The 144,179-nt window shown below is 38.3% G+C and overlaps 2 protein-coding genes across 2 annotated transcripts; both read left to right on the forward strand.

Annotated features, from left to right (window-relative positions):
* The first annotated feature begins 35,449 nt into the window (after positions 1–35,449).
* Positions 35,450–90,588, forward strand: LOC126354032 (RNA-binding protein cabeza). Its single transcript, XM_050003366.1, has 11 exons — positions 35,450–35,550; positions 46,641–46,862; positions 56,690–56,989; positions 64,898–64,991; positions 75,310–75,338; positions 78,037–78,155; positions 78,228–78,357; positions 78,472–78,672; positions 80,266–80,394; positions 82,553–82,754; positions 90,307–90,588. The coding sequence occupies exons 1-11, from the start codon at positions 35,538–35,540 to the stop codon at positions 90,338–90,340; spliced, it is 1,473 nt and encodes a 490-aa protein (XP_049859323.1). The 5' UTR covers positions 35,450–35,537; the 3' UTR covers positions 90,341–90,588.
* Positions 90,589–121,403: 30,815 nt separating this feature from the next.
* Positions 121,404–124,085, forward strand: LOC126355791 (protein FAM102A-like). The gene has a single exon (XM_050006199.1). It carries the CDS (start codon positions 122,430–122,432, stop codon positions 123,579–123,581), a length of 1,152 nt encoding a protein of 383 aa, XP_049862156.1. The 5' UTR covers positions 121,404–122,429; the 3' UTR covers positions 123,582–124,085.
* Positions 124,086–144,179: the final 20,094 nt, after the last annotated feature.

Genomic DNA, 144,179 nt, shown 5'->3' on the forward strand with positions numbered 1-144,179 from the left:
TGTGTTCAAGTGTGATGGTGGTAGTATCCCTCGGAATAAAATGTGTAATTGCTTAAGTATTCTCGTGTCATCTGCATAGCTCTCTCTCTCTCTCTCTCTCCCTTTAAGCACTGGTACATTTATTTCCTGTGTCATCTTCGAGTTATGTAAGTGACAACATTCCACACGTTACTGAAACGCCAGATGTAATATCTTCTGAAGTAGTTCGTGTTCAGTAACAATGGGTATCCATGCGCTGGCAACAGGAAGGAGAAAGGCTGCGGGTATTTCCAATGTGACAGGAAGTACACCACCACTTGTGCGGCTACTACATGGCTGTGCTGTGAGCCCAGCATGTGGCCCCTCTTCCAGTTAAGCACGCACACCACAGTGAACATTGTAAGGTGCCTATTACGCGAGGAAGACATTTTTACCAGTTTTAATAAATTATTGTCTCTTATTGATGTATTCACGATAGTTAGGAAGTGCTGTAGTCCGTAACCGGCCATGATTGGGAGAGCATTTCCCACGCTGGCTGGCTACGTGACGAAGCGTCCATATGTCGCGCGTAGTGGGGTGGGGCTCGGCTCTGGACCGTAGCAACAAGCGTCAGTCTGGGAAATATACATGACGAGAAGTACCGCCATCTTGGCGCCGAAGTCACCGATTTTGTTTATTTATATTTAATAATTAAAGTCATTTATGACAACATGAATACTAGGAGGAGCCTCTGGATGTTTAAAACCATTTATCATAATTTTGCCTCGTTAAAATTCACACCCGTTCATTAACAACTGCATATCTTAGTTAAGTACGAATTTGATCGGAAATCCACGAACTGTGACGAAACTAGTAAGAGATATGGCCTGCGCGCCAAAGTCGGCAATCGGTGTAAGAGCTCTTCCTGTCTTGTACGATGTTAGCCATGCTCCCGGTTAGGAGTAGTTTGTGACATCAGTGTTTCATTATTGATCTAATAGGAATAAAAGTGATATTACGGCATCCTGAATGTTATTTTCGAGTAAATAGATACCCCAAAGTTAATCGACAACAATTTCAGATAATTAGCTTCCACCGACAGAGACATCCAATGCGCTAATGAAGAATCTGCACTGCACGACATTTACGAGAGCTGCACCGCACTCAGGTAGGAGGAAATCTGACGATACGACCCATCAAGGCGGATCAAGGAAGGTCCGACTTACACTCGCAAATTCCGGATGGAAATGCTGACCAGGTATACTGTATGTCACATATACCACGCTCTACGGACTGGCGCCTAAGCTGAGTAATAACAGTGTCAGTTTAGAAGCGAGGGGATCTTGCAACGTCTTGCCTCTTGCGCTTCAGAAGACAGAGGACTTTTATCAAATGATTTACAGTTACAACACACACATTTATCAGCATGTATTGTGATGTGTAACTTCAGCTCATCCTGCTGCATCTTCATAATTTGTTGAAGTGTAGTCGTCTTCACTGAATATCATTGTTATCGACAAAATCCTCAGATGCATGGTTACAGTTAATGTACTCATTAAACTCCTCCTTCTCCAGCACAGACATCTCATCCACTGAAGACAGTAAACAATTACGTCCTTTCTGCCAGTCCAGCAGCTAGATATAGACGGAATCCTTTTCCCACCACTTTTCCCCAAACTGTCAGCTTGAATTACGTCATGGGAGGGGAGAGGGGGAGTGTGAGCAGCGTCCTCTAGTGGCAGTGTTGTGAACTGGTTCAGTTGGACTGTGAACCTCATGGTGAACACACTAGACGGAGCTACTGTCTATGACAATATGACATCTCAAACTGTTTAAATAAACAATGCATACAAAATAAAAACTTATGTCCATCCTATCCAGCAGCCCAGCACAAACTGAGTCATTTTCCCACCAATTTCCAGGTGGGGGAGGGGAGGAATGCATACCAAATACAGGCTTACATTTGTCCTATCCAGTAGCCCAGACAGACTGAGGCCTGTTCCCGCCATTATTTACAGATTGGGGAGGGAGCAGAGAGAGGGGAGGGGAGGGGAGGGGGAGAGGAGGTTGGGTAGATTAGGTGAGATTGACCAATTGACATACTCTCTCTCCAAAATTTGAACTTACCACCATGATGTCACTGCGATGTTGCCATGTCTATGGCCACCATCTTGTATTAATATGGCAACAATGCAAAGTGTTGCCGCACTCCTGTTGCCCCATACTTCCATGCACGAAAGTGTTTGACACCATTATGTTCCTTAAATACAATTTTTCAAAGAGTCATATCACAGTCTCTGTCAATCACAGAAATAAGGGATCAAGTAGTTTGGAAAACCTTTGACTTAACAATCACTTGTTATCTATCAGAAGAACAGGTATTCTATAGATATCATATAATACATGGTCAAAATTCAAATATTACACATTTCCTCCTGTCCACGCAAATTTGACAAATCTGTTGGAGAGGTCTACGGTGTGTCTTAGGCGACATATAAAAGCATTAGTTGTTCATGCTAAGTTCCTCATAAAACCACGAAAAAAACACGATTTTTAAGTACAAAAAGGAACCAGTTGGGGGGATGTCCACTTCTATAATTTCCATCAATGGCAACTTGTCTGAATTTTTATCATATGTCTTAAGATGATATTCTCGGAGAATTTTTCAATATCATAATTCTTTATTGAGATACAGACTTTTGAAGTTACCGCACTTATGCAGAAAACCAAAAAAAAACGGCTTTAATCATTTTGAATACTGGGCTACAATTATCTAAATAACCGACCATAGAAAATGGTTCAAAATTGAACTGTATGTTCTATAGACATTTATCTAGAAACCTCATATTTCAGTTTTGGAAAATCTTTATCCGTTATCAAGATACACTCAAAAACCAGTTATTTTCGGTAGTAAAAGTACCAATTGTGGTGTTGGCCACTTCTACAATTTCCATTCATGGCAAATCGTCGAAACTTTTACCATATGTTCTTAAGATGATATGAAACTTTTTCGATATCACTGTCTTTACCAAGATCCAGAGGTTCAAAGTTGTCATACTTATGTACCTAACATATGCACATAATGTCCATTCTGAGGCATAAACATAGTTTTAACTTGTATAAAATGCGTATTTGACCCATCAGCTGTTTTTATTTCACAGCCAACCATCTGTCTGTTTCAGTCTTGGGCAATCTTCACAGATGAAAGGTTGAAATGATTTAAGCCATTGTAATGCATTAGTCATTACTTAAAATATATAGTGCATACCATGAATGTAAATATATGACACAGGACTTTAAAAGCAAACATACGAATACTAAATGTATACCAAACAGTACTCTGATGGGGAAGTAGGGAACAAACTGTCTCAACCTTCATTCCATCTTCCTCATCAAAAACTTTTGCATGTGAACACATACACGCTTTTTGGTGCTGAAATAGAGTAGCAGAGAGACAGTGACAGTGGAAACGAGAGAAATCAGTGCCAGTGGGAGAGAAAGAGAGGGGAGACAGTGACAGTGGGAGAGAGGAACTGGCAATGCGAGAGAAAAAGAGTTGAATGGAGACAGTAGCTGTGGAAGCCAAAGAGAGAGAGGGACAGTGGTCTTCATTGAGAGACAATGTTAGTAAAAGAGAAAGAAAGGTGGTTGGAGACTTCAAATTGGTGCCTAGATGGGTAACTTGCTTCAAATGTTCAGAAATGTAAAATTTTGCACATCACAAAACGAAAAAAAAGCAATATACTGTGACTTTAATCTCAATCAGTGACTGTTGGAATTGGCCAACTCACAAATACCTGGGTGTAACACTTTGCAGGGATACAAAACTGAATGAGCCCATAATTTCAGTCGTGGATAAAGCTGGTTGTAGACTTTGATTTATTGGTAGATTATTGGGGAAGAGCAATTAATCTACCAGTTTAGAATATTGCTCAAGTGGGCGGGACACATACCATATAGGACTAACGGGGGATATTGAATATATACAGAGAAAGGTAACATGACTGGTCAGAGGTTTGTTCAATCCGTGGGAAATTCTGACAGAGATACTGAAGGAACTGAACAGGAAGACCCTTGAAGGTAGATGTAAACTATCCTGAGAAAGTCTACTAATGAAATTTCAAGAACTGGCTGTAAATGGTTACTCTAGGAATATACTACAACCCCACGTGCATCGTTCACATAGGGATCATTAGGATAAGATTTAAATAATGACTACACGCACAGAGGCATTCAAACAAGCATTCTCCCTGGTCTCCATATGCAAATGGAACAGGAAGGAACCCAAATAACTGGTACAATTGGATGTACCCTCTGCCATGCACTTCACTGTGGTTTGCAGGGTATAGATGCAGATGTAGAGATAGTTGCAGTAGGAGCAAAAGAGGTGGAGACAATGTGAACGAAAACGAGAGATAAGTGGAGACTGTATGTACGCTTGGGATGTCTGGACTCCTTGTCCAGGCCAGAGAACTTTAATGCGAAAAAATTTGCTCATTTTCCCCCATCTCCTGTAAACATGTGTTAAAGTTTTCCGGTCTATGGGTCAAAACCCCTAACAAACCATCCCAAGGCATTTATGGAGAGGAGACTGTTGGTTGAAGGGAAAGATAGCAGACTGTAAGACAGCAACAATGGGAGAGAAAAGGAATAGGACAAAGACAATGGCAGTGGAACAGAGAGATAGTAAAAGTGGCAGAGAAGGAGATAGTGGTAAGGAAGAGGGAGAGAAAGGGATGCAGACTCACACTGAGAGAGACAGACAGGAGAATGTTCAACAGGAGAAAAAGTAGACAGTGGGAGAGAGACATATCATGACAGTGGCAATGACAGGGAGATGTTTTGTATGAAGAAGACTTCACTACATGGAGGTAGACTGGGTAAACGGATTTAGTGTTACAGAACAGAAGAGTGCAAATATGTTCCAATGCCAAAAGTTCTGGTGAGGAAGGCAGGATGAGGAAAGGCTGTTGGTTCCCCACTTTTCTGTCAGAGTCTTTTAAAGAGGAGCGTCTTCGTTTTTTTTGCTGCAATAGGAGCATTTTTCATTTGGTTTCAGAATGAGAGCCTTAATGATTTGCAGCAAACTTTACAAATAATTTGGAACCTTTATGAAGCTTTTTCTTTCTGACACCACCCACAAAGTGATAAAAAAAATGTTCATCGCTTAGTACATTTCTGCTGTTCGTACAATCAGATAAGTGCATAAGGTATGACTTCTTATTTCTTCTTTACTTTTGACATGTATTCAAAACACGTTATGCAGACAATATCTACATGTAGTACTGAATGTACAAGCAAAATTATTTCATTTTTCAACACATTTCAGGAGATATGAAGATTTAAACATTGAGATGCTTGGAAAACTAGTCTTTGCTTAAAAGAGGGTAAAATTTACCCATTGTTTGAATTTAGTGATTTCTAACAAACCTTAAACGTAAGTTCAAACCTTTTCTAAACTTTTTCTCGCTAACACAGTGTCAAATATTTAACACTTTAACTCATTTGTAAAAGAATCAGAAGTTTGAAGCTTATACGTGACTGGTAGGTTCTTTAAAGAACACTAAGTGTTATTGTGCCCAGAAGTTAGCACATTCCATTGATTTCGCCTTCATCTGAAGAAATGTCAGTTATAACATGAGTTTGAAGCATTCGAAATGCTGTAATAACGCCCTTGTTGACACTCTGAGGCCAATGGTCGACATGGAGGTTTCCAAGAATTTTTAATCTTGCCAAACTATATCTGTAAGCTGTATGGATTCTATACTCTGTTTTGTGTCATACAACAACAAACAGTAGTGGTAATATCAGTGTAAATTTTATAACAGATTCTTACAGGAAGAATTATCTTGAAATTCTACTCCTACAGTTTGATCTTAATAATCAGCTTTCCAGTATGTGTGGAAGAAGACTGTAGAACTCTGACTAATAACGTTTTATTTGATGAAGCTTAAAGTAAGAAAATAACTGCTAATGCAATACCACATGCTGTCTCTGATCATGTTGCACAGTTAATAATGATATATAATACAGTGCCTTATAGTACATATTTCCCTCAGAAGAAATCAGAGTAATTAATGATTCCAGGACAAACACTTTTAAGATTATTTTGAAACACATGGCATGGGATTAAGTTTATAGTAAACCAAAAGTTGACATAAAACTTAATCTATTACATGATAAACTGATATCAGTATGTGAAAATAGCTTTCCACACAAACGAATCAGAAATGACATTAAACAGCCATGTAAAAGACATGGGTTACTAAAGGACCTCTAGTATCTTGCAAAAGGAAAAGGGAAATGTAGGCTATCTATAAGAAAGTTCCTGCAGCTGTTACCACAAAAAGTACTCATAATTACCATGAAGAGTTATTAAAAAATCGAGAAACGTTCACATTTTGTTGTGGTTTCTAGTAAAAAAAAATTATCTATTTCGCAACACGCAAATGAAGCTACCAAGAATGCACATATAACGTTTTAATAATAGTTCAATGGAAACAGTAAACAAATATGGATAAAAGACTAATTATTCCAGTGTGTATCTGTGTCCCTTTCAGCCAAATATTATTCCCTCCTGAGTAATAATACTGATATATTTCTTTGGGAAGTGCATTGTACTACCAGAATGTGTAGCACATTCGGTTGGTTGATTACACTGGAGTTTTGGTGACTGGAACTGGTTGTTTAAATGGAGCTGGCATACATGACCCAGAATTCATATTCTTCAGTAAGGAGGTCAGCTTGAGTGTACTGTAGAGAAGGAGATTAGTGCTTAACGTCCATCAACAATGAGGTCATTACAAATGGTGCACAAGCTCAGATTAGGGAACAATGGGGAAGGAAATTTGCTGTGCCCTTTCAAAGGAACCATCCCAGCATTGGAAGAAGTAATTAAGAGATATCATAGAAAACCTCAATCAAAATGGCCAGATGCAGGTTTTAACCATCATCCTCCTGAATGTAAGTCCAATATACTAGCCACTGAACCACCTCACTCGGTGTGGGTCAGTGGAGGTGAACTTCTGATCATGAAGTGTCTCAATAACAAAATGTTTTTCAGAGTGTTAATGTGCCAGATATGGTCCATCACATATAGGATGTAGAGATTTCCTTTGTGCATCACTGCTTATGAATACATGTGAAGAGGTCATGAGTTCAGGATTGATAAAGACAGATTTTGTAGCATGATGTCGTGAACTCGAACATTAATTGGTTTAAAGGATGCCATGTGCTGTTTCAAGTTGAAAATGCAAGTTAGAATGTAACTTTCCACTCATGTAGTATCTAACAAATCGACTAAAAATCTAGTTGTCATGCCACAAGTCAATTCTGCGGTGGTCATATTATATTCTGGAATCACTTAGGTACAGGGACACATTAACATTGTTGGTAAGCTATCAGTCAAGTCACTGGAAAGTCGGGCCCTTAATGCTGTCTTGATGTTGCAATGCTACCATTCAGCTTCACCTTTCAATGCTGGGTAGTAAACAGTGGTTTTGATAGGTTTATCTAAGGTCTTTGTGAGGTAACTGAACAATTGACACTCGAACTACCGTCTTCTGTAAGTGATGATGATTTTTGTGACTTCAAAACGTGCGATCCACGGTAACAATAGGATGTTTTCTGCAGGGTCGTCTTTCAATGGAACTGCCTCTGGCCAACGTGTAAACCTGTTGATCGCTGTTAAGAGATAGGTGAAGCCTTGAGAACCAGGTAATGCTCCCACTAGACCAACATGTATATGTAAGAAAGACTGTCAACTTCACTGTAAGCACTGTAAGCACATTCCTCATACATTTTGAAATTTTGGTCACTGACAATGAACACACATTTTTGTCCATAGCTTTAGATCTTGTTTCAGTGAAGGCAAAATAAAGTACTGTCGAATCATGTCTACTGTGCCTTTGATGCCATGGTGAACCAAGTCACATTCTGTATGAAAGACATGTTATCAGTAGGATGCAGTAAGATATGGCCAGAGCTTACCCACAGAATTATCACAAAATAGCTGTGATCCATCAGGTAACTACATTGTTACATTTACTGAGGAACAGAAGTTTGAATTCTTCATTTCGATCAGTTCTGTGACAAATGGTTCAAATTGCTCTGGGCACTCTGGGAATTAACATCTGACGTCATCAGTACCCCAGAACTTAGAAGGACAACATTCACATCCATTCCCAAGGCAGGATTCTAACCTGCCACCAGAGCAGTCGCGCGGTTCTAGACTGAAGCGCCTAGAACAACTCAACCATTGTGCCTTTACAATGCTTTCATGTGAAATACTGGCTGGTAACATTACGTCCATAACTGTGGAACATCAGCAGGAATGTTCTTCCTCCAGAAAGGTATTGAATAACTGTGATGAACTGACTGAAAAGTTCCAAATGATGCCATTGCCTAGGTGAAGCTTTTTCTGGGCTCTGTTTAAATGTAAATGTTAATTGCTCATGACTGTAAAAATTGTGAACTCTCGGCCTTCCAGACAATAAAGAAATTATTTGACTTCCGAATATGATGCCTACAATTCATGGTTGTACATATTACAAACATGACATTAATACATCTTCCATAGATCATGAACAGGCCATTTCATAACAATGAGGAATGTGTCAGATTAACACAAGTTTTCTTTATACAACATAATTAACGTTTTTTACAGTTAATACTTCATGTATAAAAATTCATCTACTGAGTAGAAGGAGTTGTCATTCAGAAATTCTTTTAATTTGTTTTTAAATGTTGGTTGGCTATTTATCAGACTTTTGATGCTATTTGGCAAATGACGAGAGATTTTTCTGGCAGTACAATTCATCCCTTTCTGTACCAAAGTCAGATTTAACCCAGAATAGTGAAGGTCATCCTTTCTTCTAGTGTTATAGCTATACACCTCGCTATTATTTTTCAATTGGGATGGTTTACTAATAACAAATTTCATAAGTGAATGTATGTGTTGCGGAGGTGCCGTGAATATCCCATGTTCCTTAAATAAATGTCTGCGAGATTATCTCGGGTGGGTTCCAGCTATTATTCTGATTACACACTTTTGTGCAATGAATACTTTTGCTCTTAATGATGAATTACCAAAAAAAGATGCCATATGAAAGCAGTGAATGAATATTAGCATAGTAGGCTAATTTACAGATTTGTTTATCACTATAAGGGGTTCAGTCTGTGTTGTTGCCCCGGATGATGATTACACGAATATTTTCTCAGGATTTGTAAGCAGTGGGTCCTTGAGGTACAGCAATACACAAATTATTAACAAAGGCGGATTACAAAACACGCAAGCATCACTGTGTCTGACATCCTAACACTGGCTAACTATGGTCGTATCGAAAGGCTCCACGGTGGGCTAAGAAAAGAGACACATTCGCGCCCCAGGCCGCGCTCTTTAATACTGCCCACTGCGGACGGCAGACAGTCGCGTACTCTCCATCGCAGTGTGGCCGGACGCGCGTCTACTGACCAAGCAAATCGTCAGCATTCCAGAGAGGCCAGCTGGCGAGCGCGTGTTAAGGTCCTGCACAGCTGCGTGCAACCCGTAGACCCTTACATCACCAAAATTTGCAGTAACTATTATACCATAAGCAGCTGAATCTAATCATTTCAGCAGATCATCAATGTGTTTCTTCCAATTCAATTTCTCGTCAATGCACAGACCCAAAAATTTGAATATTCTGCCTTAGTAACAGACTTCTGTTCAAAGTCTATATTAATCAATGATGTTATGCCATTTACTGTACAGAATTGTATGTACTGTGTTTTCTCAAAATTTATCGAGAGTCCATTTGCAGAGAACCACTTAATAATTTTCTGAAAGACATTATTTACAATTTCCTCATCTGATTTTTGTTTGTTTGATGTAATTACTGTTCTTGTATCATCAACAAAAAGAACTAGGAACTTCCTGGGATATTAAAACTGTGTGCTGGACCAAGACTCGAAGTCGAGACCTTTGCCTTTCGCAAGCAAGTGCTCTACCAACTGATCAACCCAAGCCCGATTCACAACCCCTCCTCACAGCTTCAATTTTACCAGTACCTCGTCTCCTCCCTTCCAATCTTCACAGAAGCTCTTCTGCGAAACTTGCAGAACTAGCACTTCTCGAGGAAAGGATATTGTGGAGAAATGTCTCAGCCACACCCTGGGGGAAGTTACCAGAATGAGATTTTCACTCTGCGGCGGCGTGTGCGCTGATATCACACTTTCTGGCAGATTAAAACTGTGTAGTGGACCGAGACTCGAACTCGAGACCTTAGCGTTTTGGGGGCAAGCGCTATAACAACTGAACTACCCAAACATAACCGATGACCCATCCTCACAACTTCAATTCTGCCAGTTTAGTTTTAACTACATTCAAACACACCCACATAAACGTATTATAAAATTTCTACATTTTTAAAAAATTCTATTGAGGAGGATTTGTCAAACAAAGAAATGGGTTCATGTTCATGTTTTTGCGGCGTGAAGACTGTTCCATAAAATTTCAGGCGTGTAGCCACATAAATTAAGCTTCTTCTTTTAATATTTCAGCTGAATACCGTCCAGCCATCTTTAGAGTTAGCCGAGGTGAATAATGCTTCAGCACTTGCTCCGTCCTCAAATTTAAAAGCACTTACTCCATCCTTTTAAACCCGAGTACGGAGTAAGTGCTGGGGTGTTAGTCACCTCAGCTCACTCTGACAATGGCTGGACGGTATTCAGCGAATATATTAAAAAAAGAAGCTGAATGTATGCGACTACACGCCAGAAATTTTATAAAAAATGAGTTCAGTTTGTGTTTGAACTTAAGTCTATTATCCATTAGATTCTTCACTTCAAACAATGGACATGGACATATTGTTAGATTCTTAACTTCGATGATGAAGTTATGAAAGACTTTTGTGGCAAAATATCTTATTCATTTCTGTACCCAGCATTATAGATCATTGATTAGCATAAAGAATTTCTCTTGTAATGATGAAAGCTAGCCTGCTGTTGTTTTCGAACTTCAATGGATCGTTGAAAACAAATGTGTAACGAGCTGCCTTCAACAAGTTCTAGAGTAGATATAACGTAATATCCTTGCAACAAGTTTCTGTGTGACAAACATTTTCTTCCTTGAGGAAAAGTTATCAAAAGCTATGATGCTGTAGCAAATTAGTGAACAAAAGTAGAAAAATTAAGTCAGCTTTTTGAAACTGCAATTGCATTTCTGCTGTTACCCATAATAGAATAAGTTGCAGAGGTTGGACGCCAAAGTTTTGTGACCTGCGAATTTCGTTTTCTGTTTCTATCTACAGGCGACTGTGTATTACAGTTTTACTTATAACCACACCAAAATGACAAATATTGTAAGCAGTCTCGATGGCCTTCTCGCTGGACAATCGTCCATTTGAGAAAAACTGTACTTGAAGTGTTCACAAAGCTGTGTCGGTTGTTCTTGCCTTTCGACATTAAGCAGAAAAAAGCTGTTGATCACCTGATGCAGCATGTCAACATTTGAATTAAGATTTCGCTTATACAGATGACTGATCGAATCAGTTATAAAATTTATTGTGTTCCTCACACATTTGAATGTGTAATAGGAGTCACGGTACCCAAATGAATCTCATTCTTCTCAGCACTGACACGGTTTGGCAACACGGACTTTGTTTGCCTGTCTCTGGCGCCATGCTAACACAAATCTCATCCTTTTTACACTGTCCTACTGCCTCTATGTGCAGAAACGCAGCCCTGCGTTACGCCGACTATGGCTGTGCATCATGATCAGAAAGAACATTCTTAACTAGAAAAGTTTTATTTGATTAATTTTATCTTGGTCTATAAAAACATTATCTATCAGTGTGTTGCTTTCCTGTACCACCGGTGAAGGAAAATCAATAATTGACACTGAATTAAAAGAACCAAGTAATACTTCAATATCAAACTTTCTACTGGACTGTTTCAGAAAATCTAAATTGAAATCCCTGCAAACAATAACTTGCTTTCCCCTATCCAACAGATTGCTCAACAAAGAATCCAAGTTTTTCAAAAATAGCTGAAAATTTCCCAATGGGGCTTATACACAGCTACAATTATAAAAGTACCATTATTTAGTTCACGCCTACATGCACATGCTTCTATATGTTGCTCTACACAAAATTTTCTTAGTTTCTATGACGGATTTTAACATATATGGCAACTCCTCCTCTCTCCATAGTGTTCCTACTTAGATATGCTGAGAGCTTATACCCACCTACATTTACTTTTTCCATATCTGTGACCATATGAAGTAGTTACGTTGCATATCAGTGAGAGACTTGGACAAAAACACGAGTGGTTCAGGTGTTCCTTAATGCAATTCGTGAAAAGAAGCACCTATAGCTTAGTCTGAAGTATAAACCATCAAAAGTGAGAGACAATCTGTTGATGGACAAGCAACCTGAGTTCTTCTTTTAACTTCTTGAACAATTTGTTTGTTTGGTCAGTGCATGTAACAGGGAGATTATCATTCCTCTTGGTGTTCATACACAAGATAAATGATGGTTGTTGGATTTGTGCAGTACGTGGTAGCATACATCTCCAGATATTCACCAGCCCTAAAAAACGATGTAGTTCTGCCACTGTTTTAGGATGAGGGAAGTCCTTGATTATTTTAACTTTTTCTTCCAATGGTGCAATTCTTTAATGTGACACACAACAACCCGAGAATGGTATCTCTTTCTCTCCAAAAAAGCTTTACCCGCATCAGTGTTAACAAGGTATTTATCCAGCCATTGAAGAAGCTCTTGGAGGTGCATTATATATTCTCCATCTGATGCTGAAGGGACAAGAAAATCATCTTAACAGGAATACACATGAGTCACATCATTCAAAATGCTATGCATAAATCGCTGAAATATTTGTACTGCAATGTGTAAAGCAAATGGCATCTCAGAAAATTCGAAATGTCCAAATGCTGTCATAACAGCTGTTTTAGGCACATCTTCTGTCACAACAGGAATGTGGTGATAAACTCAGAAAAGTTCAATTTTAGAGAATATCTTTTAGTTGGAGAGTAAAGTTGGCAGTTTAAATGTTGTAAATACAGTATTGGATAGTGGTCTTGCACCATGACAGCATTTAAGGCTATACAGTCTGCACAGGATCGCCAAGTGCCATGTTTCTTTGCACAAAGATGGAGAGGATTGAGCAGCAGCTTTTAGAAGGATGACATAATTTATCCCAGGGTTGATCATATCTTGAAATTCAAGTTTTGCTTTCGCTAATTTTTTTGGTGACAGGCGTCTCCCTCATGCATCCACAGGAGATCTTGTTTTTGTGATTTGTGTCGCACATTAACGCCAGAAAAATGGTATTTGGTTTCCTCGTGAGAGTTTTAGGATATCTCATTAGCAAGTCACCATATTTATGCCATGGTCAAGCAAAAACACTTAACTGCCATTAGGTACACCCATAGAGCCTGAACTACAGATTAACCAAAAGACAATGATGGCTCAAGAAATCGGCATCAGTAATTGGCTGGAGAATATCTGCTATAAAAATGGCCATAGAGATCTTAGCTGAAGGCCTGTTTTGAGGTTCAGTAGTCTTCACCATAAGTGTGTTATACAGAATATTTTACAGCGTAGAATTGGCGTTTCTGAACATTTTTGTGATCTAATAGCTCTGCTCCAGACTCGATCAAGGATCGAAGTGGTGTGTTGTCATATGTTATGAACAGACGGTGGGATAATTAACTGTTAGCCTCCGCACTCTGTTCCACACCAAATGGTGAGCATCCTAGTATTCCACCTGAGAGTTCACAGACTATTCTGAAATAAGTGACAATAGGGATGTGCATTTCTTCACCTTCTAATACCAAGAGATGCAATGTTTCTGTGCATGCTGCGATGATTTCGGTCTGCTTCTCGATCATGTCCCAGTCAATCTGGATCGTTGACTCAGAAAGCTGTCTTTACAGATGGGAAAGTCTGTCATCTTGAGATGGAGACAAAACAGTTTCTGTTTTATATACGAATTTGTCTGTGGGTCGTAACCTCAACGATTCTATCGACCATAGAAACCATTGCTTCGAGATTTACATCCTGACTAGCTGCTGGTATAGATGGCGCATTAGTTGTTAGCAGGAGAAGAAACTTAGTTCTTAAAAAATCATCCGTTACCTGCAATACAGCAAGAACACATATCTCTCGGAGCAAAGTAGATTGTTTTTTGTGTTCTAGTTCTACTTTAGATAGCAATTTTTTAACTTTGTGTGATTCTGATTCCTTAAATCCCGCTGTAAGACGCGTTTTTAAGTCCGTATATGGGAACCTGGTAATGGTTGGGACATTGTAAGTAGGCTATTTAAGATTTCTTATTGGTAACGCCACGTAGCACTCTGTATGAAAAATCACTGACTGTGCTGTGTGCAGTGTGTGGCTAGTTTGCATTGTTGTCTGCCATTGTAGTGTTGGGCAGATGGATGTGAACAGCGCTTAGCGTTGCACAGTTGGAGGTGAGCCGCCAGCAGTGGTGGATGTGGGGAGAGAGATGGCAGAGTTTTGAAATTTCTAAGACTGGATGTCATGAACTGCTATATATATTATGACTATTAAGGTAAATACATTGTTTGATCTCTATTAAAATCTTTCATTTGCTAACTATGCCTATCAGTAGTTAGTGCCTTCCATAGTTTGAATCTTTTATTTAGCTGGCAGTAGTGGTGCTCACTGTATTGCAGTAGTTCGAGTAACGAAGATTTTTGTGAGGTAAGTGATTTGTGAAAGGTATAGGTTAATGTTAGTCAGGGCCATTCTTTCGTAGGGATTATTGAATGTCAGATTGCGTTGCGCTAAAAAATATTGTGTGTCAGTTTAAGCACAGTCTTGTATAATTGTTCAAAGGGGACGTTTCATATGTCGATCCTTAGCCGAGGATACCTCACTGAAATCTTCTGATTTTTTCTTGTAGTTTGTGTAATTAGTGTAGATTTTGTTTATTGCTAGCTCGTAATTGTAGAGAGAATCTCCTTTATAGCTGCAGTCTTTCATTGTTGTACAGTAAAACGGGTGTGGCATGCATGTAAATTTGCACCAAGTATTTCGCAGCTGCGCTTGCAATTAACTAGATATTATTTTCAGTGCTATGTTAATGTGTTATCTTATTTTTGCTCTTCAAATTGTGTTTGTATGTGTTGTCTTGTGAAATATTGTGACAATAATGGCGTGTGAAAAACGTAACACTAGGCTCCAAAGTAAACTGAGAAATAATAGTGACGACGAGCGTAGCTTGCCAGCACCACTGTGTAGTGAATTAACAGACATTCGAAGTAGTAATGTGGTAATTGTGCATAGGGAAATGCAGCGGGCGGCAAATAATGGTCTAGACAATGAAACAAGTAGTGAACACGGAAGCATTATCGATCGATCGGTCGGCAACAGCTCGCCTCAGAAATCCGAAATGACAGAACACAATATTGCAAATACTGTTGACTCAGGTTTTGGGTCCGCACCGTTTTCTCAAATGAGTCAAAACACATTTTCTGCTTGTCAAAATGTGAATGTTGCCGGTGAAAATGCACTGCCAAAAAGCATAGAGAAACAGATTCCAGACACTAATACATTATTATTGCAATTAATGCAACAAATGAAACAAAATCAGAAACAAACACAGCAAAAGCTTCAAAAGTTAGACACAATGGAACAAAATCTTCAAAAGTTAGACACCACGCTTGAACAAACACATGAAGATTTAACTACTGAGTTATATAAAATCGAAGCGAAATGTCAAAAAGTCTGTAATGACGTAAAAACACAAATTTGTGAGCATTTCCAAGCTATTTTTTCGCGTCATGAAAATGCATTACAGAATCACGAAGTAGCCATAAAGGAACTGCAAACTATTGTTCATGAAAATCACCACACCTTGCAAACTAAAATTGACTCAGTTGCATCTACCGAGTCGGTTACGCAACTTGCAAAACCTCAGGAAAACTTAAAGGACACAGTAGATACGATTTCAACACAAATGGACACTCTGAAACTTGGTTCAGAAAAACACACTGAGGAAATGTGTTCACTATCGGAGAAAGTAGCCGAACTTTCGGATCAGTTCACTAATTTATCTACGAAGGTAGATGATGATCTGAATGACACAGGACCTCTACCCTTCACTGACACTGAAGAGTATGAACAAATTAGAAAATTCAAACAAAATCAAAATCAAATAAATACACTGAACAAAAAAGAAATGCGGGAAGTACAAGATCAGTCGGCACAAGTAATACAAGAATTACATACTTCAGAGGACACTCGCACTCCAGTACGGGAAGAGGGACATAGAAATACGGAACAACCACAAAATAATAACACAGGATACTTCGGAAATTATGAAAGAAGTTGGCAAGGCGCATTTAATTTTGAGATGGAACCGCTGGAACGACGTAACAATGAGCGATGTGCGACTTGCCAACACTATGATTTTGACTATAAGCTGTTCATTACTACACGGAATTCAAAACATTTAACAATTCCGGCAACGACATTCATCCACAAGCCTGGCTTCATCAATTCTCTCATTGTTGCCCTCCCAACTGGTCATTAGAGCACAGATTAGAATTTATGTGTGGCTATTTAGAGAATGAACCAGCTGTAAGAATGCGATCAGTCATTCACGATTGCCACAGTGAAGGAGAATTTTATCATGCCTTCCTCTCAGCATATTGGTCTCAAGCTACACAAGACCGAGTAAAACGTAGCATCATAATGATGAAACATTTCGAACAATCTGAATTTTCCAGTCTTGTGAAATATTTTGAAGACATGTTGCACAAGAATCAGTACCTGTCAAACCCATACAGCCCTTCAGAACTCATCCACATTTGCTTAATCAAACTACCTGAACATTTACGACATATCATTTTAGCAGGACGTTGCAAAGACGACAGTGAAGCTTTCCAGGGACTGTTACAAGAATTGGAAATTGACACTGACAATCACGGAACGCGAACAATTACAGGTCACATCCGTTACAATTCCGCGATGAAAGAAATAATAACTGGACACGACAAGGCTATTCTCACAACACAAATCTTTACCAAAACATACACCACCCATATGACAACTGTTGGCACAGTAGTAAGAGTTACAGAGAAAGATCGCATTTCCGTAATAATGAATATAACAGAGACAATCATAGAAACAGACAATACGTCAACCAGAACTATTATTATCACGGGAGACAGAATAACTTCAGACGCAACGGTCCACCGTGCAGTGATAATTCAGGGAGAAATTCTCCACCACTTAACCGTTAAGAAAGAAACTACAGGAACTACCGACATGACGACAGACGATATAATCGTAACGACAGACTTGAATTGCATCAGAACTGGCGAGGTTCAAACAGAGCAGGGCACTCTTGACAAGATGAATTTGTAGAAGTTGGGTCTCCTAATCCCAATAACGACGTGCGCCAACAAAGAAACAGACAATGACTCGCACCACAGGCAGCCACGTGCGCCGGCTGGCTCAGAGAGAAATAACATAGACGCTAACCTTGAGAACCATTTGAGCATTCTTTACCTATGTATCATTCACCTCATTATAACTCCGTTGAAGCTGGAGCTGTGCATAGTAGGAAGAGTAAAGGCTTGCACCATATTTCACGTGTAAAACCGTTTATTGAGAGATAATCTGCTTTTTAACTTGGTCTTTGCATAAAATTTTTCACTTCACGCTACTAGTACAATTTGTCACACTGAGAAACTGTTAACATGCAACAATGTTTGAAGTTAAATATCCAGTCAAGAACCAAGAGAACTTATTTAAGCAGAAGTCACGAGTGCATTGTTACAGTGAACAGACGACATAGTGTTATTGTGTATGTATATTCTTGCTTTTTAGTTGCACGATTACGTAACGACTATAAGGCTTACATACTTAGAACATATACTGGTACTGCTAATGAGATTTTAATGCAACATTTTGGTTTACTTGAAAATACATTCTGGATTTAAAGTACTTTCTGTGAGATACCAGATGACACAGTGGTTAGTTTATGTGACAGCTACACGATTCTATCACGACACTACTAACATGTGACACAATTTACATTGTTGCTTTTACGGTATATCTGTTTTATATCTGCACAGTTTTTCTGTATTATTCTGGAAGGTAAAACATGTTTTAGTAGTAACTTTTGTGGTATAGCTACAATGAGGCCGCCTTTTTCATACCAAAACAATACAGCACATTATAGTACTTTCTTGATCACGGAAAGGTGCGTAATAACTACGATATCTACACGCAAAGCATTTTACTTTAGTTTATGATGAGGTAAGTACATTGACTTAAGCAGAACTTTGCTTACACAGGATGATAACTACGACACTTCCACAGATTTATCTTACAGCAAGATGCACAGTTTAGCGCTACAGTACACGTATTTGAGTTATTAATTTTGTACTTAAAACATTTATTTTTAAAGATATTTGAAGTACAAGATACAAATGTTTTCCGTGATACATTTCATTCCATTGCTGTAATCTGTAAAACCTGAGGGTATTATTACATTAATCCTCAGGGGGGTACTCGCTTACTTTGTGTACCATGTGTTTGGCAAGCACAAGGAGCCCTAGCTACTATGGTATTTGTTCATACAACTTTACACATTGGTACCATATTTCTCTAACACATAAATTACACAGCTATCTGATCATTTAACTAAGAGAGACAAACATTCATTTTACTACGTCAGTGACCGTTGTTTACGTAATTCAACAGTTGGATAACTTCACGCTTATGAAATTGTATTTGTCTGAACTGTGTGAACTCTTCATATTTTTTCGGAACCATTGTGATACTATGAGAGCTTTGAATGATGTATTAGGTATGGGATGATGATTTTTAAAGTATGTTTGAGGTAGATGACACTATTGAAACGAGCAGAGAATTTTTTTTGGGTTCTTAAATTATTGCAGAAAGCTACAACGTTTTTGTGATTTGACTAAGGTGTTATGATGTTATTTTTACGAAGACGATGTGTATTATGCTGCCGAGGTATGTTTATGATCAATAAGCTGATGCTATATGAGGAATTTGATTATGCTATGTATTTGTTATGATGAGATATTGAAGACGTGTCGACGAATATGTATATGTATAATAAGGTAAGGAATAATGAGTAGTGGTTAGGGACCCTGGTTTGTGAAAAAGGTTGTTGGAAACCAAGAATCGTACTTTAAGAGTTATGAAATGTATGTAAATGCGTGAATCTATTACAGTGCCGACGAAAATTTTTTGGACACTGTTGTATTAATAGGATTTTGTTTCTACACATCTGTAACGCAAATTCCTGACCTGTGAAACTTTTTATATGAGACTGTCACTGTAGTGCAAACTGGTGTCGTAAATATTTCAGTAAGAAAGTTAAGTGACCACCTTCACGTAATGCGTCGTGGGCACCCAGCTGCGCAACAGTCGCCTGGAAAAAAGCCATTAGTGTGTGCCTTTCAGAGGTACAGGTGGAGAAAAAAAGATGCCATTATCCTCGCTGTTGACATTCCTTTGTAGAAAGCACCGCAAATATGACACGCTCAAACTTGAAAACATATGATTATAGTGTGGAGATCTTAATTTATGATATTTACTAAAATGCCTAATGAAATGATGAGAAACATTTTACATCTATTGTCTTTCTAGTTGAGAGAATTTTTTGCCTTTGGAGACGCCATTTGCGTAGTGAATGACGTTTCATATGTTGCTTTATATATATATTTGCTCATTTTGTTTAGTTTCAAGTTTCTAGCTGCAGCAGCATTGGTTAAAATAAAACTTAATAGATGTACTAATATCACTATTTTCTGTCTACAGACCCAGTAAAGAATAATTTTATGATGTACTTTCGTAGAAAATAGAGCACAAATAGACATTTCCCTTCACAGGAATTGCAAAAATAATTTTTTAACATTAAGTCAAGGTGATGCATCACTGTAGTGTTAAGATGTGACATAGGTATTAGACATGGCCATCTTTACTGTAATATTTTTTTATGCTTGAGCTTTGTCATAATTAGACATAAGTTATTGCATTTGCTGCTGCTGCTTGCTTTGCCAATTTCCATTTTTTGTAATTGCTGTTTGTGTTAATTGTTTTGTGCTGGTGCATTGCCTCGTCCCTTAGTTTATGCATCTGAGCTCAGTAGATTTAAGTTAGCTTAGGAGGGGGTGGACTATATAAGAGAATGAGTTGCGATGAATTGGAAGAAATGCATTGAGAAGTTATACAAAAAAAAGTACAGAAAGCAGGTATAGATAGGACATTTTGGAAATAATGAAGAAAGAAGGGAGATCTCCAAGAAGTAAAGAAAGTTTTGTTTGCAAAATACTGCAGGAAAACAAACTCTGTCCTTTCCTTGTGTTATTCCACTATGTGTTTGTGTACTCTTGTATATTTGTGTTTTTCCTGTCTTTATGTGTTTAGCTAATAAGAGTTATGTTGTAGAATTTTTCTAATAATTTGTTATTTACTTTTGTAAAGATGTTTATACAGTATTTATTCTGTTTTGTTTTAATGCTCATGTGTGAAGTTGATGTTCCAAAAGTTATTCTGATCTTTTATGTATGTACTTATATCATAATTCTTGTAACACTGGTGTACATGTTTATTTCTATTCTTTTGTAAAGCCTGCAGTACCACAAATGTTATCTGTATTGTTATGTTCTTTAATGATGTATTGTCACCTTTCTTATTGTATTCTTATGTTACAAAATTGTAATTGACACCAGTTCATCAAATTAAGTAAATGTAAGTTACATTTCACTGCACACGTTTCTGTTGGTCATAGCATATGGACAATATGTGAGAAGTAGGGACTGTTACTGTTTCCACGTGTGTTAATAATTCAGCAAGGGACTGGATAACAGCATTGCTGGTTCCAAGGACATTCCAAAAGGTTTTGTGAGTACGCGAGAGGTGGTTTATGGACTTGCTATATTGTCCGCAAGACTCTTCGATGGTGGTTGTGCACCTGCACGGTCGCAACAGATGGCTGCTAGCCGTCTCTACAAGGACTACAGTGGGTCTGCACCTTTGATGGACCACCAGTACCATTATTTCTACAAGGTCTGCAGTGGGTCTGCACCTCTGGTGGCCCACCAATACCATACTCTCTACCAGGACTACAGTGGGTCTGCTCTGTGATGACCTACCAAACGATATTCTTCAAAACTTCGACTGACTCTGCTGTGGGTTTGCTCTGTTGTGGCCCATTACCTGTCTGCATGTCAAGAGTCAGCACTGTCTTTCCGTTGGAAGGACAACACTACTTCTTCAAGACTGCTTAGAAATCCACTACTTCCGAGTGCATTTTCTTTTATTGCTCAGACTTTGAGAAAAACACTGCTATTTTACTGTGATGAATGATCAGGACTGTCTTTATGGACTGTGAGAAAATTTTAGCTTTTGACCAACATTGTATTAATAAGTGTGAGCATTTGATATCTTTCTTATTGTAATTATGAAAAAAATTTTCAAATCTGTATTGGCCAGTGCCCAAAACAATTTGTAAAATTTTTTGTGGGGAGTATGGGGGCTATGTAAGTAGGCTGTTTAAGTTTTCTTATTAGTAACGCCATGTAGCGCTCTGTATGAAAAATCACTGACTGTGCTGTGTGCAGTGTGTGGCTAGTTTGCATTGTTGTCTGCCATTGTAGTGTTGGGCAGATGGATGTGAACAGCGCTTAGCGTTGCACAGTTGGAGGTGAGCCGCCAGCAGTGGTGGATGTGGGGAGAGAGATGGCAGAGTTTTGAAATTTCTAAGACTGGATGTCATGAACTGCTATATATATTATGACTATTAAGGTAAATACATTGTTTGATCTCTATTAAAATCTTTCATTTGCTAACTATGCCTATCAGTAGTTAGTGCCTTCCATAGTTTGAATCTTTTATTTAGCTGGCAGTAGTGGTGCTCACTGTATTGCAGTAGTTCGAGTAACGAAGATTTTTGTGAGGTAAGTGATTTGTGAAAGGTATAGGTTAATGTTAGTCAGGGCCATTCTTTTGTAGGGATTATTGAAAGTCAGATTGCGCTAAAAATATTGTGTGTCAGTTTAAGCACAGTCTTGTATAATTGTTCAAAGAGGACGTTTCAACATGAAATCTGAAATCAACTCATTAATATCGTTATCAAGCGATTACAAAATGTAATGATAATTTATGAATTCGTTAAATTGGGACTTCATTTGCAAAAACCATATCCTTACTTTTCTTTGCCATAAATGTGGTTTTTTCAGTGTCACACACGATAATTCCACACTGGTATCGTTTGATGATGAGTTTTCCATTGAAAAACATATTTAAACTGCCACAGTAAAATTGAAATAACAATTGGAGGGATTCTTCTTCAGTCACTATCACGTCAGGGTTATCAGTTGTGGTTTCTTATAAACATAATTATCTATTTCGCATAACACAAATGAAACTACCAAGAAAACATATACACATATAACTTCTTAACAACACATAGCTAGACATGGTGGTCGAGCGGTTCTAGGCACTTCAGTCTAGAAATGCGCGACCACTATGGTCACAGGTTCGAATCCTGCCTTGAGCATGGGTGTGTGTGATGTCCTTAGGTTAGTTAGGTTTAAGTAGTTCTAAGTTCTAGGGAACTGATGACCTCAGATGTTAAGTCCCCTAGTGATGAGAACCATTTAAACCATTTTTTAAATAACACATACAATGGAAACAATAAACAGAGATAAACAAAAACCTAATTATTTCAATGTGTAGCTATAATCACAGAGTTCACATTTCACTCTGTCTCTTACAGCCACAATGTCATAGATCAGTGATTCTGACAACAGTCAATTCAGTGTCGAATATAAAGATATGAGAGATGGGAGAATAGGTCACAGAACAGGATAATATAAAGCTCGTAGATAGCGGATATCTTAAAAATCATTTACGAAAAGTGGGAGATGTTCCGACAGTCAGTTGAAGAGAAAAATCAAAATAGTGTGTTAAAAAACAGTTCTCATAAAACAAAATGTGTATCTTTGTCACTACCCTTTCTGAAATTCAGAAAACAATATATTTTCCTGAAACTAACGGCACCCTGGGATTTTATGGTGTTTCCAATAGTGCAATGAAGTATCGTTTCCACATAATAAGCACTGTTTCTTCTGAAATATGTAATGCACCATTAACTAACTGCTTAGTCTCCCAGTGAAACTGAACTCTGACAATCTAAGCCCATCCATAATAAAGGTGTTAGGAGAGATATGAACAAATACTGACATATTCCACTATTTGCATAATTTTCCAATTCTTTTTACAAAGTGATTTATCCCAGAACAATACTCTTCCTCTGAAACAAGGATCCTGAACAAATCAGTTCAGATTTCAGGATAATTGCTCAATTTAGTTATCAAATTTTATAAGCAAATAAATAACAAACAGTACATATCAAAGGCATCTGACTGTGTGAATCACAGTTTCGTCCTAAATAAACTTATGATTTTGGAATGTGAGGTGTTACCAACAAATTGATAATGTCAACCTAACCGAAAGAATGTAGAAAGTTTTACATAATAATTCATCCAAATAAGGAAGGGAGATTCTTCATTGTGATGAAAATCACTTATGAGGGCCAGAAGACTCAATCTTAGGACCATAATTGTTTCTCAGATATGTAAATGACATTTGATACAAAACACAAAATGTAGGATTATTTGGCTTTTTCAGATGACACTACTATTGTCATGAATGTAATCATATATACAGCAACAGAAACAATGGTGAACAATGTTCTTAAAAATATCATTGAGTGGGCTACTGCAAATTGCCTCTAGCTCAACTACAAAAAGACGCAACTTACTTACTTCTGTCCATCTATATGTGCTACACCAGTGATGAATGTAACACTAGTTGGGAAATTTCAAAATTCTGAAGTAACCATAGTGGTGAGAAATAAAGTTTTCATTGCCGAGATTATGCTGTAAGAATGATATATGGTGTTCATCTACTATATTATTTTAGATATATGTTAAAGAATTTGACATTTTGACTACAGCTTCATGGTATAAGTATTCCCTCATGATATCTGCTGTACACAAATGAACTATGTTGCACACAGTTACCACACCTGAAGAAATTTGACAGATGTTACAAGCACAAAAAGTGGTGTACTATGCTGCCAAAAATTTTGGTCACTTACACAATGGTATAAAATGTCTGACAAAATCCATAGTTAAAGTTGAAAAGAAAAAAAATTTCTCCTTGACAGTTCCTTTTATTCCAAACAAGAATTTCTATTGCATAATATGTAAAACCCGATACGCAGAAATTACTAATTGGTATTTACATTAAAAGGAAGCTTGTAAATGTTCAACATGTAGCTAGCCATGTAAACATCTGAGTTTGTATATGAAAATAAAATGATTGTTTCTACATCATTGTGGTACATTAATATATGCAACAGTAAATTAATTTGAAATATCTGTAAATGTAAATTAGGCCATTTTTTCTTGTTCTTAATTTGTAATACTATGAAATGTTCAATATCTTTATAAAAGAGATCCAGGAATAAAAGAAATCGTGACTATTAGTACTACAATCATCTCTAGAAGCCCCAGTTACTAGAATATGTGGTACATATCACATGCAAATTTCTTGTAAGCAGTGATGTAACAATTCATAAATTCGTACAAAATTGGGATTATGTTCAGGATATTTCATGCTATAGTGTATTACAATGTTTAAATTATTTATTAGTTAAATAAACAAAGAAAAATGCCTTTTAAATATTTTTCTCTGTGTAATACTTTGTTTAAGGTAGTTTGTTTTCTAACATTCATCTGTGTTATTTTTTCTGTGATTGGTGAAATGCTAGTATAACAGCCTCTGAAGAACGTCAACCAATTTCACCATTGAAGGTACAATCTTTTGGGATGATAGGCCATGTTATGTTCCGTTTCTTCTCGATAATCCACATTTCGAGCTCTCTTTAGGTATCACAGCAGAGGAGCAGAAGTGTCAATGGTGTGGAAGAAATATAGATTTTGACCTTCAATCACAATATCCATGAAAGCCAGTAAACTTCTATATCTTCGACCATCTTGGGGGACAGATTATCAGTAATATTTATAACAATAATACAAATGGTGTTTTATAATTACACATTAAAACATTAATTATATTAATGGGCTTTCCTTTCTTGATTCTAGAAAGATATGTTGTAACTTTTCTAATAGTGAATGTTTTTCTTACTAGTAATTTCTGAAGCCATTGGTAATATATCTACTGCTAAAATCTCCTCTACTTCTTTATGGTAACTTCGATTTTGTACCTGGTTTTCCTGTCATTATTAAGCTCATTAGTACTCCCTAAATCATTCATTTCCCTTGGGCCTTTGTCCCACTTCAATACGGGGTCGGCCTTGTTACTATGGATTTGGCGGTGTTAATTGCAGAGGGTGGAAGGATGCCCTTTCTGTCGCCACCCCAAACCCCCTGGTATGGAATTAGCGTACCTCAGCTGTCGACATCTATTGTAAGCCATGAAAGAGTGCAAACGTTTTTTAAATGTCTGCGAGTCGTGTAACTGAGGTGGAATGTGTGGACCAGCCTGGTATTCACATAGTGGGATGTGGAAAACCGCCTAAAAACAACATCCAGGCTGGCTGGCATACTGACTCTCATCGTTAATCCTCCGGGCAGATTCAAACCGGGTACAGTGCGCCTATCGAGTCCAGGAAGCAGCACATTAGTGCTCTCAATTACCCTGGCGGGTTACTACTCCCTAAATGAAGTCTGGAAAATGGGAAATATAGAGGTTTAACAGCATCATCTTTCAACTTGCATTTTTCAGATGGATTCAACAGTTCCTTTTTCAAGCCTCTCTCTTAATTTTACAGAAGGATTCCACAGTTCCCTTTTCAAGTTTCTTTCATAATACAACCCAGCAAAATATACTGCACACATGTGAGCATCATCAACTGAATACAAATCAGCATTTTTACAGTATTTATCAATTTTTGTGTTGTTACTTTGTTCTTAAGGAATATATGAAACTTGATTCCCAAATTTTATTGTTGTATGCAACTGGGCATCACACAACAAAATTATTTTTTACTGTAAAGAATTAAAGCAACAAATTTCCTAATGGAAGTGGTAGACTACTGAATGGTGACAGAATGAGCTGTGCCGTCAACTGACAGATTGCAATTGCGCATGCTCCCCATGAATGTATGTTCTAATAACCATAACAGATCTCCGATCCCATAATTTGTTGCCATACTCTCTATAAGCAAGAATAATAGAAGCTAGTTCACAAATCTTTGGATTCATTCAACTGTAGGACATTATAAATTTATTATCCATTGATATAATTTTGTAATTTCAAAGTTATAGACAGTCTGGTACATATTTCTCTTAAGCTGTAGGACTACACAGAACGTTTTCTAATACTTTATTTATATTTGTTTACTTTTTTCGTTCATCTTTAAGCACTACATTTGCATACAATTGGTATCTTTATGAGTAACGTACAATAGATTTCGTAAAATATGACTGACATGTTATAAAACCTACTTATGTACACTATGATACTACACATGAAATGAAATGATCGTATGCCATTAGCAGCTGGGTGACAGCAGCTAGGGTTGTCCAGCCATCTAGAACAAATCATTTTATTTATGATTCTGGTCAGGTCATTTACAAATATTATAAAAATTACTGGTGCAAGCACTGATTCTCGTGGGACACTTTCAGTAAAATTTAGAAGCTGTGACTTTTGATCATATTAGCGTACACTTTGTTTGCTCTTACTGAGAATTTAATGAGGCAGAGTTCCAGGTTCCTAAAGCCACAATACCATAGTTTCTCCAGTAATATTTGGTGATTTATGTAACCAAATGCCTTCCTCATGTTCACTATTGTGCTTTCAGCAGATACTTTTGATTCAGAAGAGCACTGCACAAAAAAAATAATATTCTCAACAGCTTTGACTGTTGGAAGCTGGGACCTAAATCTATATTGAGACTTAGTCAATACATTTTTTTGTTTTAGAAAAATACAGGCAAATTTTCTTTTATAAACAATATTCAAATATTATGCAGAAAATGTGTACCAGAGGAATTGGACGATAATTACTAGGATTTATCTCTCATTTTTGTGTACTAGAATGATTACTCTCTGTTGCAGACTTAATGGAAAAATATCATTAACAATCTTTCAGTTTATATGTGTGTAAAGAAGGAATGATATTAATTCCGTTACATTCTTAGTCACAAAAATTTGAGTTGCCATAAACATAGCTCCTGACAAATGGAATTATGTTGTTGTATGTAGTGCTGTGTGCTTATGGAAATAAGTTGCGAAATTATTTGATCATGTATTAGGTTTTATGTTTGTGTGATAATATCAACTCAAAATTAAACTGTGAGAAATTCATTGAGTTACACTCTACAGTGAGTGCCATATGTAGCAAAAAGTCTATTGTTATATTTACTGCAGATTAAACTACAATTGCAATGCAAATGTTTATCGGGTGCCTGCAGATTGTAATTTCATTTTTTTTAGCTTCCTCATGTTTCCTAAAGTACTATGTTTTTAAATAAGGTGTGTCTCATTACAGAAGGTCTTTGAAAATTTTAAGAAGTTCTCTATGACACGCTTCAGAAGAAAGTGGAAGTATGTTAAACACATCTGCTCCAGGAAACTGTCTTCACATTCTGGATAAAGTTATCTTCTCTTTGTATTCTCTCATACTGACACCATCTAGAGACTTTTATTATCATATAAGGGCAGAAATCTGTTCTAGGAAAGAGAAAATTTTGATGCTTCTCAGCATTGATTAACATGGAATCACGATAATTCCACTAAACAAGAAAACATACTCCTGAGCTATTGGTCTGTTTAAACTAAACACAAGCCATAAGGATAAAGGTTGGAATAATATACTGTCTGCTAAAAGAACAGGATATGGAAAACGCCTCCAATTTCATGGAGAATAAAATTAATTTTGAGTGTCCTGTCTAATTATTCTTGAGAGATGAGTATTTTTTTCCAGTATGACTTAACCTGTTATGGTTCTGCTTTTGACACAAATAAAAATTGCTCTATAATTCTGTAGCAATAGTAATACAGGAATATGAAAATGGTGAACTGGAGATAAATTTGAAGTTCTTTCAGCATTACTGTTCATTGCTCCCATTTTTTTTACAAAACAGAACTACTCTTACAGAGAAGTGACATGCATGTCTGAAGTAAGAAAAAAAAATTAATCCCAGTTTATGTCATGTGTTACAAATATAGTAAAGAATGGAATTATGTTGAGACACAGGTGCAGCTCACCAGTCAGTCATATGCTAAAATTTCTTACTTGCAAGATTAAAATGACTGGATGCAGCAACCTATGGCAGGTGAGATCCATTTATAAATTCAGGTTCAATATGTTCTTTGAAATAATGTGTCTATTTCTGGTTTTCATTTCCTTTTCCAGTCTGCCATTAAGAGGCATAAAATCTCATCACCACTGTCTGATTTTAAAGTTATTCTTTTATGCTCAACAAACTTATTGTTCTGATCACCTGTCTAACGCAACACAAATTCGTCAAACAGCGTATTTCGAGTTTATATTTTAGTCAGATACTATTCCATGCTGGTACAATGTAGATCCCACACTGTTTCGAGAATAAAGGTTAAGCAACAGTTCGTGCAACTGGTTCAAATTAACATATGACTGTTTTACTGAATTCATTGTATTTTTGATTAATACTGACTTTGTTGTATACCTCTTTCCAGCTTGTATTTACCAAATACTTCTGTAATACCTCAATTCGCAATTCGTTTTTCATTTACAACCCCATCAGTTTAATTCCTCTTATTTATGTCACACACACTAATTTTAAACATTTGTAGCTCTTACAAGTCTTGTTGAAAATTATTTGTGCAGAGTTAGATGAAATGAAGTGACAAAAGGGTGGAGTATAACACTAGAATAGGCATACACTAAAAATTTGAAATTACAATCTCAGTTTAATGCGACCTCACTTTACTTGAAAGTTAACAACCTTTGTAATGGATCAGGCTGGTTAATAAGTAATTAAAAATTGTTGTGTGACCCTTAGTATTTTCTGTGCACATCTGTGTCTGCTGCACAAGCTCCAAAATGCTGGTTTCTGTGAAATCTGTCAGTTTTTTCGTAATCATTCTTAATGCAAGTGAAAGCTGCTAGTTTTCCCCGAGTTTAAAATACAGTGACCAGATGCCTCGATAATATATCAATCCATGTACAATATTGCTATGTCAGTGGTCAAAAAATGCCCAGAAATACATTTTACATCAGCATTACCTGTAAGCTGCAGTTCATTTAAACATATCACAAGTTCATTGACATTATTTTTTAATCACACAATATTTTCACACATTAATTTTACTGTAATCACTTTTTTATCTTCACAGATATAAGGATTAAAATTTTTACCACGTTTAATACTATTAGCCTGAATATGAGTTTCCCTAAAAAGGTCCTGCATTTTGCAAACTGATTACTATTACTGAGAGTGCCAATCTTATCAATTTCCCTTTCCCATTTCACTGACATATAGTCCAAGTCTTGTAAAACAGCAATAGTAATATCATCAAAAGCAGCCAGAGCTATATGTACTCTGGTAAAAAAAGTCAGATCTTAAATATGAGTATTGCATCCTGTGTCCATAATCCAAACACTAACTTAACACTACATTTGTACTACACATGAAAAACGATTCAAAATTTAATATCCATTGGTCAGTTTAAATGAATTTCACATATGAAAAAACCATTACCCTCTCTCAATCGCCTTTGACATGACAGTATTTTATAATATGTTTCACTGATGCTTTGAGTGTTTATTATATTTGGCGCGAAATTTATCTAGCCATATTGTATCTTTGATCAGTCCTGACAGTTCATAGCTTTATTATTTTCAACAGATGCTGCAGTCTAATATTTTAAACATTCACTAATGACCCGAAAGGCAACGGCCTCTGCCGCAGAGGATGCACCATTTTCTGGGAGATCACCGAAGTTAAGTGCTGTTGGGTGTGGTCGGCACTTGGATGGGTGACCATCCAGTCACCATGCGCTATTGCCATTTTTCGAGGTGCACTAAGCCTCATGATGCCAACTGAGGAGCTACTCGACCGAATAGTAGCGGCTTCAGTCAATAATACCATAGCGACTGGGAGAGCGGTGTGCTGACCCCACGCCCCTCCCATCTGCATCCTCCTCTGGGGATGACACGGCGGTCGGATGGTTCCGGTAGTCCACTCGTGGCCCGAAGACAGAATGAGTACTGATGAGTCAAAACATTATCACCACTTGCTTAACAGCTTGTTTGTATGTCTCTGGAACAAAATACATCATCGCTGAAACTGCATATCAGGGATCTGATAGTTTGGTGGTAGGTTTGTGGAGGTATGTGACATTGAATGTCTATACTCAGGTCATGTAATTCACATAAACAATGGGCCACTGATTTGCGTACACGATGATGGCATTCGATAGCAATACGGATGTGTTCCATAGGATTTACATCAGGCGAATTTTGTCGCCGAGACATCAACGTGAGTTAAAATGTTGCTTCTCAGATCAATTAAGCATGGTTCTGGCATCTAGCTAAAGACAATTATACTGCTGAAAGATGATATCGCCATAGGGGAAGACATCAAGCATGACGGGGTGCAAGTGGTTGCAGCTGTCAGTGTGTCTTCGATTGCTACCACAGATCTTATGCAAGTGGAGGAGAATGTCTCCCACTGCATGATAGTGTTTCCACCATGCTTTATCCGTAGCACACTGTACGTTTCCAGTCATCTTTCACTTCAGTGATGGCATTTGTCTAGACTGTCATTGACCTAGTGTAGCAAAAATATGATTCAACCAAAAAGCCTAAACGTTTCCATTGATTGACGGTCAAATCCTGATAGTCCTGTGCCCACTGCAATCGTAATTGACTCTGTCGTTGGGTGGTCTGCTGTAGAGCTCCATGTCCGACAATGTATGGTGAACGGTGTGCTCCAAAACACTTTTGCATGTACCAGCATTGTGCCCTTTTGGCAGATATGCCACAGATCACTATCTATCCTGCTTTACAGAGCAGACAAGCCTCTGAACCGTATGTTCTGTGAAGAGTCGCTGACGTCGAACCATTTGGCGCCTGGTGATAGCTTCATTATCCTTCTACCTCTTGTAGAAGATGAACAGGACAACAGCACGTGAATATTCGACCAATTTCGCCGTTTTAGAGATACTCGTTCACAAGCTCTGCGTAATAATAACCTGCCTTTGTCAAAGTCGCTTATCTCAATGGATTTCCCATTTGCAGCAAATATCTTCGTTAGGGTGATCCCCTTCCAATGTCTGCTCTGCTTGCATGCTTTTGTTACTGCACCACATGCCCATATCGCCACCAGGTGACATCCAACAGCACAGTGGGAAGTGGTCATAATGCTTTCGCTTATCAGTGTATGTATGATAATGTTATGTGTCTGAGTAAAACAGTGACAATTGTAGTGTTTGATATTGAATTAGCTTGTTAAAATAATAAGTGGGCTAAAATGCAATTTTTTTTTCAGTTTAGCCTCATCTTGCTTCTGTATTTACTATTATGTTTCACTGTGAACCATGGTTTTTAAGCAGCTCTCACCCACACAACATTTATTGTTTTACATCACAGTCGCCTCACATCTGTTTCATGCATTTTGAGTCAGTCCCTTCTCTTTTGTTTTAAATTTTTTCTCGTTCCCTCAGAATTCACAAGCAACAGTCTCTCTGCGTAAACACCTGGCCACAACACATTTGCACTGAGAGATATAAATCACTATCACAATATTAAAAGTAAAACATTTCGTATGGACTCTGAATCCTTATCTAGAGCTGCGAATAGAGTTTTATATTCTGACGCCAAGACTTATTATGCATGCTAATAGCATTCAGTCAAAAAATTGCAAATTCCCATATTTTCAGAAATAAAATGAAAGATCGCACTCTCATATAATTTGTTAGAATATATGTAGTTCAAAATATGTTTAAAATATAAAAACGTTATATGTAACTTGTAACAACTGATGTATTATGTAATTCAAATGCTTTATTTGTCTTTGTGAAATACTTATATAGTTACTTATATAGGTTCTCCTGTATCAGGTATTGTTTGCTAGTGCTTGTCTGAACATCGCTGTCAAAAATTCCAAGTGACTTCTTTTGTTGATAGCAACCGCAATGTCGCTACCAACCTTTAAAGTGTCGAAATTACCTTACTCAGACAAGTGGTTTTCCACATTATACGAGGAGTTGAGAGCATCATTAGGTAATTAAGGTGGATTCACGCTTGACAAAACGTCGCCATCACGTCCGTTGCGTCAAAAGATTCTCCTCTGTAGTTCAAATGGTGGCATTCACACACACCATCAACGGAACGTCATCAACACGTCACATCATGTGAGCGTCACGTCAAGATTTCTCAGGAAGAGTATTGTGACAGGTCATAGCGTATCCCACTTGCCGAGCAGCTGTGTGAACTAATACGGTGTAGTCCCGACTGACTGTCTTAATCTGTACTGGAAGACAGTACTAAGCTAAATTATTTTATTTTATACACTGAAGGAATCCACTGCAAAGTAAACGATATACATCTTGTTCCATGTGCTTTACTCACAGTTTTTCCTGTGGAATATCGAAAAGAAAAATTGGGAATGAAGCTGATGTGGAATGTGGAAGTTTAAAATAAGAACTGTAATAAATTGATGACGAACATCAGTTAGTAGAAATATATGTAAACATCGTTGAGGTACACAAAACTTTCCATCTATACATACTGTAGGCAAGCCATTGGCTTCTTTCGAGGTGATACTGGACGCCTAAATTTTGAATTTCCCTTCGTCATTTTTATTTGTATCTTGCTTGACAGGTAAAATAACTGTTATTTAGACATTCTGAAATATTTGTAGAACGATGACTCCTCTTCTAACAGTACCTTGTAAAGAGTGTGGAACTCTCATTCACAGTCTCCATTTTTTAACATTTTTATAACCCAGACACCTTTTGCTCTCTGCTCCTAATCATCAAGTGCAATAGCAATCGTTTCAAACTGCTTTAAACTAAATTGCGACATTTTATGACGATCTACCATGGATTACGAAATAGCGCCTCTGGTGACTATGTTATGAATCAGCTGCAGCGTCACGACATTCTTCGACTTTGACATGCCTTGTAATGTGAATGCTCAGGAGTTCCTCAGATCATCGACGTTAAAAAACGTGATGGATACGTGGCGGTGACGCCAGAGCAAGTATGAGTCCACCTTTATATACCTCCATGTTCATTTGCAAATAATTTAACCAATCGTTGGTCTTTTTTTGTAACCCACAAAGTAACTAATATGTGAAAACTGCAATGACTTAAGGAACTACTGTCTTGACTATTTACATTGTCTTTTCTGCCTCTAACAATTTATTTAGATTTTTAAGGTTAGTTGTGAACACAAACCACGGAAGAAATTTTTACATTATCAGTTAATTTCATGAAAAGAACTGTCCCTCACAACAGAGTAGCTGCATACAAGTGAAAATTGTTTAGTGCTAGCTTTAGATTGAAACTGTATTGTGTAAACATATGATATTTTCAGCGATTTATTGCATGCTGAGACATTTCTACAGATATGAAACTTCCTGGCAGATTAAAATTGTGTGTCCGACCGAGACTCGAACTCTTAATCTGCCAGGAAGTTTCATATCAGCGCACACTCCGCTGCAGAGTGAAAATCTCATTCTGATTTCTACATATATTTGAACAGGCAGGTAGTTTAGTGTGGCCAGGCTTTAAGTACTTGAAAGTTCTATTTTTTGCTATATATATTTGTTCACCTTATTTCTAATCTTAATCCTGCATCATATGAATTTCAGGTCTGTGACAATTTTACAAACGTAGATGTCTTACTGATCTCAGTCGTGTTGCAAGGGTATGATTGCTAGAGTCCGCATACTGGTTTCGTGTTGCATCCAGTGATCTCTGCTGCATCCATCGGGAAATGCTCTCTAAGGGGAAAAAACGACAAATCACGAATGAGTTATCTGAATGGGATGGAAATGTGTAGATATCATGTACATATATGGTATAGGTAAACAAATAATTACAATTTCAGAGGAGTTGACGATTTATTCAACAGAAAGGATCATAAAAATTAACGAGGCAATAACGAATTGGTCCATCTCGGATCCTTATGCAAGTAGTTACTTGGCTTGTCATTAATTGATAGAGTTATTGAATGTTCTGCTGAGTGATTTCGTGCCATACTCTGTCCAACTGACCTGTTAGACGGTTAAAATCCTCAGCTGGTTAGCGGGAGCTGCCCATAATGTTCTATACGTTCTCGATGGGGAGAGATACTGCAACTTGGGTGGCTGAGGTAGGGGTTGGCAAGCATGAAGACAAGCTGTAGCAACTCTATTCGTGAGTAGGCGGGCATTATGTTGGTGAAAGATAAGTTCAGGATGATTTACCATGCAAAACGGGGCATAGAATGTTGTGGACGCACCATTGTGCTGTTAGGGTGGCCTGGGTTACAAGTAATGTGGTCTTGCTACGAAAAGAAAGAGCACCACAGACCATTACTCCTGGTTGTTGGGCCATGTGGCACATGACAGTCAGATTGGCATTCCGCCACTGTGTGGGGCTCAAGTCGAAGCGGGACTTATCACCGAAGACAATTTTATTCCAGATAATGAGATTTCAAACCGAATGTGCAAGACAGAATGCAAAAAAGCTGGTTGGTGTACAGCTAGTAAGGTTACTTTGCATAAAGGGCAGTGTGAGCTCATCTTGCTTTCTGCGAGCTGCCTATTAACGGTCCTTGTAGTCTCTGACCACCAGTTGCATGTCGGATGAATGGTAAAGATGAATCTGGGCCTCTGAATTCCTCCCACCGTAACGATTGCACAGTCCTATCGTTCTATCCTGTCTCTAGGTCGACTGCTTCCTTTTCAACACTCTGTTCGGCCATGGACCATTATTCTTGCCAATATCGTCAAATAGTAGCATCGCTCCTGTTCAGATGTCGAGCGACTTTCCGATTACTCCAACCGGTTTCTTTGAGTCCAAATACATGTCCTGTCTCAATTGCTGACATCTGCAAATATTTTTCAGGCGCCTATCTACGAGTTACTGTCCAGCTAAGTACACTGAATGAAATGCTCAAAGCACTCGTATCGACATCTCAATTGTTTACTATCCTTGCCAGCTACATGGTGAAATTACGCTGCAGCATCGCCCAGTGACCCATCGGCCCCCTAAGATTATAATTTTACATTTTCCCTCGATGCCTGTATGAATATCAATTTGTGAAAAATTTGGTAACTCCTACATGGTGCGTCCATTTTTTTCTATCTGTAAGTACATTACCTATGTCAGAAGGAAGAAATTGCGTGTCTTCTAGTATTTCCACTAAGTAGAAAATTTGTACTCTACGAGTATTTCGATACAGGGTTTCGATTCCCTTTGCTTCTTCCGGTCAGAGACTAACGAAGTGAAGCCCTTACACTGACGCTTCCCGCCTGTGGAAGGACGCCATTCTGTAAAGATGGGTGATAATCGTAAGTAAAGTGTGATCATCAATAAAATTTAGATAATTTTACTTTGAAAAGAGTTTTCTATATCTGTATGTCATTCAGAAATATTTTGCTAAGAGTGGAATGTGGCAAAATAGCAGTGTGTGTATTTTTCTTGTGTTCACAACGTATTCCGAAATAATACTTTTACAACAAAATGGACGCAGTTTTGTGTATATTTAACATTAAGATGTAAATTAAAAGTTGCGCTGGAATGTTTGTATATTTGTCTGGTTGCTGGGAAGTTTTGTCCAAATTTGAATATTATGATCAATATCAAGACAGCCGGTATTAAGGTGTGGTGTCCGTTCACCTTCAAATGGAACAAATGCTTGTTGAACTTTTTGTATTGATGGGAGAGAAAATAGATGGTGTAGTTCCCGAAATGAAACGAATCTGTACAATTTTAAGTTATGTGTATTTTCTTAAAACTACGCTTATTCCTGGTATATGTTAGTCTTAAAACAACTTATTTTGATGACTGGGTAATTTTTGCAGTTTCATTGAGTACAACTGCGGACTTATTAGTCATAATTTTGCAAGTAAATCGTATTTTCCATTTATTTGTATGTTATTGATGTAAAAACGTAAAGCCTGTGTCATGAGTAGTTTTCTGGGCGATTGTTCTCAAGATGATTAAAAGTTTTGGTGAAAGGTATTTGATGTAATGGCTTTGCATGTATTAGTGGTATAGTCTTACAGACTTGATAATACGTTTTATCTTTTAATGCATCCTTTTTGTCATCTAACGTGTAAGAAAGATGTAGGGAAGGTTGTAATGTTTAAGGGTGTATATGTGGTTTGGGACAAATTTATGGCTGCAGCAGATAGGCATGTACATTACCTTCAGTGGCAAGTTGAAGTTCTTTTTGTTTAAAATACTTTTGATTATTGAGGCACATTGAAGTGATTTCAAGTGCATATTATATAACGTAGTCTTGTACTTTGTGTGCTATGTTATGTTGGTCAGTAATATATGTTAGACTAGCAAGCTTTTCCTGTTTCAAAGCTAGCAAAATCTGTAGTAGTAGACGATGTAATGGGGCATTTATGTAAGTCGTGGAGAATTAAGTATCTTAAAAAAAAATTGTGTACTATTTGGTAACAAAGCAGAAATGAGCCAAAGTGCACTTCTGGTGGCGTAGCTTTTTTTTTGTGTGTGCTATTGTTGACAGTTTGCCACTCATAGCCAAGGATGTGATAGCATATGGTAGCCAATGAGAAACAATCTAATACTCTTTTTTTTTTTCCCCCCCCTCTGTGAATATGGCTCATTTGGGATCCGGTAACCCATATGAGTGAAATAAACAGCTAGGCCTATGACATCTCATTGGTTGTTTTGTGTAATATATCAAGGTTTATGACGTTGTGATTAGGGTGGCACAGCTTATATTGCTGCAGGTGAAACCATATAAGCCTACACTTCACTGGTGAAATGTGTGTATGTCGTGTGTGTAAATGTGCGCTTCTGCTACAGAAAGTTAGTATGAATACTGTTTACATGTTTATTAATGTGCCACGTGTGTCATCTATTGGTGAGTGGTTGCCTTTCCTTCATTTTTTGTTCTCGGTTCTTTGAAATCTGCTCTGAGAAAATGTCATGAATCAGTCACATACTTACATGATCAGGCACACTAACCAGTATATTACACTGTTTTCTAAGATGGATGAAGTTGGTCAGCTAAGCCAAGAAATAAAATCCAAGAGACTGTAAAAATTGATACAAACTCTCATTAGACAGGAATCAAAGAAATGGGTATAATAATTTAAGGACAGTTAAGTGCCCCAAATGAAATGAAACATTTTGTTAGTACACTTATCACATTTTCTATTTGCTGAGGAACACTTGAAGTGCTCCGTACCTATATTTCATGAGCAGCTTTCATAAGGATAAGTTTAATCAAAGTCAGCCATAAAAAATAATAGGTGATCATTTTACTGAGGTTTGTCAGATTTTACTTCATTGTCAAGTATCGCGTAAATTAATTTTGAAGCTCATAGCAGTCTCTTCACCCCCTGCCTTTTTTTTTTGAAAGGATAAATGATACATGTTATGTAGAATTTTCATAGATTTTTTTAATTGTGCAATCTTATTCATGCGCTTATTTAATTCCAGTTTATAGTATAGTGTGTTTTGTGTTTGCGTAATTTGAGTTGGCTTCCAAAGTGAGAACGAGCATGTCCGTAGCCAAAGAGGCCTTGCCCCATAGCTGTACAGGAGCAGCCACATGGTTTCTGCAAGCCTGTTTAGGGTTTCTTTACACAGGATCCCAAGCTTGGTATCAGAGGCTAAAGCTAGAAGAGGTTTCCTCTAATCTGAAGTTTATATTTACTTAAAGTACTTAGAATTTTTACAGGTTTCATTAATGTGCTGTAGAATGCTGTGAGGAAAACTTTAGTCTGCCAGACCATGACACTGATGGTGCTGGAATAACTGTAATCATGTGCTGTATAGCAACCCAGCACTTTTCATCCCGTGATGACCAGTAAAATGATTTTTCTGGGCTATTTGGTTGCATCAAGCTTATTGAAGCACCCTTCTGTTCAAGAGAAGTCTGATATTTCCAATCCACCACTCATATCTTTTTAAATTTAATTTTTTAATACCCATATTGTATTGTGCTGGTTTGAGGTCAGGCATTAATATACACCCTTCACTAATTTTGGCCAGGAAAGGTGATGCATCATTCGAAATCAGAGGCAGTCGTCTGCTCGTGTCCAGTAGCAATTGGCAACAGATCACTGTATTTGTGAAGACCTGATATATTTCTGACATGCATCCTTATTTCCAACACAACAAAAAATAAATTAATGCTTGTTTGGTATCTTAAATTGGGCAACATCTATTCTGAGATACAAAACCGGCCAGTGTATTGCAGGCATTATTTAGGATACTATAATATGTATGCACAGATTGAATTTTAGGTATGTACTTTCTTTGGAATTAATATTTGATAATGCCGCCATATTAAAATTTCAAAACTTACTGTGGAATAATTTCGTTATGCCAGTATGTAAAATTGCAAACTGCACACTCCAAACGTGTAGCTGAATCCGTTTGTGCTGCATCGCTATGTGGATAATTGTAAAACTCCACTGACGTCACTCTCGTCACTATTACAGGCACTTGAAGCTTCGCTGGAACTGTTGTTGTGGTCGTCAGTCCTGAGACTGGTTTGATGCAGCTCTTCATGCTACTCTATCCTGTGCAAGCTTCATCATCTGCCAGTACCTACTGCAGCCTACATCCTTCCGAATCTGCTTAGTGTATTCATCTCCTGGTCTCCCTCTATGATTTTTACCCTCCAAGCTGCCCTCCAAGACTAAATTGGTGATCCCTCGATGTCTCCTGCTGGCACTATTGTCATTTAAAGTGATAATCATCTCTTCCACTGAAGTCTCCAAAGCACCTTCATCGTGCCATGCTCTTTCCATAATGTTATATCTGTGTGTGTGTGTGTGTGTGTGTGTGTGTGTGTGACGGCTTTCTTCCAGTCTTCAGGGGTAATGTGAGTAATAGCTTCTTTAGTGCGTGCTTCTACTGTGGAGAGTGTAAATATTTGGTTGTTACTGGCAACGTACATTTCAATGTGGGCTCATATCAACTCTATAGGGTTGAAGTGGCAATGGTACGTTGAAAGCCTGAAGATTATAAGCTACTTTTTTTAATGGAAATTTACTTTTTCCATAAGCTTGACCTTTTATGTCATGAGATACATTTACGTTAAGACGCTCAAGCCACTGAATCATTTCCTCCTTTCGCTTTGCCATGGTAGGTGCTTCATCGACAACTGAATGGTATGGAGCATTGTCTAAAACAATTGTTGACGGTTTATCTAGATTGGGTATTAGAGCTTCTACGGACCACTTTGTGAATGTAATGTGGTTCATATCTAAATGATGATTTGTCGTCTTTGATTTAAAGAGAAGACAGTTTTGTATGAAACCTTGAGTTGCCTGCATGTAGTAGAATCAATCTGCCCCACTGGCATCTGCATTGTTCTTTTAATTATTTTTTCCCTGTTTGTTCCCTGATTAACTATGTGACCAGAATTAACCCACGTTTCATCGAGCCAAATGACTTCATTAACATTTATGCTAAATATTTGTCTTAAAAATCGCCATGTAGCATTATCCTCCCTTTCCATCAATAGGTTACGGCCTCAAAATTGTTCGTAGTGAAATCTATGTTGTGCAGAACTGTAAATAACGATGTTAGACTGCCCTGAAAAAGTCCTGATTCTTTAAGTGTCACCAATAACTTTAGGGGTGTGGGATATTCCTTTCTGCACTAATAATTGTAAATATGACAGTGAATTGCATCCTCTGCAAATGCATCTAAATTTGTATCACACGTATCCATAGAACGTTTCTTCCCGAGTGTACGAAGTTGACTGGGTCTCCAACCTCTTTTTCTGTCTCAAACAGTTCCTTCCCAATTTTTACGACAGTGTTTTTGTTGATATTCAGGGCTGCTGCTGTTCTACCACCTTGCTGACGGAGAGTGGGCCACCATTAAGTTTTTCACTCTCAAAGTAAGCTCTTAACGAACAAACCAATTTCTCTATACTGCCCTTGTAAAGCAACCCCCTGTCCACGAGAACAGTAGTGAACTTTTCCACTTCTAACTTTTGATGTACTTTCTTCTGAGATATTAAACAAGACACAACAGATAGCTGTCACAGAAACATTATGGTAACTTCTAAACTGCAATGAAACAAACACAGCACACAGCAGTCGCACAGACTTACTGCAACTAAATCATGGCACAAGCGGTAGTGTGGTGGACTGAGATTAGGCAACTCAGGGTGTACGTGGCTGCTGGTCTGCTGCTATAGACATCACGGGATTGGGTGAATCCAAGCCGTGCCCCCAGTGTGACCTTCTCCCTTCTGGTTCCAGCTGTTAGTACTAAAGTAATTTTGAATAGAGTATACAGCAGATTTATGAAACCTGTAAAAAAATTAAACCACTCTTAAGTAAACATAAGCTTGGGACTGTAAGAAACCTATTCTACATTTGGCTTGATACTTCAAGAATTGTATCATTCAACTTTGGGTCCTGTGTAGAGAAGCCCTAATCAATATCCGAGTTTAAGAAACCTATCTTTAGCTGCTTCTGAACTGCTATTGGGCAATGTCCCTATGGCAATGGAGATGCTGGCTTTCTCACATTAAAAGAAATCTGCAGTGCAAAAGCCACCATGGGCACATAGCAATAGATTTATAAGATTTTTCATCAGTACACAAATCTTCCGCACAAACTATGCAAGCTCCAATATTTCATTTGGCCATCTTCAGTCCCCATACATGTCTATCAAAATAAACTAACTTCTCGTTCAACGTCATAAGTCACTGGATATCATGAATTCCAATCAGTGTACAATATCCAATCCAGTATACATTATAATATGACTTGCTGTCATGTCTTCGTATGAAGCAATTCTGTATTGATTGGAATTAAAGATATCCAGTGATCTATGGCCCTATATGACAAGTTGTTTATCTAGATAGAAACCTATGGGGCCTGAAGATTGTAAAATGAAATGCCAAACCTGGTTGCTTTCAAAATAAAATATCTTACAGTATATGGCTGTTAGTGAGTTTTATTGACATTGAAAAACTTCCATTTCTAGTTTACAGCTGTTTCATTGTAGGAAAAAATGACAGGGAGCTGTAGTGCCATTAAGTCTGTCACAGGTGGTACCACCTTTAATCTCCAAAGCAGTTTATCTGCTTTCCCTGAAGAGTTAAGACAAATTATGCAACTTCATATTTTTAAGTTACATGGTGCATGAAAGTCTAGCAGCACATTGATACAGCCACACTTCCGTATATAATTTTCCTGCATTGTTCAACTCGTGGTCAGTTATCTTCATACACAAAGTACAAATGTTGCCAACTTTTAGAACGTGTCCCACCTCTCCCCAAGCTTTGTATTTCATCTTAATTTCCATTCATGTTAGTAGTTTCTAATTTGTTAAGTATGAGACTGAAATCAGAAACAGCATAAGTGTGCAAATCTTAATTTTTGGAGTCAAAAGTAGTTAGTTGCTCATTTGTGGACTGGGATTTTTGCATACGGAAACAATGTCAGGTGTGTCAATTTTAATCATTATTTCCACTTAACAAAAACGTAAGTAACCTTTGAAGCTAACATAAGCAATTAGAATGTCAAAATAAAATGCGCGTGCATATTTGTTTTCTGACAAAGGCTGTGGCCGAAAATTTTGTAGTGTGTGCCTGTTGCTGGCTCAGTGATCATCTTTTCGATAAGTTGCTACCTATTCTCATTGGTATTGCTTATTAGTGTGTTTGTGCAAGTTATCTGTTGCATGGGTTGATCACTGCGGACTTGTTTCATCAATGTGGTGTCTGTGACGTGAATAGCTGGCCACGTGATTGGACTTCCATGACTGGCTAAAACTGCAGGCCATTACTGCAGATATCTTTAATGGATTGGGCCTTCTGATCTGAAGCCTGTCATTTCCCACTAATGTGCAAGCCCTGCCCATCGGATCTAGTCTCACCAATCTGCCTCCGTCCAGGTCTGTTTGTGTGTGGCATAATTCAGCAGATTTTAGTGGTGTATCCAAGGACCCAGGACTGCAGGCCAGAAGCTGCAGGTGATGGCTTTCAGGAATTGCGACTGTCTCACCACCCAGTACATTGTACAATGCATTGTTTTATAGACATTTTGTTCTAGTACATTTTGGCACATAAAAAATAATTTAATATTTTAGGAAGAATGGAAAATGAGAGGAAAATTTTGAGTCACTGGTGGTTTGTATGCTACATACTCATATTTCTCAAAAGAAAAATTGCACAATACCTGTAAAACAATAAGACATAACACAGTGGCTAGTAACTTACAAAAACGAACATAGTGGAACCAACATTTTATTGGGGGTCATCTATAGCGTTGGCTTTGCACACCTCTTCCTTGCCTTATATACACTTCTTTCTAGAGGCCTACTTTCTTCTGAGGTTATTTCTGAAATCAGTGAATGTATTTTTGTCACCAAATGTGTGTTGTTTTATTGATGTACAATAATAACCATTGTCTTAATGAAATGCCTATACCATTTGGCTTGCTTTCTTCATCTAAAAACACATCATTACAAAAGATGTTGATGTTAGTACTTAGAGTTTTGCTCACATGGGGATAAATACACAAGGCCTTATATTTTGTCACCTTACGTTTTTACTTACACTTGAGATCTCAAAATTTGCAGGTGGAAAACAAAAAACTTGTCTGAAAATCAGGGAATTTCAGTTGGGGAAACTAGCGACAAACCTGGTAATTGTTTTACGTGACTTCCTGATTGGGCGTACTTGAAATTTACTGTGCTTGAAGAGGGTTTTTTGTAGCCTTCATTTATGTAGTAGCTTTCTCTGGTGTGTATATTTGGATTACCTTTTGAATAGTGTTAGTGTGATTGGTCTGGAGTGTTGTTAAATGTTGAATATGACTTAAGTGCTTCATATAGGAATTGATGTTTGGAGCTTTGTTAATGTTGTTGGAGTGCCAGTAGCTATCGGTAACAGATTTTATTCTAGGATTTGAAATGGTTTGTTCAGCGTATTGTTAAACCTTTCGCTGCTACAGACATGCTTTGTGCATTGTGTGCTGATTGCAGCTTTGTTGTGACTACTGCTGACCAAATGCTGAAACCTGTGCTAAAATCTGATGATCCAACCACTATGAAATACTAATCATCAGATTTCAAGAAAATTATTTGCTGAAAAATTAATTTGTGCACTTCTTATGGTCTGATACCTTTGCTTGATAAAGGTTTGAATTTCCTTTCATTACATATGTTACTGTGCTGTGTCAAATGAAGCAGAACATTGCACCAAACTTGGAGACCTCGGAAGAGGTAAAAACAAATTGTGCCCCGTTTCTGTGGGGTTGCAATACATGAAATGTAAATATCAGAAATTGTGTGATCCGAACAATCGTCACATTTTATAAGCTGTTATAGCTGTCAAAACAGTATTTTTTGCAAATGATATCATGCAAAGAGGTGCCTGTGTTGTATGATAAAGGCTCGAAACTTTACTTTTCACCAGAATATGGAAGTAACTTGTCCGCAGAGAGGTTGGGGTCTCAGGACATGTACAGATGTCAGTAGCGCTGTAGGTAAACCCAAGTGGCGGACGTATGGACATTCACAGCACATGAGGAATGTTGCAATAACAATGTGTGTACATGTCCACAACAGTGAGAGTGTTAATGGTTTGAAGGTTTATTTTTTGCTTTTATTTGTTTTGACGAAATTCACTAGAATGCCATTGCTTCTCAATGGGTGAAGATTTGGCAACAAAGACAAAAGGTTCTCCAATTGTATGGCATGGAGGCAGAGCATGTAGTATGTCATGGCTGCATAGAAATTGAGCTTAATCAAGTTACTATGTTTCAGATCTGGGGGTGGGGTGGGGGGTGTCCATACCCTTTAGAGTTTGGCGATCTGTTCGGATTGGTACCTGGGCTGAGAAGTGTAGGCTGGCTATTCATGATTTTGGCACAATTACTTACGATGGTTTTTGTTTTGTTTCTTAATGAATGTGCATGGCAGCTGATTTTGGTTGGAGAGTTTTTATTATTTTTTAAGAAGTATAATTTTCGTTTTGTTTTCAGAAACTGATTTTAATGAGTTTTTAGTTTGTTATTAGTTGCAGTTACGAGAAGTTAGATTGGACCACTATCTAGTTGGAACTGAGTTTTTGTGTACTGCTTTTGTATCTAATATTGTGAACCAGCCAGTTTTTATTACTTTATATACATTCTGTTGGTAGCAATTACCGAAAGTTTGATGCAATGTGTTACTTCAAAGCAAACTGTAAAAATTTGAAAATTGGCGGCAGTTTTTAAACAAAAAATGGTATGCTGAGTTTTTTCTGAATATCCTTTCGTATATGTTTCTGAAAATGTTAGAATTGTCCAATTAAATGTTTGTAAATTAATTTTATTTAATTTTATTGTTAAATTAGGAAAAAAAATATTTTGGACAATTGCCCCTTTAAAAAAACTGAAAAATGGAAGGTGATCTATGAATAATAAAGTTTCATCACACAAAAATCAGTTTTGAAAAGTGAATAGCACTGGGGGGGGGGGGAGATTATATATCCTGGAGAGAAATGAAAGTACTACCCAAGAGACGTTAACAACTTAAGTACATATAACAATATCCAAATTGAACAAAAATTGCACATTATAAAATATAGGACAATTTGTACATAGCATGGCATATGAACACTTTCTTACCTCTAGCATAACCGAACTGTCAGTGTAAGAAAATTTTTGTCTAATATTTAAGCCTTTTGTCAAAAGCCAATATTGTCAACACTTCACAAAATATTTTTTTGTATGAGAACCACTTTTTTCCATCATCTTTGAGGACTCATTGCTCAGAGAATAAGTATGGCTTGTTGCTGTGGTGATATCAACTTCAGACTATGAGAGAAATATCATTATCAGGCTAATAGAAAGATGGGGATGGTCCATGAGGATGCATAAAACTTACTGTAACATCTCCTTTGCAGTTCAGCTTCTCAACAATTCCCAAATACAAAGAAGAGTGATATGCACATTAAACAAAGCAGTTAGGCTGCACAGTGCATTCTAGCATTTGTGGTGGAAGTGCATCTGAAAAATCATGCACTATACTAAAATCCGTACCACAGCTCAGCCCTTGTGCTCCAATCTTGGTTGCTGATACTGGTACATTGTGATGCCAAGATTGGTTCCAGGAATTGTTTTTGCACTTGGGAAGTGCTGAAAAAGATAATGTCTGACTTGTACCATTTCAGATTTTGAAGCAAAGAGAACTGAAATGCTTCTCGTGACAGTTCAAATACCTGTAAAGCTAGAAGTATCTGATCTTTATAAACTCTTTGCAAACTTGTTTTTGTGACAAGTCTTAACAGTGCCACCAATACCATCACAGGGGGATTTGCCATGGCGGGTAGCAAAAAAGGACCAGCTGCACTTTATATTGAAGTCCTGTTCATCGTACGAGATATTTCTGAAATTCTTAAAATTTTTATATTGTGCAACGCAATGTACGCAAGATGAATTTCTGGAAATTCACAATTTAAAGATTCGGTACACCAAGGTGGCAACATAACATGTTCTAGATCATCAGAGACGAGTAAAATACTTTTGCAGAGTGCAGCTGCCATTGTTTCATTGGTACCCCTGTACTTATCTTGAAAAACAAAATTGAGATTTTCACTAATCAATTAAAATTAACACTGATCCTCGAGTGTTTCCGTCTTGATTTTCAGATAATCTGATTGAGGAATAGCAGTGTGGATTAAGGTTTTCAATTTTCTTAGTGTCAGAATGCTGATAAATAAGTGATTTAAACACAGTCATTCTATCAGTTGATAACCGTTGACTGTACTGAACCATCTCATTGGGATCATAGTCATAGTGGGTTTATTTCAGGATCATAGTCATAGTGGGTTTGAAGCAATGAACACAGTGTTTCGAGATTGATTCTTGCAAAGAAGAAAATGGCAACTGGCCACTGTTTTCGCACAGAGCCCTGTTACTCATATTGAAATGACGGGTTCGTATTCTGACAACTGTTTACATTTATATTACAATATTTTTTTTTTACTTTAGTTATTGGAATAAAACCTCCAACTAATCAAGACAATAAATGAGCATCCATGTACAGCTGTCGGAAGTTGAATGTCAGTACTTTACAAGAAACAACTCGTAAAACTTTCTTATTGGCACTTTGAACTGGTCAGTTTCCTGGTATGGCATTTAGAATGTTCTTAAAGTATTTACTTTGTAGTTTCTTACTTTTTGTGATGATGGGGGTGAGCAGCTTAGTTAAATGATATCAAGATTACAAATGATTACAAATCATTAATGTGCAAACAATATACATATAAATTTTTTCTTCTGGCATGTCAGATTTTGAACTAAAAGCATTTTCCACTGCCACTCTTTGTAAGTTTATAGTTCATTGCTTCTTTTATTAAACATTATGAAGTCATTATACTGAATATTTGAAAAAGGATGTATACTTATTAAAACAAAACACTTTATTTGTGCAGAATACGGAGGCTATGGGGGTGGTGGCTCATACGGTGGCTACACACAGGCTGCCCCTCCACCTGCTGCAGGTGGAGGTAATGCTCCAGGCTACCAACCTCCTGGGCAAGGTTACGACCAGGGTGCATATGGCAATCAAGGATCTTGGGGGGGTGGTGGGGGTGGTGGTGGTGGGGGAGGTGGAGGTGGTGGTCAGCAGCAAGGTTATGGAAATTACGGATCAGGTAAGCCAACATTACTAAAATGTATCTATCAATACTGGTTATATTATTTTTACTGTACTTAAAGGCAGTAGTTACTGTAATTAAGACTTTCCCATTTTGTAGTTGTCTTTGGATTGTTAGGCATAGGTTGAAAAGGTTGTGTAGAAATCTTTTTAGTGGAGTTTCATTGGCCATCAAAAACATATAGACTGCTGAAGGTGAACAGCTAGTAAATAATACAAAACTAATTGTGATAACTGATGTATAATGTATAGATTGAAACTTTCATGGGGGTTCAGAAACATCATATATTTAATCAGTTACCAAGGGAAGTTAGTGTTCTAGAATTTCTGGTAAAGGAAATTAGTGATGAAGCCAGCATATGGCTATAGTTCAGATTCTATAAGACACAACCCAGGAGATCTGAGAAAAACCCGGGAATATTTTAGAATTTCGGGAATTTTTCATTGTTTTAGTTTATGGTTAAATTTTTGTGACTTTGACTGGTAAGAAACAATACTATAACAAAGAATATTACTGTATCTCGCTACTGCTGAATAATACTGCAACAATAAAACATGAACAAGAGGAAAAAAAGAAAATAAAACTTAAGTTGCAGAGGAAATGCACCGTATACAAGAATAAAACACAGTGCTCACAAGTGTCTGCCAACATAAAAGTGTCAAAGGCTTTAGGAAGACTATGCAATGTTTCATAAAAACAAATTGCCTCTTAAAAGTGTGACGTCACAAGTGTTTGCATTACATTTTTTCGAGCAGTTGTGAGTGAGCTTATGCGCATGCAGATGAGTTGCATATGAGTGGTACCTTCTCCCGCTTCTGGCTAGATTCGTGTATCTGCAACAGGCCTGGAACTAGGGGGTGGGGGCAAACTGGGGTATGTGTCCCAGGCGGCAGTTTCATGGAGGGGGGGGGGTTGTGCCAAATTCATATTATTGAGGAAAAAGACATTGTTTCACAGTGCCTAGCATCCAGTGCACATTGGTTTGTCGATTACTCAATTACTCATATGATTTTTATCGCATCCCTGTTAGTTTTTGAAAATTTTGATCAAATTCTAAGAGGATTTCTGAATGAATCATAAGTTGATTTTTGAATGACCGCATAGTGTACACAATGTGTCTGCCAGGGGAATCCCCGTTGCATCTAGAAATAAGCTTTCCTTCAAACTGAAGGGGACAGATCTAAAAGAGCTGAGCAAATAAAGCCGAAAGGATGAATGACAATAGTTGTTTATGTGGTTGACTGGGTTTGCAAATGGTCTGTGTTATAATTATTAGCAAATTCCATATTTTCAGACTAGCAGAGTGGAAATAAATGACTAACAGGAATAACAGCAACAAAAGCAACAAAGATTACATAATGCCTTCTCCGTGTATTCAAGAAAATGAAACTTTGACAAAATTTTTGGCCTGTCCGCTACACTACTAAGGGCCAGTTACACAGTTCTTGCCTAGCAGCCGCGAAAGTTCTATTCTGGGAGTAGCGTGGAAAACGTGTTGTATGAACAGGTAATAACGCCTAAACGGAGAATAAATCCGGGATAACTGAACCGGTGATTGTGGCAGTGTTAGTTAAGTTAACCAGAGAATAAGTTTTGATACTAACAGGAATAGTTACAGAATTAGTGACAAGATTGTTAGAACGAGGAAGGAGAAGAAACGGGGACTCTCACAAATTACGGAAGAATACGATGGTTCCAACTTTATATAAAAATTTTGTACTACTGCTTTTTGATTTCATGCTTCAGAAGCTAGAGAGTATGAATGAAATGTGAAACTATTTCCTAACATAAAACTTTTTGCTTGTAGGAGGCCCAATAGGCATTTGATATTGACATTTCATGAATTATGTTCTGTCGTGTTATAAAAATGACCATTTGTACCAAAACAGTCTCGTTTATTTGGTGTGTTTAACAATTGGTGCAACATTAGGCAGTCAGGCAGACTGAGAAACCACACTAGTCTTGGGTACTATTTGTATTAACAGCTTTTGTAGTATTAGAGAATGACATTTTTTTCATGTAGCAAAATGTTGACTAACTTTGAGGTAATAGATTCTTTCCCAGAAAGGAAAGTACGTCATATAAAGCTGTGGCAAGATTAGAGGGGGAAAAAAAAGCTAGGACTTAAGGATTAAAGAAATGTATACTGTCTTGAATGAGATTTTCACACTGCAGCGGAGTGTGCGCTGATATTAAACTTCCTGACAGATAAAAACTGTGTGCCCGACCGAGACTCGAACTCGGGACCTTTGCCTTTCGCGTGCAAGTGCTCTACCGTCTGAGCACTTGCCCGCGAAAGGCAAAGGTCCCCAGTTTGAGTCTCGGTCGGCACACAGTTTTAATCTGCCAGGAAGTTTCGTATACTGTCTTATTTGTCTCTTGTCTTTAATCTTTTTGTGTATCCTATATTTAATTTTATGTCACACAAAACTGCAAGTTATTAGCTAATAGACAGTAAAGACTGCAGATTCTCTGAAGAGTTCTTGTTCTGCCTGTTACAAATAATCCCATCCAGTACTAATTGTGAGATTTTTTGAAGAGGGGCAGGGATGTCTTAAGTGGCCATCTGGGAGCAGCAGAGGCACCACAGGACATTTCAATTTCCACTGGCCTGAATATAGTTTAATGGCACTCATTACAAAATATTAAATGTTTAAATTTCAGAGAGCGAAATACAGAGATGTACAATGGAAGAATTCTGTGTGAAGAGGCATGACACTGCACTTCGGCACACTTAAGACCAAAGAGAATGTCTTATTCCCTCGAACATATGTTTTTGTGTATCGGACTCTTCAGAAAGACGTGCACTACAAATGAAGTTATTTTTGAAAAGTCGATTTTACTATTTTTGGCATCCTACCTCAAACGTTCGAGGTAGGGGGAGCGCCATTACCTAATATTGCCATGGTTCGGAAATACCGTAGATCCGGACTTAATCCACAGAGCAGTCTGAGTTGTAGGGGGAGGTGGAAACAAAACGGATTTCTGTGGCCAGGAGCTATCAAGTGAATTAAGATAAATTCACATAATTACGGAAGGCTAAAATATGTTATTAGTTTCAGATTTTATTTTGTTTCTACCTTTCTTGCAGACAAGCATTAATCGCCTTGCAGAACAATGAAGTTATTTTTGTCGGTTTGTTAAATAAATTTGGCTTTCATTAATCTTTTCTGCTGAGGCAGTCGATTTATTTGAAAAGAAGTGCTTAATTCCATACTATTGGCTAGTTTCAACTGTTTGCTGCATTTAAAGTTCACATTTTCATCTTCTAGCACGTATGCCATCATGCCATAATAATGAACCAAACTTGAGATAGTACCCCAAGAAAATTTACGTCTGAATCTGGACATACGAATGTGCACTTTAAGCTGAATTATGCATTTTAGTACGGTTCATAAAATTCCCATGCCCTTGGGGTATCCGCTGTCATCTTGTTTCTTTTATGACATAATGTAAGATCTATTAATGTTTTACACGTATGAACGTATGGGCTTACTGCGTCATTGTAGCTGTTCAAGTGCGGTGACACCTGTCATTTGGCGCAACTGCTGAAACGAATTTATTTGTAACAGGTGGCAGGAAAATATTCTGAATTGTTTGAAAAGCGTTACTTTAATTGAAAGTAAATTTCCTTTTACACAAGATGAACTACTCTGTGCGTGAATGTCCAATGAATTTCATAAATCAGTGTGTTTGACTCTTATTCAAAAATCAAATCTTTGAGGACGACCATTTAGAATATTTTCAAGCCCAGAAAATAAAATTTATGTCATTGCTAAAAATTTTACTGGCCCATTTGTGTGATGTATCTTAAAGTGTATCACGCGCGAAAAGATAAACATTATATGTGGAATCTTAACTTCTCTTCCAGCTTATTAACCTTAGAGACCAGTATTATATATGAATGCTATGTATATTAATTTAAACCATTAACTTTTCATATTTGTATGTTCGCGCTACTTAAGAGTGATCTTACTGTTGTCTGACTATATCACGTGTCCTGTGCTGTCAACAACTGGCAAGATCATGTGACATGAGCTATGACTGGTCTACAAAAGTACATCATCATCTGGATTTCAATGCTTCGGAAAGTTACATGCATTGTTTGGTGGAATTAAAATTTATACCTTCGTAATGTGAACATATGTAGTTTACATGTTGCTGCACGTCAAGGATCTTAGTGTCTTGTCCCCCCTCCCGTGCTTCGTTTTCTAAAGTGCCGGGAAATTCTACGTCGGTATATAAAACCATAAGCATTCAAAGGATTGATGAGTTTTACAGTGCCGAGGAATAACCTAACACGGAAAAGTGTTTTTTCACTTGGGAGAAAGTGTATTTTTAACTGGGAAACTTGGGAATTTTTTTCCTTGTCCCCGTATACACCCTGTGTAACACGCACAAAAAGATCAGCATTGTGTGTGAAAGCTTAGCTTCTCTTGCAGGTTATTAATCTTAACAGACCAATATTATAGGTTAAAGCTTTCCTTTTCTTGTAGCAACACTATGTATATTAATTTAAACCATTACCGTTTCCTATTTGTGTGTTAATGCTACTTAAGTGATGTTGCTATTGGCTGACTAAATCACGTGTCCTATGTTCTGAATATCCGCTGTCATTGGCTGGTGAGATCGCTTGACATGAGCTACGACTGACTTACAAAAGTGCATCGCTATCTCGATTTCAGTCCTTTGGAAAGTAACATGCGGTGTTTGGTGGCATTCAAATTTATACTTTGGTAATGCGAAAAGATGCAGTGGGCATGCTGCTGCATGTCAGACATCTTTACAAAACGTGTTTTTCCCTGAGTTTGGTTTTTTAAAGTACTGGGAAATTTTACACTGGTGTATAAAACCACAACCATTGATAGGATTGATAAATTTTACAGTTCAGAGGAAAGGTATACTGTTACTTAACAAGGAAAAAGTTTATTTTTAACTGGAAAATCTGGGAAATTCCCCCACCCTTCGTCCACGTATACACTCTGTAAGATGATCACTGACAGCTCGCAGCACTGTCAGCTTTCAGCTGTGAAGTGCTAATGGTTGCTGGTGAAAACAGTAGTTGTCTGCAGATACGTGAAAACACTGAGGTATTGTCATAGAGGTGTTGCATTATTGGTTGAGGGAGCCATCAAAAGTTACCGTGCCCAGCCTGCTGCATGTGTCTGGTCAACTTAACATGATCTCGAGCATAGAATCATGTCACAGGGCAGGGATTGTCAATGTTTAAGACAGTTATGAGCTTCACAAAGAACATGGGGCACTTGGTTAAGACATCTCATTAATTGCTTATATACAATCTCTCAATATATTAGGTAGGAAATAAAGGACCTACAAATTGGAGAATCCAGAGCACACCACACACAGTTGTTTGTTGTTCATTTTTGCCAGCATTACAGTGAGCTAAAAGACTATGCAAGACATTTATTCCACTCAGACAAACGGGAGTAATTGTCAGTTTGGCTGCCAGCCATTTATGATGACAATGTCCTGCATTGTATTCTTGACATCTCCAGTCCTAAATTGGAGTAGAGTGATTGGGCCGTGTTTCAACTACAGTTACAGCATGCTCTAAGAAACCTTCCTTCCATTAGCAAAGTAAATCCATAGAAACCCTTGCCATATTGGATCGTATGAAGTCAGTGCAGTAGGATTTTAACCAATGTTTCTCCCCTAATGACAATCTGCACTTGCTTACTCCTGCAACTAGGTAGCAGGTAAGTAATTATGCTGATGGTAATCATTAAAGTGTGAAACAAGTTGAGTTGCAGATTGGTACAGCCGAAATACTGTCAAACAGTAGCCTTTCACCCAAAGAGGCCTTAATCAGAATTGGACAACATACACATACACACTCACAAATACAACTCACTCACACAAGAGTCTGGTTGCTGAGGCCACAGTGTCTGTTGTTGAGGGGGGGGGGGGCGGCTATGCTTCTGATGAAAGGCTTGTTGACCGAAAGCTTATTTGTTTGTTCCTCAGTCTTTTTTTGTACCTATCTGCCACTCGCAACATCTCCGTTATATGGTGAGTAGCAATCTATTCTTTTCATAATATTGTAATTCAATCCTTGATTTTTCTTAGTGTGGAATAAGGTTGCACAAATCTTAAGATTTCTTTAAAATCGATGTGATGTCCTAAAAGCTATTTACAGTTAACTGACATCTTTATCCCATCTGGTTACTTTTTTGGCAGGGCGTAACTGATTTTAAGAGTATTCATGATGTCTGTGTCATTTTTATATCCCTGGGCAATCTGCATGTGCTTTGCTATGAGCAAAGGATAATTGAGAAATGTGGTTTGCATTATTTGCTGCTCTTTCCTAATTTACACAAATTTGGAAAAATTTCTGACTGTTGAAAATTGTAAAAAATTCTACATCTACATGCAGCTGCTCCATAGTGTGTGTTTGAGGGTTCCTTGTATCACTGTATTTGTCATTTCCTTTTCTGTTTCAACAACAAATGAAGCAAGTAAATAAGACTATCCATATGCCTCTGTATGGGCTCTAATTTCTTATCTTTGTGGTCCTTGTGTGAAATATGTAGAATCATTCTGAACTGGCTACAAATGCTGGTCTTTAAATTTTCTCAATGGTGCTTAGCGAAAGGAAGCCATCTTCCGTCCAGGGATTTCCATTTGAATTTACAAAGCTTCTCTGTAATACTTGTATGCTGGTCACACCTACCAGTGACAAATTCAGCCGCCCACCTCTGAATTCCTTTGATCTTTTCCTTTAGTCGACCTGGTAGGATCTCCAACACCTCTAGCAATACTCAAGAATGGGTCACACTAGTTTTTTTACATTGTCTCCTTAATAGATAAGCTTAATTTTTCTAAAATTCTTCCATTAAACCAAAGTCTGCTATTTGCATTCCCTACTACCTTTCTTATCTGCTTCATTCATTTCATAACACTTTGATACATTACACCTAGATAATTAATGTGACTGTCAAGTGGCACTTTGATACATTACACCTAGAAAATTGTGACTGTCAAGTAGCATAGTAGTAATGCTGTATTCTAACATTGCAAGAGTGTTTTTCCTACTCACCAACAATAACTTAAATGTTGCTTCATTTAGATCAAGCTCCCATTTGTCACACAAATTAGAAATTCTGTCAATCATTTTACAGTCCCTTAACGACAACATCTTCGCGTGCACCACAGTGTCGTCAGTGAACAGTTGCAAATTGCCACTCACCATGTCCATATCATTTATGTACACAGAGAGTAAGAATACCCCAGTCACATTTCCATGGGGCAACGTGGCAATACCTTTGTATCTAATGAACTCACTGTCAAGGACAACGTACAGGGTTCTATCACTTAAGAAGACTTCGAGCCACTTGCGTATCTGGGAACAGGATTGATATTCTTGGACCTTGATTAACAATATTTGCTGTTACATACTCTCCGAATAAGACCATTAAGTGCTGCTAGTTGTATCTCTTATTCTTACAGAAACAACTGGCAGGTAGGTTTCTAATGATTCGAAATTCAGGGTGGTTATAATTAAAGAGCAGCTACTCAGAGGTCCAGTGTGGACTATAATTATTGAATGGCAGCAAAACTTGGTAGATTTATTGTTTGGGTAAGGTGGAACTGATTCATGTTGGGAAACAATTAGTTCCAGTTTTGGCCTCCAGGTGCAAATTTGGCACTGTGAATGCGAGAGAGGTGTATAGAAAAGTTTCCATACCTAGTTGATTAGGAATGTGATGAGGGCAGAATAGGTCAAACAAGTGAGAAAGGGCATAATGTTAATTTTATTATTAACTGGCACCTACACAATTTGTTCAATATGATCACTGGAGACATTGACGACATACTGCATCCACAAAACAAATGTGATGAACAATGCCTGAGATGCATCTGGTGATCAAAATTTGAACTAATTTTTTCCCTTGGATACGGGTTCCCCATGAATGTTTTAGCATATCTACAGTCTTGCTGTCATACAATACTTACAACCCACATAGCTCTGTGAGTAGCTGCACATTAATTATAACCACCTGGTACGATGCAGGGTTGATGTGGCAAATGTGAAGCTGTACAGTCAGCAGACCCAATTTTGTCACCATATTGGCATACAAGACATTGAAATTGCTGCCTCAATGAACTAGTGTGTTGCAAATACTTACCACATGAAATCTTTAGACTCGTTGTTTGCTGAATTGGTTTAATATTTAACAAAAGTTGTTGCTACTCTGTACTGTTATGGAGGTGTTGTCTCTTACCTGTTTGCAGAATAAGACAATAAGCTAATTAGGGTAAACATTCATGGTTAGAATCTCATGTTTCTATTAATTGCTGCAGATGAAATGTAAAAGTTTTCTGGTGCCTGTACACCAATAGTCATATGGTGACATGTAGTGTTTGGAGTTCATTAGATTACAACTCACTCAAATGCTCTGAAGGTGGCTATATGTAGCATAAAATCTGGATATGCGAGAATAATGAAAAACCAATGGGATTGCAACCGATTGCTGTATACCTGTTCTTTAGAATAATATGCAGACACAATGGACAAAGGGTTTTACATGTAGTCAGAGTTGGTGCTGCAAAACACTGCTAGACGTCAAACCAATTGCTGAAAATAAATATTTGCTGTTCCTCAGATCTTAAATCTTTGTAAGGACATTGCTGTGTGAGGAAACTTTGCAAACCTGCTACCTCGGAACATTTTTTATTTGCCCACTGTATTATATAGCCTTCACTTCCACTTTCAGATGCTAAAAATTTTATCTTATGATATTAATCTTGACATCTGTATTGCCTTCACTTTCCTTGTAGCATACGACATATATGAAGTGACAGAATTCATAATAATACATTTTGAAACTGATATTATTGGTTCCACAGTAAATAATTTGAGGTGATTAATGTTCCAGGATGTTTGGTTGTGTCAGATCAGCTGAACTTAACCAATACCCGGATGTCCCGTAATGTAATGATGTCGTGCGAAGTCATACGTGTGAATACAGAAAGACAATAAAATGTGGATATTTCTTTTGTGTTTGTATTACTTTATGAAATATAGTTTGTGCTGACAGACTATATAGCATATCCCAAAGTCTAGGTTAGGTTGCGAAATGGCTATTTGCTTGGAAGTTGGCGAAACCAATTAATTTGGTGTGGCAACTTTGAACTGTGGTATAGATGTCTATAGAGATCTGTTAGGTTTGAAAGATGGCTATGATTGTGAATTGGTGAAACATTGTCAGATGCTTCAGGTAATCCATCATTTCTGCAGTTGCTTTTGCATTAGCACATTTTTATTTTGTCCCTGTAATTGTTTCCACTAGTTGATTTGTGTGTCTTCAGTGCATTGTCTGCACTTTTTTGGTGGAGGAGGTGTTTTTTGGAGATTTGTGTTGTGCAGTTAGTATTCAGTTAAACTGTTTGAACCACACACATTCATGGTTTTCTGCATGTGTTAAGAAACAGATCGCTCCAGTGACCCCTTCCTCTGTTGCAAAAACTTTACTTCTTGGTAACTGCCTTAGTTCCCAGGCAGTGAAATTACTAGTCTTTGAACAATTAACTCCTCTGACAGAGGTGTGTTTCAGGATTCTCACCAGCTTTTCAATATTACTTCCTTTTGCTGACATATTGTATTGAATGAAAACCTTTCTGAAGTTGTGGCTGTTATGTGGGTTCTTCTGTTAATTAGGAGCAGTAATTCAGTTGCATGTTTCTTCCTGGAAGTTGATTCACTTTGTAATTTGATTCCACTTAGATAAAAACTTAGCACAATTTTCATACAGCCAGATAGTGAGAACAGTTTGTAGCTTCTGCATCTGATGATGATGTTACAGGTGGCAGCTATCCGTCTTATGACCAATCAGGGGGATATGGTTCAGGACCGGCTTCCCAACCAGGCGGTGGAGGCAGTGGTGGAGGTGGTTACCAGCAAGGTGGCTATGGTTCACAGCCGCCCCCTTATGACAGTGCAGGAAGTGGAAGTGGAGGAGGAAGTGGTGGGGGTGTGCAGTATCCCAATTACAGCCAGCAGTCCAGTGGTTACAACCAGCCATCTGGTGGTGGAAGTGGTGGTTATGGTGGAAGTGGGGGCGGTGGCAGCAGTTACGGAGGTGGAGGTGGAAGTTATGGAGGAGGTAGGGCAAATCTCTGAACTTAAGTACATTTAATCACCTGTAAACTCCTCTTCAGGTGGCTTTGCTGTCAAGTATGCAGTAATGCTGTGCTTTCTATATGCAAATACTAGATAATAATTAACTCTGAAACTGCCACTGTTAAATCCCATGAACCTATGTGATAATAGTGAATGCCTACAAAACTCAGAACTTCGGGCAATGTTTTGCATACTCCTGCTACTGGTGTTTTTCCCTATGTGAGGGTCAATGAAGTTACTGTATTGCAGTCCACAGGTTTTCAGCCTCGGCAGCACAGGAAATCTTACTACAGAGCATAATTGCACAACAGTTGAAGGAAATTTTAATTGGACTGTCTCAGTTCTACTTTACCATATAGTGAAATAGGGTTTTGATGTATGGTAGGAAGAGGTACATTATATAAAGCATAGTATTGCATTTGACAGTGGTAGTTGCCTGGAAAATCTCAAGAAAAAACATTTTTACGTGGAAAGGTTTAAAATTTCAGCTGCTTCTTTAATGAAATAATGTCATTGTTTCAAATTTTTGAGAAATTCTCCATTTTAGAACAGTTTGTAGAGGAGATAATGCAGTGGTCCTACTGTTAGTGTTTGTCTTTGACTTGCTTGCCAACCTCGAACATTTGGTTATAGTTGATGGGTTATTGTGCTGCTGCGCATGTCTCCCATGAGAGAGTAAGTTTGATTCCTCTGTAAGGGCTGAGCAAGTGTTCTTCCTCGGTCTATCCAACCCCAAGCTTGTGCCCGATCTCAAATGATAAACCATATACTTTTGTTGTTCCATTCATGATGGAGAGAGCAGTATATAAGTCGCAATATATCTCGCATCATCCAAGTAGAAACAAATCTGGGGCTGTTGACTCATTTAAGCTTTTATTCCATTGTATATATAGCTATATATGTTTTGTAGATCAACATTGAGAAATCTAGATTTGTGTTTTTTAATTTGCTAATTCCATTTCAAACAAGGACTTCACCAACTTCATTGTAATGTGATATTTCCAGAGAACAATGATTGGAGCAAGATCTAACACTGTGAAATGGCAGTTTGTGACATGTTTCTGCAGGGATTTGTCATTGTTAAGGTCATTAACACACTGGCAGGTTGATGCAAAGCACTGATGGCTGGCAGTAGGATTGGATCTCCTAAATGTGACAGTGAAAAAGCTTATCACAGACATAATTGTTGATAAAACTGTACCTCCAAAGAAGTGTCTCACAGATACTTTGTTCTGCTAGTCTGAAAGACAGAAAATTGTTACTGTGAAATAAATTTCTCATAAAAATCTAGCAATGTTAACTGCATGTTGCCAGTTTGTTCTTGAGCTCCCATCAGTTTGTTTTGAGTATTGTGGTCCTGATATTATTCCCAATTGTAGTTCTATCGGGAGGTTGGAGGATTCAAATGTTATCCAAAGAGCAATTTTAAGTACTTTCTGTGTCAAGAAGTTCAAAGAAGATGGAGATAGGTTTGAACCCAGTTTCAAGAGAAGAATAGTAGTCAGCTAGCTAGTGAACCACTGTTTGAAAAGCTCTCTTGTATTCTGTTGGCGTATTGTGCAGAATTAATAGTTATTTGTCTGGTACTCCTTTAGCTCTGTTTCTATACATCAAGCTTACCTTGATTTTGAAAAATTCACTGGAATCTATTATGGAGCTTGACATTTTAAAAATGCTGAGTCAATAATGCTTAGCTTTAAGAATTATTGTACTTTAACTCCTTGAAAGTTTGGTTATTTGGTGCTTGAAAGACATTGAGAGGATATGGCATGGTAGTGAAATCTTCAGTGTGACCATGGCTTACATCCATCTGACGATGAAGAGCTGATAAAGTACTCTTTACAAAACTTAACGGGACATTGCCCTTTGATGTGGCTTTCAAATACAGAACACAGTCTGCATCCAGCCTGATTGGGACTAATCCTGATTTGATGCAGAAATAGTTTATCAAGAAACCTATTTTAATTTTGTGGATGACAATTTCTAATGTTGCATTGTTGAGGCAGTCATTGCAGGTTCTTTAAACTTCTGAGAGATTCACAAATGACACATTGTAATGAAGGTTTTTGTTTCATTGGATCTTTGAGAGTTTGATTTTATTGACCTCAAAACTTACATGTTCTTAAATAACATAGTTCGTTAAAACTTTTCAAAATGGCTTCAACTAACCAAATTAATATAGTAATATATGCAAAAATTACATACAGGTAAGTAATGAAACAGTCTTGATTGTGGAAAGTTACAAACAGCTTCAATATTCGGTGTAATAATGTATGGTTTTTCTCCTCTGCTTCTCGGTGTGGGTCACATTCCCTTATCAGTCCTGAGATATTAAAAGTTTGCATTCATCTTACTGCCCTTGGTATCTCTCAGAATTCTGCAGTGTCTTCAGAACGCATTTACGCTGTTACTCTATCTGCCGTTACTCAACTTTGAACACATTTCTATAATAGGTAGCATACTCCTCATGAATGCATTGTCATGGATTAGCCAATTCGTATAGGGACTTAACTGATATTAAAACTGTAAATTTTTGTCTTTGGAATTTTTGAAAAAACTTTTTCAGGTGCTCCTCGCTTCTAGAAGCAGAATCAGGTGCCTTGAATCGGAAAGTTGGTATATCATTTTTACTTCCAGCTGATGAACCCATTTGTTGGCTAATTAAAGTTGTGCCACCTCTATGCTTGCTATCCTATAAGTGGTGAAAGTGCATGTATTATTTTAGCCACCTTGTCAGCTCCTGAATCACGTGATCAGTTTGTCTTCACCTAAAATTTTCCCACAGGTATTCCATGTGGTTTAGCAGTTGCAAATGATCATTCTGTAACCATCTTCTGTGTTTATAATTGGGGATGGACGATTATGATCAACTTAATAAGTTGACTTTTGTGATTATTTAAACAAATCGGCTAGTCATGTTGATTGTTCCCTAATATTAGATTACTTGAGTACTTGTTATGTTTTTATTTTTAGTTCTATTAAGCATTCCCTTAAAATTATTTTTTGTGATAAAAAGATCCTACAAATAATAGTGATGTTGTGACATCTACGTATTTACCTAGACCTTTGTCATCTCCCAAAATATATCCATGCTGTACTTGATTTCTTGGTTGCCACGATTTTAGTTAAGCACATATCTATACACAATAAATTGAAAAGTAAACACAGTGATAAGGCTTGATTGCAGGTGGAAGTCATACTGGATTATAGACGGTGGGGAGTAGAGGAAGAATGACATGGCCTCCATGTGGTGAGAGAACATCGAAAGAGGGAATCTTTACTAACTTTTGTCCTGTGTTTGCAGCTCATGGGTCAAAGAGGCTGATATTAACAGCAGCGGCATAATTTATGACAGAGGAAACAAGGCCTGGTAAAAGCATGTCACAGGGATGTTCATGTTCACACACACTTTGTTACATTATGTATTCCTGAATTAACATATACAAGACTTCGCCACTACTGTTAGATCAATGATGTTGGCAGCAATCATCACAGTGTGTTCAGATTTGTGTCATTACACAATGATTACTAGGGATAGTTGGGATGTCTTCCCATAACCAGACTATAGACAACAAGGCTTTAAAACAAAAAAGGAAAGAAAACAGAGAAAGGTGGTGTAGTGGTTAGCACACTGTTCTCATCTGGGACGATGGTTCAGATGCACGTCCGGCCATTCTGGTGTAGGTTTTCCAGGATTTCCTTAAATTGCTTCTGGAAAATGTCGGGATGGTTACTTAGAAAGGGCATGACAAGACTTCCTTCTCTATCCTTCCCTGGTCCAATGGGACCAATGACCTTGCTGTTTGGTCTCCTTCCCCAAATCAACAAACCAAAAAAAGAAAAAAACTGAAAAAATTAATTGTGAGGGTAATAGATTGCATAAATTCCTCTAGAAAGAAATATTTGATCACTTGTAATGGATTACAATGATAGTTGATTGCTCAATTAATTGCTAATCCCAAGTCAGAATATTGATGTATTTGTTGCCATTATGTAAGAGAACAGTGTTTAATCTGTTAAGAGAGCTATTGGAGTATAATTGTGTTAAGATTGTAGGGGAAACCTATTTCTTTGCATAAGCTTTCAATAACAGTAGTGGCACATGTAAGCATGAAATAGGGACCTGTGGCTTAGTTCTGTGTAAAGGAATTGGAATTCTCATCTAGGAAGTTCCAGTCATAGGTTTTTTATGGTTATTAGCTGTAGAACCTGTATTATGCCTGTCAGTTCTTGTTTGTTTGGAAAGAGAGATCCTCATGAACTTGCATTGCAGTGAAACTTAATAATCTTCGATTCACTCACCACTGTACAAGTATAGTAATAACATCCAAAAACCAAGAACTAAGTGATGTAATTGTAAATGATGTTTTTCACAAAATTATTAAGTGGTTCTCAGCAAACGGACTATCTTTAAATTTTGATAAAACACAGTATATACAGTTCCGTACAGTAAATGGCACAACTCCAGTAATAAATATAGAATTTGAACAGAAGTCTGTAGCTAAGGTAGAATTTTCAAAATTTTTAGGTGTGTCCATTGATGAGAGGTTAAACTGGAAGCAACACATTGATGGTCTGCTGAAACGTCTGAGTTCAGCTACGTATGCTATTAGGGTTATTGCAAATTTTGGTGATAAGAATCTCAGTAAATTAGCTTACTATGCCTACTTTCATTCACTGCTTTCGTATGGCATCATATTCTGGGGTAATTGATCGTTGAGTAGAAAAGTATTCATTGCACAAAAACGTGTAATCAGAATAATTGCTGGAGCCCACCCACGGTCATCCTGCAGACATCTATTTAAGGATCTAGGGATCCTCACAGTAACCTCACAGTATATATATTCCCTTATGAAATTTGTTGATAATAATCCAACCCAATTCAAAAGTAATAGCAGTGTGCATACCTATAACACCAGGAGAAAGGATGATCTTCACTATGCAGGGTTAAATCTGACTTTGGCACAGAAAGGGGTAAATTATGCTGCCACAAAAGTCTTTGGGCACCTACCAAACAGCATCAAAAGCCTGACAGATAGCCAACTAACATTTAAAAATAAATTAAAAGAATTTCTAGATGACAACTCCTTCTACTCATTGGCTGAATTTTTAGATATAAAGTAAGTAAAAAAAAAAAAAAAAACTTAATCATTAGTGTCATGCAATATTTTGTGTAATGTAATTTCTTGTACAGACATCTTTTATTAACCTGACACGTTCCACATCATTACGAAGTGTCGTATTCATGATCTATGGAACAAGTATTAATCTAATCTAATCTACTTAATTTGAAGTAAATGGTATAGTGTAATGTTTTCAGTATGTAACTGTGTGCAACAGGCCTCAAACAAACATGATGGAAAGTAGTTGAGCACACCTGTTGCTGCATATTTAATTACAGAATACAACACAACTGATCTTCACAAAGAGACAGAACATTTGGCCAGTACTTGACCCTTGTGAGGTGAATACCCTAATAGAGGGTGTGGCGGAATAAATTTAGCAGGTTTGGGGACTTAAAAAAAATAATTTGGGATACATAGAGAAAAAAATTATTTTTGAAGTTAGCAGTTCATAGTTTTCCTAGCCTTTGTGTTTAAAATGTCAAGATGGCAGCTAGTAGCAGCATTAACTTTTGGAGACAAACTGTCAAATTCTGAACAGCTCATTTGTATTGCAGGATATGGCCTTTATGTATTTAATAATAGCTGTCTTTCCTTCCATTGATGTGGAGGTGATGTTAAAACACCCTTTCCTATAGATATGACCAAAAGTCACAAATACTCAAACCTGGTGACTGCACAGGTCACCTACATCAACTCTCGGAGTCTAGAAAAATTCTCTCAAAACAACATACGAATGTTGGGCTGTGCCCCTCTTCTGTTGGAGCCACAAGTCCCCCAATATCTCTGCTTCGACATTCTCTCCGATTGTGGACTGCAGAAAATTTTGCAATGTTCAAACATAATGTCTGGAATTCGTCATGCTTCCTTTCTCAAAGAAGAGTGAACCTATCGTGCCAAATTGTGATGTGGCACATCATTCCATTAGTTTAGGGGAGTTTAGCAATCTTGGTGAAAAATTTGGGAGTTATTTTCATCCCAGTAAGGTATCTTAACTGAGGTCTTCACAGCTTAAGACACCTAAGAAAGTAGGTTGGTGTAGCCACAATTATTGACACAGTACAATATGGAACCAGATAGGTTTCCACTTTGCTGAAAGTTAGATGAACCAGAACTAGATTTACCGGTGCTACATTCCAGATCTTTGAAACTCTGTAATGTACTATTTAATTGCACAAATGAGTGTCATGTGAATTGTAATTATTTAATATAACTAAATGTTTTCTTTTAATCATTTACCACATTTCAAGAAGTCCCTGTAAGGTCCAAAATTATCACCAGTCATTCAGACTGGGATACAGTAAGGTTCTAGATTCTGAATGCCAGTCATTTAGCATGTGGGATTAGATCTTGGAGATACTTTTGGTTATGCCAGCACACCTACTCTTTGATATGCAAGGAAAGGTATTGCAGTTCCAGTAGCATATATGCTACAACAGTGAAATGTGCCTCTTTCTCTGGCAGTTTAGGACACTTCCCTTGAATCCTTTTCAGCAATAATTTTGCAAGCATTGTATTTACCTCCTCTTATCCTCATAAGAAGTGGGCATCTATCCTGCTACAGTCTGAGTAACCTGCACTTCCTTTGAGATAATACTTTTTGATAACAGTGGTATTGAGTTACAAAAGTTAGTGTTTTTCCTGCCTTGTAAGACAATTGGAATCTGCAACTTTCCACAAAGTCCCTTAAAAATTGCTTCATTGATAACTTACTGCTACATGAATAACTTTCCATCTTCTGTGGAAATGGATTCTAGATGAAAAATGGGATTTACATATACATGATTGTTTCCAGTGTCATCTGTTTACCTCTATATTACGTTTTCACAATGAAAACTGTTTATTATAAACATTTTAAATATTCTCTGTTGGCTTTGCTTCAAAGTTTAACTAGTCTTTGTAAAGCAGTAAAAAAATTTGGTTAGGTGTGGTAATGTGAAGTTTTGTGTAATTACTTACGGCTGTGTTAACTCAGGAAAATTATTTGACCGAACGTTGGTAAAGTCACAGTGCTTACGATACACAAGGGCAATATTTACTCTTCTGGCCGTGCCGTGGCGTTATGCTTCTATGGAGAAGCTATTGGCATCTGCTAAACCTATACCAAGCTTCTGAAGATCGCAGATTAATTTGATGAAACCAGTAAATCATAACGACATATTTGCATCTGAATTAATTTTATTGTGAAAAGAAAAAAAAGTAGGTATAAAAATGGAAGCATTTCAACTGAATAGCAGATGACATAATGGTTAAACATGTAAATAGATCTGATCATTTGGCAATGTAGTATGTAAAATTTATGTGCCTTCCTTAGGACTGAACCTGCAACCTTGTCTTTTGCAGATAATACTTTTTCAGACTGAGCCAGTCTGGTGTTACTTATAACCCACCCTTATAACCACAATAATATCAGTACAGGGTTCCTACTACCCGAACTTCATAAAAAGGGTCTGCCTTAGATGATCTCAGTGTTGACGGTGCATTAAACCCTAATCTTCCTTCATTTTCACAGAAAGGCAAGATCTTGGGTTCAATTCCTAACTTGGGAACAAGTTTTGTCAGGGAGTTGTTATAAATTAATAGAAAAGTTATACAGGTTGACAAAGAAGTGTATGTTGTCAGTGAAGACTGATCAGGCTGTAAGCCTACTTCCACCATTCTGGTCAGTTCATAAAGCCAGTAGCTCATAACCAAAATAAATTCAGTAATTTAGTTGATAAAACTGAGTTTTGAAAACTTGTATAACTAAACACACTGCTTTCTTTCAGGCCGTTCGTCTGGTGGTGGTGGTGGTGGCGGCGGCAGTGGTGGTGGAGGTTATGGTGGTGGTGGCGGCGGTGGCGGCGGCCGTGGAAGCTATGGGTAAGTTCAAAAAATTTTGCATTTTAGTTTTACAGATTTAGTTGGGTTCTTACAGAACAATTTGTTTTACACATCATTTGGGAGTCCATCACAGCTGTAAAAAAAAAAATAAATTTAATCAGTTTCCTGTTGCTCCCTTTGTCTATGAGCCTCCCTTCTGTATACTATTGGTCTCATTTGCAGCTTCCATTATAGCATAAGAAATAGAAAAGTTTAGAATGTTCCTTGCTTTTTAAAAAGAAATCCTCAGTGGAAAAAGGGCAGATGCCACATAACCATGTTATTACATTTCAGTTTTTCTCCACTCGCCTAACATCAGTTTTTATTAACACAGTGCCATTCTTCTGTAATTTGCAACAGAATAATTTTACCAGTAGTGCAGTATATGTATTTGACAGTGTCTGTAAAGTTTGAAACCTTGTTCCTTCAGACAGAATGCAAATCCATAGGACCAAACAATACCAACAGTGTACAGCCAAGTGGATACATTTCCAGAATAAATTTTAGTTAAATGTCCAAAAATAGTGGCAGTAGGAATAAAAGAGAGAAATTCTAAAGTACTTCTAGCCTATTGGCTTCAGATTTTGAATAATTTATCAGTGAGTATAACTGTCTGGCGTGTATCAAAAAACCAGATATTGATGTAAAACATAACTTCTCACCATTGTATTCTAACATACTTCCTCCTAGAAAAAATGGGTTCTTTGACATGCTGCTTATTTTGTTTTGTGTGGGCCCATTTGAAGTGCTTCTTATTTTTTGTGTGGGCCCATTTTCCACTGAAACTAATAAGACTTCCTAAGTTAAACATCTGTTTTGGCTCAATAATTCGTGATTTTGTAGTAGCATCTTGTTTTGGATTTATTGGTTGATTCTATAAAAAATGACCACCCCCTTAGAAACAGGTCAGTATAAGCTTCAAAGTAAATAAGAAATTGTTTGTTGCTGTTGTTATAAACAAGTTTTTCATTACTGTGCAAGAGAAATAATTGTGATGATGCAGGCACTGCTCATAATGTTTAGGTAGTGACAAAAAGTAGGAAACTCTAAGATTGGTTTTATGGATGATAGCTATTGCATTACAAGAAGAGTAATGGAAAGGGCTGAAGACATTAAAAGTCTGTATTGTTTGTGCTGTACACCTTACACTGCTGGTTAAGAGCTGTTGTTGGAAGCAGCTTGCAAAATGGAAATGGTAGACGAAAGATCCTTAATTTTTAACAGCTATAAAGACACTTTTTAGATATGATTTAAAAGCAAAGTATGGGCAGTAGCAACTAAACCTCCCTTCCTTCAGGGCTCTGTCCTGATCATCCTCCTCTTGGACATAGCTGTTAACCGTATTATTGTCTGTCTCCTGCCAGCATCTCTGGCTCCCATGTGGTTTTGCAATCTATTCCACTCCTTCAGACTTGTCCTTGAGCAGTGTCTGCAGTTATGTCTCAATCATTACTCGTGGAGCATCAAAAGTAGCTTTTGTTTTTCCACTGACAAAGCAGTTAGTATGAATTTGCGGTGGTGCAATGGGTTTCTTCCACTGTCTTTCCATGTTGGACCTGTTGCTCTTCCATTTGCTGAAACTACGAAATTCCGGGGATCATGCTTGATAGAAAACTTCCTTGGTCCTCCCACATATCTCACCTGGTCCCACGTGCCCTAAATGGTATTTCATTGGGAGCGGAGCGGACCACCCTCCTCTATTTTAACCGAAGCCTTGTCTGTTGGAAATTGGACTAAGTGCTTTGTTTATTCATGTACATGTCCATCCATCTTATGCAGTCTAAATACAATCCACCATTGTGGAATCCGTTTGGCCACTGGTGCCTTTCATGCTGGCTGGGTTGAGAGTATGTAGAAGTTGCTGAACTACCACAGTCATACTGACATCCTCTTCTTGGTTACCTCCTGGAGTTAATTTCCGAGTATTTCTCTGGCAGCTTAATGTTGTACTAGCTGCCACTTTCCCAATGGGTGTGAACCTCTCACAACTTTGGCTTTGTGCGGCAGCCGGTGTTCACTTTGGACTTCATTTGCTTCCTTAGGAAACTACTCTAGATGTGATATATTGCTGGAAATTCCTTGACATTTGCACGGGTCTTAGGAATAATAGCTTTTTGTACACTGATGGCAGTAGGTCTGACGGTGGTGAGGCTGTGTCTTCATCATTGGCCCAGATGATTTTTGTTTTTGGTTTCCGGAACACAGCTCCGATTCTCTGTGCCCTTCAAAGTTTGTTTGTGCTGTACATAGGCCATCCCATAGTGCAATGGGTCCAAGAAAGCTCCCACTTGCTCACTCTTGAGAGAGCCACTGTGATGATGATTGTGGGTCCCTGGTCACATTGGTCTGATGGGAATTGAGGCTACTGACTGTGCTGCTACCTCAGCCTGCTAGTTCTTCCATACCATCGGGTAATCTCTGTGTCACTGTGGCATCACCACTGGTCTTCCCTTTATGGGAATACGCTCTGCAGTATTAAATGTCTCCCAGTGACTTGGCCCGACCTATCATCATCTTGCCGCAAGAAAATCATTTTAGCAATGTTGCATGTTAGGTACTGTCGTTTTAGCCATAGCCATTTAAGTGGTGATCTCCCACCACATTGTGCTTATTGTTGTCAGTGCTCATTGTCATCAGCTGTTGATAGTTCACCATTTCCTGACCGAACGCCTGTTTTTAACCTCTTACTTTGTAATATATGTTTGCCATCTTGAGTTATCGGCCGTTTTAGCGAACGGAGCGCCTAGTGTTGTTGGCGTTCTACTTTTCGTCTGTAGTAGCAATATGGCGAAGGACATTTAGTCTTTACTTCGTGCCCTTAGTTGTTTCTACTGTGTTTTCGCTGGCCCTTCCTCCAAGAGGAAGTCCTTGTTCTTAGCTGTCATTCCTTCCATCGTTTTTTTTTGGGAGGGGGGGGGGGGGTTAGGGTGTCAAATGGACCGACTTAGAGTGGGAAAGGCATCACAGGACATTCTAATTTCCAGTGTCTATACTTTTACAAATAAATTCATAAAACTTTGTCAGCATCACGAGGAAGGATTCAGGATTCACACCCATGCAGAACAAAATTTTTTTACATGCGAAATTTCATAATTTTTTTCACTTACTAATGGCAGCATTTGTTGCTATAGGTACACTTTTCTTCAAAAGTTAGAGATTCTTTGATGAATTTTGCACAGCATACATACCATACTCACAGGTGTATGAAACTCTAGAATTTATTTAATTTATGAGAAAATGAATGAACTGTTATATTTTAAACTTCATGTTTAGAGAAACACAAGTTTTATAGTTAATTACATCAATTTTTACCACAGTTTTTAATAGATTTGGAAAATTCTAGAGTTTCATACACCTTTAAGTATGGTTTGTGTGCTGTGCAAAATTCATTGAAGAATCTCTTACTTACGAAGAAAAGTACCTATAGCAACAAATGCTGCCATTAGTAAGCGAAAAAAATGATTAAATTTCACATGTAAAAAAATTACTTTTTTTTTTTCTAACTTCCACTGCAATGAGTGAATTCTGAATCCTTCCTGGTCATGCTGACTAAAGTGTTATGAATTCATTTGTAAAAGTATAGACAGTGGAAATTAAAAGGTCCTGTGGTGCAGGTTGACCCATTTGGCGTCCTACCCCCCTTAATGCACTATGTGGTTCCCAATGCTCCCTAATAATCCGCATCACGTATTTTGAGTGTGTGTACTTTGATTTTGACTTGGGAACAATCCCATAGATTCCTTGCTGTCATGTGCCCAAAACCCTACTACTACTACTACTACTACTACTACTACTACTTTAATCCATAATGGGAAAATATTCTTGTTTTCCACACAACTGAAAGTATTGAAAATTGTGAATTTTTCTTAATGTATTGTGTTGTTACAGTATTTCGTACTCTTGGGAAGATAATAGTACTTGGCCATTATGTTATACATGCTGTTAATGCAAAAAAAAAAGTGACCCAGGGTTTAACAGTGATAATTTTAACTTGTTATGGAAGTTTTGGCCAGGGCACTGATGATAAACTGGACCCAAGTTTGTAAATTTTCTTGCTGCTGAGAATTTTTTTACACAATTTTTAAATGTTTACATCAATATACCAGTTTAATTAAGACTTTCCAATTATTGCCCTGTGTTCATGATTTATTATGCTGAGGAGCAATATCTCTTTTAATTTGAAATTTAAACAGTGAGATAAGGTCATTAACATTAATTACTGTTAATGCTTCTGAGAATTTTTCTGTGATTGTTTTAATTACTGGTGCATTGAAATGTCCAGGGTGCAGAAATAAATTAAAAACTGGTTCATGCATTTAAATTTAATGAGTGTGGCCATTCTTTATGGAATCAACCTATATTTTATATAAAAAAAGTAATTTGCATTAAAAGCTTTTGATGCTGGGCAGAATTAAGGTTCCTTAGTTAAGCTACAGTAGAATATAGTTCTCATTTAAGTTTGTAAACAAGTTACTTTGCCTCTTCATAAATTTGAGGTGTGTGTTTCTTTATATTTGCTTTCAGATCATCTTGTTTCATTGAGTCTGTTCATTTTTCCACTGAAAGCGTACTTTGTCATGACAAATGATTACATAGAGTATGTCTAAAAGTGCTACGTGTCGCGGTGATTTCACTTATTGTGAATGGGATAGCTAAAGTGTTGGTTGATCATAACAGTTTGAGGTCATTGATAAGAGTTTCACTTTTGGTACCTGAGTGTAGCAGTCCCTAATACATTAAAAATTGTTACTATGAGGAATCTTTAACTGATACTTGCAGGGTACTCCAAAGATGTTTTTGAGATGCAAGTTACTGAATTTTGTATTTACAAGTATGGTAACATTTGAACTGCTTGTACTGCTTTGAAAAGAATGTTAAAATTTTTACTGCTGTTTTGTCCATGATGTTTTGTTAAGGGCTTTTATATTGGTTTAAATGACAAGCATTCTGCTACAGGTTCTAAACGATGGAATAAGTGCAAAATTTTTGACTGCTAAAATGAGCATTAAGCAGACACTGTTGAAAGTAAAGAGAGAATTCTTAAGCTTGGCAGGGAAATGTGTTTAATTTTGTAAATCAGTTGGTCTGTTTTTCTAATGGTTATAGGAATAATTCTGGAAGGTCTGCAAAATTACCCTAACAAAGGCCACAACATATTCATTGGACTCTGCTAAGTCGTAAATTTCTTTAGATTTGAGTATAGGTGGCAGTCAGCAGGAAACACTTCCAGTGGTATAATGTAACTTTCCAACAATTAGCATTTAAAATCTTTTTTTCACCCACAGTTTTGTTTGTAGGTGTATTATTTTACACCATGTGGTTTTTTCCTGGCTGTACACGTGCCTCTTGTTGTATACCTTTCATCAAAAATGGCCCAGAAATGCTGCTGTACATTGTGAGTTACGCTTTGCAAAATTATCTATGTGAATAATCCCTTCTGCATTCCAGTAAATTCTGGTCATAACCTTTCCTGTCATTGTAATATTTTTGATTCAGGACTGCACTTGTTCTCACATTGTATATTGTTTTGTATGACAACATGGACTGTTGTCACTCATTAAAAGTAACAGATGGCACACAAAATCAATGGGATATTTTAGAAGATCCAAGTATTAATATTGGAATTGAAGTTATGCTGGTCAGCATTCAGCAAATGTGGTGTACCTGTTGCGTATCATTTCTCTAGCTTGATTTTTCATGTAAGGTGTACTGTAACCCATTTCCTGATAATGTCATTGGCTAATTGTTTGACAATTGTCCAGTTCAATTCCGTGCCCTTTGATCTTCTCACCCTTTGGCAGTTTCGGCAAATTCAACACATGTATGAGGACAGAGGAACACAGTGTCATTGACTGCATTAACCCTTTCCTGAACTGTTTACTCCTCAGACATTTGCCAGTGTTTGATAACAACTGACTAAAACAAGGAATGTTCACAGAAGTATGTTCTTGTTTGGTTGAATGAAACACCAACAGTGCCAGTATTTAAAATGGGTATAAGGATTTTTCTGTAGATACGATTTACTTAAATTATTAAATAATATTTGTCAACTTTTTAATGTGGATGCTATCCCTGTGAGAGGCAAATACCAAATTGGCAAGATATGAAATATTTTTTTAGTGGGGTGGCATAATGGTGTATCACTCCTTTTGAACATTTGCATAAATTTTGCTTGCAGTGATACGTTGTTCAGCAGGAAACTGCTGCAAGGCCAATCCTATCATGAAAGTTGGGGTTGTTTGTTTGACTTCAGTGCCTTGCTTCCATGCAGTTGTTTGGTCATGAATGAATGACCATAATGGTGCTCACCTGTAATTGAAATATCTTGCCCTTGGCCTGCCTGTTTTTAGTATAAATTAGTCCCAATTTAGTGTTACTGCAGTCATGGGAAGGGTGGTGCCACATGCAAGATGTAGAGAATAGAGAAAATAATTTTTAAGGTGGTGTAGTGGAGATTGAAATGGTTCTTATATGTCTAAATATAGGTGGCCCAGTGGGGTAGCAAAATATATTCATTTAAATGTGTTGTTGAATAGTGTGTGGATAATAAAACACATTGATAGTTGTCCATGCAACATGGACACAAAGCAAGCTATATTAAATATTGTCAGATATTATCTAGTAATGCTATGCAAGAATTTACGTAAACAACCACAAAAATCAGAGTAAAATAATGTTTGTAAGTGGCTTTCAGTTGAATAAAACTTCAGTTTTCTACTGGTGTCAGTTTCTGTTGTCTGGAATATTATTGCTGAAGTCAGTGGGTGTTATTAAATTTCTCACATCTTGTGAAGAAAAAAATCAGGTGTACAAGCATCAAAGAATGGGGAGAACACTCTTGAAAGTTATCAATCACTGAGGAAATCCCTTTCTATGGGAAATTGCCTGAATTACTACCTATGTATACTTTCATGCTTCGCTCAGGTTTATGGTGCAATGTTGTAAAAGATGTTGGGGCTTTGCAAACACGCAATTGCTAAAAGCGCTTTATGGGGAAGCTGCACTTGGAGTATAGAGTACAAAGTAGCTTGTTAAGTTCCTTCACTCATTTCTGTTCATACCACAATTTTGGAACAAGGTGTAAAGCTGAAGTGGAAGCTGAACTAGGATAGACATGTTTAGTCACATAGATTGTGTGTAATGTTCTTTGGAACATAATATGGATTATATTAAGTGTCGAACATTTTCATCTGTCTTGCAGATAAAAATTGTTGTGCACTAAGTTAATATTGCTGAACACACTGTTGGAATTCCACAATTGTGAAGTAGATGTGTGTGAAAAATTATCAGCCTAGTTAGTGTGTTTTGATGCATTTCAAATTTTTCTGCCCTATATTGACTTGGCAGTGCTGTAAGGCAAGAATGAGTGAATAATATTTTACCCCCCCCCCCCCCCCCCCCCACACACACACACACACACACACACACACACACAATTCTCGTACTATCATAACATGACAAACTATCATAGCGCTTGCCATTGTGTTACTGTATCTGCTCTGATACCTCACTCACTGTTCATATTTTGTCACTTTGTGGTCATGACATGTGGCTCCCTCTCATCTGTGGTCTTGATTGGCCTTCTGAGTGTACTCAGCTATTGTTGAATGTCTCTGTACTGTGTGTGTGTGTGTGTGTGTGTGTGTGTGTGTGTGTGTGTGTGTTTGGGGGGGGGGGGGTATGCAGCTTTGTGCATACACCTAAAGGAATCCAGGCTTCATGCACATATGTTTGCTTAAAAATTGAAAATGTGATGGAAGTATGTAGCTTTCTGCTGTAGTCTCCTTTCTTGTGCGAGAGGAGTCTGTGTGATCAACCTGTTTAAAAAGTATCTGTGCGATCCATAGTGATTGTTTTTACATCTGTGGTGTATGTCAGTTGTCAAGAAAATGCTGGAGTTACTTGAGAAGTAAAATCTTTTTCAGAGGTTCAGTTCACTGAGGCAACCTTGTCAAATGGGCTGAAGATATACCACAGAGAAACTGTCTGATAAACCAAAACAGCATGTGTGTGTAGATTGAAATTTTAAATAACGTCCTTGACGTGGAAAACTGTAAAAGTGAAATGACAAATTTTGTCAGTTTATCTGCCAAAGAGCCTGACCACCTTTAGTTTAAGTGAAGTTCTCATTAGCATTAAGTTCATAAGTAACTGTATTTCTTGTAAATCTGAAAATACTTACACAAAACAATTGCATTGTGTGAGATGCAATCATTTGTAACTAGTGTATTTGTTTCTCTGCTCACACCATATGTGCATGCTTTATTTTGTCAGGTAACTGACAGTTCTGAGCATTACCCATAAAGGACACTTTGATTATTGAAAAATTTAGTACATGAATTGGTGTCACTCTGTAGATGTGTTGACTCTATAGTTATCTTTTCCACTTTAACTGCTACTGATACCACACTTTCACTTGGCCCCTGAGCAGAACAAGCTGGGAGCAGAAGCTCACGATCAGTTCATAATACATTCGCTGCACTCGCTGTGCATGACACTGCACATGGATCAACACTATATTGACAATGGCAACCTATTGTTATGGTGCACAACAATGTTACATAGCTAAGGTTGGCAAAGTGCATAAATGTTATGGAATGGTGTGGATGCAGTCAGCCAACTTCCACTGATAAGAGGGTGAAGATAAATTTTGTGGTTAAGTATTTGGGGCATAATAGGTGGTACCACACGATACATATGGATGTGTGCGCATGCATTTATGCACACATAGGCATTAACTGTAAATTTCACACACTTAAACTTTTATGGCATAGAATCAGCATATTGATTATATTGGCTTTATGTTGTAAATTTCCTCTTGTTACTGTGGATCATACCATCCAATTACTCAAGCTGTTTTTTGTTCTCCAGTCTTTTCAGAGGAAAATAGGAAAATATATAATGAATGTATTGTTGACCTGGGCTTGTGATAGGTGTGATTCTAATTACACACAGCTATATAGTTATGACTGAGTAATCCACATGTCTGTTCTGTTAGCTAACTTCATTTAGCTGTGTGCAGAATGTTTGTGACAATTTGGTGTGATTCTCAGCTGTAAGTTTTTGGAATGTACTCTGCTGTTAGCTTTTATTCTATTTAAACCCCTGAGAAATAAAACAGGGGTATATGTTCTGAAGACATATACTAAATGGCGTTCTGCTGAGTTCAGTGTATATTGCTTCTGTTCTTTCATTCTTTTGTGTTGTGTAGTAAGAATGGTTGCGGAGAGTTGTGCTACATAAGGAATTTTGTCCCAGTTTGACTGAAAATTGTCAGATATGCACCATGGAAATTTCTTCATTGCGACTTACACACCTTTTCTGTGTGCTTTTTATAACTTTTAAGTTTACGTAAGGTAACTCATTTCAGCATTAGATTGATCGGTTTTGAAGAAAGACCGATTATTTGCAATTCCGATAGTACTTTTAAGTGTAAAATATAATACTTACTATACTGCAACCCAACTAAATCTGTCTTAAATTGTAAGTGGTATTTAAAATTGCCTTTTCTTGTTGTTGTTGTAGTTATTAATACTAAATGGTGTTTCCTGAGTCTACAGGTTGTCTACGTAATCTTTCAATCTAAAGATGAAAGACCAGAGTTTGAGAATCCATACCATAGTGTATTTGGTGTTGATGCACATGCAGGGTAATTTCAGGATGTGTATTTATGAGTATAATTTCTTTCAACTGAAAGCAAATAAAATTATAAATAATCGAGTAACTATGATTGTTGAGCTCAGTTTACATATAAAGAAAGTAAAGTTCTAAAATGAGGTTGAATGTTTCAATAACTTATATTATGTACTAAATTGGAAGGTAAAACTGTGATGGTTGTAATATCTCTGGTATTTTTTGAAAGGAATTGTAATTCATATAATGGTGACAACTGTAAATTTTTTTGTTGGGTGTTTACCAGATATGATGTACATAACTGACTGACAGACTCACTGACTGACAGGAGCTGAGCCACACAAACAAGCAGGCAGCTTTATTATAATGGCTTTCATTGTTTTTGGTTCCTGGTAATACTGATTATAATATTACACAGGTATTAAAAACAAAACTGTACTGATGCTTGTTATCAAAGTAGTATGCATATCTGGAAATAATCCTTTAACAGTTTTATGCGATGAGTAAAGTTAATTGTTTTGTGATGGCTCAGTACCTAACAGACATTTATATTATGAATATACAAGCTGGACATAGTATAACAGGTATTACCTTGGAGTGCAAGCAATTGGATGTTGGCCCTCCTCTACGCTTGAAGCAAGTGATCGCAACTCGTACTGATACAGTCTTTATGCTTCTGTTATAGCAGTGGCGGCAGGGGTGGTTTTATCAAAGGTAAAAGCACCAGGACATCAACCTGGTGCTATTCATTTGTTTTATTTTGTTATTGAGTACGTATTAATTGGTTGCTGGTGTTTGGTTACTTGATGCTTAAAATGATTATAAGTGTGTTTTGGCATAAAGAGCGAATCATTGTCATCTCCATCCTGCATTGTCAGACACGTATTTTCTTTCTTAAAAAAGTAGAACCAAGCACCAGTAAGGTATAACTTAAATGGAAAGGCTGCTTAAGTAATATTGATAGTGCTACAGTTGCACTGATATTGGTTTTTGCAGCCATTTCATATTTACTTACTTAATTTGTGTGTTTGTCAAACCACCATTAGCCCATTCTCACAGCAGCTAACGAGGCCCATACACAGTATTTCTTTCACTGTGAGGGATGTTGCATTGTGGTACCATGATACTTCGTACATTGCCTCTAATCAGCCATCAGGCACTGGTTCCGTTCAAAATACTGTATTAAAATGGTTATGCATTTCACATTATAATGCTATGTATATGATTATCTTTAAATTTTACAACATGTAAAGTGTATGCGGGTCTTAAAATTATGGTTCAAAGGCTTTAAACTTACACATGCTCATACATCTGGTATTTTATATTGCCTATGGATGAAGCTCTAGAGACTGGTAGCCCTTCTTCCAAATACTCTTTACGTTTTAAGTTCCTAGGCGTGGTTGTATTGCATATATGACAAATAGTTAAAGGTTTTTGCCCTGATAATGTATTATGAGTAGATGTGCTATTTGTTGTATAGCGCAGAGGTTGGTCTGAAAATGCTCATTGGTATGTCAAATGACATGTGGCATATAAAACTTGTGTTACCACCGGCTATGTGGTTCAGATGGAATGGACTATTTGTTTTGTTGCCATGGTAAACTTTGTTATACAAGAAAAGCTGCCTGCGAAGAACTGAAGAAAGTGAATTGTCCTCTTTACTGCATTGTCAAGGGTTATTTTACATCTTTGGTTACATGGTCAGTGTTTAAAAGACGTTTCCAAGTGCTAGGTTGTCTGGCCTTTTGGTGGATTTGTTTATAGCATAGTATTTGCATGATAGTAGACTTTTAGCAAATCAACAGAGGAAACTCATTTCAGTAATGAAACGATGTGTCATATGCAAATCTGGCAGGATTTTTACTGTATTGGATTCTATTGGTGCTGCAGGTAGTATCTTAAACTGTCAAACCGGGCACACAGTGTTGAGGGAAGCATACAGAATGCCTGAAGGTCATCATAATTAATTATACTATTCTTCGTTTGAAAGTGCCTTCAAACATCGCATAAGTGTGTTCTGCGATGTGTTTTGGTCATTATTGATTGGGCGTGAAATAAATCTTGGTATGATTTGGATGTTCTTTTATTCTAAAAAGAAAGAGATAAAGAAACAGTGAATGTGGTGTATGATGTATAAATTAAACTTCCACTAAGGGGCTTGGGTGACAGTCTTTCATATGTGGTAATCTTTATTACATTAAGAGTGCAGTGCTGAAATGAGTTTCTCTAATAATTTATCTGTGTAAGATGTGTTTACAGTAAGATAGTAATTAACTGTAATAGTTAAGCTTCTGAAATTTTTATTGATGCAACATGTGTATAAATTGATATTTGCTACCCTATGTTAGGGATGGGACGATGATTCTGAAACGCTTTGATAGCATGTTTTCTTGTCTTCTTCAGTGCTGTAGTCTGTACTGATGTAAGTCAGTGGCACAATGCAGATGTTTCTAGCTTTTGTGTGTTGGGTGTCAAAAATGACAAAACCAGCAAAATTAATGCTGACAAAATTATGTGTAATGTGGTTTGCACGAGGTGGTGATAGTGGTGACAGATTTTCGCAACATTATAGGATGTCCTATCATGGTTTGAGAATTTAATTTCTTATGGTGTGGTTCTTTACAGATATTGGTTGAAGTGCACTCCCACACTGAGGTATTTGTTACTGAACTTCTGAAAAATTTAGTTTATAGTATTATTGGCATTTGAGTAAACTGTGTGTGAAAGAAAATTACCAAGAGATGTGATGTCAGATTTCTGGTTATTGACTGTCGGTTGGTTGCATTTAATACCAGTGGTGGTAAAATAAAACCTTGAAAGAAGCCTAAGTACTGGCATTGGAAATAAACTACTTTGGTATTGGTTATGATACAGTGGAAGCAGAAGCAGCTAAACGTAGTGTCTGTAGACTGCCAGGTCTTTTATTTGTCATCTTGTGTATGGTGAAATGTGATTAAATGAGGAGTATTACATGCATGGTACATTCTCAAGGAGTTTGGTGTATAGTTTACAAAAAGTGTGTGATATGCCATTTGACTGTAATTGCCACATGGTTCATGGGACTGGTAAAGAGTACTGTAATATAGCTGTATTTACATTAAGAAATCGGTTTCATTGACTACAAAGTATCTACGGAAGAAAAACATACGCATCATTATCTTGCCAGTGGTATGGCACGACTGTATCAATGGTGTCATCAGCTTGCATTTTGAAAGTCTGGATAACGACTATTGCAGGTGATGCTTGTAGGAACCACTTAAACATCCCAGGTTCGTCCCATCTCTAGGCTCACAGAAACTTCAGCTATCCCTGTTAAGTGTTCATGTGTAGTTAATCACCTGTAGGATAGTGATGTTACAAAATTTTATAGTATCTTAATGAGAGAAAAGTCCTAATAAATTTTGAATTACAGGCTACGGTGACCGTGGTGATATGATTGTACAAGAGGACACAATATTTGTGTCTGGCATGAGCCCTGCATTGACAGAGATTGATATAGAGGAACATTTTGGTTCAATTGGAGTCATAAAGGTAACTATCTTCAAGATGTTAATTTGTATATGTGATATAGCATTCCATGTGTTAATGTTCTGATTATTACAGATTGACAGGAAAACTGGGAAGCCAAAAATATGGATGTACAAGGACAAACTCACTGGAAAGTCGAAAGGAGAAGCAACTGTAACCTATGATGATTCAAATGCTGCTAGATCAGCCATAAGCTGGTTTGACGGTGTGTTTTCTTCATTGCAACTGGTTTTCATAATCTCTGACAGTTTAAATTTATATAGGAAGTACATCTATTTTACATTTTGGACCGTGACGTAAATATTTTTCTTAATCACAGGAAAGGACATGAAAGGAACCACCATTAAGGTGCAGATGGCACAGCACAAAAACAACTATGCTGGTGGGCGTGGGCGCGGTGGCGGCGGTGGTGGTGGTGGTTCAAGTCGTGGAGGTGGCATGGATCGTGGACCACGTGGTGGTGATGGTGGTGGCGGTGGTGGTTCTCGTGATGGACCACCACGAGGTGGAGGTGGAGGAGGTACTGGTATTGTCAGATCTAGATATTCTTGCTTTGCAATTACTGTATTACCTAATTAAGACAGCTTCCCTCTTTTTAAGAGGCTATTTCAGTGATCCTACCTCTTTCTTCTGGAACTACGCTGTTTTCAACCGCAACTGATGTACCACAGGCAGCCTTTGTGAAACAGTTTAAAACATTATCTCGTATTACAGAATTCCAGATTGCAGCAAACATGTGTAGCCTGTACAATACTGAGTCTCGTCACTTCCTCCTTCTCAGGGAATGAAGTTGAGTTTACCACAATTACTACTTTGTGTTTGGCTTCATCAGAGTGTATTATGCCTACGTTCTGGAGCTGCAGCTGACTTCATGCAGTTGAGAGGAAGGAACAAAACATTTCATTCCATTTGCTGTTAAATGAGGGTTCGTTAAGTTGGGGTTTACTGTACTTAATGTTTTACTTGCACTAAAGACCATGTTTGCTGCCCCCTTGCGTCTGTTAGTCACTGTTTTCAAATATGAATTTTATTGACAACCACCATAGCACAAGGCTGACTGGTGAACATTTGGACACCTGCCTGTGTGTGACAAGTTATACATCAGATACAAAGTTCTAACAGAACTTCAACTCAAGTTTCACATCAAATGTGAGATAATTCTTGGGTTATGAACATATTTCTAAAATTATGAAATATAATTTTTGTTTTGGACAAATACTGAAGATGTTAAGCTTTTATTATTAAACAGGTGTTTTACAGTATTTGAAGATCAAAAATTATTGCTTCTTTAAAACGAGTAGATTACTTTTAGGTAAGTTGGTATGAAATAGTAGATTACGGTGTTCCTGGTTGCCTATCCCCGATTCCTTTTTATACACAAGGTTAAATTAAAGGCTACCTCTATTGGATGTCCAGGTATAAACTGAAAGATGGATAGGTCTCTTAATACATGTCACTGGTGTAGAAGAATTAGCCATGTTTTGATTTCTGCTCAGATTAAGAATTGTCAGGAAATGAGGAGATAACAAATTTAGCATTAAAAGTTCTGGTCACCTTCTTTGAGTATTAGTATTTTACACTATTGTATTCAGACAGTATGTAGTCTTGCACTCCAGATTTGAAGTCAATGAAACTTACTTTATTAAATAATTTTTTTTTTCTTCAATGACTGTCATTATATAGTTGCATAAAGATTTCAGGTTGCTAAATACTCAGTTCCTCTTAGTGTTAAAGGTTCACAGTTCACTTCATATCAGCATTTTATACTTATTATAGTAAAGCAATGGAAAGTGAGAAAGACAGCTTTTCTGCACTAACGAAAATAAAATGGTACTCATAAAGTTCAGTGGCGTATGTGCAGAAGAATGTAAACCTCAAAAATGCCTTAGACACACATTTTTTAATGGAATAAAATTGGAGAACAACACATTCTATAAATATTTAAAATTTTTCTCTGAATAGACTGATACCTAAACAGAACGTATCTGGAATTTTGCTTGTTAATTCAGAACATTGTTCACACACAGCCTGAGAAATCAATTGAATGGAATGACAACAGGTGTAAAGACATCTTTGTCAAGCTTTAGTTTTGAAATTTGTTTTTATGTTCAAGGCTTTGGCCGTGATGGTGACTGGAAATGCCCCAACCCTGATTGTGGGAACACCAACTTCTCATGGCGCACAGGATGCAATCGTTGCCATCAGCCAAGACCAGAAGGGGTTGGTGGGGGTGAGCCACCAGGTAAATATTGGAAATTTTCATTCAGCACTGTGATTTCACATGTTTATATTTTGTATGGAGTGTAGCCATGTATGGAAGTGAATCATGGACGATAAATAGTTTGGACAATAAGAGAATAGAAGCTTTCGAAATGTGGTGCTACAGAAGAATGCTGAAGATTAGATGGGTAGATCACATAACTAATGAGGAAGTATTGAATCGGATTGGGGAGAAGAGAAGTTTGTGGCACAACTTGACCAGAAGAAGGGATTGGTTGGTAGGACATGTTCTGTGGCATCAAGGGATCACCAATTTAGTATTGGAGGGCAGTGTGGAGGGTAAAAATCGTAGAGGGAGACCAAGAGATGAGTACACTAAGCAGATTCAGAAGGATGTAGGTTGCAGTAGGTACTGGGAGATGAAGCAGCTTGCACAGGATAGAGTAGCGTGGAGAGCTGCATCAAACCAGTTTCAGGACTGAAAACAACAACAACATATTCATTGATTAGTTTCTGTGTGCAAAATTTAAAAAAAGTGAGACCACTCATAATACAACGTTATTCATAGTAGGGACCAGAAAATGTAGCAACTATTTACGGCAAAATTCATGTCTAATTTTTAGAAAAGTTAATCTATTTTTATTGAAATTTTCTTTTCTATTTCATTATTTTTTTAGAAGCACTAATTTAAAATGTTGTTAAGCTACATGTTTAGACAGTCTTGCTGCTTTCAAACTGATTGTTAAAAGAAAGTGCTGATTAGAAACTGAAGCTTTTTGACTGCTATGTTTGCTTTTGCAAAATGTTTTCTTTCGAAATGAACTTTGTTTGGCTGTATTTAAGCTTACAAAAATTGTGCTGAATGTGTCAGATTTAAGGTGAATTTGGACGGTATTTGTCTTTCCTGCCCAGTGGTTAAGAATACTGCACACGGTTAATTTAGACATTTCTTGGGAATCCATAGTTGTGCAACCCATGCTTGAGAACACTACAGATAGGTCTGACATACGGCATCTCTGGTTTACTGTTAGGGAAAGAACTTCAGTGCAGTTGAAAAAGTTATTTTGTTTCCCAATTGCTATAGCATAGCCAGGGAACTATTACCATAGGCCAGGCACTATGGGATATAGTTGTGGATAGCCGCAGGCATAAACTAACTAGAATTTTAACTGCCAGAGGTGACAGGAGCTGTGCAACATAACAGCCCTGCCTCCCTTTCACAGGGCAGCAGCCTACAGGAGAACTGACACTTCATTAGAGATCGTCAATCTCGTTTAGTACAGTGAGTGTCATAATTGAATTTCATGATGGACCAGGATTGGTCGCTTCAATTACTTCAAAATAAGAAATGAAAACAAGCAATGCACAACACAATGCATTTGGGGATGGCTACTGCACAATTTTCTATTGAGGTTAGGGGGTTATTGTTTATGACATAGTTAAAACTCGACCTCTAATGGTATTCACTGCAAGCACTGTTCAGGACTTGAGACCTAATTTGCCATCTTGAAAGGGTCCACATTAAACCATCTTTTGAGCTTTAGCTAACTAACAAATCTACATTTGGCTTTATTATAAAATGCTAGGTCCCACGGCTGAGTACTACATTGCACTGTGCAGCATGTATCTTAAATAGACCATTCAGCCACCCCCATTTGGCATGGTACCAGATCATTGAATGCATCATTATGTTTGTACACTTTATTTTGTAAACAGGTCCTTATGCACATTGTTTTCCAAATGACATTTTGGCTGACAATGTCCTGTACCAATAACTGAAAATTGGACACATTTTTATATGTAGTTCATTTTGATACAATTCATTGTGAAATAGCATATATTAAGTAATATTGCCCCCCCCCTTTTTGTTTTGAAGCGGAGTACTGATTGGTCAAATTTATCGCAGAACGTTAACTATTCCATCCCTTACTCATAAGATAATTTTATCGCAGGCTTTGCAGTTACTAAATCGCAGTACAGCTGCAAAATGCAGTAATTTGTAAATTTGCTGACAGCTATTATTGTTATTATTATTATAAGTGATTGGTTTAAGTCAGTCAGATTATTTTGTCTCTTATTTAAGTTACCATTAATTTGATAAATCTGCTAATGCTGAACTCACAAATTATTGGAGTCTAGATGAAAACTTCACATTTCTCTGAATTTGGTGTGCTTTTCAGGAGGCCGAGGTGGTCCTAGAGGTGGAGGTGGTGGAAGAGGTGGTGGCGACTACCGTGGTGGCGGTGGTGGTGGTTTCAGAGGAAGCAGGGGTGGTGGCGACTACCGTGGTGGTGGCGGTAGCCGTGGAAGTTACAGTGGTGGTAGAGGTGGAGGTATGGATCGTGGAGGACGTGGAAGAGGTGGACCAATGAGAGGTGGGGGGTGAGTATTCGTCAAAATGCTAATATTATGTAATTCAGTTTTATTTCTTTTTATTGTCAGTGAAGTGACATTTTTCTGTGTATCCAGTTGAATAGTGTCTTGTCAGTTAGAGGTATGTGAAATGTTTTATTATATCCCTTCCTTTTTAATAAATGAAACCTGGATCAGTGTTTTACTGCCATATAAAGGATTCTCAGATTAACCTTTAGTATCTCAGAACTATTTTTTTGGCTTTTTGTTGCCTAGCTTTTCTTGTGAACTATGGACACTTCATTTCTGTAATTTGCTTCTTATGAAGCAAGTGGTAAGAAATGACCGGATTCCAGAATTTTCTTTGTGACATTCCTCTAGTTTACGTCCAACCTGTTCCCACCCCCTTAAACACCCCCCCCCCCCCCCCAATTATGTAGCTTTTACTTTTCTATAACAGGCACAGTGAAGAGTGTGAATGTATGGTATTGCTTATTTTTTGTAACCCATGTCCCTCATTTTTCCATAAACATTGATTCTGCTAATCGGGACCCTTTTTGTGCTGTCTTTAGTTCTTTCGCGACATGAACATGTAAGCTGTGTTAGTTAACACGTTCCTGGTTTCAACTGTCATTCATTTACACCATTTACCTAGATCTTTTGGGTTGATACAGTGTGTAGGATAGGGATAAAGTTACTTCTCTGATCTTCAGATTGTCACAGTTTTGCAACTGCTTCAATAGAACCTCCAGTTTGATTGTTCATTTTGCTGTGGTTGTCCTGCTCTTAAGTTTATTATTGCTGAGAAATGCAAGAATAAGAACTGAACATCAAAAAATCCGTATTTGTCACAAGTAATTGTTGACCCTATAGTTACAAAATTTATTAATACATCACAGTCTGAAATCTCTTCTGTATTCTAAATCTGAAGATCGTTGACAGTTTTTTCTCCACTTCACTCTGTATTCCTTTGTAATCAGTTGCTTTCCCTGAACAAACCTGCACCTATGATACCTCTGATCCATGTGGAATATTCCTGTTACTCTTTCCTTCCATTATACGGTTCTCCACATGTCTTCGTGCTGTGCTATCCTTTTATCTCTGGTGTATATACATAAAATTTCTCTGTCAAAGTATCTCCTCTAGGTTTCTTCCATGTCTGTACTTGTATTTATTCCCACTTTTGTTTAATATGCTGTTAGTGTCCACTACTTTTTAATTACTATTGGAAATTTAAAAAAAGTCTAAATTCTATAGAGCTGAGTATTGTTTCTTAAAGCACAGTTAATAAATCTATCCTTAACCTGAATGTTGGTTCGGACACATTATTAATGTACTGAGTCACATTTTTTGTCAGAGGTGGTGTAACAGTTGCCTTCTGTTGACATTTGAACTAACTTACCCAGCCAACTACATGAAGACTAATAGCTAAATATGGACCCCAAATCATTATGCAACTTAGCAGTTTTCACATTAACAAATCATTGCTAGAGGTGAGAGATATTGACTGAAAATATCCTAAGACAGTGCAAGAACCCCCCTGTGGGCTCGAGGTATTCCTGCCTGTCGGAAGAAGCAACTGAAAGGAGTCCCACACATTTCGGCTTTTGTGTGATGGTCTCCTGTAGCGTTTGACCTGCATTTTTAAAATTTTGGGGAAGGGTGCCTTACATGGTGCATTGTGTCATCGTGTATTGAGATCTTTAGCCTGCTTTCTCATCGTCGCATTTCAGTCACTCTCATTCTCCATTTCTTGTTCGAGGACACCTTCCTGGGTGTGTTATCCACCATGCACTATGCTGTGTCGCTATGTGCGTCGATGATGGCCATGGACTTCTTTGCACCTGATAGCCAGCCTGTCTGTCGTGGTGGGGCCGCCACGTACCCTGTTAGTTGTAGCCCCCTGACCACACAGGGATCACTCTTCTGATGCCTGCGCCATTAACTTCCACAAATGCCAAGGGGTAGGTGCCATCCCGCTGGAGCATCGGGATGCCTGGCAATGGCCATCCTGCCAGGTGGCCTTTGCTGCGGCTGGGTGGTGCACGTGGGGAGGGCCCCTGGTTGGAGTGGGTGGCATCAGGGTGGATGACATGCGATTAAGCGTAGTCCATCTTTTGCTTAAGGTGAAACATCAGCAGTGTCTTAAATGTTCATGGGGTCAATTCAGTGCACAGAAGTACAACCCCAAATCGTCACCCTCCGTGGTCACACCATGTAGGAACATCATGCTAAGGATGGCAGCAGATCTTATTCTCCCCAGTACCTTGTATGTTACAGAGCTGATGGGGAATCTTTCATGATGATGAAGCCTCAGTTTCTTGTTGAACATTTAGGGGACAAGTTTGGGGAGATGGAGGGTTTGTCCAAAATGAGATGTGGGTCAGTCTTGATCAAAACGGCATCCTCTGCCCAGTCACGGACATTACTCTCTTGTGAAACTGGGCTGATGTTTCTGTAACCATCACGCCCCACAAGAGCTTAAATATGGTGCAGGGTATCATATTTCACAGGGACCTTCTTTTGCAGTCTGATGATGATCTGCGCACAAATTTAGATCGGCAAGGTGTACATTTTGTCTGGCATGTCCAACAGGGTCCAAGGGATAGTCAGGTTGCCACTGGTGCCTTCACCTTGGCCTTTGAGGGTGATACATTGCCCAAGAAGGTCAAGGTGAATGTCTACTGCTGTGATGTAAAGTCCTATATCCCTCCTCTCATGCGGTGCTTTTAAGTGCTGGAAGTCCGGCCATATGTATTCCTGCTGTACTTCCAGCATCACTTGACGAGATTGTGAACATACATTACATCCCAATATTCTTTGTGCCCCGCCTCTCATGTGTGTCAACCACGGAGGGCACCATTCGCCTTGCTCGCCAGAGTGTAGGATTATTCTGAAAGAAAGGAAAATCATGGAGTAAAAGACCCTGAACTGACTGACCTACACTGGGGCTAAGAGAAAATTTGAACTTCTGCATCACGTATGTATGACATCGTATCACGCTTCCGCAACAACAGTTCTGGTGCCATCAGCTCTGCCAACCCCAATCACCTTTCAGAGCTGGAAGACTACACCTGCCCCCTCGATGGTGGAGGGCATTTCCCTCCCTGTTGCTCGTGCACCACCTATTTCAAGAGCTACATCCCTCAACCATTGGGGACATCCATCCCCCACTTCTAAGCCTGAGAAGCGCAAGTCTACTTTGGCTTCTCTCGCTCGGAAGATGTCCCTTGGGTCAATCCCTTCTCAGGTTTCTGCTTATGGGAAAAATGACACCCACCAGTGGCTGAAGAGCTCAAAAGCAACTGGTCGGAGAGCTTCATGCTCATCCTCAGTCCTGGAGACTGAGCCAGTGAAGCCCTCCCAGCAAGGGAAACCCAAGGAGCAGCAAGAGAAATCCAAAAAGACCACCCATAAGACAAAGGAAACTTAAGGTGTCATCCACGCCACCACCTCCTACAAGCTCTGTGTCTGAGGATGGGGTGCGGATTCTGGCATCTACTGTGGACGTAGATCTCGCCAGACCCTCAGACACAGTGGTTACAGGCAATAATTCGGAGGCAGCAGGTGACTCTTTAAGTCATAAACTACCTCATTAAATGTTCCATGCCTTCCCAGTCTCACGATGATGTCGTCCTCCAATGGAATTGTGATGGTTTTTTCTTGCTGAGCTACGGCAACTGTTAAGCTTTACATGTGCTATCTGCATTGCCCTCCAGGAAACCTGTTTCCCAGCAATGCGGACCCCTGCCCTCTGCAGCTATAAGGGATATTACAGGAACCATAGTGACTATAATCATGTGTCAGGCGGAGTTCGTGTTTGTCCTAAACTCTGTAGTGAAACTGTACCCCATCACTCTTCTCGAAGCTGTGGCTGTCAGGATACGGACGATGCTGGAAATAACTGTCTGCAACTTAAATCTCCTTCCAGATGGTGCAGTACCCCTGAACGTATTGGCTGCACTGATTGATCAACTCCCTAAACCTTTCCTACTTTTTGGAAATTTTAACACCCATAACCCCTTGTGGGTTGGCAACATGCTTACTGGCTGAGGCAGAGATGTCGAAACTTTACTGTCTTAGTTCGACCTCTGCCTCTTAAACACTGGAGCCACCACACATTTCAGTATGGCTCATGGTAGTTGTGCGGCCATTGATTCATCAATTTGCAGCCCAGGACTTCTCCTGTCTATCTACTGAAGAGCACATGATAACCTGTGTGTTAGTGACCATTTCACCATCTTCCTGTCACTGCCCTGGCATCAGGCCCACAGATGTGTGCCCAGATGGGCTTGAAACAATGCGGACTGGGAAACTTTCACCTCTGCTGTCACCATTGAATCTCCCAAACACGGTAACATCAATGTCATGGTTGAGTGGGTGCTCAGAACAATTTTTTATTCAGCAGGAAACGCGATCCCTTGCTCTTCAGGGTGCTCCCAGCGCAATACAGTCCTTTGGTGGTCGTCGGAAGTCGCTGAAGCAATTAAGGAGCATCGGCGAACTCTACAGTGTCATAAGCGGCACACTTCCCTGGAGCACTTCATAGCCTTTGAATGGCTCGCCCTTGAACAGCTCCGTGCCCGCATTTGACAACTCTTATCAAACAACAGAAGCAGGAGTGTTGGAAGTGATGTCTCGACCATTGGGTACCATACCTCACCTTCCCAAGTCTGAGCAAAGATCAGATGTCTTCTCAGGTACCAGACCCCAACAGGTGTTCCCGATGTTACCATAAATGGTGTGTTATCTACCTACTTAAACGTGATTGCCGAACAGTTTGCTCGAGTCTCTCATTTACAGAGTGGGCGCTCCTCAGCGCCCTTGCACATTGTCCTAAGACCTCCTGGGCCTAATCAGATCCACAGCCACGTGATTAAACATCTGTCATCTGACTAAAAGTGACATCTCATTTTCAACAGGATCTGGTGCAATAGTGTCCTTCCATCGCATTGGTGGGAGAGCACCATTTCGGTGCTCAAACCTAGTAAAAACCTGCTTGATGTGAACAGCTATCGGCCCATCAGCCTCACCAATGTTCTTTGTAAGCTTCTGGAGCGAATGGTGTGTCGGTGGTTGGGTTGTGTCCTGGAGTCACGTGGCTTACTGGCTCAATGTCTGGGCGGCTTCTGCCAGGGTTGCTCTACCACTGATAAGATCTTGTGTCCCTAGAGTCTGCCATCCGAACAGCCTTCTCCAGATGCCAACATCTGGTTGCTGTCTTTTTTTACTTACGTAAAGCATATGACATGCCCTGGCGACATCATATCCTTGCCACATTGTTTGAGTGGGGTCTCTAGGGGCCTGCTCCAGATTCCTTAACTTCCTATTGCTCCATACTTTCCATGTCCATGTTGGAGCCTCCTATAGTTCCATCCATGTCCAGGAGAATGGAGTCCCATGGGGCTCTGTATTGTATGTGTGCCTATTTTCAGTGGCCATTAACAGTCTAGCAGCAGCTGTAATGCCCTCGGTCTCACCTTCTCTGTATGCAGACGACTTCTGCATTTCGTACTGCTGCTCCAGTAATGGTTTTGCTGAGCGGCACCTACAGGGAGCCATCTACAAGGCACAGTCATGGGCTCTAGCCCATGGCTTCCAGTTTTCAGCTGCAAAGTCTTGTCTTGTGCACTTCTGTCTGTGTCGTACCATTCATTTGGACCCAGAACCTTACCTTAAAGAGCATCCACTGACTGTAGTGGAGACACACAGATTCTTAGGTCTGGTTTTTGACGCTTGATTGATGTGGCTTCCTCATATTTGTCAGCTTAAGCGGTAATGCTGGCAGCACCTCAATGCTCTGTTACCAGAGCAACACCAGTTGGGGTGTAGATCGCTCTATGCTGCTGCAGCTCTACAGAGCCCTTGTCCAATCACAAATTGACTGTGGGAGTGTGGTTTATGGTTCAGCAGCACCCTCAGTGTTGTATTTACTCGGCTCTGTGCTCCACTGCGGGGTTCGACTAGCGACAGGAGTTAAGGACGAGTCCGGTGACCAGCCTACTGGTGGAGGCTGGGGTACCTCCATTGCAGATCAGACGTGAGCAACTGCTCACCAGTGATGCTGCACACATTGTAGTTCTCCTGAGCATCCGAATTACTGTCTCCTTTTCCTGCCTGTGGTGGTCCATCTCCTGCATCAGAGGCCCAGGTGTGGGGCTAACGATTGCCGTTCCCATGCAGTCCCTTCTGTCCGAACTGGAGTCCTTCCCTTTACCATCTGTACTTGCAGTCCGTTCACGTACACCTCCATGGTGTACACATTAGGCCGTAGCTCTTTGTCTGGACCTTCTGCATGGCCCTAAGGACTCTGTTAACCCCGCCACTCTCTGCTGCCACTTCCTCTCGATTCTTGACATGGTTTACACCTATGGCTGGTGGTCACATAGGCTTTGAGTTTTTCCGTGGAGGACATATTGAACAGCACTCACCAGACGGCTGCAGTGCTTTCACTGCAGAGCTGGCGGCCATATCTCGTGCTCTTGAGCACATCCACTCATGCGCTGCTGCGTCATTTTTCCTGTGTACTAATTCGTTGAGCAGTCTACAAGCTATCGACCAGTGCTACCCTCGCCATCCTCTGGTAGCTAACATCCAGGAGTCCATGTATGCCCTGAACGGTCCCGTCGTTCAGTGATGTTCATGTGGACCCCAGGACACGTCAGAATCACGAACTTGCCGACAGGCGATTTCAGAAACCGCTTCTGGAGATGGGCATCTCCGAAGCTGACCTATGTTCTGTCTTCGCTGTAGGGTTTTCAGGCTTTGGGAGACGAAATGGCATAACAGAATGCACAACAAGCTGTATCATTAAGGATGACAAATCTGAAATTCTTGCATGCCGGCTCTGCATAGGCCATACATGGCTATCCCATGGTTACCTACTCCATCTTGAGGACCCTCCTCTGTGTTGCTGTGGCTCCCAAATGAGTCTTCTCCCTCTTTCTAGACTGCCCACCTTTCGTCGCTCTTCGGTGGACTTTTAACTTTACCAGCTTCCTACCTTCAGTGTTCGGTGACAATGCCTCAGCAGCAGCCTTAGTGTTACATTTCATGTGCGAGTGTGGGTTTTATACTTCTATGTAGGTTTTATCACATGTCCTTTGCCTCTGTGTCGTCCAACTTAGTGCTTTTTGGGCGGATGTTTTAATGTGTTACAGAGTCTGTCTCTCTTCCTTTTTATTCTCGTGTCGGCCAGCCACTGTAATCTGCTTTCTTGTTTAACTCTCTTCTGTTTCTAGCATGTCTCTGTTGTAATCTTGTCCTCTTTTGTTCCTTTTTTGTGTTTGTTGCTTTCCTTTGTACTTGTGGTTTTTCCTTTCTTTCCATTTTGTGTTATGTCTCATCCGTTTTATTCTCACACTGTGTGCGTGTGTGTGTGCGTGCGTGTGCGCGTAGAAGAAGAATGATTATAGTTAGGCAGGCAGTCCTCTATTTTAATGCTTTTCAGACTTTGTAATGTTGAAATTAGTTGACGGTAATGAGAGAGAGAGAGAGAGAGAGAGAGAGAGAGAGAGAGAGAGAGAACCCAGAGGGGGAAATGTGAAAATTGTCTTATGAAAAGGTCAAATTATGCTTTCAGGGACAGAGGACGTGACCGCCCAAAGCCATACTGAGGTGCTGCATGAAACTACAGATAATACAGTTCATATAAGTTACTTCAATTGTGTGTGTGTGTCTGTGTAACAATGTTCATTTTTTATTAAATATTACTGAGTTGCTATTCAACTCTTTTACTGTCTTTCAGAGAAAATTAAGTTGTTGACTCTTAATTTTTTGACATTTGTATTGATGTAGGGAACCTGTTTCTGTATCCCCTGAGAAAGGATGTCTGTGAATGAAATAAATGTGTGATATGTCTTTATTTCTGTCTCATTACTCTCCTCCCTCCCCTATTTTCCTTTAAATGAAATTATGCACTTATGTATATCCTTACTTGTGAAACTTGACTGATACAGCATAACAAAAATCATAAAGGATTTGCAAGATTACAGTATAACCCAACCCCCACTGTTACTTTCCGGAACTAACGTTTACCTGCAGTTTGACATTTTTTCTCTCTCCTGTGTCAAATTTCTTTTGTTCACAATGTTAATTTGTACCCACACTTACGTTGACATATCAGTAATTTTTCTGCAATTAACATTGTATGAAACAACGTTCACGGAAAAAAATACTGGTTTGATTGACCCAGAATGACTCTGACACTGTGTTGGCCTTAAAGTAGTGTTTACAAAAGTTACGCGATTAACGTTCTTGGCACCAGGGTGCTGTACCCAGCAGATTTGAATCGGTAAAAGTCTGAACAAATCATAATTCATATACTGCCGCTGCCAACCACTACTACTCGTTGTGGTTGGTGGGAGTAACTGTTTCGATAGAAGCCAGAACAAAGTGCGACTTCTGAGGAACATTTATAACTTTGTCTTACAGTACTGTGTGCTACAATAGGTAGTATCTTTACATTATTGTAGCCACATCATTTCGGGATTAACTTCACCCTCTGGTAATGATCATACACAGACTGATAAACCTGTTGCTAAAACTGCAGCGAGACAATTTAAATCGATACAGCTACTCTCGACAACTGCCAAGAGTTTGTCTGTACTGTGTAGCATGTTCGTAACCTTTTGTTGAGTGGTTGGAGTGTGTTTTTAGTGTTTTCTTGCACATTGTTGTTTTTTGTCGCAGTTGTAAGATAGAAAATGCAGGTATTCCCAAACGAAACGGGAAAACCTTTTCTGTGGGAAAAAATGGAAAAATTCTGAAAAAGTTGAAGCTCACTGTGGAATACGCATTGCATTAGCACAGAGCATAAGAATACCCTTGCCCGTGTTGAACACTGTCTTGAAAAGGAGAGACTATTTTGGAAACTGCAAATAACAGTGGGCCAAATTCCTAAAAAAAAAAGGCCAGTTACTCAAAATATATGGGCTTGAAGAGATTATGGCGAACTTGTTTCAGGCAGCATTTGCGTCAAACATTCCAGTAAATGGTGATGTTAAGCAAAAAGGCATTGAAAGTCACCGATGTGTTTGAGATTGAGGACTTAACTGAGTAAAGAAGTGGTACGATGTAGTGTATAAAACTGTATGTGCCAAAGAAAACAGTGTGAACATAGTGTCAGAAAATTCTCTTGTTAATGGATTGTTACCCTGCACATACCAGAAACATAAGTTTACATAGTGTTCAATTAGTTTTCTGCCACGAAACTGCACGAGCAAATTATAGCCTTTCGGTTTTGGGTATTCTCCAGGCCATACTACAGGAAGGCGATTGTGCAGAAGGCATTAACTTTGATGGAGGCTGGGAAAGACCCAGCCTCCTTTTGTGTTATATTGTGAAGGCATGGATAGAAATTAGTGGCCACCATTACCAATTGCTTCTGAAAAGTGGGATTGATTGAATCCAACGAAGGAAATAGATCTGACACACCAGGCCTGAGGGTTAATGACGATTGTGAAAAACTGCTTGGATCATTGTGAGAAAATCTGCAGCTGCAGCAACAGGTTTACGATTTCGTACACATTGACGACAATGTCACTGTAGAAAGTGTTTCTTTTGATGATATGATCACACACAAGTTGTAATGGTGACAGTGAGGTTCCCTCAATGACAGTTGTTGTAAGTGCACCAGTGAAAACAATTGGCATAATCTGTATCACTTCAAGCAGTGGTGTTACCTTCATAGTCTCGGATGTAATTGAATTTAGCGTATGGTTTTTATAATTTCCAGACATTTTTTATAAAATGCAAATCCAGAAAAGTTAGATTTTTCTGTTGATTGGTATCATGTAGTACTATATTATCTGTTAAGGAGAGCTTCCACTTTTTAAGGTAGACAGGTTTTATTTTTTAAAATATTTTTTAATCTTTCAAGGTAATGTATGTCTCCACTGAAGTTGTTTCTCACTAATTTCTTTGCTACAGTGTTTATTTCTGTTGTCTTTGTTGCAGTTATTTCTTATCACTTTCTGTGCTGCAGTTATTTCGTATCACTTTCTGTGCTGCAGTTATTTCTTATCACTTTCTGTGCTGCAGTTATTTCTTATCACTTTCTGTGCTGCAGTTATTTCTTATCACTTTCTGTGCTGCAGTTATTTCTTTTCTCTTTCATTGCTGCACATATTTCTTAAACTTTGTTGTAGTTTGTCAGTTTCTTTGTCGTGGTTGTTTATTGAGGTTTCTGCATTGTAATTGGTCAGTGCTAGTTTGTTTACGGAACTGGCTTTTAAGAAATCTGAAACCACCCAGTGAGTTCTGCGTTTTCATGAGGAATTTACCAGATGACATAGTTGCAGTATGTATTGTGAAACTGTTTTAAATGCCTTCAGACTGGAGCCACAAGAGAATGAAGTGTGGCGACTATTTGCATATCCATAAAAGTGTGATATATATAAGCCAAACAAAAGACAAACTTAGTTCAGGTTGGGAACAAAGACTGTTAAAAGGTGAAGAGGTTTTCAGTGACAACTTTTGTGTTCTAAATGTTTTGGCAGAACAACAACAGTGATAGTTTCTGAACAAGGTGAAGCCTCACATGGTGCTGATTTTGCATCAGTAGAGGAAGAATTAAATACCCTGAATCAGTCAGCTACAGAGGTATGTGTTGGTCCTATTAAGAATCCGTGGTCAGTGGAGTCTAGTCATAAGCTCTTTGCATCAAGAAAGTGCAGAGAAATGACTAAAGCTGTGAATGAATGCACTACAGCAAAACTGACAACACTCTTCAAAGTAGAAATTTCATCTTCAGAAGAAAATTGACCAAAGCACTCTTTCCAGGAATTTTCTTACAAATATCAATTCAAATGTTGTCTTGTGCATCCTACAGCGAAAAGGTGCAAGTTTTAACTAATATTCCAGAAACATTTTTCAAAGAAAACAATTTTGAACTACATTCCATCAGTATCAAGTACATGGTAGGCGAATTAAGAAAGAGGTCTGTAAAAAGAGTCCAGATCCCTATTATGGTTATCCTGTGGAAGCAGCTAAAGCTCAAATAGTGCAGTCATTTTATGTGGAAGATAAATGGGACTGTTCTTGCCAGTGCCAAAAAGAAGGTAACATTTGAAGGTCAAAAAGTTGTGAAAATGAAGAGGTACGTGACAGTATTGAAGAAACTTTGGCGATTCATAAGAGCAACTATACAAGTTCACTTAGTGGAAGATCAAAATTTTGTGCACTAAAACATAAGTGGGTAGTTCCACACCCACCTAGACATGTTTCGTTTGTACTGTGCAAATTTTGAACTTCTTATGGTAACTTTGAAGAACTTAACCATAACATATTACATATGATACCTTGGTTGGGAGTGTGAAGTCCTTATCAGTCTGTGACATAAAGCAAGAGGCTTGTTTGTTCCAAGAATGTGGTGACTGCCCTGGGAAGGTGACTTTCTTTTACAGACACTTGGCCTGAAGACATAGCAAATAACCCTGCATAAATTATATGTGACATGGGAAGAAAATAAATTAGAAAACGGTTACCTTTGACAGTTTCATTGATGAACTTGGTAGCTGGTCAGTGAAAGCAGTAACAAACCAGCATCTGAAGAAATCGCAACACCACATTGCAGAAGTGCTTCACTGTGAATTTGCTGAGAACTGATCTGTAATTCTCCCACAAGAAGTACAAGGGGATCATTGGAGTAGTGACCAGGTTAAATTTTTGCAGGAGTGACATATTTTCAAAACAAGACCACATGTGTTGCAGTTATAAGTGATGACACAGGACATGACTCGGCACATGCTTTTCTAACAATGTTCAAAATTCAACTGCAAACAGGGGCAGAGAAGATCATTATTATTTCTGATGGTGCTCCTAGTCATTTCACAAATGGTTACCAGCAGTTAGAATTGAGTGCCAACTGACTAGGTATTAAGTGCTACTGGTAACAGGAAGGGGCCTTGTGATGGTGTAAGAGGCCTGCATAAGCACCATGCTACAAAACATAATCTTTCCAGACCAAATACAGATTCAGAATGCTGAGGATTTTACAAGTCATGAAATTGTACACATCCACAGCACTTATTCTTTTGTCCAACGAGGAAATCAAAGGATTCTGCGAGTAGAAAAAAGAATGGTCCAAACAAATACTCCTGTGAAAGGAATTCAGAAGACAATTTTGGACTCAGAGTGACGGGCAGACTCATATTGCATGCACTTGAAGAGCAAGGAAGAAGAAATTTCGTTCGTTTAGCCAACACCTGAGAAACAGCAGGATGATATTCAGTTTCGCAGCCTGAGAAGGGGATGTTTATGGCATGTGTGTACGACTGTGACTGGTGGATTGCAGAGATTAGACACCAGTTATGAGTTAAATGAAATTGTAGCGAACTTTATGCTACCACATGGACCAGCTGCTGGATATAGGTTCCCATCTGAAGGACAGTAACAATGCTATCAGTGCTCACTTCCTGGTCACAATGTTTTGAAGATTGTAAGAGCTCCAGTTCCTATTGGTTCAGCAAGAAGGCATCACTCTATATCAAAGGAAGATACTGAAGCAGTGGAAAACATTTTTTGTTCATTGACTGGCTAATTTCAATACAAAACAGAGTGCTCAGAAGTTGTATAAATTGAAACCTTTAAGTCTTTGGACCTTTCACATACATTTTCGAAGCATTTAAAATGCTTCAAAAAAAAAAAAAAAAGAGTCTCTTATTCATCTTTAAAAACTAAAATTACGTTGAATAAGGCAAGGTTTTGATTTTTATGAGCCTGTTATGTTGTAATACAACAGGATTTATGTATGGCAAAAATTTCAATTGTTTATAATGCCTGTTCAACCTAAAAGTGGAAACTCTCCTTTTAAGGGGATGTAGAACTGTATGGTACTAATCAACAGAAAAAATAGAAATTTTATGGATTGCCATTTTTGGAAAAAAAAGTTCCATAAATTAGATAAAGTTTAGAACGCTACAATAAGATAACTTTGACAGATAAGTCCAAATAGAAGATTTCTTTGTAATCGTGAAGCAATTATCTTTCTAATAAAAAAAACCCTATCAAAATATCTAGAACTGTTCAAGAGATACAGCATTTTAAATTTTTTCCCAAAATTCGCATCTTCATAATGGTACGTGCTGTGTCATCGTTTGAGGGCTGTATCTAAGAGCAGAAATTTTTTTGGAGAAAACAAAAAATACATGTTTCTTAGTTCTTCGTTTTAACATTACTAAATTCAGTAACATCAGAGACTATCAAGGAGAGGGTTTTTCCTATTCTGCCTGAATTTACATGGACTACTGCCAATTAAAAAATATATTTCAGCTGCAGATGTTGATGACGAAGTTTTCAATTTTATTTATGAACTCGAAAACCACATTTAAAGAAGTCATCAGAAAAAATTGAAACAAACAACAATTTTGGATATTTTGCTAAGTAGTAGTATCTACTCTACCAATTTGTTCACATCGCATTTACAGATCATCCAAACTAATGGTCAGTATATTAAATAAAAATTGCTTATTAATGTTTTGTAAATGTGTGTTAAAATGATTGTGTAGTATGGTACCCTTCCCTCTAATTTGGCCGATTTCTATCGTAACTGCTGTCAATGTTGATTTGAAGGTGACAGTTGGGCTGCAAGCTGACGAAGCCAGTGAGTGAAATAAAGGCTGCGTGACAGATTGGTCTGTAGTGTAGTGCTATATTTAATGCACTTTACAGTATTTCACGCACCTATATTTACCAAATAAAATACAAAAATACTATGAAAAGGAAAGTTGCTACATGCCGTATAGCGGCGATGCTGAGTTGCAGATAAGCACAACAGACTCATCCTCTGATGTCACTTTTGCAGGAAAGTTACACTAAAAATGATGTGGTTTGGAGAGATTTTTAATGCAGTGTACACTTGGCCTGCAGTTTTCATAGGCTTCAAGTATAAATAGTAAAACTGCTTGGCTTGTGTTATTTTTAATGCAATTTGTTATGCTAATGTGTCAGTAAATCTCACATCGTCTGCTAAACATAGCATACAATTCAGATATCTTTATTAAATAATAAACAATCCCTGATGTGTAAGTTGTTACCTATTGCATACATATATTGTGCAAAACTATACTTAACATGTAAAACTTCTGAAAAAAGTTGGTGGGTGCCGCCACAACTTCCTTCTGCTGTCGAATATATGTAGCGCTACACAGGCATGCTTTGTAGGCGCAAAGATAAATAATGGTGCCAAAACCTCAGTAAATAAATTAAAAAAAAAAAAAAAAAAAGGTGGAAGACGAGCTATTTTCTCCGACCCGAGTTTCTACCACTGCATTTTCATACATTATCCAACGAAGTAAATACAAATTCCGTATTGTTCATCTTCGAATGTAGCAGCATTTCAATGCACTAGGAAAATCCGACTGGCAAGACTGTTTGGGATGTTTGTCAATATGGCCAAGTCTACGTTCTGAATTTTTTCCTATCTGTGAGAAGAGATGGTTGAAAATAGGAACTTTTATAAATTGTGAATCACATGCAGTATTCTCGTCACCATAAGAATAATTCGCATATAAACATTTTGCCATATATTGTTTCATGTTTGCTGCTATATCATTTAAATCCTGTCTACCTAATAAACTACGAAACTTGAGTGAAACAGCAAACACGGAAGAATATACGTATAATGTCATGTTTATATTCGTATTATTCTTATGCTTAGTAGTGATACAGCCAGAAATGAAGTGGGGCAATTGACTAGATTTTAAATCTAAGACGACTCTAATTTCTGTGTAGAATGTAATGTACTAAAGAGGCGCCTGCAAAGATTTTCAAACGGAGAAAAATTTTCGCTAAACTCTCGTTCAGAACATCGTCTATCATACACAGTCTATTATTTGGTTCTTGTGATCATTATCAAAGAAAGCAGCAGTGTAAGTAACAACAAATAGCAGTTTCTTGCCTTTTTTTTTTAATTGTAAGCGGCAGTCGCGCATAAAAGCAAGCCATGTCGCGAGCAGCGGCAGCCCGTAAGCACGCACTATAAGAATACGACAAACAATGTATGACACAGTACAGTAATGCATTTTCAGCTTAGAGTGACGTAAACACCTATAACAAAGAAAACTGCGCTTATCAGATCAAAGAAAAATAAGCAATCAATTCAAACCAGACGAAGCACGTGGAAAAGGAAGGGTACCAGTATAAATACGGACGGTTCGCGTGACGCATAGCAATGGCTACCTGATAAAGCATAACTGTTAAGCTTACGACTCGAACCAAACTACTGTAGCTGTAGCGTCATTCATTCGACCTAAATTGTCTCTCATATTACAATGGACCAACTTTGTTTCGATTTGGAGATGTGGCCTATAATTTTTCTCTCCCCTTGAATTTCGAGTCTCAAATTTCAGGTGTGGCTTAGATTCGGGAATTTTTTTTCCCTTGATTTCGTATCTCGTTTTTCAGGTGCAGCTTAGATTCGAGTAAATACGGTAAGGGCAAGTGACTCTGAACCCAGGATGAGAGACCTGCCTGTGGTGTAAAAAGACTAGGGAGCTTACCCTTGCCCTCAACTGCAGGGGGTCTTGTCCTGAGGTCTAAGCAGTCTGTACATTCCTTCGTGACATGCTACGGTGTATAGTTTTAAGTGCAGTACTATACATTTTGCATCATGATGGTAAAATACTGGCCAGAAACATTGTCTTGTAATTTTTCTTGATTGAATTTTCATTTGATACAAGGAAAATAAAGTATCAAGTCTCCATAGCTCAAACACTTCATGCATTATCTTTCTAAAGCAAATGTTTGAATTACTGGAGTGATGAGAGCTATCAGTTCTCTTAATGATTTGGATAGGCTTGTTCACAATGAACTTTCAAGTTTTTTGATGTTCTGAGGAACAGGAAATGATACAAATGACTCAGTTACTTTAAACTCAATTAAAAAAAATTATCTCGTACTATGCAGTTCCTGTAGGGCTGCTAATTTTGGAGTGGTTGGGGAAATGAATTGTCTGCAAGATAAATTTATCTGTCAAACTTGAGCACATTAAGGAGAGGCATTTCAACAGTTTCAAGAACATACTACTGTCACATATTGAAGGTATCATTCTTTTGCATATTCTAATGCTATGTAATCTTATTGCAGTGTGTGAGCATTCTGGTGAGATGTGGCCACACCAGATGTGAGAAACTGTTCTAACAACAACAGCAGTTGTCTGATGTGGCATAAATAATCTTCTTGAGTTGTAGATTAGTTCCGAGAATTGCACAGAAGAGATTAATCAGACTTCATCTGAAACACAAGATGGTGCACATGTTTGCAAGTAAACTCCACTACTTGTTTAAACATGGCTTGCTACTTGGATGCCTTAGGGATGGAAGGACTAGGCAAAAAGGGCTTTAACATTGTTCGTGTCACAAGTTTAATGACCAAGTTTTGTGACAAACACATACAGCACAAAAGTCGACTGAAAGCAAATGGAATAAGTTTTGATTCAGATGCTACCAGCTATTTGGATGCTTGACATGCTAGACTGGTCAAGGAACTGAGATGCTGTCTCATTCTAAAAGAGGTGTAAAATAACGTTAAAGTCCTGTCTCATCCTGATCTTAAGATGGAATTGAATATAGTCAGTTCTTGATAACTTTCATGACTTGCATCGAAACGGCAAGCAAAGTGTGCACATGAAGGTAATTACCAACAAAATCAGATGGTACAAATGGACATGCACCAGAATTTGACAGCAAGGAGTGACCAGATTCAACGACATCCACGCAGTTAAACAAGAACTGAAGAAACTAATTTTGATCTCTGTAAATGAGCAAACATGTTCGAGCAACATCAAAATTAATAGCTTAGTAAAAAATAGTCATTTAACAAGTGAGATAAATGCCAACACTCGTTACAGGCAGCGAATCCAGTCCTCCATATAAACAATAGTTGGGCTTCCTACACCCCCAAGTTATTGTGCCAAGCAAAAGGCAGCTCTCAACAACACACCAAAAGAGCAGAATGAATTCACAAATTTCTCTTACAAATAGCCTAGATCGGACAGGCCATTCAGATGAAGCACAAATGTGGAGTGCATTGTGGAATTGTTTTATGAACCATGAAATTTAAAAGAAAATAGTTCTTTTACCCTTTAAGCACAGGGCCCGTCATATGATAGACCAATGAGAACGTGCCCTCGCTACAAGGTCCATCATATGATGGGCCAACATCAGTGTGTGTTGACTAAGAGGCCCGTCATGAGACGGATGAATGTGAGCGTGGCCCCACTACAAGGCCCGTCTTGTGATGGCCTCTGATAGCAGTTGTTTGTAAACAGACAGTATAGTGTTGTCTCCATCACTTCCTGCTGTTCGTGCTAGCTGCCCGTCCTGTGGATGACGTATAGACAATAACTGAGCATTTAGCGATCTGTGTGATACGCTGCGTGTTACACATGATTAACAATGTGCAACTATTTAGGATTGTGAAACGACCTCGCAAGTCTGAGCAGGAGTTTACCAAAAGTGATACTGAGGATTTGTCAGATGAAGAGGATTTCTTTGAACGAAAACCAATGTTGCCTCAACTGTCAACCTCAACAGTTATTACACATGAAACCCCAAGACGTGACATTTCGGAGTCGTCTTCCGATGACGATGAAAGTGATAGTGAATGTAAACTTTCAACGAATATGGCGAAGCGTCCACATACTGCATGTTGATCACAACAAATTCCACCCAGCAGTGCATCCTTTCAATGGTGCGAATACAGGAGTTACTTGTGATTTAGATGCGGGTTGTTCAACCCCGAATTCTTTTCAGTTATTTATGTCACTCGTTTGTGAAATTTATTGTATAAGAAACCAATAAGTTTAGAGCTATTCTATGGAAAAACGTCCTGTTCTTTCTCATATGACTATGTGAGAAGATACAACATGGGTTTAATTTTATAGTTTCCTCGCATTGTGCCTCCTTATGCCTCGCGTAAAGAGCTTTCCACTACGTGAGTATTGGTCAAGAGATTCATTGCTGACAACACTTATTTTCGGAGAAGTGACGTCGAGAGACCGATTTCATTTGGTTCTTATTGTACTTCATTTTGCCGATAACACAGTGGATACTGGTGATCGACTTTGAACAGTAAGACCCATTGTTGATAAAATACATCAGGCCTTTGGAAGGGTGCGTTCCCCACATGAAAAATTATGTATAGACAAAAGTTTGCTTCTGTTCAAAGGGAGATTAGTCTTCAAGCAATACCTTCCTTCCAAGAAAAGTAGATTTGGAATAAAGTTGTTTGTATTATATAATTTGCAAATGTTACGTTCTGGATTTCATTGTTTATGCAAGGGGCCACCAGTGACATTAAAGAATATGGTCTGGGGAAATCAGGGTATAGTGGCCACGCTTCTACAACCGTATCTTCAGAAAGGACATACCATGTATATGGATAATTGGTACTCGAGCCCTGCATTATTTAAGTGGTTGTATGACAGAAGTGCAAGAGCTTGTGGCACTGTCTGCAAAAACAGGCATGACATGCCAAAAATGGACACACACTTGAAGAAAGGAGAGGTGCAGTGCAGGTCATCTCACATTTTATTGGCAATGAAATGGTGCGATAAGAGAGAAGTGTGGATCCCAACAACCTGCAACACAGCGGAGTCGATAGCAAAAAAACGGACAACAAAACTGGGAAGGAAGTCCAGAAACCAAAGTGTGTTCTTGACTATAATGAGTCAATGGGAGCTGTAGACAGAGTGGTGTGATACTAAGTTCGATAAAATCTATTCGAAAAACCATTAAATGGTACAAGAAGTTCTTTTTTCATATTTTAGACATGTCTATCTTAAATGCTAACATAATATACAAACTTAAAACTGCTACAAAGTGTTTGGTGGCTCAGTTCCACCGTTGCCTCGTAAGAGAAATTTTGGAAATGTATTGCAAAGAAAAGACTAAATCTGTCATCAGCAAACTGTCGGTAAGTGCGTCACCCTTTTGGTTAATGCAATGCCATTTTCCTAGTTCAAACGTTTAGGGGGCGGAAACAAAAATGCAGATGTGTTGTGTGCATGAAGAAAAAAAAATTAGAAAAGATACTAGTTCCATATGTAAAATGTGTGATTGCATATTGAGCCCTGCTTCGAAATAAACCACAGGGAACAAAATTTTTAAACTATGCAGTACAATCAACACTGCCAGTCTACCTCATTTTCTTCAGTACCATATTATATACATTCTTGACTATTCGGTTCATATTTCGAGCAAGTGTGCAAGTGACTGTATTTATGCCTCTGCATGTGCCCTTATCTTGTAATCCCTACTCAACACACCAAGCTTGGTGCCACAGTGGTTAGCACACTGGACTCGCATTTGGGAGGACGACGGTTCAATCCCGCGTCCAGCTATCCTGATTTAGGTTTTCTGTGATTTCCCTAAATCGCTCCAGGCAAATGCCAGGATGGTTCCTTTCAAAGAGCATGGCCGACTTCCTTCCCCATCCTTCCCTAATCCGATGAGACTGATGACCTCGCTGTCTGGTCTCCTCCCCCAAAACAACCCAACCCGAACCCCCTACTCAACATATATGAAGTTGGCAGCATATTAGTCACAAGTTTCTTTGAATATAGGTTCTCAAAACTTAACCAAATTTGTGAGAACTTTGTCCCATTTAAGCTCTCCAAGCATTTCTGTTGAGATAAGTAGGGGCTATACTGATTTCTTATGATCCTAGAAGCATGTTGTGAATTTGTTATGCCTACTTGTTAAGGACTCCACGCATTGGAACAATACCCGGAATTGGTCACTCTAGTGTCTTGTATGTGATTTCCATTACAGGTGCATTGCATTTTCTTGAAACCCTTCCAACATTTTAACTCTTCAATCTGCTTTCCGTAATACTAGTTTTATGTGAAAGTCCCATTTTTAGTGCTTCTTAGTGTTATTCCTAAATATTTATTTCTTGTGACGTGCTGAAATGTTTGCCACTAATCTGAACGTAGTTCTTAAACACACACAAAATGGAAATTGAACTGAAAGAGCAACACTGACGTGCTGATCCAAAGAAATGGAATGAAATACATTCATGTTTATTTGGGTCATTAGCGGTACTGTGATCCACCTCAGTAGATAAGCAGTCAGCACTGTTGCCTATCATGCACAGGGCCCAGGTTAAATTCCCATATGAGAGTTCATAGTGGAAGGAGCAGGGTGAATACAGTGCCATTTGAGGAGCTATTTGAATGAAAAGTAGTAGTTCTAAGGTTTGGAAGGCTGATTGGCTGTAAGAGCAGTGTGCTGTAGGTCCTTTGGGCATGATCATATAGTATGAGCAGCTTTTGAATGTAGGAGCTGTGGATAATTGGTTATCAAAGTATTTGTAATGTGGGAGCTATAAATTAGCAAAACTGGGGGAAGGGGGGGGGGGGGGGGGTGAAAGGAGGAGGAAGACGCAGTAGCATCATTAGATGTCTTATTTTAGTGGTATTTTCAGCTGACATGAGATAAAAATGGTGGTTTTCACTCTGAAAAAATGCTAACCAAACAAAATTAGTTATTAAAACAAATAAATAAATTTGAATTTTGGCATATTAAGACTATTTTGTAAGAGAAAATGTGTTCTAAGGTAAAATAACCAATCTAAGACAGCTTAATGCAATATATTATGCAGAAAATATTGTAAAATAACACAGAGGTTGTACAAAAATTTGGTAACACCACATGAAATGCGTGTTGGAACATAAATGCAAATGTTAGCCAACCCCAAAGATTGTGCCATTGTATTTCACCACAAGTGGCACCTATGGAATATTCTCAATATACAGCAAGTGTTAGCTGTGGTCAGAAAAGTGATCTGTGTAGCTTAGTGTATTATGTAAATAAAATGAAAGCTTGGTAAGTCTTGGAATCTTTGTTTTTGAATATATTAGTGCATTATGTCAAAGATAGTGAATTCAAATATGGGAAGATTGGGCACTCATATAGTGGGTGCTTCCATAACCAAGGGAACTGAAGTGCTAGGTGTTTAAAGAGGCACCATATTGAAGATTTATACTACATACAGGGAAAGTATAAGTAACAACATGGACAAAAGTTTGTGAGTGATCATGACTGTAGAGTGATCATGACACAATCATGGAAAAGGATTGTGATGAGACATAAAGAGAACAACAGCTGCACAAATCACTGCAGAACTGAATGTTGCAGTTACGAACCCTGTCAACACAAAAACAACAAAAAGAGTGCTGTGTTTACAGGCAACTGTAGGGCAGGCAGGAATTCCAAAACCACTCATCAATGATGCAAATGCCCATTACAAGATAACATGATGCTGAAGCCATAAGACCTGAGCTGCATGATAATGGGAGTCATTTGATCATTCATGTTCCACACTGTTTCCAATTACTAGCCAAATTTATGTCCCAAGGGTGAAATGGACGAGAGGAGGGGAGTCTGAGATAATTCAGGCAGCCATAATATCGTGATATTTCATGGGCCCCATGGTCACTCTGCAAGGTCGCATTACTACCGAGGATTATGTAACTATTTTGACTGATCAGATCCATCCTATAGTATAATGTTTTTGCACCAATGGTGATGCCATGTTTCAAGGCGACAGAGCCTCTCTTCACACAGCTTGCATCATTCAAGACCAGTTTTGTCAACATGAATATGAATTGTTGGATCTCCCATGGTCAAGACAGCCGCCAGAACTCGATATTATTGAAACTTAGTGATCTACTTTGGAGAGAAGGATGCATGCTGACTATCCACCTCCACCATTGTGCCACTATTTTGCAAGAAGAATGGTATGACATCCCCTTGAAAACTGTATAGGACCTGTATTTATCCATCCAGGGACAACTGGAAACTGTTTTGAATGCCAGTGAGTTTCTTACACCACATTAAGGATGGTAATATGTTGTGTATGTGGTGTTCCCGTATTTTTGTCTATCCTGTGCAAATCGTAACGAAGTGCATAGTAACTTAAGACCGTGAACTTAGTCTGAGAAACTGTAAATATGAGAGTCGCATTGCCATGTGGTCTTTTTGGTCGTCGGCGTCATCATCGTTCTTGTCATGTCATTGACTCTATTGTGACTTTGGGCTAATGTGGTGGAAATTTATAATTTGTTGCGTTGCAGATTAAGTTTAACTGCTACAGACATACCTGCTGCATTTAGTGTTGAATGCAGCTTTGTCATCACCCAATACCTGTGCTAAGAGACCGCACTTCAGCCAATACCTTTCTACTGTTTTGCTGCAGGATCCGACTTAACTGTGCTGCATATTCGTGGAGCATTGGGCGTGACAATTTTTTGTGCTACTGGTTTTCACCACCCGTGATACATTATAAATACACTTACCCTAACAACTTAAATTTTTCTCTTTAAAACTCCTCTAGAAGTGACCCACTATATAGCCAAACACACAGTTATGTCGATATTGTGACATATTAAGAATTACATCATTCTTTGAGTTTTACTTATGATGTTCGAAGCTTATGTCAAAAGTGACGTGTCATTTCGGTAACTTGGTGTTCCGTCAGAATTACTCTACCATAAATCTGCTGTCCTACACATACTCATAACTATAATAACTCAAGTAAAGAATGAATTTATCAGTGATACCACTCAGATATATTGAGGGTCGTTGGTAATCACAGTAATACTTTTTTTGCTCCATGTTCGTTGATTCCATTCACAGATTTTCATAAGTGGTTGAATGGATACCACCAACGAAGTACTCAGCATCAGATTTTAAGAAAACTGTTTGGTGATAAAATTTGTTTCACATATTACACTGTTATCTACACCCGACAAAGGACTCCTTTGTTTTTGTCTTAGTTGCTGTGCTGCATCCAATTAAACAAAGCATTGCACAAAACTTAAAATTTTTGCAGAGGTAAAAAAAACATTGCACAGACATCGTGTATGTTTGCTTTAGGACACTGATTGCTGCGTATGAAATGTAGGTAACATTGAAATTGTATTTAAAGTTGAGAGCAGAGTGATATATATTACTATTCTCCAGATATTGGTTTTATATCTATAGTAGGGCTGCGTCCATTGTTCTGTCCATGCACAACATGAATTGTGTGGTCATAAGCACATTCACATTCTGTAAACAGTTCAAGATATTGAAACAAGATTTTTCACAGATGAAAGCCTTTCGAAGAGATGTGTAGATTGCTATATAACTAATACTCAAAACTTTTATCTATTGAAATACAGATGGATCCAATTTTTTTCAATGGAATGATATACTTTTGGTAACAGCATTTAGTATCTGGTCAAAAAAGAATACTGTGTCATTGCACACTTTAATATTTATGATATTCTATGCGGGATACTCAACTTTAATCAAAACCTGTGTTTGTGATGTCACAATATGTAATCACTAAGCAACTAAATGTTTTAATTATTTCAGTTTCCATCAAAGCCTTTTGTATTTTTACAACATTTAAAATGCTTTATACCTACATGTATTGATAAATAGCTTGCCAACTAATCTCTCCAACAACATTGTTGTAGTGGTCTTTACACGGAGGTGTCTGACACTCTTCAGCTTCTTTCATCCTGTGATACCAAGTACAAGGTATTATTAATTGCCTGTCACTATCTCCATGATTTCTTCTGCTGCACAACCATTTTCTCAGTAAAAAACAAAGTTGAAAATGGCAACACGAATAAGATTACAGTAGCAACAGCTCACAGACTGAACGGTGGAAAGCTCCTGAGCACTCAGGATGGAAACATGGCTACCTGGCTGCTAAGTGGATTGCATGTTAATGCATACGGAGCACACATATAGCCGAGTGGCCGTTTGTATTAACACATAGAGAGCACAAGGGCACAAGAAATGGAGCGTAAGTTTAAACATCTAGAGCACCTAACAGAAAAATGAAAGGTGCTTAAAAAAGGAACAAAAAAACCCTGGACAGGAGCAGCGGTGACATCCAGAGCAGTAAGTGGGTAAAATTACAAAATGTAATGAAAAGTGTCTTCTTCAGCTATTCTGAGTACCAACACATTCTGATACATAAGGTAAGTATTTCAGAATTACCTGCTATATTTCTGCCCCATCGCCTTCATTTGTGCCAAAACTCACCTTGATGAATAAATTATTTTTAAAATTACTAATTTTTGGATATACACAACCTGACAAAGTGAAGCATACAGAAGGGGAAAAGGATATGAAATGAAACTTTGCAGTCTTGGAGGGTATGAGATGTCATTTAATTACAAAGTTGAGTCAAATTTGCAAATAACTTAGCCATATGAGCCCACTTATCAGTTCATGTTGCACCCCCTCTGGTCAGGGTACATCCACTGATTGGTTTAGGAATGGTGTCATAAAGGCATTGTATCCCCTGCTGTGGCATGCTCTCCCACAACTGTTGTAATTGGTCATTGATATACTGCCACTGGGACGGAGTTGACATAGTAAATTCTATGGTTTATGTTCTATTGGGAGAGATCTGGGGATGTTGCCCTTTGGAGTACCTCATCATCACTCTGGCATTTTTTAGAGATTGTATTTGCCTTTGACTGTAAAGATTATTTATGACATGTGATGAATAATCTCTGCAGTCAGAATTGAACAAAAAAAATTGCATGACTGTGGACTCTAACCAGGAGAAATTAATAACTCAGACATTTCATAGACACACGTCCAGTGTGTGGATAAGTGTTGTCCTGTTGAAAAACAATACTACCTGATGCAGAAACAATCTGTGGGACACTGTTGCACTGTCAGAGTTCCCTCAATCACTGCCAACTGTGATCTGAAATCATAAATGATGGCACCCATACAGTGATGCCATGAGCAACACTGCTGTGTGTCCAAAATATTGATAGACTGGGAGCTCTCCCGAGATCACCATATTACTTGCCGATAATGATTATCTGGGGTAGTGCAGAACTGAGATTCACTGCTGAACACCATGTGATGCCATTCATCAGCAGTCTGTGGTTTTTGGCTACAACATCACTCCAAAAACAGTTGTTTGTGTTGTGTTAATGACAGCCTCCACATAGGACAGTAAACAGTTCTGTTGATGCCAGTCTCTGACCAATGGTGCAGCATGTCAGTGTTGCAGGCAGTCCATTACTTTTTCTCGGATGACAGGTGCAGATGCGAAGGGGCCATGATATGCTTGGTACACAATATGTTGAACGTTGATCCTCTCTTGTGCTTGGAACCTTGACAACAAGTATGCTTCCAGTCACATTCCCATGCAGTCCAACATTGGGCCACTGTCGCAACCAAATGTCGCTTATTTACCCTACCAGGCCTAGTAAAAACACCAACGTACTCTGATGCACACTCTACCTATCGTTTACACCCCTGTCAATGGTGTGCACATGTACAACTGAGTCTTGTGAGTGCTTCAACTTTTTTGTCAGGCAATGTGTATTTACATCAGGGTAGTGGCACAACATGTTAGAACATTACACATAAAGTCTGTGTCCCTTAGTGTAGTTCCACAGGCATGTTGTAATATCTGTTGAAGGTCGATGTTAGAAATCTCTCCTCCATAAACTGGGAGTTTTAGATGGCTTGCACTGGAAAAAGAGCTCAAAAGTTAGTTAAGTCTGAGTTCTTACAACACACATTGACCAGCTGTAAATGAGTGGTTGATTTCCTCATTTTTGTTTATGGTATCCATTCTGTTATTGTTATGTTATGCATTTATATTCCATATTGTTTATGAGGATAAGAGTGTTGGAAAGGAAGAAGAAATTATCAACAGCCTATTTTTCCAACCAATTACACACATTACAATCCAGCACAAATTACAGACTGTAGTAGCTGCATCAGAAGACATCTGCTGTTTTCAGTTTTCTGGTTTTTGCAATTTCTACATTAAGCAGTTGCAAAATGCCAAAGAAATTTCATTATACTCAGGTACCAGCATAAACTATCAATTATGGAACTGAATTTCTTTATGTACTGCTGGCCAATAAAATTGCAACAGCAGGAAGCATAGCAAATAACAAAATTTTACACACACTGTGTACTACAATGTAGTAGGAAAAATACATGAAGAAATTTGTAGGTGATTTTTGGGTATATAAAGTGTGAAATTTGGCACATAGGGATGCCAGCTCTGGTAGAAACAATGGCTCTAACCCAACTTGGATGACACATATTGGATTTGGGGACATTGTCACAGAATGCTTCAACTCAATGTCACAATTCATCAATCAAAGTGGCTGGTGAGTGACCATGTGCCAGTCTCTTGGCAGTGCATGGCCAGATATTTTCCATGGACGAGAGATCCGGAAGATGTGCTGACCTATGACAAGACAAGACCAAGACACATTCCCAGGCTATGCGCTGTTAACACCCCCTGGGCAGCGTGCATTTAGGCTGCTGCTGCCGGCCGAGCTGTCTCGGTCAGTCTCTCAATCTAAGTACCTCAGTACGTAACATTGGGACCCAGTTCGCATTGCACCTAGTGATAGTTGTCAGCTCACACCTTAGTTAGCTGTGAGGGAACATTAGTGATTGTATATAGTTGTGATATTGTCATGGACAAGATTCAAGAATTAGTATGTTAGTTGATTGCTGTTAACCACCGAACTTCAGATTGAACATCCTTGAAGTTACGTACTCAACTGGTTTCTGTAATAAAATTTATTATAACCATGGGTGCATTTTGTGTTTTAGTGAGAGGAAACCAGACACCCACCTATCATACCAGCCTCTCCTCATCCAGCCAGGAACCACAAAACATGACAGCCACAACAGACAGCATGGGCAATATGCAGTCTCACATTATCTTGTTGAAAGATAAATCCACAGAGACCTCGAAGATGGGCCACAACCATTGGCCTTGTATGTATTGCTTGTGGTCCAGCTATGTGAATAAGAGGTGATGGTGTTGTGTTCTCAGTGGCATCCCAGTACACATCACACCATGTGCTGGGTCCATATGATGGTGACAAATTCAGTCTGACAATGTTCATTTTTCTTGGATATATCCACCGTGATGCTGTATGCAAAACTGGGACTTATCGAAAAAGATGACATAATGTCACTCCAGTGCCCAGTTTTGTTGTTGGCGAGCCTCTCTGTTGTCATGTCAAATGGAGCTACAACACTCACTGTCATGCTGGGAGTCCACAGTCTTTCATACATCATCACACTATTGGTGTGGATATTTGTCTTACTGCAAATAACAAATTTTCTTTTTCAAGATACATGGCTGTACAATCCTGTATGGCTGAGCAAACAACATGGCTGTCTTCTTTAGATGCTATTCTCACACGAGGCAGACAGCAGGACTGTGGAATGATAAAACACACACACACACACACACACACACACACACACACACACTCACGCGCGCTTTACGTATCCAAGCCTGTAGTACAAATCAGGCTAACATCATATATGTTACATGGTGGAATTGCACTGAAATCTAATCATTTACATATCAAAGCACGTACTACAAATCATTCTGACTTGATGTGTATTACATGTCAGTTTCATTGTGTTGCAGTTTTAATGGTCAGCAGTGTAAATAAAACTTAACAACTACCTTAAATTCTTGGCAATTTACTGAACAACCTCGAAAACAAGCTATTTTTTTCTGTGCAAATTAGCCATCTCCAGGCTGAAGAAACAATGTCATAACTACTAGAGGTGGTTTCCTATTGTGTCATTTTATGATGTATGCAACTGGAATGCCTTCACTGTAAATCTTACACAATGCATATTTCAAACACTTGATATTCTTTTGATTTTTCTTTATGTGGCTGTATAATAGCAAACACCACTCGAGATTTATCTTACTTTATACGAAGGAATAACCAGAAAAACTTAATTGAGAGAAACTTTCATGTATTGATTTCTATGCATCAGTACCTGTTCCATGGAAAAGGTAAGATAGGCTACTAATTGGAGATATAGGTCTTTCACACATATAGCTCCAATGTCAGGCGCGTAATGGGGCCCCTTAGGGATATGGCAGCAAGAGAGGGGAAGAAAACCAATGCGCACTCCGTGTGCATACCGGGGGGAGTCATTCCAGATGTGGAAAGGGTCATTCCGGTTGCCATGAAGGGTACAGGGTGCACCCATCTGCAGGTGGTCGCTCATGTCAGAACCAATGATGTGTGTCGCTATGGATTGGAGGAAATCCTCTCTGGCTTCCGGCGGCTATCTGATTTGGTGAAGACTGCCAGTCTCGCTAGTGGGATGAAAGCAGAGCTCACCATATGCAGCATCGTCGACTGGACTGACTGCGGACCTTTGGTACAGAGCCGAGTGGAGGGTCTGAATCAGAGGCTGAGACGGTTCTGCGACCGTGTGGGCTGCAGATTCCTCAACTTGCGCCATAGGGTGGTGGGGTTTCGGGTTCTGCTGAATAGGTCAGGAGTCCACTACACACAGAAAGCGGCTACACGGGTAGCAGGGGCTGTGTGGCGTGGACTGGGCGGTTTTTTAGGTTAGATGGCCTCGGGCAAGTACAGAAAGGGCAACAGCTTCAAAGGGTGCGGGGCAAAGTCAGGACATGCGGGGACCAAGCAGCAATCGGTATTGTAATTGTAAACTGTCGAAGCTGCATTGGTAAAGTACCGGAACTTCAAGCGCTGATAGAAAGCACTGAAGCTGAAATCGTTATAGGTACAGAAAACTGGCTGAAGCCAGAGATAAATTCAGCCGAAATTTTTACAAAGGCACAGACGGTGTTTAGAAAGGATAGATTGCATGCAACCGGTGGTGGCGTGTTTGTCGCTGTTAGTAGTAGATTATCCTGTAGTGAAGTAGAAGTGGATAGTTCCTGCGAAATATTATGGGTGGAGGTTACACTCAACAACCGAGCTAGGTTAATAATTGGCTCCTTTTACCGACCCCCCGACTCAGCAGCATTAGTGGCAGAACAGCTGCAAGAAAATTTGGAATACATTTCACATAAATTTTCTCAGCATATTATAGTCTTAGGGGGAGATTTCAATTTACCAGATATAGACTAGGATACTCAGATGTTTAGGACGGGTGGTAGGGACAGAGCATCGAGTGACATTATACTGAGTGTACTATCCGAAAATTACCTCGAGCAATTAAACAGAAAACCGACCTGTGGAGATAACATCTTGGACCTAGTCATAACAAACAGACCCGAACTTTTCGACTCTGTAAGTGCAGAACAGGGAATCGGTGATTATAAGGCCGTTGCAGCATCCCTGAATATGGAAGTTAATAGGAATATAAAAAAAAGGGAGGAAGGTTTATCTGTTTAGCAAGAGTAATAGAAGGCAGATTTCAGACTACCTAACAGATCAAAACGAAAATTTCTGTTCCGACATTGACAATGTTGAGTGTTTATGGAAAAAGTCCAAGGCAATCGTAAAATGCGTTTTAGACAGATACGTGCCGAGTAAAACTGTGAGGGATGGGAAAAACCCACCGTGGTACAACAACAAAGTTAGGAAACTACTGCGAAAGCAAAGAGAGCTTCACTCCAAGTTCAAACGCAGCCAAAACCTCTCAGACAAACAGAAGCTAAACGATGTCAAAGTTAGCGTAAGGAGGGCTATGCGTGAAGCATTCAGTGAATTCGAAAGTAAAATTCTATGTACCGACTTGACAGAAAATCCTAGGAAGTTCTGGTCTTACGTTAAATCAGTAAGTGGCTCAAAACAGCATATCCAGACACTCCGGGATGATGATGGCATTGAAACAGAGGATGACAGGCGTAAAGCTGAAATACTAAACACCTTTTTCCAAAGCTTTTTCACAGAGGAAGACCGCACTGCAGTTCCTTCTCTAAATCCTCGCACAAATGAAAAAATGGCTGACATCAAAATAAGTGTCCAAGGAATAGAAAAGCAACTGAAATCACTCAACAGAGGAAAGTCCACTGGACCTGACGGAATACCAATTCGATTCTACACAGAGTACGCGAAAGAACTTGCCCACCTTCTAACAGCCATGTACCACTAGTCTCTAGAGGAATGGAAGGTTCCAAATGATTGGAAAAGAGCACAGGTAGTCCCAGTCTTCAAAAAGGGTCGTCGAGCAGATGCGCAAAACTATAGACCTATATCTCTGAGTCAATCTGTTGTAGAATTTTAGAACATGTTTTTTGCTCGAGTATCATGTCGTTTTTGGAAACCCAGAATTTACTATGTAGGAATCAACATGGATTCCGGAAACAGCGATCATGTGAGACCCAACTCGCTTTATTTGTTCATGAGACCCAGAAATTATTAGATACGGGCTCCTAGGTAGATGCTATTTTCCTAAACTTCCGGAAGGCATTCGATACAGTTCCGCACTGTCGCCTGATAAACAAAGCAAGAGCCTACGGAATATCAGACCAGCTGTGTGGCTGGATTGAAGAGTTTTTAGCAAACAGAACACAGCATGTTGTTATCAATGGAGAGACGTCTACAGACGTTAAAGTAACCTCTGGTGTGCCACAGGGGAGTGTTATGGGACCATTGCTTTTCACAATATATATAAATGACCTAGTAGATAGTGTCGGAAGTTCCATGCGGCTTTTCACGGATAATGCTGTAGTATACAGAGAAGTTGCAGCATTAGAAAATTGTAGCGAAATGCAGGAAGATCTGCAGCGGATAGGCACTTGGTGTAGGGAGTGGCAACTGACTCTTAACATAGACAAATGTAATGTATTGCAAATACATAGAAAGAAGGATCCTTTATTGTAAGATTATATGATAGAGGAACAAACACTGGTAGCAGTTACTTCTGTTAAATATCTGGGAGTATGCGTACGGAGCGATTTGAAATGGAATGATCATATAAAATTAATTGTTGGTAAGTCGGGTACCAGGTTGAGATTCATTGGGAGAGTCCTTAGAAAATGTAGTCCATCAACAAAGGAGGTGGCTTACAAAACACTCGTTCAACCTATACTTGAATATTGCTCATCAGTGTGGGATCCGTACCAGATCGGGTTGACGGAGGAGATAGAGAAGATACAAAGAAGAGCGGCGCGTTTCGTCACAGGGTTATTTGGTAACCATGATAGCGTTACAGAGATGTTTAGCAAACTCAAGTGGCAGACTCTGCAAGAGAGGCGCTCTGCATCGCGGTGTAGCTTGCTCGCCAGGTTTCGAGAGGGTGCATTTCTGGATGAGGTATCAAATATACTGGTTCCCCCTACTTATACCTCCCGTGGAGATAATGAATGTAAAATTAGAGAGATTCGAGCGCGCACGGAGGCTTTCAGACAGTCGTTCTTCCCGTGAACCATACGCGACTGGAACAGAAAAGGGAGGTAATGACAGTGGCACGTAAAGTGCCCTCCGCCACACACCGTTAGGTGGGTTGCGGAATTTGAATGTAAATGTAGATGTAGTGTTTGAATTTTGTTATTAAAGTATATAGAATGTCTCATCCTTTAATTTTCTAAGTTTCCTATCTTCCTATCAATGAAAGAGTTTTAAATAACGAAACCTGGAAACTTGTGCATGTTTTAAATTTGTGTTCTGGAGCTGTTGTTTGTATTCATAACTAGTAAGAAGATGCTGTTTTTGTGTTGTGCATAACCAAAACAAAACTAGTCCACACAGTGATGTTGGCATTCATGACAACACAATATAAGCAGCAAAGAGATCACTATAAAATTATCCAAAGTAAGTTCAAACACCAGGAAACATTTCTAAAGTGAAGACAGCTTTTAGAAAAGTGAAAAGAGAGAGAGAGAGAGAGACAGAGAGAGAGAGAGAGAGAGAGAGAGAGAGAGAGAGAGAGAGAAAAGAATCACAATGCCAGTTAGCTGTGGAAATGGAACAAATGATTGTTGTGTCAGAATATTATTATAGAGCATGTGGATCTTTATCTTTACAAATTTTATATGGTGCTTAAATTACAGCTTTCCAGAACAACATGTGTGAATTCAGTTCTGCCAGTGATTTCTGAATGAATAGGTATCAGGATACCTGCAGCCTCGATTTTTCATTCCTTCACATGATACCTGTTTCAGCCTTTTCCAAGAATGTGGACTCATAAAATACCACTATTATGCATCAGAAAATCCTCATTAGTATGCTGATCAGTATGAACCTAGATACCTTTCTTATATGGGCCTAGTATCACCAATTGTATTAACCAAGGCCGAATTATACAGCGTGTATTCTACAAAGGAGAGCAGAAGGCCTATTCAAGAATGATTTGTATGACAGATACTTGTGTGGTCTCCCCAATATGTGTTCTGGGTGGATTTCACCATGGGAGTGAAATTCTGTTAACATACTCAAGTGTAAACATTCACAGCTGGAGGCAAAAATGCCAGATTTCACTTCACATCAATATGTCACCCCACACACGCATAAAAAAAAATTTGACAAATTTTTGTTTTCTTGTTTACATTTTGAAGTGGCTGCAATTCAATGTGCAGAAAAGCTCCATGTGTGTTATTGAATTTTCCACTACTGATATGCCTTTGCATTTTGTAGCACTGGAAATTAACAGCTTGATATATCTTTAGTTATTTATTGGAGACAACATCCAGTTCAATAGTCGAGGGCAAGTTTAATCACTTTTTTAAAATCAAGAATCACAAATATTCACTGGGTCACTGTCCAAATAACATTCAGTACCCTGCATTGAAATATGTTGATTAAATTTCTGAGGAACAATCATTTTCTAAATCAAGTGTGTTTTTAATTAGCATTCCATTCTCATGAGAAGTCATAATACTTGAGATTTATGTATACATTAGTAAACATGTAATTCTTGGGTTCAAATTAATAACAAACGTAATTGTTGGGTTCAAATTAATAACAAACGTAATTGCTGCCAGTTGCGAAAGCTTGTAATTCTGTGTGTGTGTTTGTGTGTTTTGTTCATGTGCCTGTCTGCCGGCGCTTTCCCGCTTGGTAAGTCTTGGAATCTTTATTTTTAATATAAACATGTAATTCGTAACACATTTTTTGCACCTTAATGGAAGTGCCCGGACACACTTCCAATCTTTTTGCATTATGTGAAAGACACAATAAACAGAAGCTGTGTACTGTTAACACTTATGTTGTATACACAAAAATCCATCAGATCAATATGCTCTCTTCATTTCAGCTTATTTAGTTGATGTATACATGGTAAAAGGGGGCATGCAATATCTTTTTCGTAAATAATCTTTTAACACACAACTTAGAATTTTAGCTTTCATTTCAGCTTGATCATTCTCTAACAAGCAAATCCCTTAATCGGGCAGGTAGGTTAGAAAATTTAAAAAGGGAAATGGACAGGTTAAAGTTAGATATAGTGGGAATTAGTGAAGTTCGGTGGCAGGAGGTACAAGACCTCTGGTCAGGTGACTACAGGGTTATAAACACAAAATCAAATAGGGGTAATGCAGGAGTAGGTTTAATAATGAATAGGAAAATAGAAATGCGGGTAAGCTACTACAAACAGCATAATGAACGCATTATTGTGGCCAAGATAGATACGAAGCCCACACCTACTACAGTAGTACAAGTTTATATGCCAACTAGCTCTGCAGATGACGAAGAAATTGAAGAAATGTATGATGAAATAAATGAAATTATTCAGATAGTGAAGGGAGAAGAAAATTTAATAGTCATGGGTGACTGGAATTCGAGTGTAGGAAAAGCGACAGAAGGAAACGTAGTAGGTGGATATGGATTGGGGCTAAGAAATGAAAGAGGAAGCCGCCTGGTAGAATTTTGCGCAGAGCACAACTTAGTCATAGCTAACACTTGGTTTAAGAATCATGAAAGAAGGTTGTATATATGGAAGAACCCTGGAGATACTAAAAGGTATCAGATAGATTATATAATGGTAAGACAGAGATTTAGGAACCAGGTTTTAAATTGTAAGACATTTCCAGGGGCAGATGAGGACTCTGACCACAATCTATTGGTTATGACCTGTAGATTAAAACTAAAGAAACTGCAAAAAGGTGGGAGTTTAAGGAGATGGGACCTGGATAAACTGAAAGAACCAGAGGGTGTACAGAGTTTCAGGGAGAGCATAAGGGAACAATTGTCAGGAATGGGGGAAAGAAATACAGTAGAAGAAGAATGGGTAGCTTTGAAGGATGAAGTAGTGAAGGCAGCAGAGGATCAAGTAGGTAAAAAGATGAGGGCTAGTAGAAATCCTTGGGTAACAGAAGAAATATTGAATTTAATTGATGAAAGGAGAACATATAAAAATGCAATAAATGAAGCAGGCAAAAAGAAATACAAATGTCTCAAAAATGAGAGCGACAGGAAGTGCAAAATGGCTAAGCAGGGATGGCTAGAGGACAAATGTAAGGATGTAGAGGCACATCTCACTAGGGGTAAGATAGATACTGCCTACAGGAAAATTAAAGAGACCTTTGGAGATAAGAGAACCACTTGTATGAACATCAAGAGCTCAGATGGAAACCCAGTTCTAATCAAAGAAGGGAAAGCAGCAAGGTGGAAGGAGTATATAGAGGGTCTATACAAGAGCGATGTACTTGAGGACAATATTATGGAAATGGAAGAGGATGTAGATGAAGATGAAATGGGAGATACGATACTGCATGAAGAGTTTGACAGAGCACTGAAAGACCTGAGTCGAAACAAAGCCCCCGGAGTAGACAACATTCCATTAGAACTACTGACGGCCTTGGGAGAGCCAGTCCTGACAAAACTCTATCATCTGGTGAGCAAGATGTATGACACAGGCGAAATACCCTCAGACTTCAAGAAGAATATAATAATTCCAATCCCAAAGAAAGCAGGTGTTGACAGATGTGAAAATTACCGAACAATCAGTTTAATAAGCCATAGCTGCAAAATACTAACACGAATTCTTTACAAACGAATGGAAGAACTAGTAGAAGCCGACCTCAGGGAAGATCAGTTTGGATTCCGTAGAAATACTGGAACACATGAGGCAATACTGACCTTACGACTTACCTTAGAAGAAAGATTAAGGAAAGGCAAACCTAGGTTTCTAGCATTTGTATACTTAGAGAAAGCTTTTGACAATGTTGACTGGAATACTCTCTTTCAAATTCTAAAGGTGGCAGGGGTAAAATACAGGGAGCGAAAGGCTATTTACAATTTGTAGAGAAACCAGATGGCAGTTATAAGAGTCGAGGGGCATGAAAGGGAAACAGTGGTTGGGAAGGGAGTGAGACAGGGTTGTAGCCTCTCCCCGATGTTATTCAATCTGTATATTGAGGAAACAAAAGAAAAATTCGGAGTAGGTATTAAAATCCATGGAGAAGAAATAAAAACTTTGAGGTTCGCCGATGACATTGTAATTCTGTCAGAGACAGCAAAGGACTTGGAAGAGCAGTTGAATGGAATGGACAGTGTCTTGAGAGGAGTATATAAGATGAACATCAACAAAAGCAAAACGAGTATAATGGACTGTAGTCGAATTAAGTCGGGTGATGCTGAGGGAATTAGATTAGGAAATGAGACACGAGTAAAAGGAGTTTTGCTGAAGACGGTCGAAGTAGAGAGGATATAAAATGTAGACTGGCAACGGCAATTAAAGAGTTTCTGAAGAAGAGAAATTTGTTAACATCGAGTATAGATTTAATGGACAGGAAGTCGTTTCTGAAAGTATTTGTATGGAGTGTAGCCATGTATGGAAGTGAAACATGGACGTTAAATAGTTTAGACAAGAAGAGAATGGAAGCTTTCGAAATGTGGTGCTACAGAAGAATGCTGAAGATTAGATGAGTAGATCACATAACTAATGAGGAAGTATTGAATAGGACTGGGGAGAAGAGAAGTTTGTGGCACAACTTGACCAGAAGAAGGGATCGGTTGGTAGGACATGTTCTGAGGCATCAAGGGATCACCAATTTAGTATTGGAGGGCAGCGTGGAGGGTAGAAATCATAGAGGGAGACCAAGAGATGAATAACTAAGCAGATTCAGAAGGATGTAGGTTGCAGTAGGTACTGGGAGATGAAGAAGCTTGCAGAGGATAGAGTAGCATGGAGAGCTGCATCAAACCAGTCTTGGGACTGAAGACCACAACAACAACATATTACGCTCAGTATAACACTACCAAACTTACAATGAGAAAGAGATAAATATAACAGTTAAAAAAAAAAGAGAGATAGAGAACAAGTAGGCAGAGACTAAAAAATGTATCTTAAGGATTTGGGTAACAATATGATTAGATTACTAAGGAGCTACCACGAACAAACCATGTAATTCATTTTTAAAACTGGAGTAACTTATAACTTCACTGATATTACATGGCAAATTATTTCCAAGTTGAGAGCTTTCAATACCGAAGATCTTAGTACAAATACTTGTGTCATGCAAGGAGAATGAAACTGATTTGTAATGAAAGGGTCTGAAGTCTCGTGAATTTTGATGATGTATGAATGGTATATTTGACAACAACAACAAATATTTGTACTTGTGATTATGATGCTTAAAAGCATCTGTCTGTACTGTAGTTAGCTAATCTTGTCTTTGCAATCCCTATGGGAGCAATATTTATGGGTTATTATATATTACTAGATTCACCACTTAATGCTGGTTCTAGAAACTTTCTAGTATGCTATAATCGGATAGTATGCATGTATCTTCAAGTCTCTGCCAGTTCAGGTCTTTCAGCATCTTCATGACACTCTCCTGTGGGTCATACATACCTGTGACGATTTGTGCTGCCCTTCTCTGTGTCCATTCAATATCCACTGTTAGTCCTATTTGGTGCAGCTCCCACACACTTCAGCAATACTACAGATGGATTGCACAAATGTTCTGTATGCAATCTTCATTGTAAACTGATGACATTTCCCTAGCATACCAATGAACTGCAGTGTGTCACCTGGTTTACCTACAAGAAAGACTATGGGATCATTCCATTTTCTATACCTACAAACCATTGCACTGAGTTTATCAGTTCAACCTTCGTAGAGGGAGACCAAGAGATGAATACACTAAGCAGATTCAGTCTCAGGGCTGAAGACCACAACAACAACAACAGCTTTGGGAGTATGTTGTTTCCAGAAGACGGAAACAAGAAGGGCAAACTATAGTGTTAAATAATTATGTGAAATGTTAGATGTTTCACTATCGTTGTTATTTATGTACATTTCTTGCCTAAACCCTACTCAACAGTACATTGTTTTTTCATTATCCTGCTAAAGGTAAGATTTGGCAGTTGAGCATCTCAAATTTCCACTCATCATTTGTTTAATTGCCAGTGAGAATGGGTGCATCTCAACACTGCCTGTGATAATTATGTGAGGAGGCAGGTGTGGGTTAGTCAGTGTCATGTTTCATTGATCATTTGTTCAACTTTCTACTGAAATTGTATGGAATCAATCAGTTTACAAGATATTTACAGGCTTGAGTGTAATAGTGGATCCAACACCAATGGTTTTCATGAAAGACTGCTTTTATAAAAACAAATTGTTTGTAAAATAGAATCTGTGTAGAACAAACAAGTTGAAATTAGATTTAAATTTGTTATATTGTTTGGTAAATAATTAAAGATTTTGTATCTGCATATTGGATATCTTTCTGGTCTGCCGAAAGCTTCAGTAATAAAGGTTATTTTTTTCTTCTTGTTTTGTTGCTGTCAATGTAACTATTCTCAAATTGTGATGGATTATTTATGATGAATACAATTAGCAAATTTATATATCTCTTGCTGCCTGCCAAGAAACTAGCTTAAAACTCGTAACTTTCTAGCAAAGTGTCCTCTACATGAACCATTATTGAATGGGTACAGCATATGTCTTCATTAATGAAGAAGAAACAGCGACAGCTTGGTATTAAAATACTGCATTATACTGTATTAGTGTCTGGATGACAGCACTACACTGTCATTTGGCAATGAACACCTGTGAATCACGTCACACTGGTGACAGTCTACACTTTACTTTATGGTATTGTAGAGAGGTATCACTTCTTTATAATGGGATTGTATCTGTGTTCCAGTGGAAGGCTCATCTCCTCCACATTGAGCAGTTGGATTTCAGAGAAATTTATCCTTAATATTGAGTAAGTTGTTAGTCATTGACAAGGATGTTATTGAACAGGTCAATGAGACTAAATTCCTGGGGCTCTGGATAGCCTACACACTACAGTGGAAAACCCTCAGAGGTAAACTACTGTGTAAACTCAATGGCCTCTGCTGTGTCTGTAGAGTTCTCAGTGAAAGGTGTGACTTGACTATCATTAAAAGTATGTACTTTGCACTAGTGTACTCAGTGATCTCATATAGCATTCTTTTCTGGGGACCAATACACAAGCAAATTTTGTTATGCAAAAACAAATTGTCAAGGCCATGATTCATGTACCACCACGTGCACCTATCAATTTATTCTTATTTATAAATAAGATTCTCCATCTATTTAAATCAAACACCATTGGTGATTGAAGCACTCATGTGACAAATATGAGAATGAGTAAACACCGTGACAGTATGAGACACATATGCAGCATACTCGATAATTAATTACCTTGCTAAGTCAAAAATAAAACTCAGAAAGAATGTTACACGCGTATACTGCAGCACTGTTTTTATTCTTTTGAAGAATTTATGGAAGCTAACTTGTGTCACTTGTAACATTAATTCTATCCACAACTATTAACCACGATTGTGAAGGTGGTTAAATAATAATAACTCTCAAGTTGACCACTGTAATGTAAATGAAGCATGATTTCATGGATTAATAAATAAATAATAACTTCGCAAATGGATATTTATGCTAGGTTACAGGCATGATGGAATAGCTGCGCCAAGTGTTAAGCGAGCAAGTTCCTTTATTGAATCATGACACTGTGTTATACAACCTTATAATCAAACCGTGTGCACATTATTGTTGGACTCTGCGACATGTGGTATCATTTTATCTTACGTAATTTTAGAATATGCTACCCGACAATTGGAACAGCAACTGTTACGATAACGAAAAATAGGCACGGATGTTTTCCATTGCGTTCGAAATTTAGAGAACCCTTCTTTTTTGTGGTGGAACTACAAGCTTCAGCGGCTTAATACAATCTGTAACCTGTTTTATTTTGTATGTGTGTGTGTGTGTGGAAGGAGCACAAGTTATTTGACATGAGGTAACAGAACTGTCGGTTAAATGAACTTGTTCGCAAACCAGCCGCCGTTGCTGACGTCTCCTTCTGAGAGGATGCAAAAATATTGAGTATAAACATTTTCATTGTACGCCGCATTTTTGTCATGTATTGTTGCAGTTCCAAGCAAACTCCTCGAGACCTTTCGTGAACAGTTGTATCTTTGGCCGCAGATAAAAATGTATGTCTCATAAAATTAGAGACTTCGTAATTTAGTGTGCAGCATTTCATTCAATAATTGACATACAATACATTCTCTTGAAAACACATTTTGTGTTTCACTTAAATTAGCACATTCTGTGACGTGTACCTGCAGTGAGGATATCTTCGGCCTTTAAAATAGAAGTTATCTCAGATATAAAAAAGTTACGTAGCCACAGGTGTATGTCAAACACCAGTTACAGAAGCGCCTCTGATAAAATGTGTTAAAACTGGTGTGTACGTAGTTCGAGATTGAGTGACGTCGCTGCCAAGGTGTTAATTATTACGTTAAGCGTGATACGCGTGATCGGCAGTCTCTGCGGAGCTGCTGTCGGATGTGTTAGTCGTGTGTCATTGCGTTATTTGAGGTATATGATCAGCTGTTTGGAGTTTCCTGTCATCGGTTTTGTTAGCTTCTTATACCTGTTACGTCGTATTACGTGTGTGTTTGTACGCTGTTGTCCACTGTTTTTCGAGTTTGACTGATCACAGTGCACTGATAGTACTCCAGGTGACACCAATGAAATGGCATTTATGCTGCAAAGGAAAAAGTATTACAAGTTTCAGGTAGAAATCTGTGTAGAAGAACTGACTGCAGTACCTTTCATCAACGCAGTACTGTTTGCTAAAGTGAGACTACTAAATGGGGGAGGCTTCACCGAAACTTCTAGCAGGGAGGAAGTACGTGAACATACTGTGCAGTGGGCTGCAAAATTTCAGTTTGACTGTAAAATGACAGCTAACGCATCTACTGGCGTACTTAACCCATGTATCCTTCGAATATCTGTTCGCAGAGAAGTGAAAGGTGGTCGCTCATTTCAAAAGCTTGGTTTTTGTAATGTAAATCTTGCAGAATTTGCAGGTTGTGGTGAAATTGCAAGGCGGTATCTACTGGAAGGATATGGTACACACCAGAGACAAGATAATTCAGTGCTTGGTGTTTCCATCAAAATGAATTTGCTTTCAGGTGATATTCTGTTCAAGGTACCATCTGCATCAGCAAAACCCAGTCCTGTTACAAAACAAGACAACAATGAAACTGACAGCTGCGAAAGAGGAGCTACTCTTTCAAGTGGCCCCACAGCTAAGTCAGTAACAGGTGTGACACCAGCTAGTGGCAGCTTATCCAGAAAAAGACTGGGATTAACTTCATGTGAAATTGCTCCAAATGTTGAGCCTGTAGTTAAAGAAGGGGACAGGCAGATAGAGACTGTATCAAGCACTGAAAATGGTGAATACTCTACAGTTCGTCTTGAAAGTGGTCCAACATCAAGCAGTGTGAACAATAATACTAACTTGCATACTGTCAATGGCTATAGCCATCATCGATGGCACAGCAGCCCCAAGATATATAGACATGCAAGAAATTCCAGCACTGGTTTTTGTTTCAATGAAACTTCAGGACTTGACGAAACATCATCTTTAGATAGGCGGAAGAAGGCGGAACATGGAATTATTCGTGACAGTAATTCAGGTAGTGGAATTGATGCTGATAGTTTGATTGATGAACTTATTAGGTCAACCATACATGATCAGCCAAATGAAAATGATGAAAATTTGGGGTTGCAACTTTTTATAGCTAAAGATGGTTCAACTACCCTGGGAACTCCTAAAACCAGAAGTCAGGTACTTTCAGGAAGTTTGAAAGAAGTTGTAGTGAAGTCTAATCAAAATTAGTCTTAAAAACTGATAAATGTATTTGAACAGTGTTTCATTAAGTGCCTTATAATGTGTGCAACACATTTTCACAAATGTGAAGTGTATTTTTGGAAATGTGAACCATATTTCAGCTTGTAGATATTGTCATATAGTTCCTTAATGAAAAGTGATTTCGCTGTTTTCTGCCTTTGCTGTTATTTTGTTGAATGTGTTTTGTACAGTTAGTACTTCCTTCCAGAAAATGTACCAAATTACATTTTGTGGTTCTAAGTAAGTCTCGGTAACAGAAAATATTCCTGTCCTGTACTTTCCCAGCATGAAGAATGTTCTGGGAGATATGCTTTGAAGCGGAATGAAGACATTTAGACTTTACTGTTAAAATGTCAGACTCTGTTTTAACAAAATATTTATTGTCAAAATTCTGTGCAGTATTATCAATTATTTATGGTCTGTTTTTATTAAGTAACTTTTGTTACAGAATATTCATTTAGGTGAAAAATATTAAAATGTTCCTATTTCATACACTAGGTGTTTGGTTTGACTTTGTTTTGGCATATTTTGTAGATACCTTTTTATAAGTTACCACTATAGTTTTCTTTCAGCTAATAATGCAGTGAAATGAATGCATTGTTGTTCCAGGTATTTTAATCGGAAAAGATAGTTTGCATCTTGAGGATCATCATATTTGTTTTGTTTGAAGTAAGAAAAATTGAGTTTCTGGGTCAGTGAATTTCCCAAATCAGTAAGTGTAAACATGCCATAGGTTGCACATATACACAGCTTATTTGTTCACAAAACAACGATGATTTAAGTACTTGTGTGATACTGTTACCTAAGTACAACTGTGAAAATCATCTGGTCTGGAGTAGGAACCAACCTATGCCCTCGTTATTTGTGTATTCAGTAGCCTATTTGATTGTTATGCCAATGACTAAGTAAGCAGAGACAGTTGAAGGATATTTTTCCACATGAGCGACTTGTCATTTTTGTCTCCGTACCCTACCCCATCTCAGTTTTTCCTAACTGTGCAGTGACTCATGTCATACCTAAGAAATCTCGGGCAAGTAATGAGTTGCATTGATTACTTTAATTACAGTTCCAGAATTTAAGGCCTGTTAATATATGGAAATCTTTAAGATTTTCACAAAATTTCTGAATATCTGTTTTGTGAATTTGGGAGTGTCTGGTGCCTGTGATTTACTGACAGTGCGCTTTTCAGCTGTGAGTCATTGTGAAGCTCACAGAAGGTTGCACTGCTGTTTGAAGGTGATAATATCTTATTTATGAAAGGAGTGAAAATCTTCTCTATGGCCTTTGCTGCTGCGTTGATGGTCAGCACTCCTGTTTGATGAGTTGTCAGTCACTCTCATGTACACAGTTATGTTCCATATTAGATTGTCAGACAATTTCATTTTTAGGAATTATTTCTCAATGGCTATTGCCTTAAGCTGTGGTTTTTTTTTTTCACTATATATTGTTTAACACGTACATACTTGTGAGCTTCAGAAACTAAATGATAGTTAAAGAAGAAACAAGTACTACATGTAGTTGAAACTTAAGCTTTTGGTAGAAGATAAAGTAAATACTAGGAAAACTGAAAACATAACTTGGAGAAGTCACATAAAATCAAAATATATGGTAGAGACTGTGAGGAAACAATGAAAAATGCATTTTTTTTCCACTTACATTTTTCGTGTGGCTTCTCAGGTAGATCTGAGAGGTGTTTTGTCTTTGTGCTTCCTTCAGTTATCTCTGACAACATCCTCTACTACTTCTCCTTTGGTACCCAACAGTAGCTGTTGCCAGCTTTGATAAGTACCCTAGTATATGTAAAGTTTTATATAAAATTCAGCATAATTTTTTTCCCTCTCCAGTTCCATGTAGGCTCTAGTTCATGTTGTAATCCATTAGCCTTAAGTTCTCTTTGGTACAGGTGAATCCTAATGAGACATATCGCTTTCAATTATCTACAGGGTGACACTTATTGAAGTACATGGAATAAATTCATAACTTATGAATGGTTTGCATTAGGATGTTCACGGTTGCCATGGAGCATAATGGGAATTAGTATGTGCATGTATGGTTCGGTTAGCAATGAAGCCTACTTTCATTCGAATGAGTTCGTCAATAATCAGAAATTGGAGGACTGAGAATCCACATCTCATGATCAAGAAGGCTCTGCACCCTCAACACGTGGCTGTGTGGTGTGTGATTTCCTGTCACGGAATAATCGGTGCAATATTCCTTGATGGCACGGTGACTACCGAATAGTACGTGAAAGTTTTGTTAGATGATCCATCCCCATTATCCAAAGTGACAAGATGTAGTTCATGCAAGATTGGGCTCGACTCCATCAAAGCAGGAGAGTGTTTTTGTCCTGGAGGAGCACTTTGGGGACGGGATTCTGTCTTTAGGGTACCCAGAGGTCACTGGCAAGGGCCTCATTTGCCTGCTGTACTCTCCAGATATGAACACATGTGACTCCTTTTTGTGGGGAAGGTGTACAGCAATAACCCCAAAACCATTGCTGAGCTCAAAACAACCATTCAGAAGATCATTGACAGCATCAGTGTTCCAATTCTTCAGTGGATCATGCAGAATTTCACTATTCGTTTGCACCACATCATCGCCAACTATGGCAGGCATATCGAATATGTCATAACCTAAATCTGAATATCTGTAGTGACATTGACATGTTGAATGATGTGTGTGCTTGCTGTAGTTAGTAACTAATTTATGTTTTCTTTCATATGATTCAATAATAGTTACCCTGTAAATTCTGTACACCTTATAAATTGTACCCAGTAGTGATATTACAGCCTAGAGCAATAGTTACTTACCTGGGATTAAATACCATCTAAAGGGTAAACAAAAATTTTCCAAAGAGTAAAAACAAAAGGGTTCAGTATTCCAAAGACTTAACACTAATTACATGTATTAACGATTCTTAAATTTTTCCAAACACTGATGGTTACAGCATGTGAAACAAATGCATGAACATATTCCTCAGCCCCAATTGGAGCTGCATTTTTCTGTTTTATAAGCACACATTTACCAGAGTATTTTATACCCTTGTATTATCGTCTTCAGTAACTTGTGTTGCTGTATATCACAGTTCTTTCTTACTAACAGTGAAAATATGATAAAAATATTTTCTTTGGCATGGAAAGGAATGAGAAAGTTAGCAATGGAAGATTCTGTTGGCTAGAGACTATTAATGGAACAAAGAGGGGATCTAAGTTAATGTAGTAGATTTGAGAAAAGTATAGAAGGTGGATGAACAACTTCTTGTTGAAATACATGTTGATGGTTTGTGATATATCCTCAAGCCACCAAGTGTGAAAGCCAGTTTAATTACTTCAGAGATCCCCTTTGTGTAATTCCTTCTCACAGACTTTTCAGCTGGGCTTTTCTGCACAATGTTATTTCTGACTGATCTATCTAGGCATGTCTCTCCACCTTAGTTTCTCTGCGTGTTGTATACTTAGGGTAGTTAGATTCAGTTTGTCTAAAACTGTCTCCCTTAGTGTTATTACACAAGGATTCACAATCAAAGGAAGACTAGAATGAAAATTTCACTGTGCAGCAGAGTGTGTGCTGATATGAAACTTCCTGGCAGATTAAAACTGTGTGCCAGTCCGAGACTCAAACTAGGGACCTTTGCCTTTTTGCAGGCAAGTGCCCTAACATCTGAGCTACCCAAGTATGACTCATGACCTGTTCTCACAGCTTTCATTCTGCCAGTATCTCATCTCCTACCTTCCAAATTTCACAGAATCTCTCTTGCAAACCTAGCAGAAAGGCAAAGGTCTCGAGTTTGAGTCTCTGTCCGGCACACAGTTTTACTCTGCTAGGAAGTTTGATATCAGTACACACTCCATTGGAGAGTGAATATTTCATTTTGGAAACATTCCTCAGGGTATGGCTAAGCCGTGTCTCCATCATATCCTGTCCTCCAGAAGTGCTAGTTCTGCAGGGTGTCGTGTTTGGGTAGCTCAGATGGGAGAGCACTTGCCTGTGAAAGGCAAAGTCCTGAGTTCAAGTCTCGGTCTGGCACACAGTTTTAGTCTGGCAGGAAGTTTCAAAAGAGGACCAGTTTATTCTGATTCTGTGCATCTGATGTAATGCCCTTACCAACAACCAGTGAGTGTTCAGTTGCATACAGTGTGTTCTATTTTTAAGGTCGATATCAATATGGCCTTTGATCATGATTACAAGTTAATTAGTGAGTTATTCTCTATAAAGTTATTGTGTAGACATAGCTTGCAATGGCAATTAGCCACTGCAGTACATCATTAACGAATGTACATGATACTTAAAAATAGAAGATGCTGGTCCAATTACAGATGTTGTCTGGTCTGAGTGCCATGTAACAGCTTCATACTTGCATTGCTGTTATTAAGAATGTAACCTCACTACTCTGCATTTACTATAATATTGTTAATTATATCAATAGCTTGTTTCTTTTTATGAGATGTGGTCCTCTTTTCTCGGTTTATAATATCAAAGGCATAGTAAAATTTACAATAGAGCATCACAGAAATGCTCACCACCCTCCAGTGGAAGAAACAACAAATAGGTTTCTGCAGATTGAGAACCTTACTTTCAAAATTATAAGAACCCAAATTCCAGTATAAAGAAATCTAGTACTTTTGCAACTTAAATCTTGCAAGACTGTGAAATTAGAAGAATTTGGAGTTATACACAATGGAATTGAAAACCTTTCTTCCCATGCAAAAAAAGAAGGAAAATTGCTGTTGCACTAAGTACACTATTCCATACATGATATGGTGGCTTGTGGAATGTAAATGTACATGTAGATGATCACTACAGCTGCAGGAATTGCTGTTTATCATCTGCCGAGTATAATATTAATAATATGTATAGAGAGTACCAATCACAAATGCTATCATCTTCTGTAGACCCAACCAAGGTGGAGAACCTTCAGGGTTGTGGAATGACCAAGTTATGCATTAACAAGACAGTAAAATTATAGAAACCTAATCTGTATAGTGAACTGGCAATAACCCATTAGGATACTACTTAATGCTATTCATAAGTATTATTTCGGTGAAATCATGGGAATTAAAAACAAAGCTGCTACCTTTTCACTTACACCACATAGCTTCTCTGCTTTTTATGTCTTTATTTACCTTATTACAATGGTATTTCAAAAATATGAAAATCGTTTGAAATATGTGAAATTGATAACTTTCAGAAGTATGTGCTCCTCTTTGCAAAAGAGAGGAAGTAGTTGGAGGGGAAGAAATACTAACAAGCCTATGATCAGTTAATACATTTATCTTTTAAGCTTTTACTGTTTAAATGCTCTGTTCTCTGCTTATAAACTAGATCATTAAGACATTGTATAAAAATGCTTTGGTGAACTTTATGCTCACTTATGTAATTGTTGTTCCATTGTGGCACAAAATTTGGCAACAGTCTTTCAGCTGCTGCCAAAGGCTGTATTATGAACAGCACAGTATGCAATGAAATTCATCAGAATTACAGTTTACTTGTTTTAAGTCTCTGTGGTATAACAATGAACCATTCCTAAAATGTAACAGTCTTTGGCTATAAAAGCTCTTAAGTATTTTGTTAAAAAAATTAGAAGAAATTTCATTATTTAATGATATATATAGTAAATGGTATGATAAGGTGAAGCTGTTAGCACCTTGAATGTTGGTGTGAACACCACAGAGCTTTATTAGGCATGGTGCTGTTAGAGTGGTAAGCCCTTGCTCTCCACAGATCTGTGAATGAACTTAACATGGACTCCAAACTACGGTGTAACTTGGTAGCTTTCACATTAGCATACATTGATATGTGACAAAATCATATGCCTGACTAGTATCAAACCCCATACCTTTAGATCTGTAGCTTGGTACTTCATTGCTGAACCACACTACAGGACGTGAGCATTTGCTTATGAGTTGCTGAAACAAGGGAAGCTGTATCAAATAAGACATACATGTAACCTGCAAAAACGTATTTTCATATCTAACATTCATAGCCTTTCTGTCAAGGCTGCTCATGAGGAGGAGGAGACATGTTCAGGTGCTGGAGGGAAGAGAAGCGTATTCAGAGTCTTGTGTTAACAGATCTGTGGAATGCTGGAAAGGTGTTAGTGATAATTGTTTCATTTCTAATACTATCTATCCCCTTGAGCATGGCATTTGCCTGGAATTACATGAGACACCTAATTTAGGATGGCTAGTGCTGGATTAGATACTACGACTAAGTCCTCCATAGGTGAACCTATTTTCATACTTTTCAAAGCATGTTAGCAAGTTACAACTACCATAATTCAAGTAGACTTAGAGACAAACATTTTTTATATTTATTTTAATCAATTACCCTTCCATAACACAATTATTGGGAATAGGAGTGTTGTTGGAAATGTGTGGTTTTTGTTTAACAGCCTTCAACTCTTGTGGAAACTCACTGAAAATGTGTGTTATTGAGTGTTACACATCTTATTTTGGACAGTATTATAAGTGCCTGCAATATCAAGAATGTTCCTCTGATTGGTCAGCTTCAAATCTCATTAAAAAGTGAATGTATTGGAATGTCAATGCAAAAATCACGTAATGAGCTTCATGGTTTGATGGTGCAGATGGGCCTGATGGTTTGCTTACAGATTAAAATGAGTCTTTATCTGAACTAAGTTGCCCTTAAATATAATCCTATGTGACACCAAGGAAAAAAAGTATGTGAAGCAAACAAGTTTCAATTACATCACTGGTACTGGCTGTTAATATTCTAAAAAAAAGGTAAGTTGATAGTCCTTTTCTACCTTAAACCATATTAAAAATAAAGATTCCAAGACTTACCAAGCGGGAAAGCGCCGGCAGACAGGCACATGAACAAAACACACAAACACACACACAGAATTACAAGCTTTCGCAACTGGCAGTTGCTTCGTCAGGAAGGAAGGAAGGAGAGGGAAAAATGAAAGGATGTGGGTTTTAAGGGAGAGGGTAAGGAGTCATTCCAATCCCGGGAGCGGAAAGACTTCCCTTAGGGGAAAAAAAGGACAGGTGTACACTCGCACGCACACACACACACACACATATCCATCTGCACATACACAGACACAAGCAGACATATTTACATCGTTATTTAAACCATATTAAGATTGATTTATTATTTTGTTTTAGTTATTTGAGACGACAGCATCTTCCTCTTGTGATAAAATGCAAGTACATGGTTTTGTATTATCCGTGCATAAATAAATTGTTCAAATAATATTTATTCGAAAACTAGGAACTTAACCCTTGGCGTATGACCTATACAAGCTGATTACTACTGTTGGTACAAGGTATTAGAAAACAAAGTTTTATTGGGAAGATATACAAATTGTGAAGGCAAAGTTAATTTAATGCCCAAAAGAAGCAGAGGGTTAAAAGGTTTGATGAAACTATAACATGTTCCATTTCAGTCAGAGCAAGTGGAATGATTTAGACCATTTGGTGTGATAATTGATGATTTATGGAGGTTGATGGGGGGAAAAAAGAGCTTTCATACTTGGTTGCGTGCTGCACAGAGTGAAAGCTTATTTTAATAAGATGACTGCATCACATTTAGCACATGAAACTAAGGAAGTTTTGGTTAGAGCAATAACTTGTTCATACCTTGAGAATGTGACACATGAAACGTAACACGAAATTCCAGATTTTCATTTCCTTAGCTTAGAAGGTATTTGTAAACTCAGTGCCTGGATTATTGGAAGTGATTTTCTTCGTATTAATTGGTATTGTTTGAAAGGAACAGGAGAAAAATAAGCAAATAAAAAATGTTAGCTGACTCTTCCGCCACTTCTTAGTAGAACAACATATTAACAGGTGAAAATCACTATATGTTGTATGTTTCACAGGATTACTTACTGGTTTTTTGTTTGTAAGCCAAAAACCATTTAACTTGAATTATTGAATCCTGTAGAACATGAGGGGAAAAAAAAACCTTTCTGAATATTTACTTGAAAAATGTTAACTCCTTTAATGAAAGTGTTGTTAAGAACATAATTTTTTGTATAATACATCATAAACATTACAGAGCGGTCAAAGAATTTGCATAAGATAAACTCTGTGAAATTTTGTCTCTAAGATAGGAACTGCCTGTATGAACCATGCACCTTTTGAGGTGGGGTGACGTGTATGCTTCAGTGACACAGGTAACTGTACCTAAGTGCAACCAAAATTAAGAGGTGTCTCTCAAGAAACCACATCAACCTATGGATCCTGAATAGAGGCAACAGCCTTTCAGTAGTTGCAGTGGATGATTGATCTGGTCTTGTAACATTACCAAATGTCTGACTATGCTGGTACTGTGAATGGCTGAAAACAAAGGGAAACTGAAGCCATTGTTTTTTGCCCCCTGATGCCATGCAGCTCTACTGCATGGCTTAATGTTGACTCCATCCTCTTGGTTGAAATGTTCTAGAGGTAAAATAGTTCTCCATTTTGATCTCTATGTGGAGACTACTCATGAGGATGTCTTCGTCAGGAAACACAAAATATGTTTCATGGGTCAGTGTGTAGAATATTAGATGCATTAATCTGGTAGTTAAGTTAGAGAATAGCGGTAATTAGTGAAATGTGGTGGTAGCAAGAACAGGACTTATGGTGAGGTCAGTATAGTGTTATCAACACACAATCAAATAGGGACAGTCCTGGAGTAGACCTACTAATGAAAAGAAAATAGGAATATGAGTAAATTACCTCAAACATCATAGTGAAAGCATTATCATAGCAAAAATACATGAAGTGAACATCCACCACAGTACTAAAAGTTTATATGCTAAGTGGTTATGCTAATTATGAAGAGATTGAAGTAATGCATGATGACACAAATTAAATTATTGGTAGTTAAGGGAAATGGAAAGTATAACTGTGATAGGTTATTGAAACTTGATATTAGGAAAAGATGGCAAATAGTAGGAGTACATAGACTGGAGGAAAGGAATGAAAGAGGAAGGCATCTGGTAGAATTTTGTACAAACATAATTTAAACATCGCTAATACTTGGTTCAAATACTGTGAAAGAATGTTGTATATTAGGAGGGGACATAACACTGGAAGGTTTCAGATAGGTTATATTGGTAAGACAGAGATTTAGAAAGGAAATATAAAGCTGTAAGACATTTTTAGGAGCAGATGTGGACTCGGCCGTAAATTATTTATTGTGAACTGCATATTAAAGCTGAAGAAATTGCAAAAAAAATAGGAAATTAATGATATGGGACCTGGATAAATTGAAAAAAGCAGCCCAGATAGTTCAGATTTTCAGAAGGAGCATTAGCCAATTTTGGACTTGAAAGAAAGAAATAAAATAGAAGACAAACACATATCTTTGAGAGATGAAACAGTGAAGGCAAGAGATGATCACATAGGTAGAAAGACAAGGCCTAGTATAAATACTTGGATAATACAGGATATACTGAATTTAATTGACAGGAGAAGAAAATATAAAAATGAAGCAGGCAAGATATACAAGACAGGAATAATATCCCTTGATTGGAAGAAGAGTGTAATAATTCCAATTCCAAAGAAGGGAGGTGATAACAGGTGTGAAAACTACTGAAACATCAGTTTAATTAGTCATGGATGAAAATTATTTGCAGAAGAATGGAAAAACTGGCAGAAACCAGCCTCTGGGAAGGTCAGTTTGTGTTACACAGAAATATAAGAAATGGAAAGCAATACTGACTCAGTGTCTAATCTTAGAAGAAGGTTGAAGAAAGGTGACCCTGCATTTATAGCATTTGTACATTTAGAAAAACATTTTTATAGTGTTGTGTGGAGTACACTATTTGAAATTTTGAGGGTAGTGGGGATAAAATATGGGAGTGAAAGGTCATTCACAGTATATTTAGAAACCATCCTGCAGTTAAGAGTTGAAGACGTAAAAGTGAAGCAGTAATTGAGGAAGGAGTGAGACAGGGTTGTAGCCTATTCATAGTGTTAATAGGCCTGTATACTTAGCAAGCACCAAAGGAAACCAAGGACAAATTTGGAAAGAGAATTAAGGTCTGGGGATCTGGGGAGAAGAACTAAAGACTTTGAAGATTATCATTGACACTGTAACTCTGTCAGACAGCCGAAAATTTGGAAGAGCAGTTGAATGGAGTGGACAGTGTCTTGAAAAGAAGTCATAAGATGAACATCAACAAAAGTAAAACAAGGGCTGTGGAATCTAATCAAGTTAAAATCAGGATATACTGAGGGAATGAGACAAGGAAATGAGACACTAAAATTATTGTATGAGTTTTACTATTTGTACAGAAAAATAACTTGACAGCCGCTGAAGCAGAAAGAATATGAAATGCAGGGTGGCTATAGCAAGAAAATGGTTCCTTAAAAAGTATGAATTTGTTAATATGTAAAATCAATTTAAGTGTTAAGAAGTCTTTTTCAAAAGGTATTGAGTGTACGTTCATATGGAAGTGAAACAAGGGCAACAAGCTGTTCAAGCAAGAAGAAAATAGAAGCTTTTAAAATGTGGTGCTATAGAAGAATGCTCAAGATTTGTTGATCAAACAACTTATGATGCACTAAGTTTAATAGGGAAAAAATCAAATTTATGGCACCATTTGATTTAAAGAATCATCCTTGGATAACAAAAAAAAAGTGTTGAGGAGCTGAAAAATCTGTGACTGTTCTTATTTGCTCTGAATGAAGGGTGGACCCCATCATCATTAAGCAGGTGTCGTGAGATTTTTGTTTCTTGTACAACAAAGAGATGCTTCTTTGGATTCAGATGGAGGCCTGGAGTCTGTACACACAACAACACAGTTGTTGGCAAGCTTAGATGTTCTTCACATGTCTTCAAAAAAACGGCATTGTCATCCAGATACCAGAATTGTTGAAGCAGGTTGTCCACCGTATGCTTGAAGGTTGCTGGAGCATTCCAAAGTCCAAACAACAAAGCTTTGAACTTGTAGATACCATCAGTCTTTTCCCAGTCAGTCTCATTGACCTCAGTCTTTCAGTAGTCTGTCTGCATGTCCATAGTTGCTCTTTTCAGGCAGCTTAAAATGCCAGCAGTGTGGGACCCTGGGTAGACATCTATTTTCTTGATTTTGTTCAGTCATCAGTAGCAGTTGACACAGAAAATCTGTTAGCCATTCTTTTTCTTCACAAATACCACAGGAGAAGACTAAGGAGCCTCTGGAAGTTCAATGATGTGATCTTGCAGTATCTTCTCCACTTGCTACCACATTATGCATCATTCAGCGGGCAACACTATATGATTGTTGGCCAATTGGTGGATGGTCCGCAGTGTTGATAGCATTTTACCATGAGCCATTTGGTCTGCCTTTTCTCTACCCCAGATTTGTAAGAATCCAAAAATTTCTGCAGAATGACTAACACTCACTAGTGTTATATCTCATTCAAGCAGCTTGATAGTAACTTCTTCCACTGTGTTGTTAACAGATCATGATTCTTAAGCAGTGGTGCTGGGCTGCTCTACCTAGACTTCTCTGGTTGTTCTTACGCACATAACTTTAGGCATGAGTTGGGGCTGCTGAAGACAGCTAGTGATCCAAAATGCTCCTTGACCATCTGGAGTGCTTATGATTGTCCTGGTGCGTTTATTTCTTTTGTGAGCTTGAGTAGCTTTTTGCAGTCAAAAAAACCTTCACAGTTTAACTTGTCTCATTTACGATAATGGGATAACAAAGTTGTCTGCAGTGAACAACTGCCCGAAGCAATCTTTATTATGAATGCTTACTGGAAAATCTTCATCAGTCCTGAGGGCTGATCTTCCACAGGCTGTGACTGCTTGTGATGGCTGCAAGATGTCCCATCCAAGAATAAGTACAGTCTGTTACAACTATGACCACCTTCTGTTAAAACAACAAATTTGAAGGGCTGTGTTTTGTCATTGATAGTTATTCTTGTATTACATGTTCCTGTCAGCTGGATGTATTTCTCACTTGTAACCTTCAGCACAATCGCTTCATATCATGGAACATATTCATCATTAATTAGTGGTGATAAGCATTCAACATTACAGGAAAAGAAGCCCGTTGATGAGATTTCCTGACATCTTGGTAACTGTCATCCATAGAGGTTCGTAGATCGTTGGCTCCCTTAGTTTTCCTGATTTTAACAAGTAAGTGAGCAGCTGGTACCTCTGTATGGTGACGGGAGGGCTGTGGCATATTAGAGAGCAACCTTGTCAAGGGCATTGTGATGGGCTTGTCCAATAGTTCAACTATAATTGCCTGCAATTGACCAGTGTGAATCAGATTGTTGTGATGGTTGACATGTTGCAGTATAATACTTGTCAAATACTTGTCTTCTTTCTCTGAAGTAGTGTAAATGTGTCTAGAACATCCACAGTGGAAACATCCTGACATGTTGTCCTCCATCCTCCAAATTTCTGTTCATATGCGGGGTGTTATATTGTGTGACAAAGCAAGCTGGGATATTTTTACTTCGCCTCTTGGTTTGCCATCTGCCTCCTTTAAACTCATTTTTGAATTAATTACCATTAACATATGTGAGTATAATCTGCATTTTCATAAAAGAGAAAGGTTGGCCCTCAGTTTTAAGAACATAACACCAGATCTAATTTTGTACTTAGTTTTATGGAGATGATTGATTTTCTAATTTATTTTGACTATTGCTAGTTAATACTGATGCTATAGGGTGAAATCAGTAATTGTTTTGTAACTTAAATTCTATTGTCGACTTATAAACAAATATAAATTCTGTAATATTTACAACCATTTGGAAGATAAAACACTAGCATTCTTTTAAGTATTTATTTGGCTCTATTCAAAAACATGTTAGCAAAGCCAGCCCTTAATTAATTCCAAAGTAATTAACACTTTTTCCAAAGTATTGTTTGCATAAGTATATTTGTTAATTTCATGATTTAAACAAATAATTTGGCCTACATCGTGCAGTAGAAGAAACTGTTAAAAAGAACCATTTTTTTATGTAGTCAGTTAATTTAATGAGTTAAGTTTTAATTGTAATTTCTGTAAATCTAACTTTGAACAATGTGTAGTTTCAGGACCTATTATTGTGATGATGTACAGGGTGTCCCAGCTATCTTGTTCACCCAAAATATCTCTAGAACAATAACAGCAATTGGAAAACGACTTTCACCGGTATCAATGGAGGGCTGGGGCCCATGAATGTACATATTTGGAAACATTCTAAAACAAAAGCATATGTGTTTTTTAACACAAACTTATGTTTTTTTTTTTTAAACGGACCTCCTATATTTTTTCTTCAGCAATCCATAGCATGACAAAGCACATACACAATGGCGTTGATTGCATCGCAATATTCCCATTACATCCCGAGATATTGAGATACGAAGTTGACGCTTGAAACACCCAACATGTGCTGCTAGCGCACGTCCTGAGGCTCAGGCGTGAACCCCATGCTGCCCGTAATCGCGATGTGATTGACAAGTAAGTGTCCCTCTTGATAAGTATGGAGGTGTGATTACACATGTCAATCACATCGCGATTACAGGCAGCATGGGGTTCACGCCTGAGCCTCAGGATGTGCGCTAGTAGTGCATGTCGGGTGTTTCAAGTGTCAACTTCGTATCTCAATATCTCGGGATGTAATGGGAATATTGTGATGCAATCAACGCCATTGTGTATGTGCTTTGTCATGCTATGGATTGCTGAAGAAAAAATATAGGAGGTCCACTTAAAAAAACATAAGTTTGTGTTAAAAAACACATATGCTTTTGTTTTAGAATGTTTCCAAATATGTACATTCATGGGCCCCAGCCCTACATTGATACCGGTGAAAGTCGTTTTCCAATTGCTGTTATTGTTCCAGAGATATTTTGGGTGGGCAAGATAGCTGGGACACCCTGTATAAGAGCCCAATTTTTGGTCATGAGACAGTCAGTCCACAACCGAGTTTCATGTGAGGAAGCTGTGTTGGTTAGAACTACAATACATCAACTTAACATTGAAATAAGTTTTACACCAATAGGCCATGTGCTAAAGCAATGACAGTGTGTGTTCAGTTAGTTTGAAAGACTGTGAATTGTGGTCAGGCTTTTACTGCTCGTAGATGTTCAACAGTACACTATTGTAGCAGTATGTGGATGTTTGCGTGCAACGTATTAATGAGGCTTATCGAAAGTTAAACAATAGTGCACTGGCCATATAACTGTGTAATATGGGGGGGGTGATATGAACAGTGAAAGTAAAAGGCTGTGAAATGCAACTGTGCACCTGTCAGCTACATCATTTACAGTAGACAGTATTTGTACTTCCACAATCCATTTTTCATCTGGTATGACACCAAGGACAGCAAATGAAGAGTTAAAGCAGGCGAGTGTCGTCACAATTTGATGGAAGAGTTGATTGTGTCTATGTTGATCAGATGCTGGGTTGCATTTAATGGCTGTGGCAGATGTCCAAGATGGTGAATACCATTCTTCATGGCACATTTAAGTGGTGGTGAAGATTGGTACTAAAGATCAGTACACCTCTTTTTCAACATTGTCTGTTACTTCCTGACATATGGGGTTGACATTCATGGCTGTTATCTCCATATCTATCAGTCCAACATTTCTGGCTACCAGAAACTGCTGAATCTCTTCTCTTACTATCTGACGTGTGAGAGAGGTGAGGTCGTGGTGGTCTTCCATAACTCTTATGTGGACCACACTTGGGAATTGGACACACCTGTTTCTTCCAACTCTTTTCTCTTGCAGCTCTTCAAGGCAGTGTCACCACTTGATGAATTCGTCAGTTGTAACTCCCTTCACCAAAAGAGTGTGGTACATGTCTTCTGCTACTCCTTGCCTCAAACATGATTTTATTGATTTTTTAGGGCCAAACCATTGTGTTGTTTCCCATGATGCTGGGGCTGTTATTCAGTTGTTGCTCTACTAAGTGCACTTGCTGCTGATTGTCATAAAACGTTTTCTTCAGTTTGACATGGAATTTGGCCCCCCTATTGATCTTACCTTCACTGTTCTTGAACCATTGCTGGGTTGTGCCATTCAAATAGAAGATTGCATTTGCCAAACAAATCACAACATCCCTCCTGTGTGTTTGGTGACTTGGCCAAGTCCTTCAAGCCACTTCTTTGGGCCCTGGAAATTTATGATGAATGCCTGGTGTGCAGCTCACTTACTGTTGTTTTGGAATCCAACGGTCTTCTGAATACATCTATCATACAGACATTGGGAACAATGTACGGCTTGTATGCTGAGTCCTCTCTGTGTAGGCAATGCCTCCTACAGCGTTCAGTCAGAACCACAATGACATAGATGCTTTGCAATATCAGGCATATCCACCAAACATTTCATGTCATAATCACAATCACATCAAAAGCAGGGTCATCAGTGCTGAAAGCATGTTTATTACAAACATTGATGTACAGAAAGAACGGAACTGCCTTCAGGAAGGAGAGTGCTGCTATTTATTCAAATATATTGAATATACCAGAATATACAAAACTCATCAAATTACATTACATTACGAATGAGGAGTGCACTCAGCGTCTGTGATGTAACTTTCAAATGGCAGCAAACAGCCGTCAGTCGTCATTTACTGTCTGGCTTTATCAAAGCAAAGCCAGATTTCGGCTAGTAGCTAGCCATTATCAGTGCAATATTTCAGAGTTTTAATACATGCCCTAATATGTCACTCCCTGTTGTTTGGGTTCCTGTCGCAGTTCATCCAAGTCTTGAATGAACTCTGACAGGATGTAGAGCATATATTATTACCACCAACTTTCAAACTGCACAGTGATCACCATTCAAAGATAAGGGAAATTAGGCTTTCAGACTGTTGTTTTTCCCCCGTGTGATCCACGAGTGGAACAGAGGGGGAGAAGTATGACTTTGGTGCGAATTGTGCCCTCTGCCACACGCGGCTTGGTAGCTAGCAGAGTATATATGTAGATGTAGATGTAGAGCCCGAACAACAGAGGTTGACGTACTAACGCTTGTATTAAAACTCTGAAATACTGCTCTGATAATAGCTAGTTATTAGCCAAAATCATTTGAAAGGTATATACAAATATTACAAACATAACCAATTTTGTGAACATTCTAGAAATGATGAATAATAAATAACAAAGCTGGCTAGTGGTTGAACTAGCAACTTGCAACACAATGCAGCACTCTAGCCAGTGATGCCAATCACTGCACAGCTCACAGCAGTATGAATTTGAGCTTTCAGTCAACTTGCATTGGACTCAGGATAGATTGTATTAATTATGAAAATTATTCACTGTTTTATCCTACTGGTGACTAGTATGTGTTGTTTTCCTTGCATTTTGTTTATGTATAAACATGGTAAAATAAATTTCTCAAGAAAAACGGTTGTGCATGTTTGAGGACTTTTATTCAAGAGGAGCAGGGAATGGAAGAATAAATGCCATGAAACTTCGATTTATTCTGTGAAATAAAACACATCAATAGCTAAAATAAAAGTAATCTATTCAAAGGTGCTCATCTCTCAAATTAATAACATTTTCAGTATCCTGTTGCTCCAACCTGCGTATTCTACCATGCTTGGATTTTCTTTGGCAAGTGATACATTAGGTAGTTGAGATGTTGCTGCTCAAGCTTGTTCCTTTTGAGGTCATCCAATGGCCAAGGAAGGTTCCTGCAAGGACACACTATTAGTTTCAACCCAAGCATGGGCAATTGGATTCTTGCAGGAGATACTCATGGAGAAAGATATTCATAATGTGGGCATGGTGTGCCCATGTGCAACATGAAAGATAAATCCATTGTCAAAATGTTGACTGTTGGCTTACAATAGGTGGAGAATTCTACCCCAGTACTACTCTGAGCTTAAATTACTCTGAATAATGATGAGCCAAATGTGATACTGATTCAAAACAAGACTAACCCTCTACCCTGATGGACCAGTGGGACTGCATGCCTGATACATACAATGGTACTTGGGCACCTCTACACTCCTCTTTGATGATCTGACAACAGACAAATCCTGCACTCTGGAGAACCCAACACCATTGATCCAGCTTCTGTTCCAGGTGTTCTCTGGCCCTCTTTCATGCACCACAATGCTGGGTGTTTGTATCATGCACCACAATGCTGGGTGTTTGTACTGATGTTCACAATGGATATCTAGAGTCCAAATTGAATGTTAACGAAGGTACGAGCATATGGAGTAGGTTCCCAGACATACGAGTGACTCAAAGCCTTCTTAAGTAATAAAAGCCAGAATGTTGCCCATGATGGTGAGTGTTCATTAGAGACAAAGGTATTGTCAGGAGGGCCCAAGGGAAGCGTGACAGGACCGCTAATATTTTCTATATACATAAATGAACTAGCAGACAGGGTGAGCAGCTATCTGTGGTTGTTTGTTGATGATGCTGTGGTGTGTGAGAAGGTGTTGAAGATGAGTGACTGAAAATGATACAAGATTCCTTAGACAAAATTTCCAGTTGGTGTGATGAATAGCAGCTGGCGTTAAATGTAGAAGAATGTAAGTTAATGTGGATGAGTGGGCAAAACAAACCTGTAATATTCAGATACAGGAACAGTAGTGTCTTTCGTGACACAGCCATGTTGTTTAAATATCTGAGCACAACGTTACAAATTGATATGAAATGAAACAAACACATGAGGGTTATGGTAGGGAAAATGAATGGTCAACTTTGGTGTATTGGGTTCATCTGTAAAGGAGACTGCATGTGGGACACTAGTGCGACCTATTCTTGAGCACTTCTTGAGTGTTTTGGATCTCCACAAGGTCAAATTACAGAAGACATTGAAGCAATTTAGAGGTAGGCTGCTAGATTTGTTAGTGGCAGGTTCAAACAACATGCAAGTATTACAGCAATACTTTGGGATCTCAAATGGGAATCCCTAGAGGGAAGGTCACATTCTTTTTGAGGAACAGTATTGAGAAAATTTAGAGAACCAGCCTTTGAATGTGGCTGCAGAATTATCCTACTGCTGCCATCATACATTTTATGTAAGGACCACAAAGATAACGCACAAGAAATTAGGGCTCATGTTGTTGTTGTTGTTGTTGTTGTTGTTGTCTTCAGTCCTGAGACTGGTTTGATGCAGCTCTCCATGCTTCTCTATCCTGTGCAAGCTTCTTCATCTCCCAGTACCTACTGCAACCTACATCCTCCTGAATCAGCTTAGTGTATTCATCTCTTGGTCTCCCTCTACGATTTTTACCCTCCACACTGCCCTCCAATACTAAATTGGTGATCCCTTGATGCCTCAGAACATGTCCTACCAACCGATCCCTTCTTCTGGTCAAGTTGTGCCACAAACTTCTCTTCTCCCCAATCCTATTCAATACTTCCTTATTAGTTATGTGATCTACCCATCTAATCTTCAGCATTCTTCTGTAGCACCACATTTCGAAAGCTTCTATTCTCTTCTTGTCCAAACTATTTATCGTCCATGTTTCACTTCCATACATGGCTACACTTCATACAAATACTTTCAGAAATGACTTCCTGACACTGTAATGTATACTCGATGTTGACAAATTTCTCTTCTTCAGAAACGCTTTCCTTGCCATTGCCAGTCTACATTTTATATCCTCTCTACTTCGACCATCATCAGTTATTTTGCTCCCGAAATAGCAAAACTCCTTTACTACCTTAAGTGTCTCATTTCCTAATCTAATTCCCTTAGCATCACCCGACTTAATTCGACTACATTCCATTCAATTGCTCTTCCAAGTCCTTTGCTGTCTCTGACAGAATTACAATGTCATCGGCGAACCTCAAAGTTTTTACTTCTTCTCCATGAATTTTAATACCTACTCCAAATTTTTCTTTTGTTTCCTTTACTGCTTGCTCAATATACAGATTGAATAACATCGGGGAGAGGCTGCAACCCTGTCTTACTCCTTTCCCAACCACTGCTTCACTTTCATGTCCCTCGACTCTTATAACTGCCATCTGGTTTCTGTACAAATTGTAAATAACCTTTCGCTCCCTGTATTTTACCCCTTTTAGAATTTGAAAGAGAGTATTCCAGTCAACATTGTCAAAAGCTTTCTCTAAGTCTACAAATGCTAGAAACGTAGGTTTGCCTTTCCTTAATCTTTCTTCTAAGGTAAGTCATAAGGTCAGTATTGCCTCACGTGTTCTAGTATTTCTACGGAATCCAAACTGATCTTCCCCGAGGTTGGCTTCTACTAGTTTTTCCATTTGTCTGTAAAGAATTCGAGTTAGTATTTTGCAGCTGTGACTTATTAAACTGATTGTTCGGTAATTTTCACATCTGTCAACACCTGCTTTCTTCTTCTTGAAGTCTGAGGGTATTTCGCCTGTTTCATACATCTTTCTCACCAGATGGTAGAGTTTTGTCAGGACTGGCTCTCCCAAGGCCGTCAGTAGTTCCAATGGAATGTTGTCTACTCCGGGGGCCTTGTTTCAACTCAGGTCTTTCAGTGCTCTGTCAAACTCTTCATGTAGTATCGTATCTCCCATTTCGTCTTCATCTAAATCCTCTTCCATTTCCATAATATTGTCCTCAAGTACATCGCCCTTGTATAGACCCTCTATATACTCCTTCCACCTTTCTGCTTTCTCTTCTTTGCTTAGAACTGGGTTTCCATCTGAGCTCTTGATATTCATACAAGTGGTTCTCTTTTCTCCAAAGGTCCCTTTAATTTTCCTGTAGGCAGTATCTATCTTACCCCTAGTGAGATAAGCCTCTAAATCCTGAAACTTCCTGGCAGATTAAAACTGTGTGCCGGACCGAGACTCGAACTCGGGACCTTTGCCTTTCGCGGGCAAGTGCTATACCATCTGAGCTACCGAAACACGACTCACGCCCAGTACTCACAGCTTTACTTCTGCCAGTATCCGTCCCCTACCTTCCAAACTTTACAGAAGCTCTCCTGCGAATCTTGCAGAACTAACACTCCTGAAAGAAAGGATATTGCGGAGACATGGCTTAGCCACAGCCTGGGGGATGTTTCCAGAATGAGATTTTCACAGTTTTAATCTGCCAGGAAGTTTCATCTCAGCACACACTCTGCTGCAGAGTGAAAATCTCATTCTGGCCTCTAAATCCTTACATTTGTCCTCTAGCCATCCCTGCTTAGCCATTTTGCACTTCCTGTCGATCTCATTTTTGAGATGTTTGTATTCCTTTTTGCCTGCTTCATTTACTGCATTTTTATATTTTCTCCTTTCATCAATTAATTTCAATATTTCTTCTGTTACCCAAGGATTTCTACTAGCCCTCGTCTTTTTACCTACTTGATCCTCTGCTGCCTTCACTACTTCATCCCTCAAAGCTACCCATTCTTCTTCTACTGTATTTCTTTCCCCTATTCCTGTCAATTTTTCCCTTATGCTCTCCCTGAAACTCTGTACAACCTCTGGTTCTTTCAGTTTATCCAGGTCCCATCTCCTTAATTTTCCACATTTTTGAAGTTTCTTCAGTTTTAACCTACAGGTCATAACCAATAGATTGTGGTCAGAGTCCACATCTGGCCCTGGAAATGTCTTACAATTTAAAGCCTGGTTCCTAAATCTCTGTCTTACCATTATATAATCTATCTGATACCTTTTAGTATCTCCAGGGTTCTTCCATGTATACAACCTCCTTTCACGATTCTGAAACCAGGTGTTAGCTATGATTAAGTTGTGCTCTGTGCAA

The sequence above is a fragment of the Schistocerca gregaria genome, chromosome 3, assembly GCF_023897955.1.
Source record: "Schistocerca gregaria isolate iqSchGreg1 chromosome 3, iqSchGreg1.2, whole genome shotgun sequence".
Lineage (NCBI taxonomy): Eukaryota > Metazoa > Arthropoda > Insecta > Orthoptera > Acrididae > Schistocerca > Schistocerca gregaria.

Coding starts and splice junctions, on each gene's coding strand:
- LOC126354032 (XM_050003366.1), top strand. Junction 80,395..82,552: donor TGGTGGGGGTGAGCCACCAG/GTAAATATTGGA, acceptor TGTGCTTTTCAG/GAGGCCGAGGTGGTCCTAGA. Junction 82,755..90,306: donor GGACCAATGAGAGGTGGGGG/GTGAGTATTCGT, acceptor TTATGCTTTCAG/GGACAGAGGACGTGACCGCC.
- LOC126355791 (XM_050006199.1), top strand. CDS start 122,430: ATGGCATTTATGCTGCAAAGGAAAAAGTATTACAAGTTTCAGGTAGAA.